A 144,179-nucleotide genomic window follows, 5' to 3' on the forward strand; every position below is an offset into this window, starting at 1 on the left:
GGGGACATATGTAATTGCTTCACATTTAATGAAATATAGTTTGTCATAGCTTAATTAAAAAAACTTGGGAAGAGCCAAGATGGCGGAGGAGTAGGACGGGGAGACCACTTTCTCTCCTACAAATTCATCAAAAGAATAACTGAACACAGAGCAAACTTCGCAAAACAACTTCTGATCGCTAGCTGAGGTCATCAGGCGCCCAGAAAAGCAGCCCATTGTCTTCGAAAGGAGGTAGGACAAAATATAAAAGATAAAAAGTGAGACAAAAGAGCTAAGGACGGAGATCCGTCCCGGGAGCTCTTAGGCGGCATTGCTTGGGGTAGGGTCCGGGCCTGAGTGCCCTGAGGACAATCGGAGGAAGCTTCTGTGAGTTGCCAACATGAACTGTGGGAGACCAAAAGAGAGAGAGTAAATTAACCGGCCCGAACACACTGCCGGCCGTTCGCAGAACAAAGAGACCGAGAGGGTCCAGAGAGGAGCTAGCAGGCTGCGGACCGGCCCAGCCCCGCCGGAGGCAGGAGGCAGGGGGGAGGGGAAGGGTGCGGCGAGAAACAGGGCGCAGGCACCCGACCGGCGCGGGCGGGGACTGGGGCTGGGGACGCAGAGGGCAGAAGGCGCGCGCACCCGACTGGCGCCAGCGGAAACTGAGACTGGGTCCGCGGAAGGGAGGGGGCGCGCCACACCTGGGGAGAGTGCGCCCACCAAGCCCCTGGCTGCCTGGACTGCTCTGACGGGGAAGGCACAGAGAGCAGGCGCAGCTTTTCATTCTGCGCTTTTGTGGAACAGCCGAGGGCTGGAACCTCGCGCAGCGCGGGGCGCGCTCCATATAGAACAGCCGGAAGCCTGAGCGGCGCAGACGGAGAGGGCAGCGTCGGCCCCTCCCAGCAGCGCCAGCCTGTCCCCGCGGCACAAGCCCGTCACCACAGCGACAGCCCCTCCCGGCAGCGCAAGCCCCTCCCCGCGGAGCGACGGAACTAGCTACCTGAATAAGAGTCCACCTCCGCCCGCCTGTGTCAGGGCGGAAATGAGGCTCTGAAGAGACCGGCAAACAGAAGCCAAATAAACAAAGGGAACCGCTTCAGAAGGGACTGGTGCAACAGATTAAAATCCCTCTAGGAAACATTGACTACACCGGAGGAGCCTGTAGATATCGAGAAGCGTAAGCTGGAACGAGGAGCTATCTGAAACTGAGCCGAACCCACACTGACTGCAACAGCTCCAGAGAAACTCCTAGATATAATTTTACTTTTTTCTCTTTTTTTTATTTTTTTAAATTTTTTTCTTTCTTTTCTTTTTTCTTTCTTTTTTAGTTTTTCTCTTTTATTTTCCTTTAAAATCCCCTATTACTCCCCCATTACTCCTTAACTTTCATTTCCATAGACTTTTACGATTTTTTAATTAGGGGGAAAAAAAAAATTTTTTTTTCTTTTTTTTTTTTTTCTTTTTCTTTCTTTTTTTTTTTCTTTCCTTTTTCTCTTCTATTTTCTATTTTTCTTTTTCTCTTATTTCTTTTAAAGTCCTCTAGTACTCCTCTACTACTCCTTAATTTTCATTTTCAATACACTATAACCTTACAAAAAAAAAAGAAGAGAAGCCCTATTTTTAAACCGAAGATTATTCGCTCCCAATCTTGACTCTCTGTTTTCTACCTCAGAACACCTCTATTTCCTCCTTTCCCCTTCTCTTCCCAATCCAATTCTGTGAATCTTTGTAGGTGACTGGGCTAAGGAGAACATTCTGGGAACAGACAGCTGCGTAGATCTGTCTCTCTCCTCTTGAGTCCCCCTTTTTTTCTCCTCCTGTTCATCTCTATCTCCCTCCTCCCTCTCCTCTTCTTCATGTGACTCTGTGAACCTCTCTGGGTGTCCCTAACAGGGGAGAATCTTTTAGCCATTAACCTAGAAGTTTTCTTATCAGGGCTGTATAGTTGGAGAAGTCCTGAGACTACAGGAAGAATAAAACTGAAATCCAGAGGCAGGAGACTTAAGCCCAAAACCTGAGAACACCAGAAAACTCCTGACTACAAGGAACTTTAAGTAATAAGTGACTGTCCAAAAGCCTCCATACCTACACTGAAACCAACCACCACACAAGAGCCAATAAGTTTTAGAGCAAGACATACCACGCAAATTCTCCAGCAACGCAGGAACATAGCCCTGAACATCAATATACAGGCTGCCCAAGGTCACACCTAACACATAGACCCATCTCAAAACTCATTACTGGGCACTCCATTGCTCTCCAAAGAGAAGAAATCGAGTTCCACGCACCAGAACACTGACGCAAGCTTCCCTAACCAGGAAATCTCGACAAGCCAATCGTCTAACCACACCCACTGGGTTAATCCTCCACAACAAAAAGGAACCACAGACCTCCAGAATACAGAAAGCCCACTCCAGATACAGCAATCTAAACAAGATGAAAAGGCAAAGAAATACCCAACAGGTAAAGGAACGTGAAAAATGCCCACCAAGTCAAACAAAAGAGGAGGAGATAGGGAATCTACCTGAAAAAGAATTTAGAATAATGATAATAAAAATGATCCAAAATCTTGAAAACAAAATGGAGTTACAGATAAATAGCCTGGAAACAAAGATTGAAAAGATTCAAGAACTGTTTAATAAAGACCTAGAAGAAATAAAAAAGAGTCAATTACAAATGAATAATGCAATGAATGAGATCAAAAACACTTTGGAGGGAACCAAGAGTAGAATAACGGAGGAAGAAGATAGGACAAGTGAGGTAGAAGATAAAATGGTGGAAATAAATGAAGCAGAGAGGAAAAAAGAAAAAAGGATCAAAAGAAATGAGGACAACCTCAGGGACCTCTGGGACACTGTGAAACGCCCCAACATTCGAATCATAGGAGTTCCAGAAGAAGAAGACAAAAAGAAAGGCCATGAGAAAATACTCGAGGAGATAATAGCTGAAAACTTCCCTAAAATGGGGAAGGAAATAGCCACCCAAGTCCAAGAAACCCAGAGAGTCCCAAACAGGATAAACCCAAGGCGAAACACCCCAAGACACATATTAATCAAATTAACAAAGATCAAACACAAAGAACAAATATTAAAAGCAGCAAGGGAAAAACAACAAATAACACACAAAGGGATTCCCATAAGGATAACAGCTGATCTATCAATAGAAACCCTCCAGGCCAGAAGGGAATGGCAGGACGTACTGAAAGTAATGAAAGAGAATAACCTACAACCTAGATTACTGTATCCAGCAAGGATCTCATTCAGATATGAAGGAGAATTCAAAAGCTTTACAGATAAGCAAAAGCTGAGAGAATTCAGCACCACCAAACCAGCTCTTCAACAAATGCTAAAGGATCTTCTCTAGACAGGAAATGCAGAAAGGTTGTACAAACGTGAACCCAAAACAACAAAGTAAATGGCAACGGGACCACACCTATCAATAATTACCCTAAATGTAAATGGGTTGAATGCCCCAACCAAAAGACAAAGATTGGCTGAATGGATACAAAAACAAGACCCCTATATATGCTGTCTACAAGAGACCCACCTCAAAACAAGAGACACATATAGACTAAAAGTGAAGGGCTGGAAAAAAATATTTCATGCAAACGGAGACCAAAAGAAAGCAGGAATCGCAATACTCATATCAGATAAAATAGACTTTCAAATAAAGGAAGTGAAAAGAGACAAAGAAGGACACTACATAATGATCAAAGGATCAATCAAAGAAGAAGATATAACAATTATAAATATATATGCACCCAACATAGGAGCACCGCAATATGTACGGCAAACACTAACGAGTATGAAAGAGGAAATTAATAGTAACACAATAATAGTGGGAGACTTTAATATCCCACTCACAACTATGGATAGATCAACTAAACAGAAAATTAACAAGGAAACACAAACCTTAAATGACACAATGGACCAGCTAGACCTAATTGATATCTATAGGACATTTCACCCCAAAACAATCAACTTCACCTTTTTCTCAAGTGCACACGGAACCTTCTCCAGAATAGATCACATCCTGGGCCATAAATCTGGTCTTGGAAAATTCAAAAAAATTGAAATCATTCCAGTCATCTTTTCTGACCACAGTGCAGTAAGATTAGATCTCAATTACAGGGAAAAAATTGTTAAAACTTCAAACATATGGAGGCTAAATAACACGCTTCTGAATAACCAACAAATCATAGAAGAAATCAAAAAAGAAATCAAAATATGTATAGAAATGAATGAAAATGAAAACACAACAACCCAAAACCTATGGGACACTGTAAAAGCAGTGCTAAGGGGAAGGTTCATAGCATTACAGGCTTACATCAAGAAACAGGAAAAAAACCAATTAAATAACCTAACTCTACACCTAAAGCAATTAGAGAAGGAAGAAATGAAGAACCCCAGAGTTAGCAGAAGGAAAGAAATCTTAAAAATCAGGGCAGAAATAAATGCAAAAGAAACTAAAGAGACCATAGCAAAAATCAACAAAGCTAAAAGCTGGTTTTTTGAAAAAATAAACAAAATTGACAAACCATTAGCAAGACTCATTAAGAAACAAAGAGAGAAAAACCAAATTAACAAAATTAGAAATGAAAATGGAGAGATCACAACAGACAACACTGAAATACAAAGGATCATAAGAGACTACTACCAGCAGCTCTATGCCAATAAAATGGACAACTTGGATGAAATGGACAAATTCTTAGAAAAGTATAACTTTCCAAAACTGAACCAGGAAGAAATAGAAGATCTTAACAGACCCATCACAAGCAAGGAAATCGAAACTGTCATCAAAAATCTTCCAGCAAACAAAAGCCCAGGACCAGATGGCTTCACAGCTGAATTCTACCAAAAATTTAGAGAAGAGCTAACACCTATCTTACTCAAACTCTTCCAGAAAATTGCAGAAGAAGGTAAGCTTCCAAACTCATTCTATGAGGCCACCATCACCCTAATTCCAAAACCAGACAAAGATGCCACAAAAAAAGAAAACTACAGGCCAATATCACTGATGAACATAGATGCAAAAATCCTTAACAAAATTCTAGCAAACAGAATCCAACAACATATTAAAAAAATCATACACCATGACCAAGTGGGCTTTATCCCAGGAATGCAAGGATTCTTTAATATCCACAAATCAATCAATGTAATACACCACATTAACAAATTGAAAGATAAAAACCATATGATTATCTCAATAGATGCAGAGAAAGCCTTTGACAAAATTCAACACTCATTTATGATTAAAACTCTCCAAAAAGCAGGAATAGAAGGAACATACCTCAACATAATAAAAGCTATATATGACAAATCCACAGCAAGCATCACCCTCAATGGTGAAAAATTGAAGGCATTTCCCCTGAAATCAGGAACAAGACAAGGGTGCCCACTCTCACCACTACTATTCAACATAGTGTTGGAAGTTCTGGCCACAGCAATCAGAGCAGAAAAAGAAGTAAAAGGAATCCAGATAGGAAAAGAAGAAGTAAAACTCTCACTGTTTGCAGATGACATGATCCTCTACATAGAAAACCCTAAAGGCTCTACCAGAAAATTACTAGAGCTAATCAATGAATATAGTAAAGTTGCAGGATATAAAATTAACACACAGAAATCCCTTGCATTCCTATATACTAACAATGAAAAAACAGACAGAGAAATTAAGGAAACAATACCATTCACCATTGCAACAAAAAGAATAAAATACTTAGGAGTATATCTACCTAAAGAAACAAAGGACCTATACATAGAAAACTATAAAACACTGATGAAAGAAATCAAAGAGGACACAAACAGATGGAGAAACATACCGTGTTCATGGATTGGAAGAATTAATATTGTCAAAATGGCTATTCTACCCAAAGCAGTCTATAGATTCAATGCAATCCCTATCAAGCTACCAACGGTATTTTTCACAGAACTAGACCAAAGAATTTCACAATTTGTATGGAAATACAAAAAACCTCGAATAGCCAAAGTAATCTTGAGAAAGAAGAATGGAGCTGGAGGAATCAACCTGCCTGACTTCAGACTCTACTACAAAGCCACAGTCATCAAGACAGTATGGTACTGGCACAAAGACAGAAATATAGATCAATGGAACAGAATAGAAAGCCCAGAGATAAATCCACGAACCTATGGACACCTTATCTTTGACAAAGGAGGCAAGGATATACAATGGAAAAAAGACAACCTCTTTAACAAGTGGTGCTGGGAAAACTGGTCAACCACTTGTAAAAGAATGAAACTAGAATACTTTCTAACACCATACACAAAAATAAACTCAAAATGGATTAAAGATCTAAATGTAAGACCAGAAACTATAAAACTCCTAGAGGAGAACATAGGCAAAACACTCTCCGACATAAATCACAGCAAGATCCTCTATGACCCACCTCCCAGAATATTGGAAATAAAAGCAAAACTAAACAAATGGGACCTAATGAAACTTAAAAGCTTTTGCACTACAAAGGAAACTATAAGTAAGGTGAAAAGACAGCCCTCAGATTGGGAGAAAATAATAGCAAATGAAGAAACAGACAAAGGATTAATCTCAAAAATATACAAGCAGCTCCTAAAGCTCAATTCCAGAAAAATAAATGACCCAATCAAAAAATGGGCCAAAGAACTAAACAGACATTTCTCCAAAGAAGACATACAGATGGCTAACAAACACATGAAAAGATGCTCAACATCACTCATTATTAGAGAAATGCAAATCAAAACCACAATGAGGTACCATTACATGCCAGTCAGGATGGCTGCTATCCAAAAGTCTACAAGCAATAAATGCTGGAGAGGGTGTGGAGAAAAGGGAACCCTCTTACACTGTTGGTGGGAATGCAAACTAGTACAGCCGCTATGGAAAACAGTGTGGAGATTTCTTAAAAAACTGGAAATAGAACTGCCATATGACCCAGCAATCCCACTTCTGGGCATACACACTGAGGAAACCAGATCTGAAAGAGACACGTGCACCCCATTGTTCATCGCAGCACTGTTTATAATAGCCAGGACATGGAAGCAACCTAGATGCCCATCAGCAGATGAATGGATAAGGAAGCTGTGGTACATATACACCATGGAATATTACTCAGCCATTAAAAAGAATTCATTTGAACCAGTCCTAATGAGATGGATGAAGCTGGAGCCCATTATACAGAGTGAAGTAAGCCAGAAAGATAAAGAACATTACAGCATACTGACACATGTATATGGAATTTAGAAAGGTGATAACGATAACCCTATATGCAGAACAGAAAAAGAGACACAGAAATACAGAACAGACTTTTGAACTTTGTGGGAGAATGTGAGGGTGGGATATTTCAAAAGAACAGCATGTATGCTATCTATGGTGAAACAGATCACCAGCCCAGGTGGGATGCACGAGACAAGTGCTCCGGCCTGGTGCACTGGGAAGACCCAGAGGAATCGGGTGGAGAGGGAGGTGGGAGGGGGGATTGGGATTGGGAATACATGTAAATCCATGGCTGATTCATATCAATGTATGACAAAACCCACTGGAAAAAAAAATAAATAAAAATAATTTAAAAAAATAAAATAAAATAAAAAAAAACTTGGTTCATTCTGCAGTTACTTTCTCCACAAAGCTCACATAAATCACAAATGCAATGCTGGAATATAATTTTATTGATATTCAAGTCTTCTTTTTTCATGGGGACAGTAGCAAAAAAAAATCTAGCATTTATGTAATCATAATTCCAGAAAGTGAGCTGAAAAAATACTTGAAGAATTAAAGGTTGAAATTTTTTCCAACTTTAGCAAACAACATAACCTACAGTTTCAAGAAGCTTAGTTAACCCCAAACAGGAGGAATCCAAAGAAATCCATACCAAGATACATCATAGTTAAATTTCCACAAGCTAAAAACAGAAAATCTTGAAAACAGTGAGAGAGAGAGATGACATTTTACTGATAGGGGAAAAAAGTCAACTGACAAGCAATTTATTATATGAAACTATTGCTATCAATAGCAATATGAAGTGACACCATATCATTCAGTTTCCTAAATTATGTTAGTTGAGATAAAAATTGCAACACAGTCTACTATGGTTCTAAATGTATGTAAGGCAACGCTTTAAGACAATTATAATAGAGGGAGGGTAAAGAGACATAAAGAAAGAAAAGATTTTATACACATCATTCAAACTGGAAAAATGATGGCACAAGTAAACTGTGATAAGTTATGCCCATAAGGTGGCGCTAGTGGTAGATAATCCCTCTGCCAATGCAGGAGATAGAAGAGATGCGAGTTTGATCCCTGGGTTGGGAAGATTCCCTGGAGGAGGCCGTGATAACCCACTCCAGTATTCCTGCCTGGAAAAATTTCATGGACAGAGGAGCCTGGTGGGCTACAGTCCAACATGACTGAAGCAACATAGCACACACGCATAGTATATTAAAGAAGGCTGAGCGCTGAAGAGTTGATGCTTTCCATTTGTGGTTCTGAAGACTCTTTGAGAGTCCCTTGGGCCGCAAGGAGATCAAATCAGTCAATCCTAAAGGAAATCAAACCTGAATACTCATTGGGAGGACTGATGCTGAAGCTGAAGTTCCAATACTTTGGCTGCCTGATATGAAGAGCCAACTCATTGGATAAGACTGATGCTTGAAAGTAAAAGGAGAAGGATATGGCAGACGATGAGATGGCTAGATAGCATCACAGATTCAATGGACATGAATTTGAGCAAACTGTGGGAGATAGTGGAGGACAGAGGAGCCTGTCATGCTGCAGTCTTTGGGGTCACAAAGTCAGATCCTACTTAGTGACTGAACAACAATTTAATACCTTGAGAAACTACTAAAAAGCTATACCTATACAAAGATAAAATAATGAATACATCAAAATGGAATTCTAAAAGTGTTGATGCAAACTTTTTGCATCAACAAAAGTGAGGGAACATGAGGGAAAAAAACAGATATGAAAACAAAGAGAAAACAGAAAATAAAATGGCAGATTTAAATCTTATCAAATCAATAATTACCTAAAATGTAAATATTAAAGATATCAATTAAAAGACGAAGATCGGCAAGCTGGATGAAACAAAAGAACAAAATTTTATGCTGTTTACAAGAAACTTCAAATGCAATGTTATATATGGGTTAAAATTAAAAGGATAGAAAAAGATAGACCACAAATATCAATCAAAGAAGCAGGATTGGTTATAATATCAAAGTAAAGTGTTCTTGGGAGGCTTCCGAGGTGGTGGAGTGGGAAAGGATACGCTTGCCAATGTAGAAGACACAGGAGGCGTGGGTGGGTAAGATCCCCTGGAGAAGGAAATGGCAACCCACTCCAGTATTCTTGCCTGGGAAATCCCATGGACAGAGGAGCCTGGCAGGCTACAGTCCACAGAGTTGCAAAGAGTCGACTGGACACGACTGAGCAGGCAAACATGCTTGCAAAGTGTACTTGAGAGTGAAGAAACCTATCAGAGTGGTTTCCAGGAGCAGAGGATAGCAGGGTGGGGGAAAATGAGTAAAAATGGTCAAAAGTTACAAATATCCAGTTATAAGATGAACAAATTCTGGGAATGTAATGTGCGGTATGGTGACTGTGGTTATTTAAAAGCTGATAAGAAAGTAGATTTTTAAAGTTCTTACCACAAAAAAAGCTAGGAAAAAAAATATTGGTTGTCTAAAAAATAAGTTAAAATGACTCCAAGTGTACCTAAATATTGTATTTAGCAGAAAAATATTTTAAAGTATTATTAATATCATTCTAACAATTCTAAAACTAATACTGTGTCTAAAATACACTAAACAGAATTTGGTAGTTTAAAAAGACAATCTAGGACTAGAAGCAGAATTTTAGCATCCAGCTCTCAATAATTTACAGAACACAGTAGATAGAAAATCAGTAAGGCTATAGAAGGCTTGAATATTATAACCAACCAACATGATCTGATGTCTATAAATCACACCCAACAACACCCAAATACACATACTTTTCAAGTGCACCTGGGACATTTTCCAAGATAGACCATGTTTCTAAAAACATATTCTAAAATTTCTTAAATAATTTGAGTCACACAAAATTAATTCTATGACCACAAATGAATTAAAATAGGAGCAAGTGATAGCAACGTTTTTTTGATTTGTGGTTTTGTTGTTGTTGTGGCTCCTGAGGTGCATGCACAATTCAGTCTACAACAGATGGATAATAACAAAATAAAAATGAATGAGAGAATGGCACCAAAAAGGGCACAGTAGGGGCATGTCCTACTCCAGAACTTCATCATTACCAAGACAACAGCAACAGCTAAAATGCTGGTAAAAACTGTCAAAATCAATTTTTGCAGAATCTGGAATCTAGTCTAACGCTTACAACCACCAAGGGAAACCTTAGTGAAGAAAGAATCTGCTGCACTGTGGTAAGAGAGCATTCTGACATTTTAAGTAGCCTACCTAAAATGCTAAGGCTATAAAGGTGGGAACCTGCATACCTGGGGCAGATTGGTAGTGCAGAGGCAATGAGGACCACATTCTCAAAGAATTGTGGTTGGGTGGCTCTATCTCATGGCTCTTTGAGGACCCAGAACAAGGACTTGCCTTTTTCTTTTTTTCTTCTCTCATCTCTCTCTTTTGTCTTTAAACAAATAAAGAGGATTCTCAGGACTGGGGTGACTTCCCAGGTGGTGTTTGCTGTCAGGTGATGTCTGTTAAAAGCATTTAAAGCAAAATATTGACCATGACAACTTGGAGCAAGGAAATAAAAGCCAGGCTAAGCAAGAGAGACTAGAAAGTCTGAGAGGAAAGAGTCTGAGCAAGAAGATACATGGGGGAATATGGTTGTTAAAAGCTCTCACATATATCATGGGAAATAGAGAAGGTCAACAGCATGCCCAGTGCTGGATGCATGCACAGAAAAGCCTGAGAAGATCCTGAGTTTTCACCTCCAGCTGACCTCTAGCATCCAACAGCATAAAGTGAAGGCCAAGGCAGAGCTGTAAACAGCCTGGTTAACCACTGAAGGAGCACCCTCAAGCACAGCCAATCAGCAATGCTTGGAAAAATACTTCCATTTATTTTGTTTCTCTTTTATCCTTTCTGTTTCTTTTCAATTGCTTTGTTTTTTGTTTGCTCCAGGAACCTAAGAAAACTTTGTTAAAATGCTGCTGACCAATAGGTAATATAATGTAGACTCCAATGACATGTAGGACAAACAATGAAGATTTTACAAAAGATTTAAGAAAGTCACTAAGCAAATAACAAAAACCTTCAACAAAGATAGGGAATTGCAAATGACCCCAAATAACCAAAACAATCTTGAAAAAGTTGTAGGACTCACAGTTTCATATTTTCAAACTTATTACAAACTTATTACTATAGTAATATAGTGCTAGCATACAGATAGGTATGTAGATCAGTGGAATAGAACTGAGTCCAGAAATAAACTCATACATCTATGATCAACTGATTTTTTACAAAGGTTCCAAAACCAATTAATGGGGGAAAGCATAGACTCTTCAACAATGATGCTGGATATCCACATGGAAAAGTATGAGGCTGGGCCATACCATGTACCATATACAAAAATTAACTCAAAATGAACTAAATACCTAAACTGAAGAGCTAATCTATATAAACCTCTTAGAAAGAAACATACCAAGAAATCTTTATGCTGTTAGACTTATCAACTGTTAAATATGACCAAAAAAGAAAAATATAGCTGAACTGCACTTCATCAAAACTGTTATGTATCAAAAGATGCTATCAAGGAGTGAAAATATTTGCTAATCATATATCTGGCAAGGACCAGTATCCAGAATGTTAATATATACTGAACTCTTACAAGTCAATAACACAAAAGCAAGCATCCCAACTTTAAAAATGGACAATAAATTTGAATATACATTTGTCCAAAGGAGATATGCAAGTGATCAATGATATATGAAAAGATACTCAAAACATCATTAGGCATTAGAGACATGCAGATCACTAGAGACACAAGATATTGCTTCTTACCCACTAAGATGGCTATAATAATATTTTTTTAATGGAAAGCAACAAAGATTAACAAAGGACTCATATTAGTGACAGGAATATAAAATGTACACATTTACATAATTAGTGGTGGAAATGTAAAACAGTACTGCAGTTTGGCTGTTCCTTAAAAAGTTAAAGGGAGTTCTATGACCCAGAAATTCCATTCCTAGTATATACCAAAATAAATTTGAAAATGAGTATTCAAAATTTGTACACGAATGTCGATAGCAGCACTAGTCATGATAGCCAATAGATGGATGGGAACCGAATGTTCAGGAATGAATGGATAGACAGGTTATGTTACATCTTTGGAATGGAATATTTTTTTTTTGTTATAAAAAAGAATAAAATACTGATACATACTACAACATGGGGGCAACTGGAAAACGTTATGCTAAGAAGCCAAACACAAAAAGTCACAGATTGCATAATTATACCTGCATGAAATTTCCATAATAGCAAAACCATAGAAACAGAAAGATTAGTGGTTTTCAGGGGCTGGGGCAGGATAAAACAGGGAATGACTGCTTCATGGGTATGGGAATTTCCCTTTGGGGTGATGAAAATGATTTGGAATCATTTAGAGGTGATGGTTGCTCAACACTGTGAATGTACTGAATGCCACTAAACAGTGAGTTTTATTATTTTTTAAATTTATTTATTTTTAATTGAAGGATAATTCTTTACAGAATTTTGTTTTCTGTCAAAACTCAACATGAATCAGCTATAGGTATCCATACGTCCTCTCCCTCTTGAATGTCCTTCCCATCTCCCTCGCCACCCCATGCCTCTAGGTTGATACAGAACCCCTGTTTGAGTTCCCTGACACATAAAGCAAATTCCCAAGGCTATCTATTTTACATACAGTAACATAAGTTTCCATGTTACTCTCTCCATACATCTCATCCTCTCCTCCCATCTCCCAGTGTCTTCTAGTCTGTTGTCTATGTCTGTTTTTTTCATTACTGCCTTGCAAATAAATTCTTCATACCATTTTTCTAGATTCCATATATATGCATTAGTATATAATATTTATCTTTCTCTTTCTGACTTACTTCACTCTGTATAATAAGCTCTAGGTTCATCCACCTCAATAGAACTGACTCAAATACATTCCTTTTTATGGCTGAGTAATATTCCATTGTGTATATGTACCACAACTTCTTTATCTATTCATCTGTCGATGGACATCTAGGTTCCGTCCATGTTCTAGCTATTGTAAGTAGTGTTGCAATGAACATTGGGGTACATGTCTCTTTTTCAATTTTAGTTTCCTCAGGGTATATGCCTAGGAGTGGGATTTCTGGGTCTTATGATGGTTTTATTCCTAGTTTTTAAAAGAATCTCCATACCGTCTTCCATAGTGGTTGTATCATCAATTTAAAGTCCTACCAAGACTGCAAGAGGGTTCCCTTTTCTCCACATCCTCTCCAGAATTTATTGTTTGTAGACTTTTTGATGATGGCCATTGTGACTGGTGTGAGGTGATATCTCATTGTAGTTTTGATTTGCATTTCTCTTAAAATGAGCAATATTGAGTATCTTTTCATGTGTTTGTTAGCCATCTGTATGTCTTCTTTGGAGAAATGTCTGTTTATGCCTTTTTCCCACTTTTTGATTGGGTTGTTTGTTTTTCTGGTATTGAGTTGTATGAGCTGCTTGTATATTTTGGAAATTAATCCTTTGTCAGTTGTTTCATTTGCTATTATTTTCTCCCATTCTGAGGGTTGTCTTTTCACCCTGTTTATAGTTTCCTTTACTGTGCAAATCTTTTAAGTTTAATCAGGTCCCACTTGTTTACTTTTGTTTTTATTTCCATTACTCTAGGAGGTGGGTCATAGAGGACCTTGCTTTGATTTGTGTCATTGAGTGTTCTGCCTATGTTTTCCTCTAAGAGTTTTATAGTTTCTGATCTTACATTTAGGTCTTTAATCCATTTTGAGTTTATCTTTGTGTATGGTGGTAGGAAGTGTTCTAATTTCATTCTTTTACATGTAGCTGTCCAGTTTTCCCAGCACTTCTCATTGAAGAGGCTGTCTTTGCCCAATGGTATATTCTTGCCTCCTGTGTCAGAACTAAGGTACCCATAGGTATGTGGGTTCATTTCTGGGCTTTCTATCTTGTTTCATTGGTCTATATTTCTGTTTTTGTGCCAGTACCATACTGTTTTGATGGCTGTAGCTTTGTAGTATAATCTGAAGTCGGGAAGGTTGATTCCTCCAGCTCCATTCTTCTTTCTCAAGACTCCTTTGGCTACTCTGGATCTTTTCTGTTTCCATATGAATTGTGAAATTTTTTGTTTTAGTTCTGTGAAAAATGCCATTGGTAATTTGATAGCGATCACAATGAATCTGTAGATTGCATTTGGTAGTATAGTCATTTTCACAATATTGATTCTTCCTACCTGGGAACATGAAATATCTCTCCATCTGTTTATGTTATCTTTGATTTCTTTCATCAGTGTCTTGTAATTTTCTGTATTCAGTTCTTTCATCTCCTTAGGTAGGTTTAGTCCTAGATATTAAAAATGAACTCACTATTTCTCCAAAATAGTGCAGCCACTTTATAGGGCCATTTAACTGTTTGCCTGTTTCGAAGCTAAGCAAATACTCCTGTGACCCATCAATTTCACCCCTATGTATTTATCCAAAAGAAAGTAAAACATAAGTACTCCAAAAGATTTGAACAATATATTTAATTGTGTCTTTAGTCATAAAAGCAAGATATTGAAAACAATGCATAAGTCTATCAATAGGAGAATGGTTTAAAAAAAGGTGTTATATTCATATAATAGAATACTACTCTTCAGTCAAAGGACAAAACTACTGATACAAGCAACAACAGCACCCATTTCATAGATATAATGAGCAAAATAAACCAGTCATAAAGGAGTATAGACAATATTATTTTAAGTATGTTGTTGTTGTCTAATCACTCAGTCATGTCTGACTCTTTGCAACCCTGTGGATTGTAGCCTGTCAGGCTCCTCTGTGCATGGGATTTCCCAGGCAAGAACCAACCCACGAGTGGGTTGTCATTTTCTACTCCAGGGGATCTTCCAGACTCAAGGATTGAGCCCATATCTCCTGCACTGTCAGCCAAATTCTTTCCCACTGAGCCACCTGGGAAGTTTAACATAAGTCTCTTAAAATTCAGGCATATAATGCAAAGTTGGATTTAGAAAAGGCAGACGAACCAAATTGCCAACATCCGTTGGATCATCAAAAAAGCAAGAGAGTTCCAGAAAAACATCTACTTCTGCTTTATTGACTATGCCAAAGCCTTTGACTGTGTGGGTCACAATAAACTGTGGAAAATTCTGAAAGAGATGGGAATACCAGACCACCTGACCTGCCTCCTGAGAAATCTGTATGCAAGTCAGGAAGCAACAGTTAGAACTGGACATGGAACAACAGACCAGTTCCAAATAGGGAAAGGAGTACATCAAGGCTGTATATTGTCACCCTGCTTATTTAACTTATATGCAGAGTACATCATGAGAAATGCCAGGCTAAATGAAGCACAAACTGGTATTAAGATTGCTGGGAGAAATATCAATAACCTCAGACATGCAGATGACACCACCCTTATGGCAGAAAGCGAAGAAGAACTAAAGAGCCTCTTGATGAAAGTGAAAGAGGAGAGTGAAAACGTTGGCTTAAGGCTCAACATTCAGAAAACTAAGATCATGGCATCTGGTCCCATCACTTCATGACAAATAAATGGGGAAACAATGGAAAGAGTGATAGACTTTCTTTTCTTTGGCTCCAAAATCACTGCAGAGGGTGACTGCAGCCATGAAATGAAAAGACGCTTGCTCCTTGGAAGAAAAGCTATGACCAACCTAGACAGCATATTGAAAAGCAGAGACGTTACTTTGCCAACATAGGTCTGTCTAGTCAAAGCTATGATTTTTTCCAGTAGTCACGTATGGATGTGAGAGTAGGACTATAAAGAAAACTGAGCACTGAAAAATTGATGCTTTTGAACTGTGGTGTTGGAGAAGACTCTTGAGAGTCCCTTGGACTGCAAGGAGATCCAACCAGTCCATCCTAAAGGAAATCAGTCCTGAATATTCATTGGAAGGACTGATGCTGAAGCTGAAACTCTGATACCTTAGCCACCTGATGCCATGAACTGACTCATTTGAAAAGACCCTGATGCTGAGAAAGATTGACAGTTGGAGGAGAAGGGGATGACAGAGGATGAGATGGTTGGATGGCATCACTGACTCAATGGACATAAGTTTGAGTAAATGCTGGGGGTTGGTGATGGACAGAGAAGCCTGGCGTGCTGCAGTCCATGGGGTCACAAAGAGTCAGACACGACTGAGCAACTGAACTGAATTGAACACAAAGTCAGGAAAATTGCTCTTTGAAATAAGAACAATGATTCCTTTATCTCCCCATCACCACAAAAATGTTAAGGATATTTCATGTGTTGAAAGTATATTTGCACCTATATGCACTCTCCCCTGAGGATTCCCATTATATACTGGATACAAACACCAACACTGATGAAAAAAGATTAAAGAGAACTTAACATTTTCTTGCTACTGGATTAGATGAGTGGGCCCCCCTCTTTGGGCCCTAGCTGAAATGAAGCCCTGGACTCTGTCATTGAGTTCTTCCCCTTTCACATTATTGCTGCCAATAAAGAAAATGAATTGGGTGCAAGAAAGACAAGGTTGGGCTTCCCTAGTGGCTTAGTGATAAAGAATCCACCTGCCAAGGCAGAAGACATGAATTCAATCCCTGACTCAGGAAGATCCCACATGCTGTGGAGCAACTAAGCCTGTAAGCTACAACTACTGAGCCTGTGCTGGGAACCACAACTACTGAGCTCATGTGCCCCAACTACTGAAGCCTGTGCACCCTAGAGCCTGTGATCAGCAACAAGAGAAACCACCATAATGAGAAACCAGTGCATCCCAACTAGAGAGTAGACCCCCTGCTCGCCAAAATTAGAGGAAAGCCCACGCAGCAACGAAGACCCAGCTCAGACAAAAATAAATAAAAAATTTAAAAAATAAGAATTCAGAGAACTTACTTCTTAAAAGAAAGACAGGTTTTTATTCAATGGCCAGAGAATTGAGAAGGGGAGCACATGCTCTGAAAGCATCTTCTCCCTGGCCTAAGGTCAGGAGAAAGTTTTACAGGGGAGGGGAAAAGGGGAGGGATCTGAGTAAAGTCCAGTTCAGTTCAGTTCAGTCGCTCAGTCGTGTCCAACTCTTCACGACCCCATGGACTGCAGCACGCCAGGCTTCCCTATCCATCACCAACTCCCGGAGTTTACTCAGACTCATGTCCATCGAGTCAGTGATGCCATCCAGCCATCTCATCCTCTGTCGTCCCCTTCTCCTCCTGCCCCCAATCCCTCCCAGCATCAGGGTCTTTTCCAATGAGTCAACTCTTCACATGAGGCAGCCGAAGTATTGGAGTTTCAGCTTCAGCATCAGTCCTTCCAATGAACACCCAGGACTGATCTCCTTTAAGATGGACTGGTTGGATCTCCTTGCAGTCCAAGGGACTCTCAAGAGTCTTCTCCAACACCACAGTTCAAAAGCATCAATTCTTTGGCGCTCAGCTTTCTTCACAGTCCAACTCTCACATCCATACATGACCACTGGAAAAACCATAGCCTTGACTAGACAGACCTTTGTTGGCAAAGTTAGGTCTCTACTTTTTAATATGCTGTCTAGGTTGGTCATAACTTTCCTTCCAAGGAGTAAGTGTCTTTTAATTTCATGGCTGCAGTCACTCTCTGCAGTGATTTTGGAGCCCAAAAAAATAAAGTCTGACACTGCTTCCACTGTTTCCCCATCTATTTCCCATGAAGTGATGGGACAAGATGCCATGATCTTAGTTTTCTGAATGTTGAGCTTTAAGCCAACTTTTTCACTCTCCTCTTTCACTTTCATCAAGAGGCTTTTTAGTTCCTCTTCACTTTCTGCCATAAGGTTGGTGTCATCTGCATATCTGAGGTTATTGATATTTCTCCCAGCAATCTTGATTCCAGCTTGTGCTTCTTCCAGCCCAGCGTTTCTCATGATGTACTCTGCATATAAGTTAAATAAGCAGGGTGACAATATACAGCCTTGACGTACTCCTTTTCCTATTTGGAACCAGTCTGTTGTTCCATGTCCAGTTCTAACTGTTGCTCCCTGACCTGCATACAGGTTTCTCAAGAGGCAGGTCAGGTGGTCTGGTAGTCCCATCTCTTTCAGAATTTTCCACAGTTTATTGTGATCCACACAGTCAAAAGCTTTGGCATAGTCAATAAAGCAGAAATAGATGTTTTTTCTGGAATTCTCTTGCTTTTTTGATGATCCAGCGGATGTTGGCAATTTGATCTCTGGTTCCTCTGCCTTTTCTAAAGCCAGCTTGAACATCTGGAAGTTCACGGTTCACGTACTGCTGAAGCCTGACTTGGAGAATTTTGAGCATTATTTACTAGTGTGTGAGATGAGTGCAATTGTGTGGTAGTTTGAGCATTCTTTGGCATTGCCTTGCTTAGGGATTGGAATGAAAACTGAGCTTTTCCAGTCCTGTGGCCACTGCTGAGTTTTCCAAATTTGCTGGCATATTGAGTGTAGCACTTTCACAGCATCATCTTTCAGGATTTGAAATAGCTCAACTGTAATCCCATCACCTCCACTAGCTTTGTTCGTAGTGATGCTTTCTAAGGCCCACCTGACTTCACATTCCAGGATGTCTGGCTCTAGGTGAGTGATCACACCATCGTGATTATCTGGGTGGTGAAGATTGTTTCTGTACTGTTCTTCTGTGTATTCTTGCCACCTCTTCTTAATATCTTCTGCTCCTGTTAGGTCATACCATTTCTGTCCTTTATCAAACCTATCTTTGCATGAAATATTCCCTTGGTATCTCTAATTTTCTTGAAGAGAATAAAGTCCGACATCATCTAAATTCTTGGAAAAGGCAGAGAGTTTTAAGAATTGAGTCCACACTGTCTGTCTCTTCTTGTATGGTCAAAGCCATCCAGTAGTGGTGCAGGTGGGGAGACCTTAGCATGATAATGTATTCTAATGTGTATATAATGAGAAAAGCCTACTTTGTCAGCCATTTTGGATCTAGCCAGTTTGGTCTACTTTTGCCCCATTTGTGGCTTCCTGTTTTCCTGTTGATAAAGCACATCTACCCTATACCATTAAAGATAATTTTTGCCATGGCTGATTCATGACAATGTATGACAAAACCCACTGCAATGTTGTGAAGTAATTAGCCTCCAACTAATAAAAATAAATGAAAAAAAAAAAGATAATTTTTGCATCTGGGCCAGGGGCTGTATAGCACGGGTGACTTTATGAATTTGGATGCTTTGGGGGGGAAATGGCAAAATCATAAAGGTCAGGATGTATATTTTCAAATGTTTGTTGAAATGAAGGTGCAGTTAAAACTAGTTGATCAATCCATTCTGTTAAGCAATAGACTTAAATAATTTTTATTTGATGCATATTGTTTAGTTTGTGTAATGTGATTGCATGTTTAGGTTATTTTAAATGAATGAACTGATTATCAAGTTGTTATGCTAGGCATACATTTATTTCCATGATTAAAAACAAAATAAAACACTATAGTTGTATTTTGCAACAGAGAATATGTTAGTCAATAAAAGCATTCACTTGAATAGGTTTTCACTGGATTAATAAGGGATGTTTAAGGATCAGTTGTTTTCTTTCTTATGTTGTCTTCCTGAAATGATTTGAAAAAACATGCAGACTATGACATATTCCCTTAGAGATCCTTTGTCCTCCAGCCAAAGATTGCTAAGGAACACACCTATAGATCAACAAGTTGTATTTAATACTCACTGTACTGATGGGGGGATGCACACCCTGGGGAATCATGGCGCATCTCAGTAAGAGGGTGTTAGAAAGAACTTACTGTGGGATTTCAGCTTTGATTAGGTGATTTGGAAGATTGTGTGTGCTCAGTTGCCCTGTCGTGTCTAACTCTTTGCAATCCCATTAACTGTAGCCAGCCAGGCTCTTCTGTCCATGTGATTCTCCAGGCCAGAATACTGGAGTGGGCTGCCATGCCCTCCTCCAGGGAATCTTCCTGACCCAGGGATCCAAACCATGTCTCCTGTGTCTCCTGCATTAGCAGGCGGATTCTTTACTGCTGAGCCACCTGGGAAGCCCAGTTTGGGAGATTGTGTGTTGTCAAAAATCAGGGGCAATCTTAATGATTGTGTGTCCCATACATTTTCTTTAAAGGGAGAGCAAGGGTAAAACTGCTCTTCCCAGGTGGCACAGTGGTAAAAAATCTGCCTGCAATGCAGGAGACATGCATTCGATCCCTGGGTCGGGAAGATCCCCTGGAGAAGGAAATGGCAACCCACTCTTACTCTTGCCTGGAGAGTCTCATAGATAGAGGAGCCTGGCGGGCTACAGTCCATGGAGTTGCAAAGAGTCAGACATGATTGAGTGACTAAGCACAGCACAACATATATATTTATACACGTATATATTTATAAATATACATATAGTTGTGTATAATAAACAGAAACCTAAATTAAATAGACTCAAGAGACCAGAAGGGGGAGCTCTCATGCCCTGTGATGATAGCAGATCCCAACAAAAAGACTCGTCATCTTGTCTTTGTGGCAAGGATTCAGCCAGTGAAAAGCCATGAATTCTTTGTTTACTATAGCCCACCCAACTTCCTTTTCCCCTCTAAAAGTGTTCTTCGCTTGCTCTGCAGGGACTTGTGCATGGCTCACCATGGTTTCAGACCCTAAATTGCAATCCTCTGCTGATCTGAAATAACCCCATCTTTGCTAGAGAAATATCTGGTAGCCTACTTTTTTTTTAGGTCAAAAATATACAAAGAGATTTATTACATTTATTATAAGGAACTGGCTCATGGGATTGTGGAGGCTGCTGAATACAAATCTGCAGTGTGGGCTGGTGGGCTGGAGACCCAGAAGAGCTGATAGTGCAGATAAAGTCTGAAGGCAGTCTACTAGATGATTCACAAATTGGAAAGATTAAGCTAGTTGTAGGTTCTTCTATGGTTGTATTTAACCTGAGAGAAGGAGAAATACTGAGAAACATCAGGCTAGGAATAAAAGAGAAAATAAGGCTTCAGATTAAAAATAACCATTAGTAAACTCTTATATCTATCATTTAGAATCTATTTAAGTTTCTTTGAGCACTGTGTTTTTCTTCCTCTCACTGATAGGTGAAGAGGAGCAAAATATACTACCCCCATGTATTCCTCTTTGGCATAAAGACTATCTCAAGCTGGTTATTGTTAAGATACAGCAGACACAAGAGAAGCTCTGAAAACTGAACAGAAGTTTCCTTTTTGCAAGGCACATTTACATTTATAAGGGAAATTTCCATTTTAAGGGTGTCTCCCTCTGTGTACCAGGCAGAGGAAGATGACGAAACCTTTAGAAAATTTGTACCAATGGAAAAGGCAAAAACTTAAATCTGTGCAACAATTGTACTCTAGTTTTAACTGTGTGTTTCCTGGTAACCTCCCATAAGTGACCCCACATCCACCTCCAAATCTTCTTTTGTCTTCAGCTGGAGATGGTATTTAAGGTGATGCTTGGGCTATTTCATAGAGTTACTCAGTTTTTCCTGAGTATCTTCCATGTATACAGGAGGCATGCCTGTGTTGACTGAAAGGAAAATGAAAAGTGTAGGAGCTGTGTGTTTATTCAGGGTCTTACTGAGGACCGTAGACAGGGAGACAGCCCCTCAGTTGCTCTGAGAAACCTCTCTGAGGAAATAGAGGGAGAAGCCAGTTTACATATGATTTTGGGTAGGGAATATATGCAGTCAAGCATACATCTCAGCAAAAGTTTAGTCACAAGGATCTAGTATCTCTATGCTTTTTTATGTATGGAAAAATGCAAGAATGTGGGTTCATAAATTTTTTCTCCAGAGGTATATCTATTTAAGGGTCTGTGTTTCCAAAGCACAGAGTGCTTTACCCTGCTTTCTTCATCCTGAATTCCTTTCAGAATGCACTATTGGTCAGTGACTGCAGTGGCTAATAATCTTTGTAGAACCAGATGGTGAGCAACATTCTTTGTTTTAAACATGTTGTTGAGCTTATGTTTGTTTTTCTCCTGTTAATGTCTTTTCTTATAGATGGGGGTCTCAGCTAAGATGGTAGAGGGAAAATTATTTTTCCACCTCTACATTTGGATGACATAAAACTACCCAAGGTCCTAAGACTTGCCTTAAGTATCCTCATTGACAAACCCAAATAGATGAATGTGAATGTTCAGTACCTATGTGTCCTCTCCAAGTTTCTAAATTTATTCTCTCAGATTTTACCAAATCACTTTTCTCAAGATAAACCAACATAAATTCACAGTTATTTGCACACTTAATTTGGAGTCAAACAGACCTAGTTTCAAATCCCAGTCTTACCCTAAAATGGGCAAATTAATTGACCACAATGAGCCTCAGCTCTTTTGTCTACAAAAAGGGAAATATGTTAATAATTCATAGATACATTTAAAGTTCTGTATGAGATAAAAAATGCAAAACATGTTGAACATAGCCCAAGAGATGACAGATGTTATTATTATTACTGTTCTTATTATTGTTAGTATTATTAAATTATTATGCCCACATCTGCATTCTGATTATACAATACAGTTGGTGTGCTTCATGTCCTTCAGATAATAACAGTTCTCTAAAAGTCATGTGGGCAAGGACTGTATGCTGCTAAATATAGATAGATTTCATAAACTTTAAACACTAAAGTTGTAGTTGTATCCTTTTGCTTAAAAAGAATTCTATCCTACCTGTCCTTCAAGGTGAGCCAATGAAGTATTTGTGTATTGGAACAGTGTTTTCTATACAATATCATTCTGGATAATTTTTCTTACACAAAAATAATGTTGTATTAGTTTTTGCTGTATAGTGAAGTGAATCTGTTTTACAAATACATATTCACTCTTTTTTAGCTTCTTTTCCCATATAGGTTATTACAAAATATTGAGTAGAGTTCCCTGTGCTATACAATAGGATGTTATTAGTTACCTATTTTATATATAGTAGTGTGTCTGTCAATCCCAGTCTTCCAGTTTATCCCACCTCCTTTTACTCCCCAGTAACCATAAGTTTTCGGAGAAGGCAATGGCACCCCACTCCAGTACTCTTGCCTGGAAAATCCCATGGACGGAGGAGCCTGGTAGGCTGCAGTCCATGGGGTCGTGAAGAGTCAGACATGACTGAGGGACTTCACTTTCACTTTTCACTTTTATGCATTGGAGAAGGAAATGGCAACCCACTCCAGTGTTCTTGCCTGGAGAATCCCAGGGATGGGGTTGCACAGAGTGGGACACGACTGAACTGACTTAGCAGAAGCAGTAGCAGCAGCAACCACAACTTTGTTTTCTACATCTGTAAATCTATTTCAGTTTCAGAGATAAGTTCATTTGTAGTCTTTTTTTAGATTCCACATATAAGCAATATTATATGATACATGTCTTTCTCTGACTCATTTCACTCAGTATGAGAGGTTCATCCATGTTGCTGCAAATGGCATTATTCTGTTCTTTTTTATAATATTCCACTATATCTATCTATCTATCTATCTATCTATCTATCTATCTATCTATGTACACACCACATCTTCTTTATTCATTCATCTGTTGATGGACATTTAGATTGCTTCCATGTCCTGGTTGTTGTAAATAGTGCTGCAGTGAACATTGAGGTGCATGCATCTTTTCCAAGTATGGTTTTCTCCAGGTATATTCCCAAGGAGTGGGATTGCTGGATCATATAGTAGCTTCATTTTCAGTTTTTTAAGGAACTTCTACACTGTTTTCCATAGTGGCTGTACCAGTTTGCATTCTGATCAATAATGTAGGAGAGTTCCCTTTTCTCCACACACTCTCCAGCATTTATTGTTTATAGACTTTTTTTTTTTTTTTTTTGCCAAGCATATTTTTCTTCAAGTTCACAGTGCACACAGAACAAGCCGCTACCCCCAACACCATATTTTCAGGGCAGGTTTTCACCATCTCATTGAGAGACCCCATCAGTTTCTTGCCCTAGTCTTACACTTACTCTCCATAAGTTAAAAAAAAGGTGGGGGGGGGGGGGACAGAAGAAAGAAAAGATTTCCACTGGTTGGCAATGCGGCCTCATCCCCACTCTAGTTGGGAGTGACAATTTTCCATGAAAGACTCTGTGGAGGCCCAGGGCCCTGGGAGACTATGGCTGGCCCCTGGCCACTTTGCTGGGAGACTGTACCCCACCCCCCAGGGCTTCCTCCTCCTCCCAGGCCAGTGGGCCCTGCAGGGACCAGGAAACATGACAGGGACACAAGCCCTGACCTGTTGGCCACTGCAGGGAGCTGAGGACCCCAGACCCGGTGTGCGGGAACTAATGCCAGAGAGTTAAATTGCAATATTCAGAACATGAGCAGGGTTGGGAAGAAAGACAAGAGAGAGTGCAGGAGTCCAGTGGGGACCCGCCTGCCTTCATTTGGGGGCATTTTCAGCACAGGGTTGAAGGCAGCACTGAGGAGGTGAGAGCCCTTGAGATGTGGGCCTGGCCTCAGGAGGGTGTCTGTGGGGCTGGGACTGGGGAGAGTGGAGTGGGGGGAAGGGCTACCTTAGGACAGCCTGCTTCCCAGGGATCCCCATCTGGGCCCCCACATCCAGCTATTTCCCTGCTTCCCTCCAGGCTGTGACTTTCAAGAGATGTGAACCCCTGCAGCTCCCAGAGTTGGGGGTGGGTAATAAGCAGGGGCAATCCTGCCTGTATCCACGCCTGGCAGGGGTTCCTCAAAATTCCAGGCAAAGTGGGGCCAAGAAGGTCACCCCAGCAGTGGACACCTGGACTGGTGTCAAGGTCTCTGCCGTGTCCTCCACCCACTGTGGGGACAGTCAAAGCTGTGGAGGCTTTGGGACGCCCCACCTGGCTGGCACAGGACACAGAGCTGCAGGGCAGGGGGGTGAGATAACTGGCGGGTTGGGTTACAGACACTAGCGAGGGGTGGGGGAAGAACCCACCTCTGCACACTCTACCTGCACACTGACCTAGTGACTTGACACATTTGTCACCAGGAGTGGGCGGCAAACACACAGCGCATGACCCGTTCTACCATAAACCCGATAAGTTTTCCAAAAGAAGCTGGCTGCGGTGGTTTTCCCACAGGTGCCCTTGGCCTTGCAGCAGCCTCTGTCCCATGGCCCGGGAAATTACAAGCCAGCCCCTTGACACACAGAGATGTGCAGATTTTTGGGGTTCTGGGAAGGTCCCCACCAAAGTGATTGTGGAGTGTCACGTTTCAGTCACAGCTCGAAGGCAGATGTTACATTTTTCACAAGGACAGAAACGGAGACACCTAACACCCGGTGTTATGGAGGCGGGTCTGCTGCAGAACATGGTGTGTGGCTGACAGGGTCTTCTCACAGGCCACCTTGAGGTTGTTGGGGTGCTTGTGCATCCACGCCAAGAGCATGGTGGCAAAGCTGTCCCCAGTGCCGATGAAGACGGTGTCCACTTTGTGCATCTCCCTGGGGATGTGCTGCGTCACCATGGAGCCGTCAGGGGTCTGTGTCCTCTGGCTCCCCAGCACCATCAGGTAGTCAGTGCCCCTCAGGGACAGCAGGTCGGAGCTGGTGATGACCACCATGTCGGGCCCCATGGAGTATAACTTGTCCATCACCTCTAAGACTTCTTCCTGGCTGTGGATCTTTCTCCTGGTCAGCAACTCAGCCTCAAAGTGGTTGAGGGTGATGGTGTCTGCGACTGGCACCACCTTCTCTCTATAAACGGGAAGGAGGTCCTCTGGGGATGTACATGGCGCCTTCTCCATTATGCTGGTCTCCCATCACGAAGTCGCACAGGTACATGAGCCTGGAGTTCTGCTGCTAAAGCTCCCTCAGGATGTCCACCACCATGGTCAGGAAGGACTTGTCTCGCCTGTAGCCCCTGAGAATGTATTCATCCTGATTGGCGTTGTTCAGCTTCAGCTCCTAGACAGATCATGGAGCTGGTCTGGGTTTGGCACTTGGCCCTTCCAATGTGAGTAGCCTGTGTGGTTTGAAAACTGGACAGAGTTTACCACATCAACCTCAAGCCCCCAAACCTGTAGAGAATATGGCCGACTGATTGCTCAGGTAGCTGGGGTCACTCCTCCATGCCGCTGGGCAGCGGGTTCCCCACTCCCACCCCCACCCCCACCCTCTCCCCTGCAGTTCTTGGGCTCCAATCTGCTGCTGTCCTGCTCCAGCACAGGCTCCATTTGGAGGACAGGCCACCTCCCTCTCTGTTAGACGTTTTGATGATGAACATTCTGACTGGTGTGAAGTGATAACTCATTATAGTTTTGATTTGCAATTCTCTAGTAATTAGTGATGTTGAACATCTTTTCATGTGCTTTTTAACCATCTGTATGTACTGCAAGGGGATCCAACCAGTCCATCCTAAAGGTCCTGGGTGTTCATTGGAAGCACTGATGCTGGAGCTGAAACTCCAGTACTTTGGCCACCTCATTCGAAGAGTTGACTCATTGGAAAAGACCCTGATGCTGGTAGGGATTGGGAGCAGGAGGAGAGGGGAACGACAAAGGATGAGACAGATGGATGGCATCACCGACTCGAAGGACATGGGTTTGAGTGGACTCCGGGAGTTGGTGATGGACAGGGAGGCCTGGCGTGCTGGGATTCGTGGGGTCGCAAAGAGTCGGACACAAAGAGTGACTGAACTGAACTGAACTGATATCTTCTTTGGAGAAATGTCCTTATATCTTCTGCCCATTATTTTATTGGGTTGTTTGCTCTTTCTATTTTGAGCTACATGGGTTGTTTGTATATTTTGGAGATCAGTCCCTTGTTAGTTGCTTCATTTGCAAATATTTTCTCCCATTCTGAGGGTTTTCTTTTCATTGTGCTTGTAGTTTCCTTTGCTGTGCAACATAGTAAATCAATTATATCCCAATAAAATGTTTAAAGAATGTACACTGAGAGATGAACAGATAAAAAAGAAGTCATACATATATAAAATGGAATATTATTCAACCATAAAATGAATAAAATAATGCCTTTTGCAGCAACATGAATGGACCTAGAGATTAACATACTAAGTGAAGTAAGTCAGACAGAGAAAGACAAATATCATATGATATTGTTTGTATGTGGAATCTTTAAAAAATGGTACAAATGAACTTATTTGCAAAACACGAGTAGAGTCACAGATGTAGAAAACAAACTAATGGTTACCAAAAGGGAAAGAAGAGGGAGGGATAAGTTAGGAGATTGGAATCAACATATACACACTACTATGTATAAAATAGATAACTAATAAGGACCTACTGTATAGCACAGGGAACTCTGCTCAATATTCTGTAATCACCTATATGGAAAAATAATCTAAAAAAGAGTAGACATATGTATATGTATAAGTGAGTCACTTTGTTATACACTTAAAACTAACACAAGGTTGTAAATCAACTATACTCCAATAAAAATTTTATAAATAAATAAATAAAATAATAAGACTATCAACAATTTATAATAGTTTATGACTCTGATTTGATCCCTGGGTTGCAAAGACCCCTAGGAGAAGGGAATGGCTACCCACTCCAGTATTCTTGCTTAGGAAATCCCGTGGACAGAGGAGCCTGGTGGGCTACAGCACATGGGGTTGCAAAGAGTCGGACACAACTGAGCGACTAACACTACTACACACTACACGCATTTTTAAAAAAGGAGAACAAAAGGAACTTAGGGAAATGAAAATTGTAACAGGAAGGATGTGAAATTATTCTCAAATTATGGCTCAGTTGTGAATCTAATTTAATCACTAGATTTATACCCCAAATGTCATCTAACCATTCCAATAGACAATATTGGTAGAAAATTTCATAATTAGCCTTGTAGTAGTATTTACTTTTTAGTTATGACTTAATAATTAATAAAAATGTAAAATGTCATCCAAAGAGTTTAGTCCAGAATTTCTGCATTCCTACTGATAAGAGTCAAATAGATTTGCAGTAGAGGTCAAAAACTCAGAATCTTCTGGTCATTCTGGCTCATGGGGATTCTGTCTTTTTAACTAAATACATTCCATATCATTTCTATATAATAAACATTTATTTGTGCTCTAATATGCTTAAGGAAGCAGAAATTCATTTTAGGGCAGCTATTGTCTTCTAGCAGGGCCACTTGGTTTTGCCTTTGTTCCCTCTTTTCTATATATTTGATCCAGTTTCATGTAGAGTGTGCTATGTGATTTTTTTTTTCTTTTGAATTCTAAAAGGCATCAGTGGAATTGTTATATGTAAACAGAAAATTCATTTGCATGTTTAAGCATCACAAAACCAGGATACACAAACACAAATTCTTTTGTTAATAGAAATTTGCATAAAACTAGACACAGATAAGCTGATTGTTTAGAAGCACAACTGGTAATCCTGAGGACACTCTGAGTGTTTGCCTTTTGGTACAAGTAAAGAAATTAGTAAAAAGGCCCACATTTGAGGTCTCATGATTTTTTACATTAAAATATAAAAGTTTAGCCATGGATAAATTTCATATTCTAGGATTAGCATAGGAGATAAAAAAAAGAGAAAAAATCTTGTTATTTGCATGATGGAACAAGTCACAACTCTGAATTTGCATGAACAGGGCTCTCCTCAAAGGTAGATAGAGTCAATAATTACATACATGGTGTGTTTCATGCAATTCACCCAAAATAGTCTCCACCTAGCAGTGCAGAAAAAAAAATCCACACTAGCAATTCAGTATTGAATGTTATCCTGTCACTTACATAAAAATCTTTCTAAAAATGAAAGGAGTGAAAGTCACTCAGTCATATCCGACTCTTTGCAACCCCATGTACTATACAGTCCACAGAATTTTCCAGGCCAGAATACTGGAGCAGTTAGCCGTTCCCTTTTACAGGACATCTTCCCAACCCAGGGATGGAACCCAGGTCTCCCACATTGCAGGCGGATTCTTTACCAGCTGAGCCACCAGGGAAGCCCATAATTATTCCTAGTTGTGAGTGGTTTAATACGTTTTATTTGACATGAAATATGGGTTGGGCAACACGAAAGTTGGAGAAGGAAATGGCAACCCTCTCCAGTATTCTTGCCTAGGAAATCCCATGGACAGAGGTGCCTGGAGGGCTACAGTCTGTGGGGCTGCAAGGGTCAGATACGACTTAGTGATTAAACCACCACCACCACCACCACCACCAACATGAGAGTACCAGGAAGAGGTTATGGTATGTAGGGTGGAGTAAGGGGATTGACGAAGTGGGTGAAAGAAAAGATTAGGGCATTAATAATATATTTTCCCTAATTTTATAATTTTATTTCCAGTTATGCTAAAAAATAATCCCAGAATAAGATGGTAGCATAAATCATCTCAAGATAGATCATAGGGCTGGTTACATTATGAATCAGATCGCAGATCTACATTAAAAAAGAAAAGAAGACACCTAGAGTTTAAATAGTTGTAAAACAGCTTCAAATAGTGTGAACCATCAGGAAAATTTTTAGTTGGGTAGTATTTTCGAGCCATGTCCCTCTATTCTGCCTCCCCTTGTAATACACATCCTACAAACATTTTCTGAGTTCTATTTCACAAACCCTGAAGTTAGTACTCTGCAGAACTAAACTAACCCCTTAAAATGCATTGTTTCTTCTTCCTTTTCTTCCTCATTCAAATCTTACACATTCTTTGAAGTTCAGGTCATTTTCAACTTTCTTTGAGACAGAAAAAGTTTATTCCAGAGATTTAAATACTGTCTTTTATTGTACACAGCTAATCTCATTTGTGTTAATTCTGTAGAAGGGAAAAGTTTGCCTAAATTTTTCAACATTCTTTTAGGCAGTTAGGGGGAAGGCCAAAGGTTCTTCCAGATCTTCTGGACCTTGATTGTTTTCAGCTCAAAATAATGCACATGCCAAAGAAATGTTGGGGTGGCAAATTTTGCTCCCCTACACAGATAAGGTAACTTGATTTTCATATTTAAACCCAAGCTTTTAGATGGCTTGTGGAGTGGTAAAATTAACTTATTGATTGAACTTATTAGAATGTGATTGCTGATATAAATCAAAAACAATAACTGCATGGTGCATGTGTGTGTGTTCAGTTGATATCTGACTCTTCGTGACCCCATGGACTGTAGCCCTCAGCCCATGGGATTTTCCAGGCAAGAATATTGGAGTCTGTTGCCATTTCCTTCTCCAGGGAATATTCCCAACACAGGGATTGAATCTGAGTCTCCTACACTGGCATCCAGATTCTTTACCACTGACCCACCTGAGAAGCCTAATTGCATGGTACAAAATGGGTGAACATAATCTTTTGTTTTTCAACTAAAATATAAGATGTCTATATATTTTCAACTTGAAGATACTATCCTAAATTAAAGATTATATAATTAAATGGAAGTTATAAAGATAGTTAATTGAAGTATTAATAATAACACAATTCACTTCCTATTACATTTTGCAAAGTTCAAAAGAATAATTAAAACTAAATTTATTTTTAAGAAAATTACATTATGACCTTTTCAGTGATGTTTAACAGATGAGACAAAATTATATTAATATACTTAAGAAACTAATACCATTTGAATAATTATGTTTTAATAAATGAATAAGCACTATCTATATGCCTGAAAAATTTGATCAAAACTCACATTATTCTGAATGTCCTAGAACTATGACTCATTGTCTCTCTGCAGTCCTCCTTACAGATGCATTCTATTGGAAATTCTCACTTCATAAGAAAAAAGGTCCCTTAAATCCTCTTGAATTTCATAGAATTTTTAAAGAAATCTCTGTCTTAGTTTGGGATCCCCAGAAGTAGTCTCATGGATTAGTGTGCCAGTAGTTTATTAGAGAAGTGATCCCAGGAAGTAACAGTAAAGGAGAAGAGATGTGAGACGGGAGAAAGAAGAAAGTCAATAGACTGTTTTAATTAGCAGGTCAGGGTGTGGGTAACTGGTGCTTAGCCTTTCTAGAGATCTCTGGGAACAACCCAGAGATGTTCCACTCAAAGGAGAGGAAGCTGGGCTGTTCATCTTCCAATTCTTGTCCACCACTGGCTTTGGGCTCTTTTAGCTTTCTATGGCTAATTTAACAATCACCACAAATTTAGCAGTTTAGCAGTTTAAAACAATACAAATTTATTATTGCTATTATTATTATTTTATTGTGGTTGTTATTAATCATCTTATGATTCTATAGCTCAGAAGCCCACAGTGGGTTTCAGTGAGCTAAAAGCAAAATGTTAGCTTGGCTGCATTTCCTTCTGGAGCTCCGGAGAACATTTCCTTTCATTGCTTTCATTATTCAGATCTAAAGGTTTTCCATACCTCAGAGTGCACTTTCAATCATTTCAGTTCAGTCGTTCAGTCATGTCTGACTCTTTGCGACCCCATGGACTGCAGCATGCCAGGCCTCCCTGTCCATTACCAACTCCTGGAGTTTACTCAAACTCATGTCCATTGAGTTGGTGATGCCATCCAACCATCTCATCCTCATACCCCTTCTCCTCCTGCCTTCAATCTTTTCCAGCATCAGGGTCTTTTCAAATGAGTCAGTTCTTTGCATCAGGTGGCCAAAGTATTGGAGTTTCAGCTTCAACATCAGTCCTTCCAATGAATATTCAGGACTGATCTCCTCTAGGATGGACTGGTTGGATCTACTTGCAGTCCAGTCTTCTCCAAGAGTGCATTTTTTCCACGTTTAAAACCATCAGTGTTGGGCTAAGTACTTTTCATGCCTCCATGTCTTTGTTTCTCTCTCTTCTGATTCACTGTTCCATTTATAAGAACTCCTATGTGGTTACCTTACCCAGATAATCCAGGGTAATCGTCGCACCTCAAATTTAGTCTTATTTTTCCTTCTTTGTGTTACCTAATACATTCACAGGTTCTGAGAATTAAGACATGGGCATCTTTAGTGGGCAGGGTATATTATCTGGCTTCCCAAAATGTTTGTTCCTAGCCATGGAAAGTCCTAACGCCGAGTTACAGCTACTTGCAGAAACACTCTCTTGGCATATAAGGGAATGGTGAGTATCCAATGGAAACAGTCTTCTCTGATCCAAATTCCTCGCCTTCGTTGAAACAGAGATCTTTTCGAAGAACACAATTTTACTTTCAGCCTTCTCAAACAGATGCTATTAATCTCGTGGCCCACAGGCTTCAAGTCTTATATTGTTAGTAATCTATGTATTCCACCTCTGTCTTAATCCAATGTCCACATACCATGGTGTAGTAGTAAAGAATACGGACTCTGGAACCAAACCATTCTTCAATCCCAGTTCTTTTACCTATTTTAACAGTGCAGTTTGGCAAGTTACTTAAAATCCCTGTGTCTCAGTTTTCTCATCTGTAAAGTATCAATAATAGCTTCCTAAAAGGGAGGTTGTGCAGATTATATAGCATAATATATGTCAAGTAGTGTGCTCCGGGAGTTGGTGATGGACAGGGAGGCCTGGCGTGCTGCAATTCATGGGGTCGCAAAGAGTCGGACACGACTGAGCGACTGAACTGAACTGAACTGAACTGGAGTGTGAACAGCCCTGTATTAATAAGAGCTACATTAATGTTTGCCAGATGATAATGATGATCTGTCAATCCAATGAATATTCTTTCTCATTTACCAACTTCCTTTTCCATTATTAATTCTTTCATTTTCTTGAATCACTTTAAAATCCATAAAATAACTTATACACTCTTGACTCTCCAAACATTCACATGTACTGGATTTCATTCCCATGGCTACATTAAGACTTCTGATCCTACCTAACTGACCACAACTTTCTATTTTTCCAGCTCATTTTCTTCTATTACACCTGCTCTTTGAAACTATTGTGATTTTCTGTCAAATTATTCTTCCACTTTCTCCTAGTTCATCAGCTCTGAACTCAATGTATATACTCTTTCCCAGCCTGCGTCCAATGGTCAATCACTAAGTATTTTCTGACTTGCACACTTAGTTCTTTATCATCTTTTCCTTTTTATCATGCCTACATTACAGATCACTAAATTTGGAACAGTTTTAGAAATAGCCCTCTTTGCTCTTACATTGAAGCTTTCTTGTTGATGGCTATGCAAATGTCTAGATTAGTTATGCTGTAAAATATTATTGTCAATAATAGCTGAAACATCAGAGATGCTTGTCAATCTCCTTCCTGCATGTGTGCTAAGTTGCTTCAGTCATGTCTGACTCTTTACGACACTATGGACTGTACCCCACCAGGTTCCTCTATCTGTGGCCTTCTCCAGGCAAGAATACTGGAGTGGGTTGCCATGCCCTTCTCCAGGGGATCCTCCCCATCCAGGGATCAAACCCGCAGTCCCTTACGTCTCCTGTGTTGACAGGCAGATTCTTTACCACTAGCGCCACGTAGGAAGCCCCGTCAAGCTCCTAATGTTTGTTTAATCAGTTTCTCTTTTAGTTAATCCACACAATTATTATAACCTTCGTCACTTTCTTTCATCTTCCTATCGACTATCCCTTCTCCTCTCAGTAGAGGACTTTAACTCTGACCTATCATAGAAAAATATTCATTAAGGAAGAGTTTCAATTTCCAACAGAGGTCTGGATGCCACTTTTTATACCCTGTATATTCTCTTGTGCTTTCTTCAAACTGTAGAGGGATCACTGTCTCTTCCCTAACCCAAAGCTAACCTTCCCAGTACCATGCTATGTCCCATCTCCTTCCACAGCCTTTTTTTTTGGGGGGGACAACTTTGCCTGATTATTTTCCCTGATTCTCTGTGTTGATGTCTGCACAGTGGTTAAGTAGACTTTGCACCTGGACTCACAGAGGAGAAATTCTTCACCAGTCAGCCCAGTCAGAGATTCTGGGAATCTTTGCCAGTTCTTCCTCACCCCTCCACTCCAGGGAGAAGCAGGCAATTGCCCAGTCTGAGTTAAGGGATGTATTGCATGTGATTTTTTATTGTATCTTGGATATTTTGTGTATTATATTATGAGACACTCAATCTTATTTATTTGATTTTATATCCTTTTTAGCAGGCAGTCACTTTGTAGAGGTGTAGCTGAGGGCCAAGTGAATGTGTATGTTCCGTTTCCTACTTGGCCCTGCAATACCGCCTTGGGAAAAGTAGATCACTGATTCACATTTCTGGATTGAAAACAAGTGGAAACTCAGCTCCCCCCTAAACCCTAGGAAAGTGGACCATCAGTTTACACTGTCTTTGCCTCAGAGTGAAGGTGTAAGCTCAGTTTCCCATGGGACCTTGCTGAAAATGGGGGTTGTGACATGGGGGTGGGGAGGTAGGGACAGAGTTTCAACTCTCCTGCCTCGAACCACTTCATTGTGCCTTGGTGATATCTGGTAGGTATGGAGGCTCAGTTCCTCCCTGGGCTTGGCTGACATGGGAATGGTGAAGGGGTTGAGATCTCTCTTAATGTCTCCTCTCTTGTTTAGTCTTACTGATTCCAGTTGGGAGTAGAGGCTCAGCTTGCTTCTGTGCCCTGCTGATATGAGAGAGGATGGGGTGAAGTACAGCGGTGGTTATCCCACTTCACATTACCTCATTTAGTCTTTTTTTGCCTATTGGGAGTGAAGGCTCTTCTCACTGCTGTACTCTGTTGAAACTTATGTGACTTGGGAATTAGAGCACTGCTATCTTCTGCCAGGTAGGAGATGGAAGTTTAGCTCCATGGCTGTTTCTGCAATTACACTGGTTGGAGAATGAAAAGGCTGCTACCTACTTCTGTCAGGGTTGGAAATAGGGTGGAAAATCACGACTACCCACTCAACCCTGGTGAAATCACTGGGGAGTAGTGTGTGAGTTTTCTGTTGGTATTTGGCTGGAGAACTGTGAGCATTCCAAAACTTTTCTGTTATCAGGCCATGTTTTCTTGTCCTTTTGCTAAGAGAAACAGGTGTTTCTTGGAACGTTTTTTGTCTCTGCCTGGTGGCAGTTCCAGGTTGGAGGATTCTATGGCACCTTTTCCTCAATATATGGTAGCCAATAAGGAAACCCAGAGAACTAACAACCATATCATTCCTTAAACCCCAATACCACTAAGCAGCCCATCCACTTTTCCACCTTTCAGGATCTCCCTATGATATTTATTGTGCTACATCCAGAGTTTTTAATAGAAAGATGGAGGACATGGGAGGAAAAGGGGTACTTCATTTTAGCAGAAACAGAAATTCCATCCCATATTATTTTAATTAACAAACTTATCTACTGAGTAACTACTGAAAGAAAAGTGTCATGCTAGGTGATATGAAGAAACTCAGGAATTCAGTCTTACCCAATCCCCCTGGAGGTTTACAATATATTTAGCTAGATTGAACATAGTGGCATAAAATGGAGTGCAAGCTTTATATCACTATGCAGTATAAAGTTTTAAAACTATCGAAGTAGAAAGAGTTCAGTGTGGGCTGAAGCAGACAGGAGGGAAAGTGCAACTTAAGCTAATGATCATTACATTAAAAGCAATTCCATAACACAAAGTTACTGATGTTAAAAGGGATTGATAGTTTGCCACTATCTGTTCATTGTGTTCTTTGATTACATGTTTGCCTGTTTGTTGAATGACAAAAATGGCAGAAGTGGGAGACCAAAGAAAGTCTAGGAAAGTGAAATAATTTCATCTTACATCTTCAATTTATGCTTTTATTTGGAGAACATTCATATTATATAAAGCATTCTATTTCCATATGGGGATAGCTGCCATTTCCTTGCATAGCCTCCCTACCTACATTCTGCCTTCTCTTTCTGCCTCCTTTTTTTCATTTTCTTCTTTGCTTTCTTCCTTCTCTATGTATTCATTGAACATTTTCTGAACTTCTTTTTTCGTGCTGAACAATGTTGTAGGTACAATGTATGAGATCCCTTTTTCTTGGACTTTGTTGACTGGTAGAGAGATTAGCAAAATACACAATTGTAGCTACAATACCAAACAATATATTTTTAAAATACCAAATATGTCATATTAAAATACATGCAGTAGGAATTTGAGGGACAATTTTCTATCATCTTTCTGAAAGATCATATATTTCACCCAGAATATATTCCACTCTCCTTTTCTCCCTGCCATCCCTCCTAACCTCTTGGCCCCCGCTGTCATATCCATACTTAAATTTGCATTCCAAATGGAGATTAGCAATCAAGCAAGGCCCATAAATTTAACCTCACATTTCAGTAGCCAAGCTAAACATTTTTGGGAATGCTAAAGAAGGAGGACTATGGAATACTGAAGGCAAGGTGATTAAAACTTTTTTCCCAGAAAAGATGAGAGAAATGAAGTGATACATTTTAGCATCATCCCAAATTAATTTAGAATTTCTCATTTTATAGTCCAATCACTCAAGTATTAAAACATCCTTCTATAAAAATTTGGTATGAAATGTTCCATTCAGCCCAGAAGTGAAATTTTTCCTGTATTTGAGAAAAAGTGAAAAGAAAAACAACAGATGTTGAATTATAGGAATAAGAATTTCAGATGGTTTATTTTCTTTGGAATTCATGTAACTTTAGGACAGATCCATTTATTTAAATTACATTTTACAGATGGGTTGTCTGAGAAGAGATTCCTCCTGGGAGTGGAACAAAATGAAAAAAAGAAAGGAAAGAAAGAAGAAAGAAAATCTGAGTTCTTCTCTGCTATGATTCTTTATGTTTTTTGGCAAGATCCCCCTTACAAATAGATTGTTTTCTTTAGCCCATCCTTCTACCAAACATAGGGGAGCCTTACCTCCAATGTAAAGGCACATGGCCTCTCTAATCCCTAGCAGAATCAAATCACTGTACTCTTGGCAATCAGAGTTCCTTCTAGGCAGTTGCCTGCAATGTCAATATCTGTACAAGTTGCTCCTTCCATGAAAATCAAGTTCATTTTAGGAGGAAAATACCCTGTGTGCCTTCTATACCAAAGAAACCTTCTCTAATCCACTTTTTTTCCAAAGCAAAGAATTTTGTGAATGAGCCTACTTTCAAGATGGAATTTGCTGGAGACAATTGTATAAATTCCAACCATAGTTGCTTATGCTTGTTCCCTCCAACTCTTATTTTTCTTGTGTGTTCTGGTATTCTTATTTGTCTTCTTTGACCTATCTCTCTTACTCTCTTGCTGTTCTCTCTGTGTCTGTGTTCCCTACCCACCATCCTCTCTCTCTCTTTTAATTCTACTTTCTGATTCTCATTCCTTTCTACCAACATACTTCTCTCTGTGGAATTAGTCTTCTGTGTAATACATACTTCCACCTAATAACTGAGATTTTTAGATTCAACATCCAAACAAATGCTTTGGTCTTTTTCTACAATTTGAAAGGACTAGGGAGCCCCTTTCAAGAATCTCTGACCTTAGCTACAAAACTGTCTTTTAACCAATCTGTTTCTGTCTTTAAAAGCTCGTTCAGGCTCAGGGATTTGCTTCTTTTCTCTACATGTGTGCGTGTGCATGCTCAGTAGATAAGGGTACATATATGTGTGTGTGTGTGCATACTTGATTGTGTCTGACTCTTTGCGACTCCATGGACTATAGCCCTTCAGGCTTCTCTGTCCATGAGATTTCCCAGGCAAGAATACTGGAGTGGGTTGCCATTTCCTCCTTCAGGGGATCTTCCTGACTCAGGGATCAAATCATGTCTCCTGCATCTCCTGCACTGCAGGCAGATTCTTTACCACTGAGCCACTTGGGAAGCTGCATAGTATAACCTCAAGTTATATTTTTAACCAGAAATTGTTCCTTAATTTCATTCTTCTTCCCCCCACTTCTTTAAGTACATGTTTAGTTACTAAATATTAAACATTTACAAAATATTAAGACTTTTCACTAAAATATGAGAGCCTGATTATACAGATGGACAACAGCCAAAGTTTAAAAATAGAATTCTGATCCACAGTTGCAGCAACCAGCCCAAGAAACCAACCCATCATCTACACTAATCAGCCCAGAAGCCAGCACGCTATCTAAATGTGAGACCTGTAGAAAGTCAGGCCACAAACTCTAGCTACCAGTTCAAGAAGCCAAATAATAGCTCCTATAATAATTGGGCCCAAACAGCCAGGATTTGATTAATAACTGATAGCTCCTCTAATTTTTGCCCCAACTTGCAACTTAGAACCAACCAGAAAAAGCCAAATAAGCACTCCTAAGCAATCACGTATGATGCCCAGCCTCCAGCTTCTCCATTTCAACAGCCTTCAATCAGGGCATTACTGGAGCCTTCCTTTTTTCTACTCTAAAGCTGTCCCACTTCTCTGTCTGACTTTGAATTTCTATCAAAACACAAGTGATGGTAGCTGACTCTGTTGCTGTAATAAGCTTTGAATAAATAGTATTTACTTGGCAGGGCCTCAAGGTCAGCCAGAGGTGAGGGCTTAGGGTCTTCTCAGCTCTTTCTAAGACAGTTGTCCAAACCTGCACATGTATGCGGCCTTTTAGCTTTCCAAGAATGCATCTAAGATTTTCAAAAGTCTTTATGGACGTGTCATTCCTCAGATTCCTTTTGAGGGCTCTGGTCAGTCTTTTGCTTGTCCCAGGTGCAGTGTTACATAATTGCCCATGGTTGTTTTTGCCAAACCCCAATGATAAGGCTTTTCCCAAGAAGTGATCACTGAGTCAGCTCAAATACTGACAAGGCCCTGTGATTGGGACTTTTCCAAGGAAATGTAAAGTGAAAAGTATGAAAGCGTTAGTCACTCAGTTATGTCCAACTCTTTGCCACCCCATGGACTGTAGCTTCTGTCCATGGAATTCTCCAGGTGAGAATACTGGAGTGGGTTGCCACTCCCTTCTCAGGGGATCTTCCAGACCCAGGGATCGAACCCAAGTCTCCTGCATTGCAGGCAAATTCTTTACCATATGAGCCACCAGGGAAACCCAGGCAAGGAGATGTGAGATGGCCAGTTCTCTATGGATGAGGCTTTTCAAGGGACTCCAAATCAAGTCAGCCTCCTTCATAGTTACAAGGCTGCTGGTTTTCACAGCAATTATGGAACTATGAATGGGAGGCTGCTTTTTTCAAGGTTGCCATTGATCTGGGGAGAGATGTTTGGTGTAGTCTAAGTCTACTCTATGGACGGTAACTTGCCAGACTCTCTGTCCATGGGATTCTCCAGGCAAGAATACTGGAGTGGGTTGCCATTCCCTTCTCCAGGGGATCTTCCCAACCCAGGGCTCGAACTTGTGTCTCTTACATCATCTGCACTGGTAGGTGGGTTCTTTGCCATTAGTGCCACCTGGGAAGCCCAGTCTAAGTCAAAAAATCACAAATTTTACTATTCCTCCAGAGGTTCATCCAGTCCCATCACTTCATGGCAAATAGATGGGGAAATAGTGGAAACAGTGGCAGACTTTATTTTGCTGCTGCTGAGTTGCTTCAGTCATGTCCGACTCTGTGCAACCCCAGAGATGGCAGCCCACCAGGCTCCCCCATCCCTGGGATTCTCCAGGCAAGAACACTGGAATGGATTGCCATTTCCTTCTCCAATGCATGAAAGTGAAAAGTGAAAGTGAAGTTGCTCAGTCGTGTCCGACTCTTAGCGACCTCATGGACTGCAGCCTACCAGGCTCCTCCGTCCATGGGGTTTTTCAGGCAAGAGTACTGGAGTGGGTTGCCATTGCCTTCTCCGACTTTATTTTGGAGGGGCTCCAAAATCACTGCAGATGGTAACTGTAATCATGAAATTAAAAGACACATACTCCTTGGGAGGAAAGTTATGACCAACCTAGACAGCATATTAAAAAGCAGAGACATTACTTTGTCAACAAAGGTCTATCTAGTCAAGGCTATGGTTTTACCAGCAGTCATGCATGGATGTGAGAGTTGGACTATAAAGAAAGCTGAGTGCCGAAGAATTGATGCTTTTGAACTGTGGTGTTGGAGAAAACTCTTGAGAGTCCCTTGGACTGCAAGGAGGTCCAACCAGTCCATCCTAAAGGAGATCAGTCCTGAGTGTTCATTGGAAGGACTGATGTTGAAGCTGAAACTCCAATACTTTGGCCACCTGACACGAAGTGCTGACTCATTTGAAAAGACCCTTGAAAGATTGAAGGCAGGAGGAGAAGGGGACGACAAAGGATGAGATGGTTGGATGGCATCACCGACTCAATAGGCATGAGTTTGAGTAAACTCCAGGAGTTGGTGATGAACAGGCATGCTACAGTCCATGGGGTCGCAAAGAGTCAGACATGACTGAGTGACTGAACTGAACTGAGTATGTTTGTAATGGTATTGCATCATGGTTGCTTTTAATGCATTCCTAAATGACTACTGACGTTGATCAATTTTCATGTATCTGTTATTCAAAAAAGTTTCTTGTGTGAAGTGTCTGTAAAATATTTTACCTATTATTAAATTATTTTCTCATTATTGAGTTTTGAAAGTACACAATGTAGTCTGGATATAAGTCCTGTTTCAAATACATGATTCATAAATATTTTATTTTAGTCCATAGTTTGTGTTTTCATTTTCTTATCAGTGTTTTCTGGAGACAAGAGTTTTTTAATTTTGATGAAGTAAAATGTATCAATGTTTTTTAGCATGGATGTCTTATTGGTGTTGAATCTAAAACAAAAATCTTTGTGTTAATACAAGGCCACACATAAAAATCTTCCCCTATGCATTCTTCTGTAATTTGTATAGTTTTAGGGTTTACATTAAGGTCTATGATCCTTACTGGATTAATTTGGTTTGAGATATGAATTGAAGTTCTTTTTATTAAATAAATGGCTATCTAATTTTCCAATGCTCTTTGTCAAACTGTTCTTTCTCTATTGAAGAACATCTGCACCTGTGAAAAAAATCAGCTGTCAATATACGTGGGAATCTATTCCTGGACAATTAGTTATCTTCTATTGACCTGTTTGTCTACATTTGTATCAGCACCACATTGCTTTGATTAATGTCTCGAAATTATGTACAATATGTTCTGGAATTATGTAGTATAGTTTTCAAAATTTGTTCTTTCCCAAAGTTGTTTGTCTATTTCAGCTTCTTTGCACTTTCATATAAATTTTAACATGTTCATCACTTTTCAGTAAAAAAGAATGAGATTTTGATTGGGATTATGTTAAATATATAATTTGAGAATTGATATTGAATACTAAGTTTTCCAATGAACAAACTATATCTCTCCATTTATTTATGCCTTCCTTTATTTCCCTCAGTAACATTTTATAGTTTATAATGTAAAGGTTTTCCAAGTCTTTTGACAAGTTTATCACTAAGTATTTCATATTCTTGATGTTATTTTAAATGGTATTGGTTTTTATTTCAACTTATATTGAGCTTATTTCTATCAGCTTTGTTGTTGATCCTATAAAATAATCTACATAGATGCTTATTATGGACATTATTTCTTGAAATTTTTTTTTCTGTGCCTCCCTTCCTTTGGAGACTCCAATTACATCTATATTAGGTTGCTCGAAGTTGTTCTTAATCTTGCTGAGGCCATTTTCATCACTTGGAATTCTTTTTTCTGTGTTTTGTTTTGAATATGTCTTCAAGTTTACTAATCCATTCTTCTGTAATAGCTAATCAATCATTAATCTATTCCTTATATTTTTCATTCATACTTTGTCATTTTTATTTCTGGAAGTTTGATTTGGGTCTTTAAAAATATCTTCCATATCTTATTTTTTGAAAATATGAAAAATAGTTAAGATAACTTTTTGCATGTCTATGTTATTTCTAACTTCTGTGTCAGTTCTGAAGTGGTTTTAACCGACTATTTTCCTCATTATCATTAAAATTTCCTTGGCTTTTTGTATGCCTGGTAATATCTGTTTGAAACCCAGGCATTGTAGATTTTGTCTTATCAGGGGCTGAATAATTTGTATTTCTATAAATATTCTCAAGCTTTTTCTGGGACATGGAGAATTTACCGGGAATCTATTTTATCCTTTTGGATCTTACTGTTAGGCTTTGCTAACTGTAACTAGAGAAGTGTTCAGTTCAGGGTTAATTATCCCCAATTACTGAGACAAGATCTTTATGGATATTCTACCTCAGGTCTCGTGAATCATGAGGTTTTCTCATCTTTTTGGAGGAAACAAGCTATTCCTGTACTTATCTGAATATTGGGCACTGTTATCACTAATCCTTTAGGAAAGTTGTTTTCCCAGTCTCAGGTAGTTTCCTCTTATGCATAAACTTACCAACTCTCAGCTAAATACTAGTAAGGGCTTCCTTGAGACCTTTTGAGTTTTCTCTCTTTGTAGCTCTCTCCACTTTGGTATCCTATCTTGTCTAGCTGCTTTGATCTCCCCACACTGTCAGTTTTATCTCCTTGTCTCAGAGACTCCTCCGGGCTCTGCTTGGATTCTGAAATGGCATGTGGAGGTGAAAGGCTTGCGGTTTCTAAACACAGTGCATCAAAACAAAATAATTTCTCTTTAGAGTCACTGGGAGACAATAAGAACTTTCAAAGAAGTTCAATCATGAGCAGGGGATTGGTTTGCAGTGCTGTACAGGTGTGAATCAGGGCAGAACATTCTAAGATAACTGTTGCAGTTTCCCATTTGATTAATACACAATTTTTAGGACAATGATTAATATATTCTTTCTCCTTGATTCATAGTTGCACTAAATATCTGCCTTGAATCAATGTGCCAGAGAGCCTGTCAGCAGATTGTCCTTTTGATCAACCTACTGCCAAAAACAAAATGTCTCTGACAAAGACATAGTGCTTCCTGAACTGAATGTCAGAATTTTGTATTATGATTTTGATTAAATATAGACTCAATATTTATTTCTGTCAGGACTCATCTCTGAAATTACTATGGAAGTCCAAGAGACACCATTCAATGTACTAAATATTTATTTTCCATGCACCTTGTTTAAAGAGTATATTCAAATGTGTAAAAAGTTTACACATTGTTTTCTGGATGGGAGGGTACATGAGTGATTCAGGTATAATAAATGCATCTGCTCCATAATTCCCTATTGTCAGATAAAGGAGGATTAAAAAATTACTCAGAGTCTACAGAATCTAATCCAAATAATTGAAATAGTATCATCATTTAAGTAACTCTTAAAGTTTAGTACTAGGGAAATAGAAGTCTTAGGGGAAATAGGTGGCTGCTTTCAGCTGTTGAATGGCTGCCATGTGAAAGAGATTAAAATTATTCTGTTTGGCTCAGGAGAGCACAGTTCATACCAATGGTTCAAAGTTTTAATGTGTTAAATTTGGTTTAGCTGGAGACAGAATTTTCTAACAAGATTCTTCCATCTTGTAATAAGTTTCTTCATGTAATAATTGTCACATTTTTGCTTCACAGATACTTTACATTTTCAAAGCCTTTTTTCACTTTGATCCTTAAAACAATTCACTGAAGTAGGTAAGGGGAATGATGCCAGTGCACTGATTTACATCAACTTGCAGGAGCCAATTTTGTGCATTTTTTCCCAAATTGGTGTTCAGAGATGTTGTGTTATTAGCTTGAAATTGGTCATAATAGGAGTATTAATATTAACACCATGCAAAACAACAAATGCTACAAATTCTTAACAACCTCCCAATCAGTTGTTAAATATTTATGAACCCATCATTGGAGAAGGACAAATAAGAAGTCTGAAGTTCAGACAAGTTCAATGACTTCTCCAATATCTAACAGCAAGTAGGATACTGAGCAACTGAATCAGCTATACCTTAGGGTAGGGATCAGAAAGTTATTCACTGTGAGCTTACAAACTAAGCTCACAAACTAAGTTTGTGTGACCCTCAAACTAAGAATGTCTGTCACATTTTAAAAGATTGTTTAAAAAAGGGGGGGGGGCAGGGAGAGAGAGGATATGTGTCATAGGAAAATTTGTCACAGGCAAGCAGACTAAAATATTTATTATTTCACCCATTACAGGTCTAGAGCCTCAGCTCTATAATATTCCCTGTGCAAAGACTGCTCCTTGTCCATCAAATTTCATTTTCTACATCTTCTACAGTAATTGAGCTGTAGCTGGAGACATGATTGCCTAGCTAAGCTATATTACCCCGCATCCCTCATGGCTAGGTGTGACTAAATGACTAAGCTCTCCCCAAAGGGATGGGCATGGAAGTGATCTGTGCAATTTGAGTGTCATTTTTAAAAAATGAAGATTGCTCCTGGGGTTACTACCCAGTTTCCTTCCCACTAACTGGAAAATTTGAAGGTTGGAGTAATAATATTAAAAAACACTTATTGAGGATGACAAAACTTCCCTGCTGATCTGCACTACTAGAATCAATTTGTGAAGCTGAGTCCATTTACCCACCCAGGATTTTTTTTTCATGAGAAAAAATTGTTATGTAAGAAAGATTATGATGTAAAATAAGTATGTGTGCCCTGAAACTTAAATAAAAGGCCCAATATTTTCCTGGAGAGGAAAACATGGACAATAACTTCAGCTAGCCTTTGATGTGGTATTTTCTTGATATCTGTGTTAATGAGTAGAAAGGGCATGCTCATACATTATTCTTTACTGCTATATTGGGTTTTCTCTGACAAAATGTATAATTAAGCTAGTTCCTGTGAGTAATCCTAAAAGGCAATTCAGTGTACAAAGGTTCCCATTTTTCCACATCCTCACCAACACTTCTTATTAATATTTCTTGTGTTTTTGATGATAGCTTTCCTAACAGTGTGTGTGTATGTGTGTATATATGTGTATATGTATATATCTCACATTTTGTTGATACATTTTTTTTTTCATTGACAGGCATTTAGGCTGTTTCTATACCTTGGCTCACTGGTTTTGATTGGCATTTCCCTGATGATCTGTGATGGTGAGAACTTCCTCATGTACGTGTTAGCATTTAGATGCCTTCTTTAGAACTGTCTATTCAGATCCTTTCCCCTTTTAAAAATTTAAGTCATTTTGGTTTTAGTTTATCGCTGTTGAGTTGAATGAGCTCTTTGTATATTGTGGATGTGTGTGTGTGCATGCTCAGTCGCTTCAGTTGTGTCTAATTGTTGGTGACTGTATGGACCTGTAGCTCACCAAGCTCCTCTATCCATGGGATTCTCCAGGCAAGAATACTGGAGCAGTTTGCCATTTCCTCCTCCAGGGGATCTTCCCGACCCATGGATCGAACCCACATCTCGTCTCTTACGTCTCTTCCATTGGCAGACAGGTTCTTTACCACTAGCACCACCTGGGAAGCTCCTTGATTGAATATGCGGCTTGCAAATATTTTCTTTCATTCTATAGCTTGCTTTGTATATCGTTGGTGAGAATATAAACTGGTATAGCCATTGTGGGAAACAGTGTGGGAGTTCCTCAAGAGATTACAAAAAAAGAACTGCCATAAGATCCAGCAATCTCTCTTCTGACTATATAGCCAAAGGGAATGAAACCATTATCTCAAAGAGATATCTGGACTTCCATGTTAATTGCAGCATTATTTACAAAAGCCAGTCACGTCTGTCTCTTTGCAACCCCATAGACTGTAGCCCGCCAGGCTCCTCTGTCCACGGAATTCTCCAGGCAAGAATACTGGAGTGGGTTGCCATTTCCTTCCTCAGCGGATCTGAATTTGCGCAAACTCCAGGAGATAACGGAGGACAGAGGAACCTGGCATGCTGCACTCCATAGGGTCACAAAGAGCTGGACACAACTTACCAGCTGAACAACAACAACAAAAATTTATAATAGCCAAGGTATAGAAACAGCCTAAATGCCTGTCAATGAAAAAAAAATGTATCAACAAAATGTGAGATATATACATATACACATATATACACACATACACACACACTGCAATATTATTCAGCCTTTAAAAAGGAAGAAATTCTGCCATTTCCAACAACATAAATGAAACTGGAGGACACTATTCTAAGCGAAATAAGTCAGACAATGACAAATACTGTATGGTATTACTTATATGTGGAATCTAAAAAATTTTTCTAAAAGTCAAATAATGAAATGGAAAGAGGTTGCCAGGGGCTGGAGGATAGGGGAATACTGGTAAAATGACACAAACTTTCAGCCATAAAATGAATATGGTCTGAAGAGCTAATGTATGACATGGAGACTACAGCTGATAACAATGTATTGTTTAATTGCAATATGCTAAGAGAGTAGAACTTCAATGTTCTCAACAAAAGGGAGTTTAAATATGTGAGGTGATGGATATGCTAATTAACTGGTTGGGGGATTCTTTCACAGTGTATATGCATATCAAATCTTGTACACTTTAAATATCTTACAATTTTATTTGTGAATTACACATCAATAAAGCTGGGGCGGGGAGCGAAAAGCCAATTCAGTAGATACTCTGAATTGCTTCTCTAATGATGAGTATGAAAAGTATCTTTGGTTTCAAATGAAATATTCAAATACTTTAAAATACTTCATCATTCCAATCCTGCTCTCTGAGACCAATCTGTAAATTACATTACACCAACCTATAATGGATAAAACATATTTAAAGTCATGCTTGTTTGGACAAATGGAAAAAGACTTTTTGAAATGAGAAATGCAATTTCAATTTAATTTATTGAGACACTAAATCAATAGATTGTCCAAGTTGAAAGTGCACTTAGGCCAAACTTATAAATTCAAATCTTCTAATATTTCTAAGCCTTGTTCTATATCTTCTCTCTCGTTCTGGAAAATTGTTTTACTCCCTAAGTCTCTAGTTTGGTGGTGATTTTCTCTCCCCTATGTGTTTTGCTTAGGTATCTAGTAACACAGAGGATAGAATCAGTGACTCTCTCTCTTTCTCTCTCACACACATGCACACACACATACTTTTTTAAAAGGCTTGGACTGGTCACTAAGGCATAAGAAATCCTTTTATTCTGTATGCTTCTCCCACACACTGGTTATTAAAAGGCACAGTTTCTGTCATCTGGTGGAAGATTTCCTTATTTAATCCTGGACCAGGGCTGTTATCAGTAGATTACTTAAGAGTACAAGACCAACTCCATAGAATTTGTCCTCTGGTGGTATTACCATCAAATAAAGCTTATCTGGACAGCAAAGAGCTAAATGTCAGACTGGCTTTAAATCAAGATCACTAAGAAAATCAGGGGTAAGATACACATTTATCCCTTTATTTTTAAAAAATTCTCTGGGGCTTACTCAGTGACATAGATCAAGCTAGTACAGCAGTGACAAAAAAACAGACACAGTTTCTGCCCTCATAGAACTTATTGTCTACTGCAGAAAATAACAGTGAACAAATAATGACAAGTGTGTTAAGTGTTATGAAAAGCAAAGCACAAGGAGCAGTGGGATGCAAAGCAGAAATGTTTTCCTTTCCTTAGGTTGCCTCTTTAAAAGTGAAAATATCTCTGGGATAGCTGACTACTAGTTGGTTGTAAATTATTCATTTCTTAAATTTCTAGAATCAAGTGTATTTTCTCATGAGAGTAGGACTCAGGAGAGAATGAACACGTAGAGTGTTTTGGAGTCAAGGAGAATGAAAATGAGGAAAATGTTTTACCTGCTAACTTTCTTATTAGAAATTGTGGCCACCAGCTCAAATGCCAACAGTGAAGAAATGGTTACAATAAGTGAAGGAAACTGGCTGAATGTAAGATAAGATGGTGCATGTGGTCAATGTTATTAGATCTTCCAACTTAAAAATTCAAAATTGAAGTCCAGATTTTTGTGTAAAATTTCTCAATTTTAAAATGCTGACAATTAATTCACAACATGATTAAGCACTTAAATAAAAAAGAGCAAAATAACGCCATTTGCAGCAACATGGATGGACCTAGAGATCGTCTTACTAGTGAAGTAAGTCAGAGAAAGACAAATATCATATGATATTGCTTATATGTGGAATCAAAAAAAAAAAGCTACAAATGAACTTATCTACAAAACCAAAATAATTAACAGATGTACAAAATAAACTTATGGTTACCAGGGGAAAAGGAGGGACAGAAAAATTGGGAGATTGATATCAACACATATACACTACTTCAGATAAAACAAATAATTAATAAGGACCTACTGTACAGCACAGGGACCTCTACTCAATATTCTGTAATAACCTAACTGGGAAAAGAATCTAAAGAACAGTGGATATATATAACAGATCCACTTTGCTGTATACTTGAAACTTACACAACATTGTAAATCAATTATACCCAAATAAAAATTTTAAAAAATTTATATAAGCAAAATATATCTGTAGCCAGGATGTAAGCCAGGGTCACCACTTTGCAACTTCTGTTCTATATTATAGTTGAGAGATTTTTGAAGTGAAAGAGGTAAGGAAAGGGAATAAAAGGACAGTTTTGAAGATAGCAAGGAAAGAAAAGTGATGAGTCAGCAATGGTCTATGAAGCTCTCAAGATCACATACAAGAATATTAACTGAACAGCTTTCTCGAGCAAAGAACTCTCAGGAAATGCAGATTTGCTAAAGAGATGCTAAAGGAAATATTCTCTCCCATAGTCACTGCTATTCTTATTTGTGTGTTTACAATTTCATTTCCTCTTACTGTAGTGTTATTGGATGTGAAGATATATCAGGAAAACAGGAACATCACCAGTATTATGGTTGTTATGGACTGAACCATTAAGAAAACATCTCAGTTGAAGCTACCCAGTGTTTGGTAATTTTTTATGGGAACTCCAGCAAAGTAATACAATAACAAAAAGCCATTTATGATAATGATTAGATCTTATATCCACCTGAACTAATGAGGGTGAACAAGACAGAGAAGGTGGTAAAATCTGAGAAACTAAACAAAAGTGACTGCCAAGGTGGTACCAGGAGTTATTTAATGGATATTGCTGTGGAAATGGCCATCTCTGCAAAAGCTGTTCCCTTAAGGGGACACTGCAGCCAAGCACTTGGTCATGGGCTTGAGCCTGCTGTTGATTGGTAAGGGCATTAGTCAGAAAGATGAATTAGGAACAGAACAGAAGAGCAGGGACAAGCGAGGGCTCTCTAAACTTCTCTATATCTCTTTACCACTATATCTCACTTTGACAAATTTTCTAGTGTTTCATTTCTGCCTTCCAAATATCATTCAGCCAACTCGAACACAGACCCATGTAGGGAAGAGGATTCCTGAAAACATGGCTCTCAATTTTATTTGGGAGGATTGGTGCTAAGTGGCTTATACAATTGCACGCACAGAATGTATCATTAACAACATATTGCTTCATTTCATTTTTGAACTTATTTGTTGTTCTCAGTTGCCAAGTCGTGTCTGATTCTTTGCGACCCCATGGACTGCAGCACACCAGGCTTCTTTGTCCTTCACTAAACAGCAACATACTGTATGCACTTGTCTGTTACTTGGTCTTTCCACTGAACATTAAGAATCTGAAATCATCCACGTTTATCAGTGCTGCCAGAGTTCTTTCTTTTCATTCAGATGTAGTATTCTCCTGCTGATGTGTATTTGGGTTGCTTCTCATCTCTGGCAGTTGGAAACAGTAGTTAAACAAACAATCCTGTATTTGTCTCTTGGCACTCATAATCTAGAATATTTCTATGGTATAGACATTAGAGTGGGATTCTGAGGTATGTGCACTTTTAAATTTGCAAGATAATGCCAAATTAATTTTCTAAAGTAGCTTTCTAATTTTGAATCATAACCGTTCTCATTACTTCACATCTTAAAAAACACTTGAAACACTCAGGTTTTTAACTTTTAAAATCTGAAAGGCATAAAACTGCATTTCATATGGCTTTAATTTTCAATTACTTGATTACTAATGAAAATTAGTATCTATTAATGTAAGTTTTGAATTTTGTCTTCTTTGAAATGTAATTCATATAGTTAGTCCAGTTTTCTATCTACTCATTCATGTTTTTCTCTGTATTAAATCATGCATGCATGCATGCTCAGTCGTGTCCGACTCTTTGCAACCCCATGGACTTTCACCCACCAGGCTCCTCCATCCATGGGATTCCCTAGGCAAGAATACTGGATTGGTTTGCCATTTCCTACTCTAGGGGATCTTCCCAACCCAGGAATCAAACCCACGTCTCTGTCATCTCCTGCATTGGCAGGCAGATTCTTTACCACTAGTGCCACCTGGGAAGCCCATATTAAGTCATAAGGGTTATTTATCATGTCTAGCAATCTTTTTGCAGTTATCTTTGTTACAAATATTTTCCTTAAATGCCTGACTTTTCTTTAAACATTTTGTTTTTGATGAGTAGGTATCTTATGTTTAATGCAATCAAATGTATGAGTCTTTCTTTACTGAATTTGCAGTTTGTATATTTGTAGAGAAATTCATTTTTAACAGATCATAAAGATCATCTTCCATACATTCTCCTACAAAAGAAGAAGGCCCATTCAGTTTCGTCCTAACATTTGTTCTTCAAAACACTGCCATCTTAGGTTTCTGTTTTATGGCAGCATCCCATATCCATGTTACAAATATCTTTCAGTTAATATGGCTGGATAACAAGTTAGCCTGATATTTATGATGTAAAACAATCATTTATCATGACTCATGGATTTCATGAGTCAGGAATTCAGACAGGGGAAAAGTGGGGCTGTGTTTTCTGTGCTCCAGGGTACTTGAGGCTTCAGTTGGAAGACAACACCTGATCTAGAATTTTCTGCACTCTGCTCCAAATAACATTAGCTTCTCCTACTGCCCTCATAGTATTTCTGCTCATGGAGGTAGGGGAATGGTTGTGATTGGAGCAGCTCTAGATTGAATACCATGAACTTCCACTGTTCTTATTACAATTCAATAAGTTTTCTTGAATAAACACTTCTCAAATTGTTTAGAGCCTGAGTCTTTGAATTTTTTAAAAATAATTTTGCCCATTTTGACTGATGGTTTTTCAGGGCAGGATCTGCCAAGCTCCTCACTCAGCCATTCTGGAAGTCCCTTTCCTCTCTACTTTCTTCACCTTCATTTATGAAAGATATTTTTGCTGAGTAAAGAATTTGTTCTCCACTATGTTCTAGCATCTCTTATTTTCAACAAGAAATCTACTGTCTTCTAATCTTTGTTTGGGTATAGATAATAAGATTTGTTTTTCCTCTAAAAGCTTTTAAGATTTTCTATTTATTGATGCATGCATGCTAAGTCGCTTCAGTCATGTCCGACTCTTCTTGACCCCATGGACTGTAGCCCACCAAGTTCCTCTGTCCATGGGATTCTCCAGGTGAGAATACTGGAGTGGGTTGCCATTTCCTACTCCAGGGGATCTTCCTGACCCAGGGATTGAACCCCACGTCTCTTCCATCTCCTGCATTGGCAGGCAGGTTCTTTATCACTAGTGCCAAATGGGAAGCTTGCCACTTATTGATGACTTTAAGTAATTTGATTATAACCTATCTTGGATCCATTTTCTTCATTTTTCTTGTGCTTAGAGTTCATTGAGTTTCTTGAAACTGTCAAGTGAATTATTTTCATCAAATTTTGAAAATTTTGGCCACTGCTTTGTCAAATATTCTTTATATTCTCTCACTTTTTCCTCTCCTTAGGGACTCCCCAACATATATTAGGCAGCTTGATTTTCTTTTTTATGGTGTACTCATACCCTATTCATTTTTCCTCTCTGTGCTTCATTTCAGATAGTTTCTACTGTAGCATTCACATTCACTAGTTATTTATTCTGCAAAGTCTGCTCTGCTATTAATATCATTCAGTGTATTTTATCTTAGATGTTGGGATTTTTATCTATAAGAATTCTATTAGGGCCTATTTATATCTTCCATGTCTTTGTGTAATATAGTATATTTAATTTTTCCCTAGCATCTGTAAAAATGACTATCTTAATGTCCTAGACTACTAAATCTATAATATTTCAGTTCAGGGTCATTTATGACTGACAACTGTTTCTTGTCATTATGTTCCGTATTCTTTACATACTACTTAATTTTGATCAGATAACAAGCGTTGTAAATTTTATCCTGTTTGGTGATGGATATGTTTGCATTATTAAAATACTCGAGCTTTATTCTGGGACATACTGAATTACATGGAAACAGTTTGATCCTTTTGTATGTTAGTTTTATCTTTGTTAGATGATACTAAGGCAGTGTGTTTAATCTAGCATTAAATTTTCCTGTTACTGAGATAAAAACAATTTCTGAATATGCTACCTAATGCTCTAAATTATGAGATTATTCACTGTGTGCAGTTGGAACAGGATTTATGACCAGCTTTCTATAAGCCCTGGAAAAGGCAATGGCAACCAACTCCAGTACTCTTGCCTGGAAAATCCCATGGACAGAGGAGCCTGGTAGGCTGCAGTCCATGGGGTCGCGAAGAGTCAGACACAACTGAGCGACTTCACTTTCACTTCTATAAGCCCTAGGAATTGTTTCCTATAATTCTTCTGTGTGATTCTTTCCATAGCCTCAGGTAGACACCTCAGACATATGCACTCATCAGTACTCAGCTAAGAACTCCAGAATATTGCTTTGCAGATCTCCAGTTCTTTGTGCAGTTCTTTCTTCACCACTATGTTTTACTTTGAACTCTAGTGACTCTGGTTGCCCAAACTTTCAGCTCGATCTCCTCAACTCAGAGGCTGTGATATTCTACCTAAGCCGCACCCGCACCTTATCCTATGCTGTAGCTTGGGGATTTATTCCAAGCAGTACTTACTTATGTTATAAAGCCCAAGCTCTTAATGCTTGCCACATGAAGGCCAAGAAATCAAGAGACAAGTCTTTGGGGCAAGAAATAGTGACTTTATTTGGAAAGCCAGCAAACCAAGAATATGGTGGACCAATGTCTCAAAGAACCATTTTGCCCAGGTTTGGGTGCTAGTTTCTCTTATAGAGCAAAGAATGGGGAGGTAAAGTTAAAAAGGTGATAAGTTACTACAGATATTTCCTGGTTCCAGCCAGACTCCATAGTGGATGTGTTAATTTCTTCTTTCCTGCGGCCATTGACAGGTGGGCTTGGTCAGGATGTTTCCTGTGAGCTTAACAAAGGTATCCTAGCTTAACATTTAGACATGGGAGGCAGGGTTCCTGGTGATGGATCATTACATATACTTTAAGCTATAGACAAAATCCTTTGAGTGATTAATTTGTAGGAAAAGCAATAGAATACAAGGGTTAAAGTAATATGGAGTCAGATTTGTTCTTCCCTATAACACTTAAGCAATATTACAAAACAAATTATTTGTTCCCTTAGTCCTGAGGATTGCTGTTCACTGTTGCCCAATATCTAGTGTTTGGAAAACTGATTTTAATAAACTTTGGTTGGTTTATTTGTTTTTTCAGGTGGTAGGTTAATGATAAAAGGAATTCTTATATTCATACTTGCTCATATATTCTTCATGCTTATTGCTCTATATTCTTTTATTGAGTTTTAAATTTTGATCTGGTGCAATTTTTCTTTTGATCTGAAGAATTTATTATTTTTGTAATGCATGAACATCTACATTGAATTATCTCTGCCTTTTTTTTGGCCTGCTTTTTTGGAGAGTATTTTTACTGGTATAGAATTCTAGACTAACATGCTTTTATTCTTTCAGCACTTACACCAAAAGTCTCAGTGTCTTCTGGCATCTTTTTTCCTAATCCAATATCTGCAATCTTTAAAAAACAATTTTTTTTGTATATTGTGCATCTTAGCTTGATTAAATGATTTTCTCCTTGCTACTGGTTTTCAGTTGTTTGATCATGATACGTTTTTTGCATTTTTTTCTGCTTGATATTTGCTGAGATTCTTGGGTGCATGTTTTTACTTTTTACCAAACCTGGAAAATTGCAACCATTATTTTCTTTTTTCTCTTTTTGCTTTCTTTCATTTCTGATAGTCCGTTTGTACATATCTTAGCCAGATTCACTGATGCTCTGCTAAATTTCCTCATTATTTTCTGTTGCTGTAGCTAAGTTTGGATAATTTCTATTTCTGGATATTGTGAAATGAAAATATCTCCTGCCATATCAATAAGAAATGTCACAGCCATCAGTGATTTCTGGCCTCCAAATGTAAATGAGGGCTCCCAAAACTGCGATCCAGCGAATGCAGCCACTCCCCAAGGTGACTGCTAAGGAGCTGGGGGAACGCAGGAAGCAAGGTGAACAAGGAAACAGATTTGGCCACAAATCTGCTAAGGTGCAAATGAAAGGAATGAATTCAGTGAGCCCAGAGGCTTCCATCTTCCCATACATAGAATGCTAAATTCCTTAACCTGATACTTGATCTTTGTTCAGACTGCCTGCTCCCTTTGTTGCAAACTTGTATATAGCCTGACTCCCCTCCTGCCTCCTTGGAGCAGTTTTCTCAGAGATACTGAGATGCTGTCTCTTGGGCTCAGAATCCTAAACATTTCCACCAAATAAAAAAACTCTCTACTTTCAGGTTGTGACTATATATTTTAGTCGACAATATTGAAGAGTCTATCTTTTATTCTTCAGTAATTAGCTTGCTGCTTTTCTCAACCAGTGAATTTTTCATTCTAAATAGTATATTGTTCAGCTCTAGAAAATCTATTTGGTAGCACTGATTTCTCTCCTCATTTTCATGTGTTTCTCTAATACCTTGGACATATTTATGTCATCCATTTAAAATGTTTGTAAATTCTATCATCATTCTAATTTCTGTTTCTTTTCCTACTGACTTATTTCCATTCAAATTATAGGTCACATTTTCCTGTTTCTTCATATGACGTTAATAAGCTTGAATAGGGTGAAGTTTACATTGCCAAGTACTAGAAATAGTTATCTTGTTTTAGCCAGTATTAATTGCACTTTTGGATCAACTTGATTCTTTTGAAGCCTATTTTAGGCTTTATGAGATCTTGTCTTCCCTGGTGGCTCAGTAAGTAAAGAGTCTGCCTGCAATGCGGGAGACAGAGGTTCAATTCCTGGGTCAGGAAGATCCCCTGGAGAAGGAAATGGCAACCCACTCCAGTATTCTTGCCTGGAGAAATCCATGGACAGAGGAACCTGGTGGGCTGCAGTACATGGGGGTCACAAAGAGTTGGACATGACTGAGTGACTAACAGTTTCACTTTCACTTTCTTAGGTGCCCTGCTTTAGGGCAGGGGTCTAGAATGACATTTATTCTAGGGCTAGTTTAGTTGTATTGCTAAGGTGTAACTCAAGGAATTCTACTGCATTACTTAGGTACAAGACAGCAACCCTTCATCCTGGTTGCTTAGAATTAGAATGGCTCATAACTCTGAGAAAGCTCTGGGAATTGTTCATTTTAGAGCTATCTTGAAGGGGGTGACAGAGAATGAAATGGTTGGATGGCATCATCGAATCAATGGACATGAGATAGAGATAGTGAAGGGAGGTAGTGAAGGGCAGGGAAGCCTGGCATGCTGTAGTCCTTGGAGTCTCAAAGAGCTGGACATGACTTAGCAACTGAACTGACTGACTGATTACATCCAACAACCTTACTTTTCTAAAATAATTCTGATAATTTACCTGTGATTATGTCAGTTTTCTACACATACCATTTTATACCACTTGTAAATAAACTTTTATTTCAAGCTTTCCAAAACTTACCCTTTGTGTTTTTTGTTTCCTATGCTGCTAAGATCTCTGCCCTACAATTAGTTGAAATTCTGATAGTGAGTTATAATATCTTGTTTCTAATCTTAAAGCACTACCACAATTTTACCATAATGTCTGACCTGTTGTATAGGTTTTTCTTAAATACTTTATGTTAGACTGAAGACATTTGCTTCTATTCTTTTGTACTTCTTAGTGTGAATAATATGGCTGCCCAAATCACCAGGGATTACAAATAAGCTAAAAATCAATTGGTCAACATGTAAAGACTGAGGTGTGTGTAAGCATGTGCTTAGTTGCTCAGTCATGTCCGACTCTTTGCGACTTGTGGACTGTAGTCCACCAGGCTCTTCTGTCCATGGGATTTTCCAGGTAAGAACTCTTAATTATACTTACAGTTAACCAAGGTAAGAAAGCTTCAATAAATGAATGAGGCAGCATATATGTACCTAAAAACAGTGCTCTGAATTCATCAATAGGCTTAAGCCTGATATTAAATTTAGTTCTCAGCAGAATTGTTCATGTATCTCCAGCTTAGATGGGTAGTATCAAGATAAGGGTGTTGCTAACATCCAGAAAACAGTCATTATTGGCTAAGAGAGCAGTACATGTATGTGAGTTGTGATATAATGAAATAAAATCTTTCCCTTTTAGATGGCTAGAGATATTGAATGCAATTATTGACTTTATTTGTCATTTGGACAAACTGAACTATTGTGGCAATGCTAGAAATAGATTCCATTCATTGTTCTTTCAGAAAGTATTTGCCCTGCTACATAATATACCGGGAACTGAGAAACCACGGAGGAATTAGATTCACATGGTCCCTATCCTCACAGAGCTCAATGTCTAACAGACTCATGGGGGATTTTTGTCTACAATTTTCTCTCAGAAAGGTTCCATATCTTTTGGCAACACTTTCCTGCCATGCACATGCTCAGAACTTTCATGGTACACTGGCTGCCAGCCCAAATATACTTTCCCTCTTTCTACTCTTTACCCACAAAATATATGATATAATCTTTGTGCAGAGGTTCTCCAAATTTCTCTGTTCACAGATCACTTAATATCCCAGCAATAATATTCTTTGTGTTCCCAGACCAAAAGACTATTTCAATATATTAAACAGTTAGTTTCAACCAAATTAGTAAGTGTGTATGGATCATGGCATCCCATCCCATCATTTCATGGCAAATAGATGGGGAAAAAGTCAAAACAATGACAGATTTTATTTTCTTGGGCTCCAAAATCACTGCAGATGGTGACTGCAGCCACAAAAATTAAAAGATGCTTGCTACTTGGAAGAAAAACTATGACACACCTAGACAGCATATTAAAAAGCAGAGACATCCCTCTGCCAACAAAGGTCCATATAGTCAAAGCTATGGTTTTTTCCAGTAGTCAGATATGGATGTGAGAGTTGGACCATAAAGAAGGCTGAGTGCCAAAGAACTGAAGCTTTCAATTTGTGATGCCAGAGAAGACTCTTGAGAGTTCCTTGAATAGCAATAGGCCAAACCAGGAAATCAACCCTGAATATTCATTGGAAGGAATTCCTGATGCTGAAGCTGAAGCTCCAACACTTTGGCCACCTGATGCTAAGAGCCAATTCATTGGAAAAGACAGTGATGTTGGGAAAGATTGAGGGCAGGAGGAGAAGGGGGCGACAAAGGATAAGATGATTGGATGGCATGATCAACTCAATGGACATGAGTTTGAGCACATGGTGAAGGAAAATGGTGAAGGACAGGGAAGCCTGGTGTGCTGCAGTTTATGGGGTCACAAAGAATCAGACATGACTTAGCAACTGAACAACAACAATGTCCTAACAATTTAGTGACAAATTGAGAAAACTATACACATAAATTGGAAGGAAAAATATTTTTATTTTATCCTTAAGCATTCATAATTACTTATTAATGGAATACACATGCTTGTATAAATTCTTAAACTTTTAGAATCAGATTGGATATCATCATTTCCTGTTCCACAATGGTTTTCACTGGGCACTTGCTTTTAAATACAGGAACTGCCCAAATTCCAATTTAGCAAATGCATGATCTTATAAAAAATAATGTAATACAGTCTGGTGTTGAAACTGTGAAATATCTTAAGCTAAAAGTCCATGTGGTGTCTGACATATGTCAAATATCATGTTCTTTTTCTTTAAATTTTAAAGTATCCCATGGCACCCCTGTGGAGTTCATTGTGTCTTGCTGGGGTACCTTGGTGCAGTTTGGAAACCATATTCTATGTCCCTTTCCCTCTGTTAGATTATTGTTATATGAGCGTTCCTTAATTTGATGAATAAATCTGATGAACACTAACTTGGTAATGGTTTAATATACTACTATTCCTGGGTAAAATCCTTGCTTTAAAAGCAGTTTTACTCACTGTGTTCAAAACAAAAAATTCATGTATACATCCAAGCATTGTACTTGGGTGGTAAGGATACAATTTTAGACTTGGAGGGAACATTTCTGGACTCTTTCATTTACACTAGCTAGAAGGCTGCCTATTTCATCCTTCAAAAGGACTAATTTTGTCCAGACTCCTATATGTACCAGAGAATGTCCATATTTCCTGTAAAGATATGTTTAATGTTCTGGCCAGACTGCTGTAGTCAAATCATGACTCTGTCAGTTACTAACTCTATGACCTTGCAAGTCAATTAAATTCCTTGTACTTTAATTTTCCCATTTTAATATAAAGGCAAAATTAGCACTTATTGCATAATCCAGGGGAAAAGATTAACTGAGACAATGCATGGGGATCGGGTGGAGAGGGAGGTAGGAGCGGGGATCAGGATGGGGAATACATGTAAATCCATGGCTGATTCATGTCAATGTATGGCAAAAACCACTACAATATTGTAAAGTAATTAGCCTCCAACTAATAAAAATAAATGGGGAAAAAATAAATGAGACAATGCGTGTAGAACTTTTAAACCATGTTTGTCCTATTTACAAAAGCCAAGACTTGGAAGCAAGAGATGAATGGATAAAGAAGATGTGGTGTATATACACAATAGCAACATGGATGGACCTAGAGATTATCATACTAAGCAAAGTAAGTCAGAATGAGAAAGACAAATACCATACGATATCACTTTTATGTGGGATCTAAAAATAATGATACAAGGTAGCTTATTTATGAAACAGAAATAGACTCACAGACAGAAAACAAACTTATGGTTAACAAAGGGGAAAGAGGGTGGGGGAGGAATAAATTAGGAGTTTTGCATTAGCAGACATAAACTACTATATATAAAATACGTGAACAATAAGGTTCTACTGTGTGTGTGTGTGTGTGTGTGTGTATATATATATATATATATATATATGCACACAAATATATATGTATAACCAAATTATATATGTTTCATATATATATATACATATATATATATAAAACCGAATCAATTTATAGTACACCAGAAACTAACACAATATTGTAAATCAACTATACTTCAATTAAAAAAAATTAAAGCAGTGTTTGTGGCAGATTAAGTGCTTGGTTAGTTTAATAATTATTATAGGCAGATATAATAGGGATTGGTGATCTGTGAATGAAAGGGATGTGAATGAATCTATGTCCTCTCTCCATCATTTGCCTAGACCCACTAAGAGAGTTATAGAACAATGGGGAACCTGTAGTCTTTACCTATAATACAGTGATCCTAGCAAGTGATTATGGCTATGTGGGTTGTCCTGATTTTTCTGGCTGTATATACTGACCAAATTGTTGACAATATCAATCCCTTTGGAGTTAAGGAGACAGTACTATAAGCCATAGATACAAGCATTTAAAAAGCAGCTGTGAAAAGTGAAAGTGTTAGTCACTCAGCTGTGTCCGACTCTTTGCGACCCCATGAATTGTAGCCTCTGGCCATGGGACTCTCCAGGCAAGAATACTGGAGTAGATTGCCATTCTCTTCTCCAGGGGATCTTCCCGACCCAGGGATTTAACCCAGGTCTCCCATGTTTCAGGCAGATTCTTTATCTTCTGAGCCATCAGAAAAGCGGCTGTATCTGTTTTCAAAGTGAGAAAGAGATAGAGGAAGCGCTTATGATAGGCTGATTAGCATTCAGTGGAAAATAATGATTGAGGGAAAGATAAAAATCTAATTGCTCTATCTTTAGATCCTTCTCTCAGGTTATAGTAAAACTCCAAATCCAAGGGAAGAAAAAACCACATAAAAGCAACTTTGTAACTTGAAATTCTTGAGTGATATGGTATTTCTATTTTATAATACCCAAGAGTACAGAGAATCATAAAATTTTCATCCACTGATATTGGTTTATTCAAAATAGCACACCACTCAAGACAACTGATAATCCCCAGTCTCCAAGATATCCCACTGCATTTTTAAAGAAAATGCCAACAGTGCAGACAATTCAAAGTCTTTTTCTCTAGGAGTCTCTAGGGAAGGATTCACATCTTATTGAAAAATAGGTAAGACACCAAAAGAAGGATTCATAAGAAAAGAACTTATAAAGATCTTTTGTAGTTCCCCCTTAAGTACATATTGAATGTACACCTTTTGCTGACAATAAGATTCATATAAGTGATTTCCCTATAGCTCAGATAGTAGGGAATCTGCCCACAATGCAGGAGACCCGGGTTCAGCCCCTGGGTCAGGAAGATCCCCTGGAGAAGGAAATGGCAATTCACTCCAGTATCCGTGCTTGGAGAATTCCACACACAGAGGAGTTGGCAAGCTAAAGTCAATGGGGTCGCAAAGAGTCGGACACGACTAAGTGACTGACACACACACAGGATTCATCTGATACAAGTTATGTTTGTGGCAGTTTTTGGATGTATTAATAAACAGTAATGATGCTCCAGGAGTTGGTGATGGACAGGGAAGTCTGGCGAACTGCAGTCCACGGGGTTGCAAAGAGTCAGACACGACTGAGCGACTGAACCGAACTGAACTGAATGACCAAGAAGCAAGATCATAACTAAACAGGAACAAAGTAGAGGGGGGAAGTATAACAGGAATTAGATATGTGTGACAAAACCAGTCAGTCTGGAAACAATGAGAAATCCAGGATAGAGTGAGTTAAGCCTTCCTCAAAGCTGATTTGGAAAGAGGTGGAGCATAAATAAGAAGATAACACTAATTGAGGCTAGACAGCAGAGGAAACCAGTTTGGCAGCTGAGAGAGCTCGGGGCTTAATAGTAGTTATTTTGAGGAGATTTCTGTGAGGGTAGAGGAAATCACTGCTCTGTGTCAAGAAACTGACTGGGGTTCGACCTTGAGTATCCAACCAAAATAAACTTGATTCTTCAGGATTCAGAAACAAAGCACAAAAAGTAATAGTTACCATCTTGAAATTTTAAAACTGGCAGAAAACTAAAGTAAGTCAGACAGAGAAAGACACATACCATATGATATCACTTATATGTGGAATATTTTAAAAATGGTACAAATGAACTTATTTACAAAACAGAAATACAGTCACAGATGTAGAAAACAAACATGGTAAGTAACCAGGGGGGCGAGGGGGGAGGGATAAATTGGGAGATAAGGATTGATATTTATATATACACTCAGTTCAGTCCAGTCACTAGTCGTGTCTGACTCTTTGTGACCCCATGAATCGCAGCAAGCCAGGCCTCCCTGTCCATCTACAAATCCCGGAGCTTGCTCAAACTCATGTCCACCGAGTCGGTGGTGCCATCCAACCATCTCATCCTCTGTCGTCCCCTTCTCCTGCTGCCTTCAATCTTTCCCAACATCAGGGTCTTTTCAAATGAATCAGCACTTTGCATCAGGTGGCCAAAGTACTGGAGTTTCAGCTTCAACATCAGTCCTTCCAGTGAACACCCAGGACTGATCTCCTTTAGGATGGACTGGTTGAATCTCCCTGCAGTCCAAGCATCTCTCAAGAGTCTTCTCCAACACCACAGTTCAAAAGCATCAGTTCTTCAGCCCTCAGCTTTCCCTATAGTCCAACTCTCACATCCACACATGGCTACTGGAAAAACCATAGCCTTGACTAGATGGACCTTTGTTGGCAAAGTAATGTCTCTGCTTTTTAATATGCTGTCTAGGTTGGTCATAACTTTCCCTCCAAGGAGTAAGCGTCTTTTAATTTCATGGCTACAATTACCATCTGCAGTGATTTTGGAGCCCAGAAAAATAAAGTCAGCCACTGTGTCCACTGTTTCCCCATCTATTTGCCATGAAGTGATGGGACCAGATGCCATGATCTTCGTTTTCTGAATGTTGAGGCTTAAGCCAACTTTTTCACTCTCCTCTTTCACTTTCATCAAGAGGGTCTTTAGTTCTTCTTCACTTTCTGCCATAAGGGTGGTGTCATCTGCATATCTGAGGTTATTGATATTTCTCCCAGCAATCTTGATTCCAGCTTTGGTCTCATCCAGCCCAGTGTTTCTCATGATGTACTCTGCATAGAAGTTAAATAAGCAGGGTGACAATATACAGCTTTGACATACTCCTTTTCCTGTTTGGAACCAGTCTGTTGTTGCATGTCTGGTTCTAACTGTTGCTTCCTGACCTGCATACAGGTTTCTCGAAGGACAGATCAGGTGGTCTGGTATTCCCATCTCTTTCACAATTTTCCACAGTTTATTGTGATCCACACAGTCGAAGGCTTTGGCATAGTCAATAAAGCAGAAATAGATGATTTTCTGGAACTCTCTTGCTTTTTCGATGATCCAGCGGATATCGGCAATTTGCTCTCTGGTTCCTCTGCCTTTTCTAAAACCATCTTGAGCATCAGGAAGTTCACGGTTCACGTATTGCTGAAACCTGGCTAGGAGAATTTTGAGCATTACTTTACTAACATATGAGATGTGTGCAACTGTGCAGTAGTTTAAGCATTCTTTGGGATTGCCTTTCTTTGGGATTGGAATGAAAACTGACATTTTCCAGTCCTGTGGCCACTGCTGAGTTTTCCAAATTTGCTGGCATATTGAGTGTAGCACTTTCATAGCATCATCTTTCAGGATTTGAAATAGCTCAACTGGAATTCCATCACCTCCACTAGCTTTATTTGTAGTGATGCTTCCTAAGGCCCACTTGACTTCACATTCCAGGATGTTTGGCTTTAGGTGAGTGATCACACCATCGTGATTATCTGGGTCTTGAAGATCTTTTTTGTAGAGTTCTTCTGTGTATTCTTGCCACCTCTTCTTAATATCTTCTGCTTCTGTTAAGTCCATACCATTTCTGTCCTTTATGGAGCCCATCTTTGCATGAAATGTTCCCTTGGTATCTCTAAGTTTCTTGAAGAGATCTCTAGTCTTTCCCATTCTGTTGTTTTCCTCTATTTCTTTGCATTGATCACTGAGGAAGGCTTTCTTATCTCTCCTTGCTATTCTTTGGAACTCTGCATTCAAATAGGTATATCTTTCCTTTTCTCCTTTGCTTTTCACTTCTGTTCTTTTCACAGCTATTTGTTAGGCCTCCTCAGACAGCCATTTTGCTTTTTTGCATTTCTTTTTCTTGGGGATGGTCTTGATTCTTTTCTCTTGTACAATGTCACAAATCTCCGTCTATAGTTCATCAGGTTCTCTGTCTATCAGATCTAGTCCCTTAAATCTATTTCTCACTTCCACTCTATAGTCATAAGGGTTTTGATTTACGTCATACCTGAATGGTCTAGTGGTTTTCCCCACTTTCTTCAATTTAAGTCTGAATTTGACAATAAGGATTTCATGATCTGAGCCACAGTCAACTCCTAGCATATATAAAATAGATAACTAATAAGGACCTCCTGTATAGCACAGGGAACTCTACTCAATACTCTGTGATGACCTATATGGTAAAATAATCTAAAAAAGAGTACACACACACACATTTATGCACACACACACACACACACATATATATATAGTTGATTCAGTTTGCTGTACACCTGAAACTAACACAGCATCATAAATCAAGTATATTCCAATAATTTTTTTTGTTTAAGAAATGCTTTCATCAGTACCTAATTTTGTAGATGATAGAATGGATGCTCAGGGAGTGGAGAAGAATTGCTCCAGGATCACATGGGGAGTTAGTGTCAGAGTCAGGGCTCCTAACTTTTACTTTATGCTCTTTCTTATCACAGATCCATCTTCAGAAGCAAGAAATTAAACATGCAATAAATATCAAAGACACTATAGCCAACTTCCTCCCAGTTATCTATTTAGCATATCTTTTTCTAGGCTTGTAATATTTACATAGAAATGCAACTGACTAAATGCCTTTCTACAAGCTATACAGATCATCACTCTCAAAGAATATTTCCAGAGCTCAACCAGAAGAGTTAATGTCTTATTTTTATTTAATCACTTAATATTACCAGAGAAAATTTCAAGGACACTATTAGTGGGGGGAAAATTTTATCTTTAGAACATTCCAGTTTCAATAATTTCTGTCAAGAAAAATAAGCATAGGGAAATGTCCACAGCCCCTTTTAAGGCTTGCCCTGCTGCCCAAAATTGTTACATCATTTGGGGTCAAGGCAGAACATCTTGATGAAAGTGAAAGAGGAGGGTGAAAAACCTGTCTTAAAACTAAACATTCAGAAATCAAAGATCATGGCATCCAGTCCCATCACTTCATGGCAAATAGATGGGGAAACAATGGAAACAGTGACAGGCTCTTTTTGGGGGGTCCAAAATCCACTTCAGATGGTGTGTGCAGCCATGAAATTAAAAGACACTTGCTCCTTTGAAGAAAAACTATGACCAACCTAGACAGCATATTAAAAAGCAGAGATGTTACTTTGCCAGCAAAGGTCCGTCTAGTGAAAGCTATGGTTTTTCCAGTAGGCAGGTATGAATGTGAGAACTGGACCATAAAGAAAGCTTAGCACCAAAGAATCGATGCTTTTGAACTGTGGTGTTGGAGAATACTCTTGAGAGTCCCTTGGACAGCAAGGAGAACAGACCAGTCAATCCTAAATGAAATCAGTCCTGAAATTAAATAAGCAGGGTGACAATATATAGCCTTGATGTACTCCTTTCCCAACTTGGAACCAGTCTGTTGTTCCATGTCCAGTTCTAACTGTTGCTTCTTGACCTGCATACAGATTTTTCAGGAGGCAGGTCAGGTGCTTTGATATTCCCATCTCTTTAAGAATTCCCCACAGTTTTTTTGTGATCCACACAGTTAAAGGCTTTGGCATAGTCATGAGGGTGGTGCCCTCATGAATTGAATTAGTGCTCTTACAAAAGAGACCCCACAGAGCTCCTAGTCCCTTCTACCACGTGACAATACAATGAAGAGTTGAAAATGGCCCTCAACCAATCATGCTGGTATCCTGATCTTAGACTTGTAGCCTCCAGTATTGTGAGAAATAAATTTCTGTTGTTAATAAGCCACCTGGTCCACGGTATTTCATTATAACAACACAAACCAATGAAGACAGTTGTATAGCCAGGATTAGATTACAGATTTATGATTCCCAAGTGAGTTGTTCAGTCGTGTCTGACTCCACGACCCCATGGACTATAGCCTGCCAGGATCCTCTGTCCATGGGGATTCTCCAGGCAAGAATACTGGAGTAGGTTGCTATGCTCTCCTTCAGGAGATCCCCAGCCAGGGATCGAACCTGGGTTTCCCATATTCCAGGCAGATTTTAACCATCTGAGCTACCAGGTTTGACTCCCCAAATTCTCTGTTTTCTGCCATGATTTCTTCCTTCTTCCTTTCCTTTATTTCTTCCTTCTTTCTTTTCTTCCTTCTTTCTTTCCTCTTTTTTTCGTTCCTTCCTTATTTCATGTGCTTTTCGAATTTGTGTAAACTGCAGCATGCCTAAACGGCTGTGCTGTATATGTTAAAATTTCTTTTCTAAATATTGTCATTGTTTCCAATTGTCTAGCTCTGGGTTAAGGCACGTGATCCAAAGTAAATGGAGGAGTAGGAATAATCAGTGTCCCTTGTAGAGCAGAAAAATACATAGATCATTTGATTAATGGGAAAAGCCTCAATATGAGAGAGAACAATAAAACACTGTCCCATTTTTCATTTCTAAGAAACCATCTTTTTCCTAGTCAACATTATTAAGGGATCATTTATTTACAAATTATGTTCTTATTTTCGGGTTATAGTTTGAGGTATATATACATCAGTTCAGTTCAGTTCAGTTCAGTCACTCAGTCATCTCTGACTCTTTGCGACCCCATGAATCACAGCACACCAGGCCTCCCTGTCCATCACCAACTCCTGGAGTTTACTCAAACTCATGTCCATCGAGTCGGTGATGCCATCCAGTCATCTCATCCTCTGTCGTCCCCTTCTCCTCCTGCCCCCAATCCCTCCGAGCATCAGGGTCTTTTCCAATGAGTCAACACTTCACATGAGGTGGCCAAAGTACTGGAGTTTCAGCTTCAGCATCAGTCCTTCCAATGAACACCCAGGACTGATCTCATTTAGGATGGACTGGTTGGATCTCCTTGCAGTCCAAGGGACTCTCAAGAGTCTTCTCAAACACCACAGTTCAAAAGCATCAATTCTTCGGCACTCAGCTTTCTTCACAGTCCAACTCTCACATCCATACATGACCACTGGAAAAACCATAACCTTGACTAGACAGACCTTTGTTGGCAAAGTAATGTCTCTGCTTTTTAATATGCTATCTAGGTTGGTCATAACTTTCCTTCCAAGGAGTAATCGTTTTTTAATTTCATGGCTGCAATCACCATCTGCAGTGATTTTGGAGCCCAAAAAAATAAAGTCTGACAGGGTTTCCACTATTTCCCCATCTATTTGCCATGAAGTGATGGGACCAGATGCCATGATCTTAGTTTTCTGAATGTTGAGCTTTATTCCCAACTTTTTCACTCTCCTCTTTCACTTTCATCAAGAGGTTTTTTAGTTCCTGTTCACTTTCTGCCATAAGGGTGGTGTCATCTGCATATCTGAGGTTATTGATATTTCTCCTAGCAATCTTGATTCCAGCTTGTGCTTCCTCCAGCCCAGTGTTTCTCATGATGTACTCTGCATATAAGTTAAATAAGCAGGGTGACAATATACAGCCTTGACATATTCCTTTCCTTATTTTGAACCAGTCTGCTGTTCCATGTCCAGTTCTAACTGGTGCTTCCTGACCTGCATATAGGTTTCTCAAGAGGCAGGTCAGGTGGTCTGGTACTATGTATATATTAATGCTGCTGCTAAGTTTCTTCAGTTGTGTCCAACTCTTTGCAACATTTGCACAGGCTCCTCTGTCCATGGAATTCTCCAGGCAAGAATACTGGAGTGTTTTGCCATTTCCTTCTCCAGGGGATCTTTCTGACCCAGGAATTGAATCTGGTTCTTCCTCATTATATACTTTCACAATCAAGATATGTAGCATTTCCATAACCACAGATTCTTTGTGCCCCTTCTGAGTCAATACCCTTCTCTGACTCCCAACCCAGGTAATTACTGTTCTTTCTGTGACTGTAGATTAATTTTGGACTTTCCTAGTGTTACATATAAACTGGAATCATGGAATATATATTAACTTTTATCTGGTTCCTTTGCGTGCTAAGTCACTTCAGTCGTGTCCGACACTTTGCGACCCCATGGACTTTGCAACCCGACCAAGCTCTTCTGGCCATGGGATTCTTCAGGCAAGAATACTGGAGTGGGTTGCCATTTCCTCCTCCAGGGGATCCTCCCAATCCAAGTATCGAACCTGTGTCTCTTAAGTCTCCTTCATTGGCAGTCAGGTTCTTTACCACTAGTGCCACCTGGGAAGCCCCTTGGCATAATGTTTTCAAGATCTATTCATATTATTTTGTGTTATCAGTCATTCATTTTTTTAAATCCATAGTATTCTTTGTCATCTAGATCATTTGCCAGTTGGTGGCTATTTGGCTGGTTCACAGATTTTGGCTAGGATGACCATGAACATTCATGTTCAGGTCTTCGTGTGAATATATAGTTCACTACTTTGGGGTAGATTCTTTAAGAGTGGAATTGCTGGGATGTATGGTATTCATTTTGAACTGTGGTGTTGGAGAAGACTCTTGAGAGTCCCTTGGACTGCAAGGAGATCCAACCAGTCCATCCTAAAGGAGATCAGTCCTGAATATTCATTGGAAGGACTGATGCTGAAGCTGAAACTCTAATACTTTGGCCACCTGATAAGAAGAACTGACTCATTTGAAAAGACCCTGATGTTGGGAAAGATTGAAGGCAGGAGGAAAAGGGGATGACAGAGGATGGCATGGTTGGATGGCATCACCGACTCAATGGACATGAGTTTGAGTAAGCTACAAGAGCTGGTGATGTACAGGGAAGTCTGGCGTGCTGTAGTCCATGGGGTCACAGAGAGTCGGACATGACTGAGTGACTGAACTGAACTGAACTTATGGTATTCATTTGACTTTTAAGGAGCTGTCAAACTGTTTTCAAAAGTGGTTGTATTATTTTATGCTCCACCATCAACATGGGAGTTCCAGTTGATCCACATTCTTCAATACTTGATATTGCCATCTTTTTTTTTTTTTTTAATCTAGCTGTTTTCAGGAGTTTTTCTTCTATCACTGAGGTGTAAGGTCATATGTCAGAGAAGGCAATGACACCCCCTCAAGTACTCTTGCCTGGAAAATCCCATGGACGGAGGAGCCTGGTAGGCTTCAGTCCATGGGGTCGCTAAGAGTTGGACACGGCTGAGCAACTTCACTTTCATTTTTCACTTTCATGCATTGGAGAAGGAAATGGCAACTCACTCCAGTATTCTTGCCTGGAGGATCCCAAGGGACCGGGGAGCCTGGTGGGCTGTCATCTATGGGGTCACACAGAGTTGGACACGACTGAAGTGACTTAGCAGCAGCAGGGTCATATGTGCTAGATACAGGCAGGCCTTTTGTCAGATATAAGTACTGTGTTTTAGAGCTTATCTTTTCAATATTATAAGTGTTTTTGAAAAGTTTTCCATCTTGATGAAGTCTGGTTTATCAAGTTATCTTTCAAAATTCACACATTTTGGATCCTGTTTAAGAAAACTGTTCTTATCCTAATAAGATTTTCTCTTTTGTTTTCATCCAGTTTTATAATTTGAGCCTTTATATTAAGGTCTAGTATACATTTGTGATAACTTTAGCATATGGTGTTAGGTAATCATTAAAGTTATTTTATTTCCACATGGATAGCCAATTGTTTCAGCACCATTTATTAAAAAGACTTTCATTTCCCTATTGATTTACTTTGGCACCTTTGTCAAAAATGAATTGACCATAAATGTGCTGGACTCTGTAGTCTATTCCATTTATCTATATTTCTATTTTTATGCCAATATCATTATTGTAACTTTTAGTAAATGTTGAAATTAGGTAGTGTAAGTCTTCCAACTTTGCTTTTGATTCATCTCTTCTTTATTCCCTTTTCTATTTCCAGGCTTCATTTGGAATAACTAACTTACTTAGGATTCTATTAATCTCCACATTTAGCTTATTAACTAACCTTCTGTGTTTTACTTTTTTAGTCCTTGCTCTAAGTTTTACAATATACACCTTTTCCTTATCATTGTCTAACTTCAAACAATAGTATATTACTGGGAGGGGAGTTCAGGATGTGAGACACATGTACACCCATGGCTGATCCATGTCAATGTATGGCAAAAACCACTACAATATTGTAAAGTAATTAGCCTACAATTAAGATAAACAAATTAATTTTAAAAAAATAGCATATTACTTCATGTCAAATATAAAAGCCTTTCGAAAGTAGAGGAAGCAATCCCTCTTCCTTTGTACTAATGTGCTATAGCTGTCACACATCTCATTTCTATATTTGTGATAAACCTCTCAATTATTAATTTTTATTTTGAAGGAACTATCTCTTAAGGAAGTTAAAAATAAAAAAGAAATGTCTCTCATATTTACTCACATACTTCTTTTTTATGCTTTTCATTTTCTTCTGTATATCTATGCTTTCATCTGGCAATATTTTCCTTCTGTGTGTAAAACTTCCTTTAGTATATCTTATACTACCAGTCCACTGAGACCAAATTTTCCTCACTTCTGTTTTTATTTCACATTTGAACTATATTTTCATGATTCTTGGGCTTCCCTTGTGGCTCAGCTGGTAAAGAATCTGCCTGCAATGCGGGAGATCTGGGTTTGATCCCTGGGTTGGGAAGATGCCCTGAAGATGGGAAAGGTTACCCACTCCAGTATTCTGGCCTGGAGAATTCCGTGGACTCTATAGTCCATGGAGTTGCAAAGAGTCACACATGACTGAGTGACCTTCACTTTTCATTGTATATAAAATTTTAGATAGCTTTTTTTTCCCCCCTCATAGCATTTAAAAGGTATGATTCTATTGTCTTGCAGAGTTTCTAAAAGGAAGCATGTTCAAAGTTTGATCATTTTTCTCTGTATGAAACATGCTTCTTGCTTCTGGTTGATTATAAGATTTTCTCTTTAACACTGGTTTTCAGCAATTTGACCATGATGTACGTTTGACTGGTTTTCTTTATGTTTAATCTTCTTGGTAGCTGCTTATTTATCTTGGTAGATTTGTGAAGCAACCCCACCTCCAAGGAGCGGCTGCTGTGGGGCACAGGAGGGCTGAGAGGAGCTACTCCACGTTCAAGGTCAGGAGGGGCGCCCATGAGAAGATACTCCTCCGCCAAGGTAAGAAGCAGTGGCTGCGCTTTGCTGGAACAGCCGTGAAGAGATACCCCACGTCCGAGGTAAGAGAAACCCAAGTAAGATGGTAGGTGTTGCCAGAGGGCATCAGAGGGCAGACACACTAAAACCATAATCACAGAAAACTAGCCAGTCTGATCACAGGACCACAGTCTTGCCTAAGTCAATGAAACTAAGCCATGCCGCATGGGGACACCCAAGACAGACGGGTCATGGCGGAGAGGTCTGACAAAATGTGATCCACTGGAGAAGGGAATGGCAAACCCCTTCAGTATTCTTGCCTTGAGAACACCATGAACAGTATGAAAAGGCAAAATGATAGGATACTGAAAGAGGAACTCCTCTGGTCGATAGGTGTAAAATATGCTACTGGAGATCAGTGGAGAAATAACTCCAGAGAGAGTGAAGGGATGGAGCCAAAGCAGAAACAATACCCAGTTGTGGATGGGACTAGTGATAGAAGCAAGGTCCGATGCTGTAAAGAGCAATATTGCATAGGAACCTGGAATGCTAGGTCCATGAATCAAGGCAAATTGGAAGTGGTCAAACAGGAGATGGCAACAGTGAATCTCGACATTCTAGGAATCAGTGAACTAAAATGGACTGGAATGGGTGAATTTAACTCAGATGACCCTTATATCTACTACTGTGGGCAGGAATCCCTTAGAAGAAATGGAGTAGTCATCATGGTCAACAAAAGATTCTGAAATGCAGTATTTGGATGCAATCTCAAAAACGACAGAATGATCTCTCTTCGTTTCCAAGGCAAACCATTCAATATCATGGTAATCCTAGCCTATGCCCCAACCAGTAATGCTGAAGAAGCTGAAGTTGAATGGTTCTATGAAGATCTACAAGACCTTTTAGAACTAACATTCAAAAAAGATGTCCTTTTCATTATAGGGGACTGGAATGCAAAAGTAGGAAGTCAAGAAACACCTGGAGTAACAGGCACATTTGGCCTTGAAGTATGGAATGAAGCAGGGCACAGGCTAACAGAGTTCTGCCAAGAGAACACACTGGTCATAGCAAACACCCTCTTCCAAGAACACAAGAGAAGACTCTACACATGGACATCACCAGATGGTCAACACCGAAATCAGATTGATTATATTCTTTGCAGCCAAAGATGAAGAAGCTCTATACAGTCAGCAAAAACAAGACCAGGAGCTGACTGTGGCTCACATCATGAAACCCTTATTGCCAAATTCACACTTAAACTGAAGAAAGTAGAGAAAACCACTAGACCATTCAGGTATGACCTAAATCAAATCCCTTATGACTATACAGTGGAAGTGAGAAATAGATTTAAGGGACTAGATCTGATAGACAGAGAGCCTGATGAACTATGGATGGATGTTCGTGACATTGTACAGGAGACAGGGATCAAGACCATCCCCGTGGAAAATAAATGCAAAAGAGCAAAATGGCTGTCTGAGGAGGCCTTACAAATAGCTGTGAAAAGAAGAGAAGCAAAAAGAAAAGGAGAAAAGGAAAGATATTCCCACTTGAATGCAGAGTTCCATAGAATAGCAAGGAGAGATAAGAAAGCCTTCCTCAGCGATCAATGCAAAGAAAGAGAGGAAAACAACAGAATGGGAAAGACTGGAGATCTCTTCAAGAAAATTAGAGACATCAAGGGAAAATTTCAGGCAAAAATGGGTTCGATAAAGGACAGAAATGATATGGACCTAACAGAAACAGAAGATATTAAGAAGAGGTGGCAAGAATACACAGAAGAACTCTACAAAAAAGATCTTCACGACCCAGATAATCACAATGGTATGATTACTCACCTAGAGCCAGACATCCTGGAAAGTGAAGTCAAATGGGCCTTAGAAAGCATCACTACAAACAAAGCTAGTGGAGGTGATGGAATTTTAGTTGAGCTATTTCAAATCCTGAAAGATGATGCTGTGAAAGTGCTGCACTCAATATGCCAGCAAATTTGGAAAGCTCGGCAGTGGCCATAGGACTGGAAAAGGTCAGTTTCCATTTCAATCCCAAAGACAGGCAATGTCCAAATATGTTTAAGCTACTGCACAATTGCATTCATCTCACACACTAGTAAAGTAAGGCTCAAAATTCTCCAAGCCAGGCTTCAGAAGTACATGAACCGTGAACTTCCAGATGTTCAAGCTGGTTTTAGAAAAAGCAGAGGCACTAGAGATCAAATTGCCAATATCCGCTGGATCATCGAAAAAGCAATAGAGTTCCAGGAAAACATCTATTTCTGCTTTATTGACTACGCCAAAGCCTCCGACTTTGTGGATCTCAATGAACTGTGGAAAATTCTTCAAGAGATAGGAATACCAGACCACCTGACCTGCCTCTTGAGAAACCTATATGCAGGTTAGGAAGCACCAGTTAGAACTGGACATGGAACAACAGACTGGTTCAAAATAAGGAAAGGAGTATGTCAAGGCTGTATATTGTCACCCTGCTTATTAAACTTATATGCAGAGTACATCATGAGAAACACTGGGCTGGAGGAAGCACAAGCTGGAATCAAGATTGCCGAAGAAATATCAATAACCTCACATATGCAGATGACACCACCAGTATGGCAGAGAGTGAAGAGGAACTAAAAAGCCTCTTGATGAAAGTGGAAGAGGAGAGTGAAAAAGTTGGCTTAAAGCTTAACATTCAGAAAACTAAGATCATGACATCTGGTCCCATCACCTCATGGGAAATAGATGGGGAGACAGTGGAAACAGTGTCAGATTTTATTTTGGGGGGCTCCAAAATCACTGCAGATGGTGATTGCAGCCATGAAATTAAAAGACACTTATTCCTTGGAAGGAAAGTTATGACCAACCTAGATAGCATATTAAAAAGCAGAGACATTACTTTGCCAACAAAAGTCTGTCTAGTCAAGGCTATGGTTTTTCCAGTGGTCGCGTATGGATGTGAGAGGTGGACTGTGAAGAAAGCTGAGTGCCGAAAAATTGATGCTTTTGAACTGTGGTGTTGGAGAAGACTCTTGAGAGTCCCTTGGACTGCAAGGAGATCCAACCAGTCCATCCTAAAGGAGATCAGTCCTGGGTGTTCATTGGAAGGACTGATGCTGAAGCTGAAACTCCAGTACTTTGGCCACCTCATGTGAAGTGTTGACTCATTGGAAAAGACCCTGATGCTCGGAGGGATTGGGGGCAGGAGGAGAAGGGGACGACAGAGGATGAGATGGCTGGATGGCATCACCAACTTGATGAGCATGAGTTTGCGTAAACTCCGGGAGCTGGTGATAGACAGGGAGGCCTGGCATGCTGCGATTCATGGGGTCGCAAAGAGTCGGACACGACTGAGTGACTGAAATGTACTGAACTGAACTGATTTCTCAAAAATTTGGGAAAACTTCAGCCATTATTCCTTCAAATATATTTCTACCCCACTGTTTCTGGCAATCTAATTATGTGTCTTTTAGAATATTTGATACTGTGTCATTTTTCACTAATGTTGCCTTACCTTGTCGGTCTTTTCTCTTACTGTGTTTGCTGTTGTATAATGTACTGTTAGGTCTTCAAGTTCATAGATATATTTTTCTCCAGTGTCTAATTTGCTGTTAATCTTATTTAGTAAAGTATTAATTTCCAATACTGAATTTTCATTGGTAGATTTTTTCTTTTTATTATTTGCTGTTCTCTCACATTTTTCTTTGAATCTTTAGACATATTAATTATATAACAAGCATTTCAGTTATTTACAGTAACTTTGTTCCTTTCTATGCTTGTTCTATAGCTTTGTTGTGGTGAGGGGTAGCCTTTATACTGGGACTAATTTAGCCCCGCTGCTAAGGCATAATCCTTCAGGGTCTATACTGAATTCTCTAAATAGTCAATGAAGTATCTTCATTCTGGCTTTTGGGGAGTCAAATGATCCCTTGACCTGCATGATCTTTGGGGTGGTGTGACTTACAGATTCTGTAATCGTTTTTTTCCTCAGAAAATCATACTTTGATAGACAGAAGGGCCTTTCATTTTATACGTATACAAATGGACTTTCAGTCACTCATGCAGATTTTTGGATTTATTTTTCTGTATAGCTCCCTTTTTTTCAGTATTCTGCCCCTCAAATTCTAGTTGTCTCAGCCTCTTAAAACTCATATATCACTTTACTTAACTCAGCAAGAACACAGACCTCTGTTTGAGTTTATCCCCCCTGCTCTGTGGTTCAGAAATTTTCTCCAGACAGAAATTCAGGTACCTGTAAGCCTCAACTATGTCCTTTTTTCTTTTATCAAAGTTTATAATCCTTTGTTGCCCACTGTCCAGTAACTGAAAACAGACATTTCATATATTTGACACAGTTTTCTATTTTTTTTTTATGTAGCTGGAACTTAATTTTATACACTTTTATTTTCTTATGGACAAAAGTAGAAACTGGCACCATCTTTTGGAGGGAGAAAAGAAATGCCCCAATATAGAAAATATATAGTGGTTTTAAAAAAATATCTTCTGGAAATTGATAGAGTAGGAAACTCCAAGATTCCATCTCACCACAAAAGCAGCTAATGCGCCAGCAAAAATTATCAGATTAACTTTTACAGAACCCTAGACTCTAGTTAAAACTTTACAACAATCAAGAGAAGGTATGATGAAGCAAGAGTAACGTAGCATTTTAGATTGATTACCTACCAGCCACCAATCTTTATGCTGGGAGTGGCCATGAGGTAATGGTGAAGGTTGCTAGTGTCAGAGTGAGCAATATGGACCTTATTCTTAAGGAACTGTGTGTCCATTTGGAACTGCCTGATCTTTCATGAGAAGCAAGTACATGAACTTGTCGGTATTTTGCCTGATGATGAATGTTCCTAGAGCAGGGTTGGCTTCCTGGTGGCATCTTCCAAAAGCATGTAAAAGCACAAGTTTTAGCCATAGCACACTGTGACAAGGAGCAACAGCTGAAACAAGGATTAGGCATACCAGAAAACTTGGGAAGGAAGAGATGAGGAAAGAATACATGAAGGGAACTAAAGGATTCTATAAGTTCCCATATATACCAGGGATTCAAAAAGACCATATTCATGACCAGGACTGCCCACACACTCAGAAAAGTCCCAAGAAAACCTAAACTTCACTTGAAGCTGACCTAAAGACTTCATGCAAGCAGGGAGTGAAATCTAAGGCAAAGTAGTAAATGGCCTAGATAAGCATTGAAAAAGAGTTCTAATATAAATCCAATTTGAAAAGACTGGGAGATTCTTCCTTCCTCCTTTCTTTCTTTCTTTTTTCTCTAGGTATTTCTTTTAACTGTCAGAACAATGGCTCACCACTTAACTAATGAAGAACAGACTTCAGTGATCACATGTGACAAAGAACACAGATTTTACAAAACAGTTTTAAAAAGTTACTAAACAAGAAAACAAGAACAAACCAGAAGAAACTGCAAAACAAACCCCAGGTAAGGGGAGAATGTGATTTCTATAGTCGCCACTTTATAATATTTAAAAAGTTCAATTTTCAACAAAAATAATGGGGCCTACAAAGAAATTAGAAAGTATGGCACATTCACATGAAAAGAAAAGAAATAAAAAGCTGTCAAGGGAAAAGCCCTGGACATATTAGAAAAAATTAAATCAACTGATTTAAATATAACCAAATAGCTAAAAGAAATTGTGGACAAAGAACAAAAACAAAACAGGAGAATGAAGTCTTCCCAAATAGAGTATCAAATATGGAGACAGAAGATATTAAACATAACCAAATAGAAATTCTGGAGCTGAAAGGTAAAATAGCCAAAATTAAACTTCACTATAGGGGTTAAACAGCAGATTTGAACAGGCTGAAGCAAGAATTAGCAAGCTTGAGGATAAGATCATTGAGATTATTCGTTGAGCAGAAAGGAAAAAAAAGAAGAAAAATGAACATATCCTAAGAGAATTGTGAAACACCATCATGTACATGAACATCCACATGATGGAGTCCCAAAGGGACAGGAGAGAAAGAAAGGGACAGAAAGAATATTTGAAGAAATAATGGCTAAAAACCTACCAGATTTGGGGGAAGGGTATATGGCTGTATAGGAAAACTGTTAGCTTACTTCCTCTACAGACACACCAAATCTACACCTGCCTATAGAGCAATTCCTCCTGAAGAAGACTGGAGGGCTGATTGACCAGCTACTATACACAGAATGTATAGAAATGGGTAGAAAAGACAGAGACACGATATCCATAGGAACCCCACTCTTGACTCAGCAACCTGCAGTAAGAAGGGGTTGCTGAGGGACCTGAATGCATTCACCCACCATGGGACACAGTGAAGAAATAGCAGTTTAAAGGACAGCTAGACTCTAAGGGAAGAAAATCTATTTACTAACCCTAGAACTTCTGTCAAAGAGCAGGCAACTGCCGAAGCCCTCCCTGTGGTCAGAAGCGCAGCGAGGGCCACTGAATCCTTGGGGGGCTCCCCTCAGCCCAGGACCACTCCAGTTTCAGCCCCAGCCATTCAGCCAAGGAAGCCTTGGGTGCAGCACTGTCCAGGGACTGTCTCTAGCCCGGGCCCACTTCAGCCCCAACAGTCCCTTCAGGGTGGCTTAGGCAGCAGCACCCACCAAGGACTTGCATCTGCCCTGGCTGATCCAACTTCAGCCACCTGGCCCACCTGTTCCATTCACCTTTAACATCTCTATAACCAAGGGAATCAGTGCTTAATTAGTATTGTTAATGGTGAGGCATCATGGGATCAATAGTAGGGTACAATTTTTAAAATTCATATTTACCTGATGCCTCAACATCTCCATCATCTGTGAACACCTTGTGCAGGCTAGGTGCACCAGTGTGATACACTGGTCTTTGTCACAGTTCACCAGTCTTGCCCTCCCCTGACTGTGACCTAATGGCATTCAAGAAATTCTCCTCATATCTCTTATTTGTGTGCTCCACACTGACCCTCAATAAAGGCACTTGCTCATGGGTCTTCACTCTCTTGGCCTCCCATTTGCCTGGTTGAGCCTGCTTCCTTGGAGCTCCTCTCATACGGCCACCTGAATGGCGTCCCGTGCCTCTCTCCTTTAGGAGTTGTGAGTATAATAAATCTCTTTCACTTTCATCTACCTCTCCATGGTGTTATTCTGTGTCTGCCTCTGACTGTTCATCAACAATTCTCATTTTATGTAGCAAAAGCAAAAATAAACAAGAAACAGACCAGTTCTTAGAAAGACACAAGTTCCAGCAACTCACTCAAGAAAACAGCAGATGCTGCTGCAACCTGCATCTACTAGTAATAGAATGATCTATATGCTATAACAAGGGTTTAAAGAAAGTGCTTGAGGGCACTTACAAGAGAATAATTAATCTCAGCTGAGAGAAATGGGGTGAATTTGATAATACGGAGCTGAGGTGAGCTACAGTGAAGAAAATGAATTTTGTTAGGTGGGAAATGTCTTTCAGGTAGTGGGAATAGTCATGAGTAAGGATGTGGAGTGGCATCTGGGACCTTAGTTCCCAGACCAGGGATGGAACCTGCGCATTGGAAGACAGATTCTTAACCACTGGACCACCAGGGAAGCCCTTGTTATTAAACTTTGACAGCAGTGTCGCTGGAGTTTTGGGTGCTCCAATTGGAGAAGAGATTTTTTTAAAAAAAAACTACACTGAGACTAGTTAATTAAGGGATGTAAATACTGTTTTCAAAATCTAATCTGAATGATACAGTTAACAAACCATATTGGCAGGGGTCGGGGAGCACTCAGGGAATGAAGTGATATAATTTGTATTTGTAGACAACTTGGGCTTCCCTGATAGCTCAGTTGGTAAAGAATCCACCTGCAACGCAGGAGACCCCTGTTTGGTTCCTGGGTCGGGAAGATTCCCTGGAGAAGGGAAAGGCCACCCACTCCAGTATTCTGGCCTGGAGAATTCCATGGACTATATAGTCCATGGGGTCACAAAGAGTCGGACATGACTGAGTGACTTTCACTTTCACTCTTCACTTTCCCTCTGTATGTGGTGTAGAGGATGGATTGAAGGGGTTAAGACCTATTAAGAAATAATCACTTAGTACTTGACAAAAGACAATGGCAGTAGGAATAAAAACGATCATTTTCTTTTTTTTCTGGTTTTACCTCATAAAATGATGCTTGACAAATTGCCTTCTCTGAGGATGAAACTATCTCTATGCCATCTACAGTGATTACACCCAATGAGTCTGGCCTTCTGTATTACAAGTATCTGGAGGAAGTTTCATTCCTGTCTACTCAGAGTTTAGTTTATAAGAAACAGCAAAATAGAATGGAGATCCATTCATATATTGTTATTTTCAGCTTCAAGACCTCAACTATGGTCTTTTTGTACATGACTAAAAGATTAAAAATAAGAGCCCTATGAATACCTTGCAGATAGTCTGTATTTTATACCAATAGTTTAATATAAAGCTTGCCAAATAATAGTGATATAGTAATTATTTTTTCTTAATGAATGATTAACAATCATAAACTTATCTACTGACTGTAGATGATTTATAATTACAGTAACTTGTAGGTCACAGATTTTCTGGAGCAGTTATTAGTACAAGTGAGGCAGCCAAAGTTGAAAACAACTTTGACAGTTTTGCTCAAGATTCCTGTATATCTGAGCCTTCCTTCTTATTTATATTCTTTGTCAATTATACTTCTCAGCCCAGAATCAGAGTGGGGACAATTCTTTCTCCCCTATTGGGAACAAAAGACCTACAGCTCAGTTCAGTCACTCAGTCGTGTCCGATTCTTTGCAAGCCCATGGACTGCAGCACGCCAGGCCTTCCTGTCCATCACCAACTCCTAGAGTTGACTCAAACTCATGTCCATCGAGTCGATGATGCCATTCAACCATTTCATTCTCTGTCGTCCCCTTTTACTCTTGCCCTCAATCCTTCTCAGCATCAGGATCTTTCAAATGAGTCAGTTCTTGACATCAGGTGGCCAAAGTATTGAAGTTTCAGCTTCAGCATCAGTCCTTCCAATGAGTATTCAGGACTGATTTCCTTTAGGATGGACTGGTTAGATCTCCTTTCTGTCCAAGGGACTCTCAAGAGTCTTCTCCAACACCACAGTTCAAAAGCATCATTTTTTTGGTGCTCAGCTTTCTTCACAGTCCAACTCTCACATCCATACATGACCACTGGAAAAACCATAGCCTTGACCAGACAGACGGTTGTTGACAAAGTAATGTTTCTGCTTTTTAATATGCTGTCTAGGTTGGTCATAACTTTTCTTCCAAGGAGTAAGTGTCTTTTGATTTCATGGCTGCAGTCACCATCTGCAGTGATTTTGGAGCCCCCAAAAATAAAGTCTGCCACTGTTTCCACTGTTTCCCCATCTATTTGCCATGAAGTGATGGGACCAGATGCCATAATCTTAGTTTTCTGAATGCTGAGTTTTAAGCCAACTTTTTCACTCTCCTCTTCTACTTTGATCAAGAGGCTCCTTAGTTCTTTGCTTTCTGCCATAAGGGTGGTGGCAAGGAACAACAGACTGGTTCCAAATAGGAAAAGGAATACATCAAGGCTGTATATTGTCACCCTGCTTATTTAACTTATATGCAGAGTACATGATGAGAAACGCTGGGCTGGAGGAAGCACAAGGTGGAATCAAGATTGCTGGGAGAAATATCAATAACCTCAGATATGCAATGACACCACCCTTAAAGGGCCTACAAGTGCATCTAAAACTAGTCAAAATTTGTAAATTAATTAATGTGGTACAAGTATTTGATCTCTACTAGGCAAACAAACGTCTTCCCACGTGGTACTAATGGTAAAGAATCCACCAGCCAAAGCAGGAGACATAAAGAGATGCAAGTTTGTTTGTTTGTTCATTTATTTTTATTAGTTGGAGGCTAATTACTTTACAATATTGTAGTGGTTTTTGCCATACATTGACATGAATCAGCCATGGATTTACATGTGTTCCCCATCCTGAACCCCCCTCCCACCTCCCTCCCCATCCCATCCCTCTGGGTCATCCCAGTGCACCAGCCCTGAGCACTTGTCTCATGCATCCAACCTGGACTAGTGATCTGTTTCACACTTGATAATATACATGTTTTGATGCCATTCTCTCAGATCATCCCACCCTCGCCTTCTCCCATAGAGTCCAAAAGTCTGTTCTGTACTTCTGTGTCTCTTTTTCTGTCTTGCATATAGGGTTATCATTACCATCTTTCTAAATTCCATATATATGCGTTAGTATACTGTATTGGTGTTTATCTTTCTGGCTTACTTCACTGTGTATAGTGGGCTCCAGTTTCATCCATCTCATTAGAACTGATTCAAATGTATTCTTTTTAATGGCTGAGTAATATTCCATTGCGTTTATGTACCACAGCTTTCTTATCCATTCATCTGCTGATGGGTATCTAGGTTGCTTCCATGTCCTGGCTATTATAAACAGTGCTGTGATGAACATTGGGGTACACGTGAAGAGACGCAAGTTTGATCCCTGGGTCAGGAAGATCTCCTGGAGGAGTATATGACAACACACTCCAGTATTCTTGCCTGGAGATTCCCTTGAATAGAGGAGCCTGGCAGGCTACAGCCCATAGGGTCACAAAGACACAACTGAAGCAACTTCATACACCCACATATAGGCGATCAAACAAATGCCTTAAATCACCAGAATTACCCATTTAAGCCCAATAGAACTCAATGATGATAAATTGAATTGAGTCAATAAATATCAAGAAAGAAAAACATGCAACTACCTAGAGTTTTCTTGGGCAATCATTGTTGTTTTGTTGGTTGTTTTAGTTGCTTTTTATGACCTGCAAACTCTAAAAATGATTGTTAGTGGAGAAATAAATAGGACATTGTAAGTACTATTTGTAAGTGTTCATTTTCCTTTAGCCTTACATTTAACAATTCTTTTGATTGAAATCAACTGAAGATAAGAAAGTGAATGCCTCTACTTTGGCCCTGAATAAATCTTATTGCTCTTTAATGCATAGAAATTATGTCCTTTGTAATACCCTCTCCAAGCAGCTCAAAATAAAAACAGACTTTGATTGGTATATATGGTGAAGATTTGTGTTTGGAGCTGTGTGGAAGAAACAATTATATAAAGAAGAGGAAGATGAGCATTCAAGAGGTATCTACCGGTGACATTTAAGTGATAGCAAAGTTATTTCTGAAACAACAGGATATGGGGATGTGTTTCAGATTTGCAGAATAGAATGAAAAATCTTGTGAAAATTCTTACTCTTGCATTTCCAGAAAGAAGTGCCAGAATTAATTAACTCAATGAAGAGTTCGCTCTTCTGAATACTAAGACTTCTCATTTTCTCCTGTTCTAGCTGACAGACTTCACACTTTTACTCAACTGGTGTGTTAATAAATAATGTACTGTGTGGTCTTATTTTCATAAGACTTTTCACTGACATACTGATATGAATTTTCATTATTCTTTTTATTATGCTACCTGAACACACCTTTGATTCTTTTCCTTGAGTTCAAGTTGACAAGAAAGACTTCAACTGACTGAATGTAGACTCCCAGAAAAACCTTTGCTAATAAGATTGTGAAAATAAATTTAATATTAATGGATAATTGGAGGGGAGAGGGAGTGAGGCTGCCTGATAGATGAAAAATGAGAGGAACTCAGAGAGAAAGCAAGACAGAGATAGAAAACTCAGAGAGAAAGAGAGTCAGAGACAGAAAGGGAGTGAGAGAGAGGGGAGAAAGACAGAAAGAAGGAAGAAGGAAGAAAGCAAGGGAAGAAGAAAGGGAGGGAGGGAGAGTGAGAGAAAGGGAGAAAGAAAAAGAGAAAAGTGAAAGAAAAAAACTGTCAAGGGGAGAAGGCATTGACTATGGGACTTCAGGGCTTTGTCTGCCTTTGGCAGGAGAATCTAGTAGTCAATGGGGAAAATTTCTTCACAGGAGGCAAATTGCTTGTGGATTCTGAAAATTACACAGTACTTATAAAACATTGAACATATCCCTGGTGACAAGTACTTAAGTAGGCAATTTGGTACTTCTTAGGGAAAGTTTTGCATTACATAAATTTGTGTTTCAGAGCCTTCTCCCATTCTGGGTACAGGCTGAATAGACGAGTGGGAGGTGGCATAGCTTTTATATCAATCATTATGCAAATATGCCTTTGGCTCTGCCTCAGGTTTAAAATATTCTCATGTCTGGAAAAACAATCATAGTTGGGGAACTAATGTTTTGCGTAAATAAATGCTCTTCCTCTCAAATCAACTTGCATTCTTCATTAATGATACGCTTTATTTGAAAGTCAAAAGAGACAAAATGGGCAAGCAGTGATTTAAATGACAGATTTTATGGATATTCCCTTTAATATCAGAGGTAGAAGAAACCTGAGTCCTACTGAGGTACAGAGCTTGAGGCAACTTCTCTAGAAGCTCACAGAAAATTAGTGACAGAGATGAAACTAGAGCCCAGATCGTACTGCTCCCAGGCCATGGCTTTATACAAGAGCTGCCTCTGTGAAACTGCAAAGGAAAGGAGGCCTTTAATGGCTCTCATTCAAACTGTAGGCATTCTCTCTCTCCTATTTACCTGTCTCCCTTCCCTAATACAGCGCCCTCACCACCTGCCCCTAGATCTGCCACGTCCTAAGCAAAAACATACCTCTTTTGTGATACCTGACTGACCATTCTCCAGCCCATGCTGATTACAGATTTATACCTCTAGCTCTCAGCACAACACTCAAGTTTTAATTTTTTTGTGTGTTTATGTCCTTAATCACATAGTACTTTGGAATTATTCTTGATTATTTCAGAAAGATTGTTTTGTCCCTTCAATTTAATTGCGAGCTCTTTAAGGACAGGGGCCAGGTTTCCTGCTTGCTTAATAATAGCTCCCAACCCCAAACCACCCACGCACAACCTTCCGCAGTCAGACAATTGATATATCTTGTTGTTAAAACTAGAGTTTTTAGTGAATCACACGCATTTTCAAATGTGTTTTTAAAATGTGCTGTTTTCTTCTTTGTATATTTCTCTATTTTCCAAATTCTGTGCAATGACTCTGCATTACCTTTTAAGTAGAAAATTATACACCATTGAAAAACTTGAGAGGCCAACATTTTTTTTTATTACTTCTTTCCTCAGAGCTTCAGCTCATACCTTTTTTCTGATGCCTCCTAAAGCTATTAAATTCTCTCTGAACTTTTTATCCAAGCGGTACGCATCTTACTGCTCATGACCTATAGGTCTCTCTTCAAGCTCTGTGTCTTTTATCTGTCCACTGTAGTGTTTATTCAGTCAGCCAACAAACATTTATTAGGCACTAGTAAGTGCCAGGGACAGTTTTAGGTCTTGGGTAGACACTGAAGCAAAACAGATAAGGTTATTCAGTGAAGCTTACTGGTTAAAAATGCACAACAAACAAACAAATGAATAAATCTGTAATTTCTAATTAAGAAAAGTAAATTACAGATGCAGAGTTAGAGTTGAGATTCAGATTGAGAGCTAGAAGGGATATGAATGAATTTCACACCTTTCTATTTTCTATTTCTATTTTAAGGTCCAGAGAAGATAAGTTAGTTTCCCAACATTAGGCAACTGAACCTGTACTTGTAAGGAGGCTTTGACTCTCAGACTAGTGCTATTTTACGTGTACATCACCCTGTTGCCCTTCCATTTAGATGGCAGCTTATCATCTCAAACATGACATTTCATAACACATATTATTCAAGACACAAGATGTTCCAGGATCTTTCTTAGGCTCTAGGGATACAGTGGTGAAAACATGATCAACATCAAAAACAACAAATGCAATCACTCCGATCATAGAACTTATCCTGGAGAGTTTTAATCTTGACAGAGATGTGTCTATTTTATTAAATCTTTCAGAAAACTATCTTTTGATTTTGCTTATTTTCTCATTTTGTAACCACTTTTAGATTAAATTATTTTCTTCTATTTCATATTTATTATTTCTTTTTTCCCAGTTTTTTGAGTTGACTCTTTTGTACTTTTCCATCTTATTAGTTTGGCTACTAATTTAATGTTTATCCTTAAAATTCCAAATAGGAAAAGAAGATTTTAAGAATATACATTTTCTTTTATGTGTCATTTTAACTTCATCTCCAATATGAATGTGGTGTTTTTATTATTGTTCAGTTTTGTTTTCTTATTTCTATTATGACTTCTTCTTTGAGCCATAAATTATATAGAAATTTTTTGTTTTTCATTTTCTGAGTATATGGAGGCTACTCTTGTTTTATTGATTTCTAACTTTATCACATAGTCATCAGTAGAAGTGGCCTATATATTCTATTTTTAGACTTACTTTGTGGCCTGTACATGGTCAATATCTGTGTTATGTGAATGTGTAATATCTAAACAACGGGAGCAGATATATCATCTTCAGATAAAGCTTGTTAATAGTGCTTTTCATTTTTTAATATCCTATTTGTCTTTTGTCTGTGTAATCTTATCAATCTCTGAGGCAAAAATCTGTGCTAAAATCTCCTCGTATAATTAGAGACACGTTCATTTTCCTTTTTAATTCTATTTTCTTCTGTCTTTTAAGCCTAAATGACTACAGCAGCCTGTTGCTTCTTGTATTTTGCCTTTTCTAATATAACCTCTAATTCCCTAAAACGAAAATTTGAGCACATTGTTCTTCTGCACAGAACATTAATGGCACATTTGTCAGTCCATCAATCTTGAATACCTTTTCATGATTTCCCTATTTGAGATCTATCCTATGTCCCCACTCCTATTTCCACCAATTCCTTATCATGAACTTTATTCATGAATTCTTTTTCTTTTACATAAATCTCATTTATACTTCCATACTGGTCGCAAAACTAAGAATATTCTCCCTACTTTCCTCTACTTATCTAATTCCTACCTATTACTTAAGGACATTTCCTCCATAAAGCCTTCATATTCACCAGAACTTATACTCATCACTCTTTTCTTAGACTGTCAGAGAACTCTGATTCTAGTGGGCATTTGATAGTTTGGGGTTTTTAAGTAGACTGGAAAATCTTTGAGTGAGAAGCTGAATCTTATAACATTACAAAGATAACATATAGTAGGAATTTAATCCATTTATGCTGCTGAAGATTTTTATTGATATTGATTTGCTAAGTTAAATGTAACTCAAGACTGAAGACAAAATATGTTAAAGACCTGGTGGCTTAGTTTGGCCTAATGATGAAGAAAATCCTGTAAATCTTATTTTCAAGGAATTAAAATTCCTTCTTTTTGTTGATGTGTTAATTCCTATTTTTGAAACCAATAAAATAAAAGGTTTTACCCTTCTAATAAAAGAAACTGAAAAGAGAATAGAAAGACAATCGTACTTACTAACCTGTAAGTGAAACACATTTATGTATGTCAGATATGACATTTTTATCTATAATTCCTAGTTATATTTGACCTACATCCAAACCAAGAATAAAATGCTAAGAAATAACAGTATTTCCACCTTTCTTTTTATGAAAAAAGATCAAATAAATTTAGGAGAAATTTTCAAAAGGTTAGTTGCTGGTTCAATTTGTTTCCTGACAGTTTATTACATGCTTCAGTACACAGGATGTTTTCTGCAGAGTGATCGCTAATCAATGTCTTATTAAGAAATGGTATTTCTTGTAAATCACAGAAAGAGCATCTGTCTCAATACCCTGATTTCTTTTCCCATGGTTTGATTTTGGGCAGTTCAATTATATCACACAGAATTTCATCCATAAAAAGACCACATGAGGGCTATGACATTATCTGAGAGTAGATCATCCACAAAAAAAAGGTACTTGCAATTTCTTAAAAGATTCTAGTTGGTATAAGTATGGCTTAATTTTTTTTTATAATAACCTCTTTTTTTATAATCAACTCTTCTTATTGAACTTGGAACCCTTAGGAAATGAGGTCTCAAGTTCAACATGAACACTAGGCAATTCTTACTTGTCTATTTTCCCCAAGAATTGAATGCTGTTGTTTTTTTTTTTTTTCCCTTGGAGGTGAGTGGTTGCTTATTTTTCACTCCACTTATTCTATATGAAGGCCTTTCCGTAAAGTAATGCTCCTGGGCTTTCTCCTCACCAGAGGAAGAATGACTTAACTGATTGGAGAGCCTGGGAGAATAAACTGTGCAAGCATGATTAAACCCTTCTTCTCTTCCTCTCTCAGCACTGAAGCTACTGTCCAGCTGAGAACATGTGTTTTCATGTCATCTCCATATCATGAGGTAAAAGGTATCCACCTGCATAATGAGGCCTGAGGTTAATCAGATATACTGCTGACTTCAGAGCTCATGCTCTTAATCATTTATTTGTACTGTTCATCAACTCTTGACATTATCTTAGGTTAAGTAGATTGCTCAAAGTCACAAAGAGGTGTAGGATTGAAATTTGAATTCTAACATAGGTCTTTTTAACTCTAAAGATGACTTTTTGAAAAGCACTGTACTACATTTGTCCAGATTAATGTTAAACTCAGATAATGGAGAGGTGTACTTCTGACTGTCATAGAATAACAAAGACCAAATTTACCCTTCCTCCTGAAACAAAAATAAAATAGACAAAATGTATGAAATAGTAGAGTTCAAGACACTGGCCATCAAGCAATGAAGGAAAGTAATCCAAGACAGAAGGGAAAACAAATCAACTGAGCACTGTGAATTCCAAATTATCTGTTTGAGTTTCCAGACTGCTATGGTGAGCAGGATAATTCAAGTAGAGCACCCTTGGTATCCCTGAGGTAAGGAAATGGAGCTGAGAGTCCAGGGAGAACAAGGTGACCAGGAGTTCACAGGACAGAGTGCCACAGGAAAGAGAGTTGCACAGAATGAGAACCCTAGAGATCTTTAGAGAATATCCCTATGGTATTTGACTGAGAATTAATAAGCACATGTGTATGAAAAAAGTCACCTGAGGCCAGAGGGAAAATATACTCAAAAAGGATCAGAAACGAGTGGCCCAAGGGTCGCGGCCGTGCGCTCCGCCCACGGCCGCGACCCCACTATGGCGGCTCCCAGGCGGCCCACCGCGTCATGGTCGCCCGCCGGGGTCCCCCGTGGCTGCCACCCCCGCCTAAGCCATAGCCCCCACCTTCCCTCCGGCTTCGTTCTGGGCGCCGCCTCCCCGCTGCCTCCCTTCCCGCTGCGGTCATGTAGGAAATTGTAGATCGTGTGAAGATGGGACTCTTGATATTTGTACACAATCTGCTGCTAGCCCTCTGCCTTTTTCTGGTACTGGGATTTTTGTATTATTCTGCATGGAAGCTACATTTACTCCAGTGGGAGGACTCCAATGTAGAAACAGAGGCTTCCAAGAGGCTCAGTGATCAAGAGTTTATATGTCCCTCATATGTGGAGCTTAGAGGGCACTACCAAGCTTGAAAAATAAATGTCTTTGGCATTAAAAAAAAAAAAAAAAAAAAGGAAAAAAGTGGCCCATTCTCATACAGAATTAGTGATAATGCCTATTCTCACCAACCAGACGAACCAGACAGAAAAACTACATAATTCTTGTGGTAGTGGCTGGAGAACTTAGGACGTCTTGCCTCATTCAGTTCAGTTCAGTCGCTCAGTCGTGTCCGACTCTTTGTGAGCCCATGGACTGCAGCACTCCAGGCTTCCCTGTCCATCACCAATTCCCAGAGCTTATTCAAACTCATGTCCATTGAGTCGGTGATGCCATCCAACCATCTCATCCTCTGTCGTCCCCTTCTCTTCCTGCCCTCAATCTTTCCCAGCAGCAGGGTCTTTTCAAATGAGTCAGTTCTTCTCATCAGGTGGCCAAAGTACTGGAGTTTCAGCTTCAGCATCAGTCCTTCCAATGAATATTCAGGACTGATTTACTTTAGGATGGACTGGTTGGATCTCCTTGCAGTCCAAGGGACTCTCAAGAGTCTTCTCCAACACCACCGTTCAAAAGCATCAATTCTTCTGTGCTCAGCCTTCTTTATAGTCCAACTGTCACATCCATACATGGCCACTGGAAAAACCATAGCCTTGACTAGACGGACCTTTGTTGGCAAAGTAATGTCTCTGCTTTTTAATATGCTGTCTAGGTTGGTCATAAATTTCCTTCCAAGGAGTAAGAGTCTTTTAATTTCATGGGTGCAATCATCATCTGCAGTGATTTTGGATTCCAAATAGCTGTGAAAACAAGGAAAGCAAAAAGCAAAGGAGAAAATGAAAGATATACCCATTTGAATGCAAAGTTCCAAAGAATAGCAAGGAGAGATAAGAAAGCCTTCCTCAGTGATCAATGCAAAGAAAGAGAGGAAAACAACAGAATGGGAAAGACTAGAGATCTCTTCAAGAAAATTAGAGATACCAAGGGAACATTTCATGCAAAGATGGGCTCCATAAAGGACAGAAATGGTATGCACCTAACAGAAACAGAAGATATTAAGAAGAGGTGGCAAGAATACACAGAAGAACTCTACAAAAAAGATCTTCACGATCCAGATAATTACGATGGTGTGATCACTCACCTAGAGCCAGACATCCTGGAATGTGAAGTCAAGTGGGCCTTAGGAAGCATCACTATGAACAAAGCTAGTGGAAGTGATGGAATTCCCACTGAGCTATTTCAAATCCTGAAAGATGATGCTATGAAAGTGCTGCACTCAATATGCCAGCAAATTTGGAAAACTCAGCAGTAGCCACAGGACTGGAAAAGGTCAGTTTTCATTCCAATCCCTAAGCAAGGCAATGCCAAAGAATGCTCAAACTTCTACACAGTTGCACTCATCTCACATGCTAGTAAAGTAATGCTCAAAATTCTCCAAGCCAGGCTTCAGCAATATGTGAACCGTGAACTTCCAGATGTTCAAGCTGGTTTTAGAAAAGGCAGAGGAACCAGAGATCAAATTGCCAACATCTGCTGGATCATCAAAAAAGCAAGAGAATTCCAGAAAAACATCTATTTCTGCTTTATTGACTATGCCAAAGCCTTCGACTGTGTGGATCACAATAAACTGTGGAAAATTCTTAAAGAGATGGGAATACCAGACCACCTGATCTGTCCTTTGAGAAACCTGTATGCAGGTCAGGAAGCAACAGTTAGAACTGGACATGGAGCAACAGACTGGTCCCAAATAGGAAAAGGAGTATGTCAAAGCTGTATATTGTCACCCTCCTTATTTAACTTCTATGCAGAGTACATCATGAGAAACACTGGGCTGGAAGAAGCACAAGCTGGAATCAAGATTGCTGGGAGAAATATCAATAACCTCAGATATGCAGATGACACCACCCTTATGGCAGAAAGTGGAGAACTAAAGAGCCTCTTGATGAAAGTGAAAGAGGAGAGTGAAAAAGTTGGCTTAAAGCTCAACATTCGGAAAACTAAGATCATGGCATCCAGTCTCATCACTTCATGGCAAATAGATGGGGAAACAGTTGAAACAGTGGCTGACTCCCATCTTTACAACAAGAGAAAAGCTGGACAAACTAAAAATCAAAGAGACCGAGAAATAACTTAGTTTGGAGGACCACCAGTTCATGAATAATGAATAGACAGTCGATCCAGAGAATGGTCGCTGGAATCTACTTCTCTGGAATAGAAACTGCCAGAGCCATAAATTAATCAGAACACTTAAATGGTGATTCTAATGAATTGTTGGAAGCTGAAGGTTGATGAGCATGAAAGTGAGAAACAACCAGGGCCTCATGGACCCTCACATTCACATGAGATTTATTTGCAAGAATCCTAATTCTTTCTCATATTAAAGAGCCAAGAAAAATCATACGTCTCTGGCAGAATTAGGGGCAAAGTATCCACCTGAAGTATGCCCAGAGCATTGTGCATAAGAATCCCAGTCTTGGACTCCCCTGGTGGCTCAGTGGATAAGAATCCACCTGCCAATTCGGGGGACAGGAGTTCGATCCATGGTCCGGGAAGATTCCACATGCCATGGAGCAACTAAGCCTGTGTGCCAGCAAGTTGCAACTAATGAGCTTGAATGTTGCAACTACTGATGTCCGGTGCTCTGCAACAATGAGAAGCCTGTGCAGCACAACTAGAGAGTAGTCCTCCCTCTCTGCAACTAGAGAAAGCCCATGTGCAGCAACGATGACCCAGCTCACCCAAAATAAATAAATATAGCGGTGTGTACATATCAGTACATGTCAAAAAAAAAAAAAATCCTACTCTCCAGCAGGAAAGACTTACCAGAGCCCTATCCCACCTGATGAAATGACATTCTCCCACTCCAGCCCCCTCTAGCATTCAGAAATACTTACAAAGGTCATAGGTCAAAGGCATAAATCCACTGAAAGCCTGATATTTAATCAAGAGATTATAGAAAACTCTGCCTCTCCTATATACTACAATGAGGCCAACAGACCTGTAGTATGGTAACAGTGAATTACAGCTGAAAGAGCTACAAGAGAGCAAATCTCTGTGAGAAGGAGTAATTATAGAACCCAAACTGACTGTAAGGGACAAAAAGAAAGACACTTTAAGAATTTGACACCTTCAGTATCTATTGTTACAAAGAAAATATTAGACACAAGTCAATTTTAGAAAAATTAATATATATCCTCACCCTATAGGCCTATTTATCTTCGTTCCTGTTACCCAATGCATCCTGTCTGGTTTTTAACAACAACAACAACAAAAATACAAGTCATTCTAAAATGAAAGAAGAAAAGAGCATATTCTGAAGAGACAAAGCAAGGGTCAGAATCAGACTAAGATAGGACACAGATTTTGAATTGTCATATATGAAATTAAAATAACAATGATTAACATGCTAAGGGCTCTAATGAAAAAATTAAACATTCACGAAATGATGGGTATTGTAAGCAGAGAGGAAAATTTCTAGGAAAAAAATCAAAAGGAAATTACAGACTTGAAAATCTCTGTAACAGATATGAAGAACGTTCTTGTTTGGTTTATCAATACACCAGACATAGCCAAGGAAAAAATTAGTGAGCTTCATGATAGATCACTAGAAACTTCTCAAGTTGAAATGCAAAGAAAAAATGGGGGATAAAATCCCACCAGAACATTCAAGAACTTTGGAATAACTTCAAAGGGAATAATTGGAATACCAGAAGAAAAAGAAAGAAAAAATAGAGAAGAAATATTTGAAGCAATGATGTCTGAGAAACTTCCAAAATTAATGACAGACATCAAATCATAGATTGAGGGAGCTCATAGAATATCAAATGGGATAAGCACTAAATAACTATACCTAGGAATATCCTATTTAAACTGCAGTGGGGACAGCTTGTGTGTAGAAGGAAAACAGTGACAATTACAGTGGACTTCTTATCAAGAATCATAAAAAGTAAGAAGAGTGACATGAGATATTTAAAGTGCTAAAAGAAAACAGTAAAATTATCCTTCAAATATGAAGAAGAAATAAAACCTTTAACAAACCCTCCCATTTCCACTCCCCCAATAGAAAGTCATTGACAAGAGACCTGCCCTCCAAGAAAAGTTCTTGGAAAATCTTCAGGAAGAAGAAAAATGCTTTAGGTCATAAACTCAGATTACATGAGAAAGGAAGAACAGCAGAGAAGGAGTAAATAAAGATAAAATAAAATCTACTTTTTTCATATTCTTCATTTATCTGAAAGATAACTATATAATGTCATAATATTCACAGAGTACAGTGATTATAGCATGTGAGTGAATGAATGAGTAGCAGCAATATCATAAGAGCCAGGAGACAGGAATGAGGACTATTTTGTTATAAGATGACTGAGCTACACAATAAATTTTATTTAAAGTGGACTTAGAGTATTATAACATATTTTCAAAAAAACAATAATTGATGCATTAAGGGAGATGTAAAATGGAGTAATAAGAAACACTTAGTTAAAAGCAAAGATTGAAAAGAAGGCTCTGGCAATGATTAGGAAATAGTTATAAACATGGATAATATTAATCTAAATGTATCAATAACTACTTTAAATATTAATGTCCTTAACACACTATCCCAGATGATTTCACCATTAAATTCTACAGGTGGATTCTTTACCACTGAGCCACCTGGGAAACCTAACTTCTAAGGAAGGACTACCAATTCTCCACAATCTCTTACAAAAATAGAAGCAGAATGAATATTTCTTAACTCATTCTATTAGGCCAGCATCACTCTAATACCAAAATCAGGCAAAGAGATTCCAAGAAGAAAAATGACAGATCAATATCTCTCATGAATATAGATGTAAAAATCCTTAAGAAAATGTTAGCAAAATGAATCCAACAATGTCTACAAAAAATACACTATGACTGAATGTTCTGTGAAGCTGGGAGAAGGCGAGGGTGGGATGTTTCGAGAGAACAGCATCGAAACATGTATATTATCACGGGTGAAACAGATCACCAGCCCAGGTTGGATGCATGAGACAAGTGCTCGGGGCTGGTGCACTGGGAAGACCCAGAGGGATCGGGTGGAGAGGGAGGTGGGAGGGGGGAATGGGATGGGGAATACATGTAAATCCATGGCTGATTCATGTCAATGTATGGCAAAAACCACTACAATATTGTAAAGTAGTTAGCCTCCAACTAATAAAAATAAATGGAAAAAAAAAAAGAAAATCAATTAACCACTGAATGTAATCTACCACATCAACAGACTAAAGAAGAAAAATCATAGGATCATATTAATTAATGCTGAAGAGGTATTTGAAAAAATTCACCATGAAACAATATGATTTATGATAGCATCCCCCCAAATGAAATAATTGGGTATATATCTAGTAAATGTGTACAGGAACTCTATGCTGAAAATGACAAAACAAAATCAAAGAAGCACCTAGAAGGGTGGGATGGGATGGGGGGTAGGAGGTAGGTTCAAGAGAGAGGGGACATATGTATACTTAAGGCTGATTCATGTTGGTATATGGCAGAAACCAACACAACATTGCAAAGCAATTATCCTCCAATTAAAAAAAAAGTTATTATATAAAAAAAATCAAAGAAGTTCTAATTAATGGAGAAGTATTTTGTATTCATAAATTGAAAAACTCAATATTCTTAAAATGAAAATTTCCTCAATTTGATTTATAGATTCAACACAATCTGATTTAAAATCCCAGCAAGATATTTTAAAATGATTGACAAACTTATTCTATAGTTTAAATGATAAAACAAAGACCCTAGAACAGCCAACACAATATTGAATAAGAACAGAGTTGGAGAACTCACACTATGTGATTATAAGATGTACTATAAAGTTATAGAAACTAAGACAGCTTGATATTAGATGAAAGAATAGATATATAAATCAGTGAAACAGAGTAAAGAGCCCAGAAATAGACCAAACAAATATAGTTAACTGATTTTTTACAAAATGGGAAAACAATTTCATGGAGAAAAGATAGTCTTTTCCATAAATGGTGCTAGAACAAGTAGACATCCATATGCAAAAAAACCCACAAAATCTAGATACAGATCTCTTACCTTACCTAAAAAAATAAACTTAAAATGAATCTTTAAAAAGACAAAGCCTATGATATTTCTAGAAGAAAACAGAAAACAATCTATGTGACCCTGGGTTTGGTGATAAGTTTTTAGATAGAATATGTACAACATGAGCCATCAAAGAAATAACTGACCAATTACTATTTATGAAAAATCAAAATGTGCTCTGCAAAGGACACTGCTAAGAGAATGAAAAGTCAAGCCACAATCTGGGAAAAAATATTTGCAAAACACATATCTGATAAAGGGTTTGTATCTACAATAAAGAAAGAATGCTCAAAACTCAAAAATAAGACAGCAAACAACTCTATTAAATAATGGGCAAAAAAAAATGTACCTCTGAGAGAATAGACAAATCCCCCACAGAGAATAATTTTAATAGGTTTTGTAGATACTGTGCCTTCAAGGAGATGGAGCAAAGCATCCCACTCCTTAAGTGTGAGCTACGCATTGTGACTTCCTTCCAAAGAGAACAGTATGAAAAGTTGGGGGGGTGGTGGATGGTGGTGAAGTAACTTCACAGTGGAGAAACCTAACAAACACAACCTCAGCCAGGTGGTCAATAGTCCGTATTCTTGATATGATGCGATGAGAATGGCACTTTGACTCTGTGATCTTCCTCTCTAAAACTCATAACCTCGATTTGATCATAGGGAAATCATCAGACAAATTCCAATAGAGGAGCCTCCTACAATATTCGTGACAAGTACTCTGCCGAACTAGCAAGATCATCAAAAACAAGGAAAATCTGATTAACTGTCACAGCTAAGAGGAGTTAAGGAGATATGACATTTAAATGTCATGTGGTATCCTGAATGGGATTGTGAAACAGAAAAATAACAGTAATAAAATAATGAAGAAATCTGAATAAAGTGTAGACTTAATAATACACCAATATCGGTTCATTAATATTAACAAATGTACCATTCTAACAGGAGATGTTAATAAAAGGGAAAACTGTTGCATATGCGAACTCCCTGTACTGTTTGATTTTTCTGTAAATCTAAAACTGTTTAAAAAATAGTCTATTAATTTTAGAAACTTAACACAAGTAAGACGTTGTCCTGAGCTGAGATCCTCTCCTAGCCCCACAAAACAAATTTCACAGAGTCATCTCTGTAAAATAATACCACCAAAAGGAAAAAAAAAATCCTTTGGCGGTAGACATTCCTCAAGAGAATATTCACTCAAGCATTTAGTAGCTCATAACGTTGAATTTTTGTTCTATCTGCAAGGAATATTTTGAGTGTATAAAATTCTTCTCTAATCTTTAACAATTTTTAGGTCAGTGAAACTTTATTTTAAATCCTTTTTTTTGTTTGTTTGCTTCATTTTTTAAATACATTTCCAAAGCTTCTTTAAAAACAAACAAACAAACCTAGTTTCAAATCCAAGTTCTCCTACCTTTACTGGTTTTGTAGACGTCGAAATTAATTTAACTTCTCCAAGCTCCTGTTTCCTCTTCTACAAAAGGGAAATAATAACTCACAGTATTATCATTGAAACTAAATAAGCTTTAAATGTGTGATGAAGAAAATATAATATAATATATATATATAATATATAAAATATAATCATCCCTTATCTTGGTCTAATTTCTAAGGAGAGTTAATTCCCTTTAACTAGCCAGTTAAAATTTAGGATAATGAATGAGGAAAAGAACAGTAAAGCTGAAGAGGTTCACCGGATAGGCAGTGGAGCTGTGGAGGAGAAAGGACAGCTGCTATTTTCATGGCCATATTATGAATAAAATCTGCCGTTGATAGTTTACCAAAGTTCAGTTCAGCTCAGTTCAGTTGCTCAGTCGTGTCCGACTCTTTGCAACCCCATGAACCGCAGCACGCCAGGCCTCCCCGTCAATCACCAACTGCCGGAATCTACCCAAACCCATGTCCATTGAGTCAGTAATGCCATCCAACCATCTCATCCTCTGTCATCCCCTTCTTCTCTTGCCCTCAATCTTTCCCAGCATCAGGGTCTTTTCAAATGAGTTAGCTCTTTGCATTAGGTGGCCAAAGTATTGGAGTTTCAGCTTCAGCATCAGTCCTTCCAATGAACACCCGGGACTCATCTGCTTCAGGATGGATTGGTTGGATCTCCTTGCAATCCAAGGAACTCTCAAGAGTCTTCTCCAACACCACCGTTCAAAAGCATCAATTCTTCGGCACTCAGCTTTCTTCACAGTCCAACTCTCACATCCACACATGACCACTCTAAAAACCATAGCCTTGACCAGATGGACCTTTGTTGGCAAAGTAATGTCTCTGCTTTCTAATATGCTGTCTAGGTTGGTCATAACTTTCCTTCCAAGGAGTAAGTATCTTTTAATTTCATGGCTGCAATCACCATCTGCAGTGATTTTAGAGCCCCAAAAAATAAAGTCAGCCACTGTTTCCCCATCTATTTGCCATGCCTACAGTAAAAATTTTAATTGTTTTTTATTTGTATTTAGACCCTTGATTAATATTTCTTTGAAAGCAAATATGAAGCAGCTGGGCTACTTGTAGGTTCTAATGCCTAAAATATAATAAGCACTCCAAAAAGTATTTAAGGGAAAAAAAAAAAGATTGAAGTTGACTACGAGAGTTGGCAACACAGTGGAAAAAAGAGTAATTGTTATCATAGGCCCGTGCTTAGTCACTCAGTCCTGTCTGACTCTTGGCACCCGGGGACTGTAGCCCACCAGGCTCTTCTGTCAGTGCAATTCTCCAGGCAGAAATACTGGAATGGGTTGCCACTTCCTCCTGCAGGGGATCTTCCCGACCCAGGGATCCATCCGGGGTCTCTTGTGCCTCTTGCATTGGCAGGTGGATCCTTTACCACTGAGCCATGAGGAAGCCCATTGTTACCACAGAGAAAACAAAAATTATCGAGTGATTAATTAAAAGACACCTGCTAGGAATTGAAATTGATCCAGTAGTAGGCAGCACAACCACTCTAGTTTCCAAGGCAGAAAAAACTGTTTAGTCTTTTTCTCTCTAATGCCTTTAAGTTTCTAGAGATCATCTACCCTCGGCGAATATAGGAGTTTTGTGAGGCTTGTTAGCATTGATATGATATCTTTTGTTTTATTTGTGTTACATACGTTTATGTTTTCTGTTAATTCATGTGGAGAGAACCTCCTTTTTCTTGACTTCAGCTTTCCGTGTGAAGGAACATTAATTACTGTTACTACTTCCATCCTCTCTACAGAAGGAGGCGTGATTGATCTGGTTAGTGAGTTTCAGAGAAAGAAGTAGGTGTTTTTTGGCTCTGATATTTCTCTTTGGGAGATCTGATTGACTACAACGAAGGAACACACTGTTCTGCACTCAACCCAGGTAGGAAAGTAAGTGGTCTAATCTCTACACTTGTCAGGGGTGGTCTAGAGGTGTTTTAAGCTGTGCCTGCAATCCTTCTAGGGTGCAATAATAGGAAGTTAGCTGTTGCTAGGCAATCAGACACATGCTTTCCAGTATCACTTTATCAAATTATAGCTGATATTTTGATAATCATCTGTCAGGCTACCTTGTCCTATGTCTCAATGGATTTAGAATTTAGGAAATCAAAGAATGTATCATTTATTGCTCTTATACCCTAAACCCTCCCCCCTAAATTACATCTTTATAAAAGCATCCTTTTATTGAAAGTGCTAGCCAGAAATTGGGGCATGACTTTGCATCTCCATTTAGCAACTATTTCTAGAATCAATGACAAGAGGCATTATACTGTGTAAGGAGACACTGCCATCAGTGGCTTAAGACTGTCATGGGAAAGGTGTCCCAGATACAAATGATGCCTAATATACAACTATAGGTGATTGTCTGCCAAACTACAAGTATCATAAATACAAGCCTTATAATTCAAGTTCAGCACAATATATAAGATATACTATTATGACCAATGTAATGATAGTGACAATGAAATACTGTACTCACAAAAGTCCTGGAAGCTGCGAATAAGAGATATTTCTGACCTATTGAGATTCAGTATTACCTCTCATTTCTGATTACCTATCACACTAGGGCTTCCATGGTGGCTCAGATGGTAAAGAATCCGCCTACAAGGCAGGCGACTCAGGTTTGATCCTTGGATTGAGAAGATCCCCTGGAGGAGGGCACAGAAACTCACTCCAGTATTCTTGCCTGGAGAATTTTATGGACAGAAGAGCCTGGTGGGCTATAGTCCATGGGGTCGCAAACAGTCAGACACGACTAAGCAACATCACTCCTCATAATCTGTAGCACAGTGCCAAGCACAAGATTCTACTTCAAAAACACATCAAATTGGTTTGCTTTCCCTCTAACAATGCACAGTGATTTTACTTCTACTATTTCTGAAGTAGTGTGACCCAGTTCTTAAGGATAGAGGTAAATAACTTTTCCAAAAGAAACCAAAGACATGCATTGTCTTGTTGTGTACATTTGAACAATGATGGTCTCGTTTTTTTCCTTCATTTTTTGATTCTCTTTTTCATGGTAAACACCTACTTATCTCTCAAAGCCATGCTCAGATATCACTTTCCCTATGCAGTCTTTCTTTCTTCACTACTGTATTATATCAACATGATGTTAATATTGTATGCATATATTTATTATCACATACTCATATGTGTGTTGTGATGAATTGTTAGCATGTATGCCTTCCACACTGAATTGTGAATTCTGTGATGGCAGGAATCATTTCTTTGTTGTGTGTCCCCAGTGCTTTCCATGTGGTCAGTTTCAGAAATGGCAGTCATAAATGGTTGTTGAATTATAAGCTTCTAGCCTGAAGAGGTAGGGCCATTTTCCAGCCATGTAAAAGCAAACAATGCATTTTTCCTTGATTTTGAAGTTATGGGATTGGTTGGTACCTATATCTGATTGCTAGATGTTGTAAATACAGACAAAATTCATCAAATTTGTAGGAAGAGAACTCAGGCTTTCATGAATATAAAAATTCACCATCAGCTGATACTGAATGTTTATATTCCTATAAGACTGATTTCAGTGATCAAACTATACTATCCTAACTAGTCTCCTTGATGAGGGGATTGTTTGCTATGAAACTTATGACACAGAAATAAAATGAGGCAGAGGTAAAATATGCTACGGATGATCAAATCTTTGAGTAGGTGATGATTACTTCAAAGCTTCTGCTCAAGGGCAACCAACCAAATAATTAGTACCTATCAGTACTATCAAGTGCTTATTACTTACCTTCTTTTCTTTAATTACCAACAAAATGGGGATTATAACCCATTTCATAGAACAATAGAGAAAATTAAATGACATTATACATGTACTTACAATAATACTTATATGTTGGTCCTTTATTGGACCAGAACCTGGTGGTCCGGAGTCGACGATGACAGAGTGAAAGAAGAAAAGAGGCTAATATTCCCTGGGTTACACAGCCGGCCTTTGCACTCCAGGGAATCAGCCAGAAATAGAGAGATAGAGAAAGAGAGGAAGAGAAAGAAAGAAAGACATGGGGACCCAAGCTCTGATGGAGCAAAGGTGTTTTAATCAACATGGTGTGGGCATATATACTGTCTTACAAAGTAGTTATTCTCAACAAAGTTAAAGATTAAAATTCCAGACTTACAAAACATAAGGTGATCCATATTAAAGAGAGAGAGTTGTAAACAATCACTTTTACCGTATGGTTCATAAGAAGGAAAAGGGTATTTATCATCATATTGAAAAACTAACGAAGGAGATGCCTGGATTCCTCAGCCCCGGGAAAGGCTTGCCTTTCCTCTTAACTCCTGAATAGTCAGAAATTAATAAGGAACAGAGGATTCCTGGCAGATCCAAAACAGCACACAGGAAGCCTACTGTTAAATGCTTCCTGACACTTACATGTGGTTTAAATTTTTAAAAATTATTTTCAGTACTGAACAATTCTTTACCAGCTGAGCCACAAGGGAAGCCCCTGAACAATTCTTGAAGCTGCTGGCAATGACTCTGCCTCCTGTTTAAGCTGTTTGAAGATTTTCAGCAAGGAGGGTAAACTCCAGAAAGAGCTCATATCCACCCTCCTCTCTGCATGGAATTTGTAGTTTTAAGTACAGTGCACATTTCCAGGGTTTAGCTCAGTATCAACTCATAAGTCCAAATAACCTCAAAAATTTAGGTTAGAGTCCAGTGATCTGATCAAACACTCTTCCCTAGCATAAAGTTAAGCCAATTATTATATGCTCAACCTGAAGAAATTTAATGCTTGACAACTTATTTAGGAAAGAAGGCAAGGACATTGAATTTAATTAATTGAATTAATTAAGAATAGAAGAAGATAGGGACATTGAATTAATTTAATACTGATGGAATCAACCATAAAGTTGCTTATTTGCATATCAAAATAGAAGGTGAGAATATTGGAAGCATGTCAGTTGCTGCCTGCTAAATGAGTATGCAATGCAATTCTTGATTAAAATGTTTGAATCAAGACATTAATTAGACATATTCCAAGATAACACAAGCTCCTCCCTGTTTCAGGGTGAATATTGGCATTATCCATATAAATATGATAGTATTTCTTTAAGCTTAGTTCTTCACAGAGTATATTTTACATCATTATCAAGTATACCCCAATAAAATGGGGTAAGTACCCTGATTCCTATGCTACTTTGAACAAAATTCATTTAGTATGACTTAGGCATATGAGTCTGAAATAAATTAAAGCCAATAATTTTTTATATATTGCTTTCAATACACCAATTCTGACTGATGTTAAATTTCTCCCAAAGCTTGGAAAATTATTCAGAGGTGTAATGTTAATGGTGACATTTTGTTTACTACAGAAGCGCTTTAAGACATTTGTTGGTCATTTGAAATAAAATAGAAGAGAGTGGGGAAGAACAGTCAGAGAGACACACTAATTAATAGCTTTATTACAAAGGCTTTGGACACTGAACTTCATACATTTCTAGAAAGAACAGTTATCTTAACCCTGCCAGTGCAGTTGGGAATTTGAAAAATAGGAATCGTTGGCTTGCTAAATGGATAATATATAGTGTATAGTGATGGACCATGCAAGGGAATAGAGCAAACAGATTATTCTCACATTAAAATTTCAGTGGTAATTGAATTTTTGTTTCACCTTGTGATTACTAAATCCTTATTTAAAAAACACTACTATGTTTAAAATGGATAACCAACAGGGACCAGCTATATAACACAGGGAACTCTGCTCAATATTATCAGTTTGGTTCAGTCACTCAGTCGTGTCCAACTCTTTGTGACTCCATGGACTGAAGCATGCCAGGCCTCCCTGCCCATCACCAACAATATTATATAACAACCTAAATGGGTAAAGAATTTGAAAAAGAATGGATACATATGTATGTATAACTGAATCACTTTGCTATACACCTGAAACTATCACAACAATCAACTACACTCTATTATAAAATACAAAGTTAAAAAAAAAGGGTTTGCTTAAATAGGTGTTTTGCAATGGAGTGATAGCTAGTTTTAAATCATTATAGAAGCAGTTTAATTTAATATTGTTTTACAAATATGCTGGGATTATTTGCATGTATATTTTGCTCAAGCAAAAGATAAGACCCCAAATTCCTAGCAACAACATAATGATGTTGTGATGACAGTACCAAACAGATAATTACACATACGGTTTATTGCTTAACCACCGAATCACTAAAAATAAAATTTTAAACATCTCAGTAAAGCAAAAACTAAAGAGATGATGTGTGCTGTTACACATGTACATATATTTTTTTAATCCAGGTTTTCCAAGCTTTCTATGTTCCCAAATGATCATGCAGACACTCATTTCATTTATTCAACAACATTTGTTGAAGACTTAGCATATACTAAGACATACATTTTTTTTGTTGAAGATTATATGAGATCAAATACAAATTCTTGCTTTTTAAGATCTCACCGTCTAGTTTCTATAATATTTAAAAAAATTATTAGTTAAGTCTGGTTAAAATGAGTTAGTAACTTTATTATCTAGTGCTCCAATTGTGCTTCAAATATTTAGCGATAACTAAAAATCAGAAGTGCTTCCCTAGTAGCTCAGCTGGTAAAGAATCCACCTGCAATGCATGAGACCTTGGTTCAATTCCTGGGTCGGGAAGGTCCCCTGGAGAAGGGGTAGGCTACCCACTCCAGTATTAATGAGCTTCCCTGGTGGCTCAGACAGTAAAGAATCCGCTTGCAATATGGGAGACCTGGGTTTGATCCGTGGGTTGGGAAGATCCCCTGGAGGAGGGCATGACAACCTGCTCCAGTATTCTTGCCTAGAGAATCCCATGAACAGAGGAGCCTAGCAGACTACAGTTCATGAGGTCGCAAAGAGTCGGACACGACTGAGCGACTAAGCACAGCACAGCAAGAACCAGAAACATAACAAGAATAAAAGGAAGTGAATGGTTTTGAAATCTTCTGGTCTCTGGAGCATGTAGTAGCTGCCAGGAGTTTGGCTCTTTTGAAGTGCGTTCCACATGAGATGGGATCAATGCCAGTCTCTCATTATAAAGCCAGTGGTTGGGGATGAGGCACACTATTCACTAAAGGGAGGAGAGACAAGTACCCTCACCAAACATGTTTAAATACATGCATGTACTTTGTTAAATGAATTAGTTCAGGGGAAAGAATATTTTTTAGGTGGAGCTGAAAATATTTGTTATCTACTTTCCCAAAACTAAATCATATAGCTATGCCTCATTATATAGGTAAATAAATGTCAACTGGATTAAGAATTTAAAAGTCCAAGACTCAACTTTATTTTTTTTAACTTTTTATTTTGTATTGGGGTATAGCTGATTAACAATGCTGTGATAGTTCCAGGTGAACAGCAAAGGGACTCAGCCATACATATACATGTATCCATTCTTCTCCAAACTCCCTTCCCATCCAGTCTGCCAAAGCACAACTTTAAAGAATAAGATATGGGTGAATATCTCTCTAACTTTGAGGATAAGGGAGGCTTTCTAAAACAAGCCATACTTAACACCAGAATAAAATAGTTTGATAAATTTGAATGTTAAAAGAATGAACTTCTGTCCATTAAAGACAATCTAGATACAGAGAAGGTATTACAGCACAGAGAGCTGACAAAGGATTATTTGAAAATACAGCAAGAATTCTTGTAAACTCAAAAGAAAATAAGAAAAAGAAAACATACCAAATCATGAGCAAATATTTTGTAGAAGAGAAACATTTGTGAGGACTTCATATGTTTAACTTCAAAAAGAAGGGACTATAAACCAAGACCACAATGTGATAACCATATGTACCCACTTTGATTAGTAAAGAGTCAAAAGTATTGAAGAGGATCCAGTGTTGAATGAACAGAATCTCTTATATATCACTGTGGAGAGTATAAACTAGTACAACTACTTAGGAAAACAATTTGGCATTTTTGTAAAGATGAATATTCACACACTCTACAAAACAAAAATGACATGAAAACTCTGGCACACATTTATAAGAATATTCATAGCAGTACTGTTACATGTAAAAAAAAAAGTAAAATGGCACACAAAATATTCAAATACTTAGTGACTGAAGAATGGATAAATTATGGTATATTCATATAAATATATCCTAGAACTGCATGTACAGAATAGACGACCTTTAGTAGCATATTTTTGAGTGATAAAACAACATTTTGTGTACTATTATGTCTTTGAAAATGTACCAAAAAATAAAATATGTAAAATGATACATGTTTAAGCATACATACACATACAAATTAAATTTCAAAATAGCATTCAGGGTAGTAACTAGCTTTGCTGGGACAGAAATAAGATAGAGAAGTAGTACATAGTGTACATTACAACTGACAAATGGGCAGATAATAATAAAACAACTTACTGCTTTTATACTAGCAAATGAAGGGGGAAAGGAGCTCATACAGAACATTTTCAATAGAAGCTAAGGTGAGAATGGAGAATTAAAAAGGATAAAGGGATGAAAATAAAAGAATAATATTAAAATATAATTCAAAATATAACCATATTAAAAATGAATCTCTATGGGAAACAAAGATTGTTTCAACTTTTTTCAAAGCCAGAAAACTGTTGTTATAAAGAGAAATACCAAAATAAACTGGAGATATCAAGGGAACATGCTTTCATGCAAGTATTGGCACGATAAAGGACAGAAATGGTAAGGACCTAACAGAAGCAGAAGATATTAAGAAGAGATGGCAACAATACACAGAACAACTATACAAAAAAGGTTTTAATGACCCGGATAACCATGATGATGTGATCACTTGCTTAGAGCCAGACATCCTGGAGTATGAAGTCAAGTGGGCCTTAGGCAGCATCACTATGAACAAAGCTAGTGGAAGTGATGGAATTCCAGCTGAGGTATTTCAAATCCGAAAAGATGATGCTCAACTAGAATTCCATCACATCCACTAGTTTTGTTCCAAAATCACTGCAGATGGTAACTGTAGCCTTGAAATTAAAAGATGCTTGCTCCTTGAAGAAAAGCTATGACAAACCTAGACAGCATATTAAAAAGCAGAGACATTACTTTGCCTACAGAGGTCCATCTAGTCAAAGCTATGGTTTTTCCAGTAGTCATTCATGGATGTGAGAGTTGGACTATAAAGAAAGCTGAGTGCCGAAGAATTGATGCTTTGAACTGTGGTATTGGAGAAGATTCTTGAGAGTCCCTTGGACTGCAAGGAGATCCAACCAGTCCATCCTAAAGGAAATCAGCTCTGAATATTCATTGGAAGGACAGATGTTGAAGCTGAAACTCTAATACTTTGACCACCTGATGCCAAGAACTGACTCATCTGAAAAGACCCTGATGCTGGGCAAGATTGAAGGAGGGAGGAGAAGGGGGCGACAGAGGATGAGATGGTTGGATGGCATCACTGACTCTATGGACATGAGTTTGAGCAAGTTCCAGGAGTTAGTGATGGACAGGGAGGCCTGGAGTGCTGCAGTTCATGGGGTCACAAAGAGTTGGACATGACTGAGTGACTGAACTGTACCGAACTGACTAAAAAGATGATGCTGTGAAAATGATGTACTCAATATGCCAGCAAATCTGGAAAACTCAGCAGTGGCCATAGGACTGGAAAAGATCAGTTTTCATTCCAATCCCAAAGAAGGGCAATGCCAAAGAATGTTCAAACTACTGTACAATTGTACTAATTTCACCTGTTCTAAGGTTATGTTCAAAATCCTTCAAGCTAGGCTTCAACAGTACTTGAACTGAGAACTGAAAGATGTACAAGCTGGGTGTGGAAAAGGCAGACAAACCAGAGATCAAATTGCCAACATCCATTGGGTCATAGAGAAAGCAAGTGAATTCCATAAAAACATTTACTTCTGCTTCATTGACTACTCAAAAGCTTTTGACTGTGTGGATCACAACAAACTGGAAAATTCTTCAAGAGATGGGAATACCAGATCACCTTATCTGCCTCCTGAGAAACCTGTATATAGGTCAAGGAGCAATAGTTAGAACTGGACATGGAACAACAGACTGGTTCCAAATTGGGAAAGGAGTACTTCAAGGCTGCATATTGTCACCCTGCTTATTTAACTTCTATGCAGAGTACATCATGTGAAATGCTGGACTGCATGAAGCACAAGGTGGAATCAAGATTGCCAGGAGAAATATCAACAACCTCAGATATGCAGATGACACCACACTTATGACAGAAAGCAAAGAGGAACTGAAGAGCCTCTTGATGAAAGTGAAAGAGGAGAGTGAAAAGCTGGCTTAAAACTCAACATTCAAAAAACTAAAATCATGGCATCCAGTCCCATCACTTCATGGCAAATAGATGGGGTAACAATGGAAACAGTGACAGACTTTCTTTTCTTGGGCTCGAAAATCACTGCAGAGGGTGACTGCGACCATGAAATTAAAAGACGCTTGCTCCTTGGAAGAAAAGCTATGACAAACCTAGACAGCATATTAAAAAGCAGAAATATTACTGTGCCAACAGAGGTCCATCTAGTCAAAGCTATGGTTTTTCTAGTAGTCATGTATGGATGTGAGAGTTGGACTATAAAGAAAGCTGAGCATAGAAGAATTGATGCTTTTGAACTGTGGTGTTGGAGAAGACTCTTGAGAGTCCCTTGGACTGCAAGGAGATCCAACCAGTCCATCCTAAAGGAAATCAGCCCTGAATATTCATTCGAAGGACTGATGCTAAAGATGAAGCTCCAATACTTTGGCCACCTGATGCAAAGAACTGACTCATTGGAAAATACCCTGATGCTGGGAAAGATTGAAGGCAGGAGGAGAAGGGGATGACAGAGGATGAGATGGTTGGATGGCATCACTGACTCAATGGACATGAGTTTGAGTAAGCTCTGGGAGTTGGTGATGGACAGGGAGGCCTGGTGTGCTGCAGTCCATGGGGTTGCAAAGAATCAGACATGATTGAACTGAACTGAACTGATAAATTGAGTTAAAAGGTATTAATTGTGATAAAGAGGTTTACCACATGATAATAAGAAATAAAATCCAACAAAATATATAATACTATGAACTCATATGCATCTAATACAATTTTGTGTGTGTAATGAAAGAGTCAGAAATGCAAGTTGATAAAACCATATTGAAAGTGGAAGATATTTAACAAACTTCTATAAAAAATAATCAAACAAGATTTAATTAAAGATATAGAGATTTTGAACAACAGTATAAACTTGATCTAAAATGTAACAGAAACCATGCTATTTGAAAGTGAAAGTGAAGTCGTGTCTGACTCTTTGCAACCCCATGGACTGTAGCCTACCAGGTTCCTCCATCCATGGGATTCTCCAGGCAAGAATACAGGAATGGCTTGCCATTTCCTTCTCCAGGGATCTTCCCGACCCAGGGATCGAACCCAGGTCTCCTGCACTGCAGGCAGACGCTTTACCCTCTGAGCCACCAGGGCAGTTTGTTTTTAACCATGCTATGTTTCCCAGTAAATATTGAACATTGTTTTAAAAAAAAAAAAAAAAACGGAGAAGCTATGTAGTGCATTTAAGTAAATTTGGGGACATATCCGACTCTTTGTGACCCCATGAACTGTAGCCTGCCAGGCTCCTCTGTCCATGGAATTCTCCAGGCCAGAATAATGGAATGGGTGGCCATCCCCTTCTCCAGGGGATCTTCTTAACCCAGGGATAAAACCCAGGTTTCCCACATTGCAGGTGGATTCTTTATTGTCTGAGCCACCAGAGAAGCCCAAGAATACTGGAGTGGGTAGCCGTTCTGTTCTCCAGTGGACCTTCCGGATGCAGGAATCAAACTGGGCTTTCCTGCATTGCTGGAGGATTCTTTACTAGATGAGCTACAAGGGAAGTCCATCAAAGAATCAATATCATAGAAATGATAGTTTGAACATACAACATTAAATAAGAGGGATTCCCAGGTGGCAACCCTGGTGACTCAGACAGTAAAGAATCTGCCTGCAACATGGGAGACCTGGGTTCTTTCTATGGATGGGGAAGATCCTCTGGAGAAGAGAATGGCTACCCATTCCAGAGATGGGTAGATGGCATCACCGACTCAATGGACATGAGTTTGAGCAAGCTCCAAGAGATGGTGAAGAACAGGAAAGCCTGGCGGGCTGCAGTCCATGGGGTTCCAAAGAATCAGATATAACTTAGCGACTAAAAACACTTCCAGGTGGCGTTAGTGGTAAAGAACTCATTTGCCAATGCAGGTAGATGAAAGAGACATGGATTCAATCCCTGAGTCAGGAAGATCCCCTGGAGGAGGGCATGGCAACCCACTCCAGTATCTCCAGTATTCTTGCCTGGACAACTCCATGATCAGAGGAGCCCGGTAGGCTTCAGTCCATGTATGTGTGCACGCCCAGTCACTTCAGTCATGTCTGACTCTTGGCGACCTTATGGACTGTAGACCACCAGGCTCCTCTGTCCTTGGGATTCTCCAGGCAAGAATACTGGAGTGGATTGCCATGCCCTCCTCCAGGGGATATTCCCCACCCAGAGATCGAACTAGAGTCTGCCTGTGTCTCCTACACTGCAGGCAGATTCTTCACCCACTGAGCCACCTTGGAAGCCCCTTCAGTCCATAGGGTCACACAGACTCTGACATGACTGAAGTGACTTAGCATGCACACATAACTATCTAAATATAGATAAACATATTTAATTAGTTTATAAGTCACTTCTAAACAACTGGTCAGTTAAACAAAACATTTAGAATATGAGATAATGAAAGTTCTATACATCAAAACTGAAGTAGTACTTACTGGTAAATATGTAACATTAAGAATGCATACTTAAAAACAATAAATATTGAAAATAATTGAGTAGAGTATTGAAATAAATAAGCTAAGAACTAAAGGCATAGACAAGAGCATAAAGAAATATTAAAGATAAGAGAAATTTTAAATACTAACAACACCACCAAAAACTTTTTAAGAATATCAGAAAAACCAAGGCTGAAATCTGATTATATTCTTTGCAGCCAAAGATGGAGAAGTTCTATATAGTCAGCAAAAACAAGACTGGGAGCTGACTGTGGCTCAGATCATGAACTTCTTATTGCAAAATTCAGACTTAATATTGAAGAAAGTATGGAAAATCACTAGACCATTCAGGTATGACCTAAATCAAATCACTTATGATTATATAGTAGAAGTGACAAATAAATTCAAGGATTTTGACTTGATAGACAGAGTGCCTGAAGAACTATGGATGGAGGTTCATGACATTCTACAGGAGGCAGTGATCAAGACCATCCCCAAGAAAAAGAAATGCAAAAAGGCAAAATGGTTGCCTGAAGAGGCCTTACAAATAGCTGAGAAAAGAACAGAAGCTAAAGGCAAAGGAGAAAAGGGAGGATAAACCCATTTGAATGCAGAATTCCAAAGAATAGCAAGGAGAGATAAGAAAGACTTCCTCAGGGATCAATGCAAAGAAATTGAGGAAAACAATAGAATGGGAAAAACTAGAGATCTCTTCAAGAAAATTAGAGATACCAAGTGAATATTTCATGCAAAGACGGGCACAATAAAGGACAGAAACAGTATGAACCTAACAGAAGCAGAAGATATTAAGAAAAGGTGGCAAGAATACACAAAAGAACTATACAAAAAAGATCTTCACAGCCCAGATAATCACAATGGTGTGATCACTCACCTAGACAAGACATCCTGGAATGAGAAGTCAAATGGGCCTTAAGAAACATCACTATGAACAAAGCTAGTGGAGATGATGGAATTCCAGTTGAGCTATTTCAAATCCTAAAAGATGATGCTGTTAAAGAGCTGCACTCAATAGGCCAGCAAATTTGGAAAACTCAGCAGTGGTCACAGAACTGGAAAAGGTCAGTTTTCATTCCAATCCCAAAAAAAGGCAATGCCAAAGAATGCTCAAACTACCACACAATTGCAATCATCTCACACGCTAGCAAAGTAATGCTTAAAATTCTCTAAGCCAGGCTTCAACAGTACATGAACTATGAACTTTCAAATGTTCAAGCTGGATTTAGAAAAGGCTTTAGAAACAGACACCAAATTGCCAACATCAGTTGGATCATCAAAAAAGCAAGAGAATTCCAGAAAAACATCTACTCTACTTCTGCTTTATTGACTATGCCAAAGCCTTTGACTGTGGGATCAGAACAAACTGTGGAAGATTCTTAAAGAGATGGGAATACCAGACCACCTGACCTGCCTCCTGAGAAATCTGTATGCAGATCAAGGAGCAACAGTTAGAACTGGACATGGAACAATGGACCAGTTCGAAATAGGGAAAGGAGTACATCAAGGCTGTATATTGTCACCCTGCTTATTTAACTTCTATGCAGAGTACATCATGAGAAATGCTGGGATAGATGAAACACAAGCTGGAATCAAGATTGCTGGAAGAAATATCAATAATCTCAGATATGCAGATGACACCACCCTTATGGCAGAAAGTGAAGAAGAACTAAAGAGCCTCTTGATGAAAGTGAAAGAGGAGAGTGAAAAAGTTGGCTTAAAGCTCAACATTCAGAAAACTAAGATCATGGCATCTGGTCCCATCACTTCATGGCAAATAGATGGGGTAACAGTGACAGACTCTCTTTTCTTGGGCTCCAAAATCACTGCAGAGGGCGACTGCAACCATGAAATTAAAAGACGCCTGCTTCTTTGAAGAAAAGCTATGACAAACCTAGACAACATATTAAAAAGCAGAGACATTACTTTGCCAACAAAGGTCCATCTAGTCAAAGCTATGGTTTTTCTAGTAGTCATGTATGGATGTGAGAGTTGGACTATAAAGAAAGCTGAGCATAGAATTGATGCTTGTGAACTGTGGTGTTGGAGAAGACTCTTGAGAGTCCCTTGGACTGCAAGGAGATCCAACCCATCAATCTTAAGGGAAATCAGTCCTGAATATTCATTGGAAGGACTGATGCTGAAGCTGAAACTCTAATGCTTTGGCCACTTGATGTGAAGAACTGAATCATTGTAAAAAAAAAAAAAAAAAAAAAACCCTGATGCTGGGAAAGATTGAAGGCAGGAGGAGAAGGGGACGACAGAGGATGAGATGGTTGGATGGCATCACTGACTCAATGGACATGAGTTTGAGCTGGTGATGGACAGGGAAGGCTGGCGGGCTGCAGTCCATGGGGGTCGCAAAGAGTCAGAAATGACTGAGTGACTGAACTGAACTGAACTGAAGGCTGACATTTCAAAAAGATTCATAAAGTAAACAAAATTTTCAAACAGGATTTAAAAAAAAATCTTGTAAGCTGAAAACCTAAAAGAAGTTGCTATATCTAATTAGATAAGACACTCAGGTAACCCCTGAATCCTTGAGAAAAACTTTTACCCTTTGAACTAATGAGACTTGAGGGTGAGTTATAATTTTTTTTAATGTTCAGTATTCTAAAAAGCCATCATAGTGCCACTTCACACCTTCAATACATCTAGCACCTTTAACAGTTCGCATAGATGATCTCATTTCTGGAAATTAAGAAGAACAGGATGTGCACCTGTCATGGGCGTGAAAATGCTCACCAGATACTTGAAAGAGAATTAGCATCAGATGCCATGTTCTAGCAGCCTTCTGAAGAAAAGGGCAGCAAGCCAATGTCCATAAATTGCTTCCTCTTGAAGAAAATACAGTTACATGATTAGATAGATAGATATGCTCTTGCTATTAAGATGTCAAAAAAGAGAATAAATTATATTCATAAATTCATTTTTACAATCATAAAATTCATTATAAAAACAGTTAACTGGAGATTTTCTGTTTACCTGCTTCATTAAAACTTGAGAATTTTATTTGCTCATTTGGAAAAATGTAAAGATAAAATTCAAGGTCATATTTCTTTATTGAAGTGACTCACACATTCCAAACTAGCTATTTGGGATAGACTTATTATAACACTTGGCTTTTATTTTTAACAAAATATTTTACTTTGTTACAATTTTACTTCCTTTCCTTATAGGTGACTTTGTAATCACAAAGAATTCTTGTTACCATATAGGAATGAAATCATTGCTTACACTTTCATCTTATACATGAAATATACTTTTACAAAAATAGAAAATGTTAACATAAATTAAAGAAAAGTTGTTCTGTCAAAAGAATAATATAAGATTGTTTCTAATCAATGAAGTTTTATGAATGTAATTATTTTTTTGACCATAAAAGAGAATGCTCTTGCTTTCATATGATCTTGGCACACACACAAAAAAGAGTGGCTTTAAAACATCATATCTGACAGCTGCTGTCACAGCCGCCTCTCCTGATGCCTTCTAAAATGCCTGAATACATTTTTTTTAAAGTAAAACATACAACTTTTGAGAAAAATGGATTTACAGACAAACTTTGCCAAAATTAAGGAATTTCCACTGACTCTAATATAATGGAATTTGATTAAATGCACACACACACATCATGGTGTCCTTCACGAAACAGAGTAGTTGCATTTTAAAAATGGAAAAAGAAAAAATAAAGATAAAAAATGGAAAAAAGATTAATAGAAGACCCTGAAAAGCCTCAAAATATCATTCCACAGAGTGTGAATAATTGGAGCAGTCCCTGCCTAATACAAGCTGAACAGATCCCCTTAATTTGGAGGATGTTGGCTGTAAGTTGGGTAAAAATGGGGACAAATGTAGAACAGGCACTTTGACCAAATTCATTACTGTAGGTCCACACCACATGAAATCAGCTGCAAGTGGGCCACAAGGTCAAACATAACAGAAAACCTAACAGTGCTGTGACTTTGCTTCTCCTGACTTCCACCTTAGCAGTAATTGACAGGAATGCTAAGAAAATGCCCTGACTCAGCCACATTCTGTTACTGGTGGAGAGTTTAGACAGAGCAGAGAAAAATATCCACATTTTAAATTATGGAATAGCAATTCACAAAATGGTGAAGAGGAAGTGTGCAGAGAAAAATCTTCCCTGAAAGACAAGCCCCAAATTCTAAATTCTTCCACACTCAAGCTCAGGTGGCTTTTCTTGCCTGGGAAATTCCATGTACAGAGGATCCTGGTGGGCTGCAGTCCATGGGGTCTCAAAGAGTCAGACACGACTTAGTGACTAAACAACAGACTTCAATATCACTCATTTGATCACATAAAGATACATCAACCCACACGTCCTGCAAAACTTCTGAGTTATTAAGTACAATAGTATTCAGACACAGTGAGGGAATCCAAGGGAACTTATTATACCCTAATTTCAGTCAATGACCAGCTTAGTATAGACCTGCCCCAATTAAAAGATACATACTTACTTTGTGAAGCTAGCATGTGACTTATGAAAATATTCTGCCAAATAAAAGAAAAAGAACATGAGGTTTATTTTTTTTCTTTTTTTTCCATTTATTTTTATTAGTTGGAGGCTAATTACTTTACAATATTGTAGTGGTTTTTGCCATACATTGACATGAATCAGCCATGGATTTACATGTGTTCCCCATCCCAATCCCCGCTCCTGCCTCCCTCTTCATCCCATCCCTCTGGGTCTTCCCAGTGCACCAGCCCTGAGCACTTGTCTCATGCATCCAACCTAGGCTGGTGATCTGTTTCACCCTTGAGAGTATACTTGTTTCAATGCTCTTCTCTCTGAACATCCCACCCTCACCTTCTCCCACAGAGTCTAAAAGTCTGTTCTGTACATCTGTGTCTCTTTTTCTGTTTTGCATATAGGGTTATCATTACCATCTTTTTAAATTCCATATATATGCTTTAGTATACTATATTGGTGTTTATCTTTCTGGCTTACTTCACTATGAATATGTGTGAAGATTCCTTAAAAAACTGGAAATAGAACTGCCATATGACCCAGCAATCCCACTCTTGGGCATACACACCGAGGAAACCAGATTTGAAAGAGACACATGTACCCCAATGTTCATCGCAGCACTGTTTATAATAGCCAGGACATGGAAGCAACCTAGATGCCCATCAGCAGACAAATGGACAAGGAAGCTGTGGTACATATACACTATGGAATATTACTCAGCCATTAAAAAGAATTCATTTGAATCAGTTCTAATGAGAACATGAGGTTTAAATAGAAGTAGAGAACAAAGAAAACATTCAACAGAGTGAAAAGGCAAAAATGAATAGCCCATTTTTTATGTTTTGTTTTGCTTTTATTTATTTTTAATTGAGGGATAATTGCTTTACAATATTGTGTTGATTTCTGTCATACATCAACATGAATCAGCCATAGGTATATGTACATCCTGTCCATCTTGAACCTCTCTCTCACCTCCCACACCATCCCACCCCTCTAGGTTGCCACAGAGCACTAGTTTCATGCTCCCTGCATCATAAAACAAATTTCCACCAGCTATCTAATTTTACATATGGCAATGTATATGTTGCAATGCCACTCTCCCAATTTGCCCCACCCTCTACCCCATGTGTCCACTAGTCTGTGCTATATGTCTGCATCTCCATTAATAGCCCATTTTTGAATAGACATCACCTCCCAACCCTACGAATGGCCAACAAGTATATGAAAAGATGCTCAACATCACAGATCATCAGAGAAATGCAAATCAAAATCAAAATCACTTCATATCTGTTAGGATGGCCATTATTCAAAAAAATAAATAGAAAACAACAAGCATTTGTGAGGATGTAGAAAAATTGGAACATTTATGCACTGTTGATGGGAATGTAAAGTAATGCAACTATTATGGGAAAAGGTACAGAGGCTCTTCAAAAAGTTAAAAATGGAGCTATCATATGATCCAAACCAATTTCTGGGTATATATTCAAAGGAAATAAAATCAGTATCTCAAAGACTCCCATCTTCATTGCAGCATTATTCACAACAACCAGGAGGTGGAAGCAACCCAATGTCCATCAAAGGATGAATGGGTAAAGAAGATGCTGTATATGATATAATGAAATACTATTCAGCCATAAAATACAAGGAAATCTTGTCATAGGCAAAAACATAGATGGACCTTGAGGGCTTTAGGTTAAGTGATATAAGCTAGTCACAGAAAGACAAATAACTGCATGATTCCATTTATACAAATGAGGTATCTAAATACTCAAACTCATTGAAGCAGAAAGTAGAATGTTGGTTACTAGGGAGGAATTCGGAAGAAGAGAAAAAGGAGAGTTGCTACCCAATGGGTATAAGGTTTTAATCATACAAGATGAAAGAGTTGTATAGATCCATCATACATTGTGCTTACTGTTGACAATACTGTATTGTACACTTAAAACTTGTTAAGAGGGTAAGTCTCATGTTATTGGTTAGAGGCTTTTAGCTTGGCATAGTTGTAACTGACCTTTTCTTTAAAAAAGTCTTCTACTGAAATCCGTATTTTGCAAGAGTATATTTTTGAAAATATTGTCAGATCCCAGAAACCAGTATTCATATCTGCCAATGGCAAACATGTGAAATATGTAAAAATGTAAAAGGCAGCTTTTAGGGGTATTTTTATTATTTGAAATGATCTGATGCAATTAATAAGTTCTCATTTTTTAATCTGAAAAAAAATTAAAAGCGGACACTTTTAAAACTATTTACTAGAGTAAGCAGAAATAATTTTTAGAAAACATCTGCTTCCTACTTTCAATAAAATTTAAATAAACAGTGAATCCATAAGAGAAATGTTGAATCTTGGAGAAATAATGCAACAGATTCATAGGAAAATGGAGACAGGAATGTTCTGGAATGAACGTAATTAAAGAAGTAATAACATGACACAGAATACAATGTTTCTAGAAACACTAAACTACTAGAGAATCAACCAGTAAGAAAACATAAAAATATTCTTAAATGAAATGAAATGTAATGTAAAAAATACAACCCAAATAATATTCACTGAAATAGGAAAGATTGTGGTAAAGGAAGTAAAATACAGTAAATTTTTAATGAGCCCTACCATTTCCTTCTTCAGGGGATCTTCCTGACCCAGGGATCGAACCCATGTCTCTTTACCCAGGTTCTTTACCACTAGCGCCAACTGGGAAGTCCCTATCAAAGATTAGTACATATTTATAGTAGGAGACTCATTGAATATTTTATACATGAAGAAATGAAAGACTGAGGAATGATTAATCTAACCCTAAGTAGAACAAGCACATAACTTAAGGCTGAAAATGAAGCAATACATATGCATCTAAAAATGTATTTTCTTTGTTTGAACCTCAAGTAAAGAGGTTTCAGTTACTGTAGTCTTGTTTCTTAATGTATAATGCATTATCGTTATTTGTGAGAGAAGTCTTTATTTTTCCTTTTTTAAGCTTCATACTCCACTTCCTTTCCCTTCTACCTCATAGGCAAGTATGTTAGTAAGTTAAATGTATATCTGCATATTTGAATGAGTGTTTTGCAAAACATGTATCTGTGCATGTTTTTCTAATTTGTGTAAATGGTACTGTCTTATATCATTCTGCTTTTTATTTATTTTATTTGAACCAAGTATTGTGTTTTTAAGATCCATTCATGTTGCCCTATGTATATCTGAAGCATGCATCTAACTGTTGCATAATAAATACTCCACGTGTACACTGACCACATTTAACCAGTGACCAAGATTGGGTTGCCTCTTATTCTCCTCCTTAACAATATATTTCAATAAATATCTTTGAATATATCCTCTTATGAAGCTATATTATAATTATTTGGGGATATATATCTAGGAAAGGAATTGGTGGGCCATAGGATACACATAGGCTTCCCTGTGTGGCTCAGACAGTAAAGCATCTGCCTACAATGTGGGAGACCCGAGTTCAATCCCTGGGTCGGGAAGATCCCCTGGAGAAGGAAATGGCAACCCACTCCAGTATTCATGCCTGGAAAACCCCATGGACGGAGGAGCCCAGTAGGCTACAGTCCATGGGGTCGCAAAGAGTCGGACACAACTGAGCGACTTCACTTTACTGACTTCAGGATGCACATATATGTAATTTACCTATATAAATAGTGCCAGATTTCTCTAAAGAAAGGCTGCACAATTACATTCCTGCCTGCAGAACATGATGGTGAATATCTTAGCTAAAGTTCCCTAAAATAATGAGACCAGGATTTATGTTCAGATAATTTATGGGGGAGGTGATCACAGAAAGCAGCATAAGCCACTGGGGAGACAGAGACAGAGAAGGAAGGAAAGCCAGTAATGTGTGTATTAACGACTTAGTTCTGATAGGGGCAAAGAGGACTCAATTCTGCTAGGAATATCTGAAAGCATACAGAATCACCCCCGGTTATGTTTGATAAAAAGACCAAAGGCAGAAGCATTTGTCAGTTTTGACATTCACAGGTCAGTATTTGTTTCTGGTGGTGTTAACCCCACCTCTCCTTTTCTGGCCCCTGCACTTCTGATCTGTGCATGCCCTTGGGACTAGTGAGCTTCTATAGCTGTCCAAACATTGAAAGAGCCCAGCAGGGAAAGCGGAGATGCGTGATATGTGCGTGAGATGAGCTGAGCTGCAAGTATTCATAGACCTGTACCAAGAGGATTAAAATCAGAGGTGAAGCAGAAAGGTGTGAATCAAGGCACCAGAGCATCTGGCATAGTTCCCACACCCCTATTTCCTTACCAACATGGCTTATCCAGTCTCCTAATTTTTGCTGTTCTGTTGTGTTAACTGTTCAGTCGTGTCCAACTCTTTGTGACCCCATGGGCTGTAGCCTGCCAGGTTTCTCTGCCCATTGGATTTCCCAGGCAAGAATACTGGAGTGGGTTGCCATTTCCTCCTCCAGGGGATCTTCCTGACCCAGGGCATCTTCCTGACGCAGGGTCTCCTGCATTGCAGGCAGATTCTTAACTGTTTGAGCCACCAGGTTAGATTTAAAGTGATAGCTCTTCATTATTTTAATTTGTATTTCTCTCACTTTTAATGAACAAGAGCATCTCTTCATACACTTGCTAGCCTTTGATGTTTCCATTTCTGTTAACTGCTTGTTTGTATTCATTGATCATTTTTCTACTTAAGTTCCTCTCTTTATCTTATTTTATATAAATTAACCATTTGTGCAGTTTTGAGAGAGTCAATTTCTAGGCAGGTTGATAAGTCTGGAGGAGAAAGGGGTCTGGAATTCTCAAGGAGGAGGAAAGGACAAATTATTTTTTTCTATATTCCTTAGCAAGGATTATATAACAACCATGTATCTTGCTTGAGGGCATGTTTCTCCTTCTTAAGAACCTTCTGACTAATCCTGTTATCTTAAAATGTATATTAGGGAGTGGGTCTGATAAGATCTTTTTATTGTTAGTACTAATCCTGTCATCTCTTTTTTTTTAATCTTCAATATAGACCTCTTTTTTTTTCATTTATTTTTATTAGTTGGAGGCTAATTTTTTACATGTAAATCCATGGCTGATTCATGTCAATGTATGACAAATCCCACTACAATATTGTAATCCTGTCATCTTAAAATGTAAATTGTGGGAGTGCATCTAGTAAGATTTTTACAACCTTGGGACATTCTTTTGATCTATTGTAATAACCAATTGAAAAGATATATAACTCTCTTTTCTAAGACAAGCAGTTGGGTACTCTCCATCCGCCTTCTGATGTCTATGTCAGAAGCTTCCTCTGTCCCTTTTTCATTTTAATAAAACTGCTACACAAAAGCTCTTGAGTGATCAAGCCTGGTCCCTGGTCCTGAAGCTAAATCTGAGATCAGGAATCCAACATCCTTCACCATAAGCTATCAGTTTTAAACACTAAGTATATTTATTTCTACTGCTATTGCCACTTATCTTTGTCTATTGTGCCTTTTGTTGAACATAGACCTTTAATTTTAATTTAATTGGGTCATTTTTCTGCTTTATGAATTATACTAGTAAAATATCATTTTAACAGTTCTTTCACAAGATCCCCTGGTGGAATCCTCCTGCCAATGCAGGAGACCAAGGTACAATCCCTGGGCCGAGAAGATCCCTTGGAGAAGGAAATGCCAACCCACTCCAGTATTCTTGCCTGAGAAATCCCATGGACAGAGAAGCCTGGCTGGCTACACAGTCCATGGGGTCGCAAAAGACCCCATGTCTTACCGAATAAAAACAAAACAGTCCTTTCTTTGCTTACCCCTGGGACACACAAATATCTCCTTCATTCCCATCTGCTAACATTATAGTTTTATCTTTCATGTTTATGTCAATAATTCATCTAGGGTCCAAATTTTTTATGTTTTGTTAGCTAATTTCAGCTTTCTCATAAAGTGATCCAGTTTTCCCAAGATTATCAATTAAATAGTCTTTCATGTGTTCATTGATTTGTGGTAACCATTTAGATAATATGAATTTTGGGCTCTCTTCTGCTCCACTGGTCTACTTACTCGCCAACACCACACTGGTGTTACTGCTGTGATTTTATTATGTCAGTAACTGGTACAACAATTCTGACTTTTCTTTTTAAAGATTGATTCAGCTCCTTACAGTACATTGTTCCTTCATATGAACTTTGGAGTAATTAATAAAATTCCTCAAGAAATAAAATTGAAATATTTGTTTTGAATGCACTGAATTTAATGGTCATTTAAAGAAAGAATTAACGTCTTTATAACTACTAAACCATATCATCAAAGAACATAAAATGTCTCTCCATTTGTTTAAATGATCATGTGCAATTTTTTCCAGTTTCATTAAAGTATACTTAACAAATAAACAGTTTTATATATTTAAGATGTGCAACATTTTGATGTATTTGTATATATATTGTGAAATGATTACCACAATCAGGTCATTTAACATTTCCATCATCTCACATACTAACCATTTTTTGTGTATGAGATGAGAACATTTAAGATCTACTCTCTTAGAAAGTTTCAAGTATACAAAAGAGTATTATTAAATATAGTCATCTTGTTGTACATTAGATTTCCAAAACTTATGTATCCTGCATAACTGAGACTTTTGACCAACATCTATTTACCCCCACCCCTTACTACCACTATTCTATCCTCTCTTTCTGTAATTTGGTATATTTAATCTACCATAGATATGAAATTTACAGACATGCCTTTATGCAACTTCAATAAAGGCCAGGTTTTAAACTTCCAGGGCTTTCAAAGCAAGAAACATTCCAGAAACTGTTTGCTGCTCTTTACCATCTGTCTTTTCATGACAATATCATCCATTCACAGGGTGGGAGAGTTTCCAGTTTTTCTCTTGACATCTGGTCACATAATTTAGGTCTACAAATAGAAATCAAAATGCAGAATTGAGCCTGTTATCTAAATTATTCTGCCTTCAGTCTCTCTGCACCCCCAGACCTACATAAAATCCAGAAAAAGATGCATGAAATATTCACAAATACAAAGCAGAAATATTTGACAAGCTTTCATCAAAATAGTAAAAATAATTGCCCTTCAATTCATACTAAAAGCTTTTTTCCTCGATGTATAGTACTGTTCCAGGTGGTTTGAATATATTAAAAAATAGCTCATGAAGAAAGACAGAATGTATCAGGAGAAATGCTACATGTTTAGTGCTGAAGGAATGTTGGTTAAAAAGTCTCCTGGGAGACTGAAAGATCTCCTAAGAACTGGGCACAGAATAAAGTCAGTGAAGAATAATTTCATAATGGTTGATGATTATTGTTTTGTTCTTAACCAAACTGATGTAAATTGATTGAGAAAAATAAAGATTCCAAACAGTGGCAGTGGCATTAGCAAAGACATGGTGGCAGGAGGGAGCAAGAGTATTAATGGTAGTGATCTGACTGAAGAGATGGGTGATACTTTGAGAAATGAAAAATACATTTATGGAGATGATAAGAGTGATAGAATAAACTGATTGAGAACTTTACATGTTTGGCTAAGGATGTAGAACTTCCATTTCCAGAGGTAAAGTGAAGTAGGACGTTTTGCCAACCCTCTTACTCTGAAAACAATCAACCCAGAAACATGGCTTTAAAAGAAAACAAAACAACCTTCTGATGGAGGACACGATGGCATAAACACATCTCTTCTGGCTGCTCTCTACTAAGTACAAGTGAAAATACTGGAAATAACTACTGTAAAATAGACAGTCATGGAGAATCCTAACCAGTTAAAAAGAGAAAAGAGACTGCCCAGGGGACTGCAAAACTTGAGGAAAAATACAGCTACCCAGTCTCTAACCACCCACCTGGGGAAGAAGCAAAACCAGGTCCAAAGTCTCTTGGCTCTCCAACAGATAGAAAGCATGCCACGCTCAGTGTCTTGATGGAGTGGTAGCCCCACTGGCACTGTATAGTCAAAAGAACAGGACCTGGGAAGAACTCTCTGTTCCACAGACCCAGCAGCTCCCAGTAGGACCTGGTGGCACCCGGTAGGCCAATGAAGTATTGGATTGGCCAAAAAATTCATCCAGGTTTTTTTTTTTTTTTTGGTAGTATCTTGGCCAATCCAATATATCCTACACTTTCAGGCAGCACTAGGAAGGATCAGAAGGAGCTCCACCAACACCAAGTGACCTGGCAAAGTGTGGTCCATCAGGCCCGATGTCTCCCATCTCCACTAGGGGCATTATGCCTGGGAAAACACATTGAAAGAATAATTGATACGACATTTTACACATTCTTTTTCAGAAAGCAAACAGAAGTGGACAGAACACTTTCCAACTTATTTTGTGTGATCAGTTTTATCCTAATACCAAAACCACATAATGGCAGTACAAAAAAATGAAAACTTCAGACTGATAGGTGTCATAAACTTAAACTCAAAATATTTCAACAAAATATTAGCAAAACATTGTGTAAAAGTAAGGTATTCATTCTTCTTAAACTGTTTGTTAGAATTCTGCAGGGAAACCATTTGGACCTTGAGATTTCTTTTTCAAGAACTTTTTAATTGCACATTCAGTTTCTTTAATGGTTAAAAGGCTATTCAGATTGTTTATCTTGTTGGGCTTGGTACTTTGTGATTTTTAAGAAATTGGTTCATTTCTTCTGAGATGTTGAAATTATGACCCTTCAGCTGTTTACTAAATCATCTTATTATCTTTTTAATGGATGAAAGATCTGTAGTTATATCTTCTAGTTTATTTCTGATATTGGGAGCTTTGTGTCTTTTTTTCCCCCCAATCTTGCTGAAGTTTTACAATTATTATTAATTTTTTCATAAAAGCAACTTTCTCAGATTTCCTCCATTGTTTTTCTGGTTTTCTTTTCTTTTTTTTTTTCATTGATTTCTGTTCTTATGGTTATTTCCTTCCTTCTCTTTGCTTTGGTTTTACTTTACTCTTTCTAGTTTCTTTAGTAAAAACTCATTAAAGATTTGAGGACTTATGTCACATAATTTCATAACATTTTTTAAATCCACAAAGAGCAAACAGAAAACTAAAAATATTAGGGGGTAATATCTCCAATGGGAGGCAAATGAACCAGTCCAAATGAGCCACATGAAGTGGTTAGCAAATTATTTGTACAGATAACTCAGACCAATAAAATCTTTCACAAGAATTTGTTGCAAAAGTAAATATTCCCTTGAATTATCTTAATGATTTTCTCAATTGTCCAATTTATATTGACAGCAAAGAACTTAATGTAGAACTTAAAATAACTTAAAAGGCAAATAGTCTTAAAAAATACTGTATGCTGAGAAAAAAGACAAACAGAGACAAGTGAATAGAGAACACAAAAGAATATCTCATGGTGTTTGCACCCAAAGCAGTAGAGAAGATTTCAGGGGCAAAAAGAATCACCAGAAATGAAAAAATCAACAAGTCTAAGCAGAAATGAGATTGATAAAGAAAATTAGGAGCACCAAAGTTAAGAAGTGAAATTCAGTTTACATAACAGAAGATAAGAAAACATGAATAAGAAAGAGGAATTAAGAGGAATTATAAAGATGATCCCAAAGATAGGCAATGCCAAAGAATGCTCAAACTACTGCACAGTTGCACTCATCTCACACGCTAGTAAAGTAATGCTCAAAATTCTCCAAGCCAGGCTTCAGCAATATGTGAACCATGAACTTCCAGATGTTCAAGCTGGTTTTAGAAAAGGCAGAGGAACCAGAGAGCAAATTGCGGATATCCGCTGGATCATTGAAAAAGCTAGAGAGTTCCAGGAAAACATCTATTTCTGCTTTATTGACTACGCCAAAGCCTCTGACTGCGTGGATCACAATAAACTGTGGAAAATTCTTCAAGAGATAGGAATACCAGACTACCTGACCTACCTCTTGAAAAACCTGTATGCAGGTCAGGAAGCAAAAGCTAGAAATAGACATGGAACAACAGACTGGTTCCAAATAGGAAAAGGAGTACGTCAAGGCTGTATATTGTCACCCTGCTTATTTAACTTATATGCAGAGTACATCATGAGAAACGCTGAGCTAAATGAAGCATAAGCTGGAATCAAGATTGCTGGGAGAAATATCAGTAACCTCAGATATGCAGATGACACCACCCTTATGGCAGAAATTGAAGAAGAACTAAAGAGCCTCTTGATGAAAGTGAAAGAGGAGAGTGAAAAAATTGGCTTAAAGCTTAACATTCAAAAAACTAAGATTATGGCATCTGGTCCCATCACTTCACGGGAAATAGATGGGGAAACAGTGGAAACAGTTAGAGACTTTATTTTGGGGGGCTCCAAAGTCACTGCAGATGGTGATTGCACCCATGAAATTAAAAGACACTTACTTCATGGGAGGAAAGTTATGACCAACCTAGACAGCATATTATAAAGCAGAGACATTACTTTGTCAACAAAGGTTCATCTAGTCAAGGCTATGGTTTTTCCAGTAGTCATGTATGGATGTGAGAGTTGGACTATAAAGAAAGCTAAGCATAGAAGAATTGATGCTTTTGAACTGTGGTGTTTGAGAAGACTCTTGAGAGCCCCTTGGACTGCAAAGAGATCCAACCAGTCCATCCTAAAGGAAATCAGTCCTGGGTGTTCATTGGAAGGACTGGCATTGAAGCTGAAACTCCAATAATTTGGCCATCTTATGCGAAGAGCTGACTTATTTGAAAAGACCCTGATGCTGGGAAAGATTGAAGGCACGAGGAGAAGGGGACAACAGAGGATGAGATGGTTGGATAGTATCATCAACTCAATGGACATGAGTTTGGGTAAACTTCGGCAGTTGGTGATGGACAGGGATGCCTGGCCTGCTGTGGTACATGGGGTCTCAAAGAGTCAGACACAACTGAGGGGCTGAACTGAACTGAACCGAACCGATAAGATGAGGAGCTTTACTTAAGAATGATGGTAGGGGCTACCCTGGCGGCTCAGTGGTAAAGAAGCTGCCTGCCAGTGCAGCAGACATGGGTTTGATCCCTGATCTGGGATGATCCCACATCCCAAGGAGCAACTAAGCTGGTGTGCCACAACCATTGAGCCTGTGCTCTAGAGCCTGGGAGCTAAAACTACTGAGCCCATGTGCTCTAGAGCCCATGCTCCGCAACAAGAGAAGCCACCACAATGAGAAACCTGTGCACTGCAACTAGAGAGTAGCTCGCCACAATTAGAGAAAAGCTCGCCCAACAAAGAAGATTCAGCACAGCCAAAAATAAATAAATAAAATTATTTAATTTAAAAAAAAGAATGTTGGTGAGGCAGTGAAGTCTAGTAGTTGATAAAGCTTGCCAGGGCTAGACTCACAATATGCCATTTACTAGATGTGAAAATTAAGACAAATTATTTATCTTCTTTCAGCCTTTGTTTCTTCATCTGGAAGAAGAAGAAACTTCATCTGGAAGAAGAAGAAACTTCCCTTCTTCATCAACAGGGAATGATAAAAGTTAAAACTTGACAGGGTTATTGTGAGGATTAAATGAGATAATGTGTAGTCATTTAACTTGCTGTTTACACATAGTAAACAAGGAATATTAGCTATAATTATAATTCTGGCCACACCTTTATATATACATATCTCAGTACATATATTGAGTATCTACTAAATCTTTACAGTTCTCCAAATGTCTTTATTGTTTTCAGGTCATCATCCAACATGTCTCTACCACAGTCTCTTTTCCTGACCATAACTTTACAAGTGCTAGTTTGCTTGTTCAGCACTTTCTACTATGGCCATTTTATAGGCAAAGAAACTGAGGCCTGGGGAAATTAGTAAGTTGTCCAAAGGCATCCAGATGACACTGGGTGTAACTCTGTAGAGGCTTATTACCTGGTGAGAAAATAGATGGAGGAAAGTAAAGAATTAAAATCTGTTACAGCTTTACAAAGTTTAACTACGATAAACTAAATGGGGAAAGCAGCACATCCATAAGGCGAAAAATGTCAAACCTGACTCAGAAAAAAGTATTGGCTGATTCCTTAATAGTCTCTGTAGCCCTGAATTTCCTTAGGATTTTGTTAGCTAACATTGTGAAATGTCTTGACTGTTAGTTCAGAAAACTAAGATTATATAAGAAGATAGACAGCATCTCTTAAGACTAGAAAAATATTGTCTGATTGAATTAGTTGACTTAGGATGGTATCAGTACAATGATTTTTTCCATTAGAGGACTGGATAGTATGAGTGGGGCTTATCATTATTAACTAAAGCGTTATTTTTCAGATTTTATATATGTGTGTGTGTATGTGTGTGTATATATATATATATATATATATATATATATATATATATCAAGGGATTTGTATACCTAACAGCTTAAAATGTCATTCAATATGCAACTTAGATGTGCAAAAGGACTTTCATGTGTCTATCATTGTTATTCATGTTCAACTTGAACCTTTGTTTTGCCCTATGGGGATAGGCTTAATCTAGTGAATTCAGAGTAAACTCAGATAATTTGGGGTTTTCTCATCTGTTCTAGGGTAAATGCATTACATTCATGATTTGTCTGTCTTTTTTTTCTTAATATGCATTTTCTTAGCCTGACTTCTTTGAATGTTTATGTTTTAAAAATCAAAAGCTGGAAAGTTTGAGATTAACAAACTTGTTCTTGTAAGTTGCTACCTCTCTGATGAACTTCAAAGCCTATTTTGAAATCTCTTTTGAAACTCAAAAGCTGAGAATTGATTCTTTTCTGTTTGAATTTCTGTCATAACTGTACCTTGAAGGTGGTAAGTACAGAATGATACCCTTGCCTTTGCATTGATGAGATGGAGTTGGGAGAGCAAAATGCATACTATGTCATATTTTACAAATTTATCAAATAAAATTAAAATATTTGTCTCAAGTCCTTCCAACCAATAAGGTGTTCTATATGTAAACTTGAACAAAGCTAGTGGAGGTGATGGAATTCCAGTTGAGCTATTCCAAATCCAAAAAGATGATGCTGTTAAAGGGCTGCACTCAATAGGCCAGCAAATTTGGAAAACTCAGCAGTGGCCACAGAACTGGAAAAGGTCAGTTTTCATTCCAATCCCAAAGAAAGGCAATGACAAAGATTGCTCAAACTACCTCACAATTGCACTCATATCATGCACTAGCAAAGTAATGCTCAAAATTCTCCAAGCCAGGCTTCAACAGTACATGAACTGTGAACTTCCAGATGTTCAAGCTGGATTTAGAAAATGCAGAGGAACCAGAGATCAAACTGCCAACACCCACTGGATCATCAAAAAAGCAAGAGAGTTCCAGAAAAACATGTACTTCTTTTTTATTGATTATGCCAAAGCATTAGACTGTGTGGACCACAACAAACTGTGGAAAATTCTGAAAGAGATGGGCATACCAGACCACCTGACCTGCCTCCTGAGAAATCTGTATGCTGGTCAAGAAGCAACAGTTAGAACTGGACATGGAACAATAGACTGGTTCCAAATCAGGAAAGGAATATGTCAATCCTGTATATTGTCATCCTGCTTATTTAACTTATATGCAGAGTACATCATGAGAAACGCTGGACTGGATGAAGCACAAGCTAGAGTCAAGATTGCCGGGAGAAATATCAATTACCTCAGATATGCAGATGACACCACCCTTATGGCAGAAAGTGAAGAAGAACTAAAGAGCCTCAATGAAAGTGAAAGAGGAGAGTGAAAACGTTGGCTCAAAACTCAACATTCAGAAAACTAAGATCATGGCATCTGGTCCCATCACTTCATGGCAAATAGATGGGGAAACAATGGAAGCAGTGAGAGGCTTTCTTTTCTTGAGCTCCAAAATCACTGCAGAGGGTGACTGCAGCCATGAAATTAAAAGATGCTTGCTCCTTGGAAGAAAAGCTATGACCAACCTAGATAGCATGTTAAAAAGCAGAGACATCACTTTGCCAACAAAAGTCCACCTAGTCAAAGCTATGGTTTTTCCAGTAGTCATGTATCGATGTGAGAGTTAGAGAGCTTTCTTTAGAAAGCTGAGCGCTGAAGAATTGATGTTTTTGAACTGTGGTGTTGGGGGACTCTTGAGAGTTCCTTGGACTGCAAGGAGATCCAACAAGTCCATCCTAAAGGAAATCAGTCCTGAATATTCATTTGAAGGAAAGATGCTGAAGCTGAAGCTCCAATACTTTGGCCACCTGATACAAAGAACTGACTCATTGGAAAAGACCCTGATGCTGGGAAAGATTGAAGGCAGGAGGAGAAGGGGATGACAGAGGATGAGATGGTTGGATGGCATCACCGACTCAATGGACGTGAGTTTGAGCAAGCTCCAGGAGTTGGTGATGGACAGGGAAGCCTGGTGTACTGGGGTCGCAAAGAGTCAGACACGACTGAGCGACTCAACTGAACTGAACTGAACATGTAAACTTGAACGGGACCATCAGCGAGCAAGCTAGCTAAGTTGCTTCAGTCACGTCTGACTCGTTGTGACCCTGTAGACTGTAGCCCGCCAGGCTCCTCTGTCCATGGGATTCTCCAGGCAAGAATACTGAAGAGTATTGCCATGCCCTCCTCCAGGGGATCTTCCCGACTCAAGGATCAAACCCACGTTTCTAGTCTCCTGCTTTGTCAGGCGGGTTCTTTACCACTAGTGCCACCTTGAAAGTCCCTAAGCTTTCTTAACAATTGCATTTATATAGCAGCAAGCCTGGTCAGCCCAGAGGTGGATGGGATATGAAAAGCAGGGAAATTAATAGAATAGATAATGATAGATAATAAAAGCATGGCAATACACTCCAGTATTTGTGCCTGGAGAATCTCACGGACAGAGGAGCCTGGTGGGCTACAGTCTATAGTGTCACAACGAGTCAGACATGACTGAAGCAACTTAGCTAGCTTGCTCACTGATGGTCCTGTTCAAGTTTACATGTTCAGTTCAGTTCAGTTGAGTCGCTCAGTTATCTATTATCTATAATAATAGATAATAAAGGATTCAAGCAAGAGGTAAATGGTAGGGGTAAGAGTGGAAGTCAGCCGCAGCAAATGTGTTTTAGAGACAGGCCACAAGATACCAGAATTTCTACTGAAGAGATAGTCTTTTCCTTACTCAATTATTGTGAAATCTATTTCTTGTTCATGGTGTAATTTATTTTGGACTCTTGTAGAAAATCGTTGATACGAGTGTTACTGTTGTTTAGCCAAATACCTAATTCTGTTTATAATATCTCAGAGCTGAGCATGACTTGTGTCATTTCCACATAATGTAATCATTTATTTTCATTTCCCGGTTGCCTTGAGTAGTAATTATTGTTGAAGTGGTTATTGTCAAAACAGTACATAAATTATGTCAGTTGCTGTATAGATATTCAGATAAATAGAGATGTACATAATTTCTTTTATCATACCTATGTTCTGGTTAGGACAAATGATCATAACATGCCATTCTCCCTGCTAACCCAAGGAAGAATAACTTCCCTGGAGAGCCATAGACCCAATTGAAGATTTAGCACTGGAGCTGGCAAATTTGTCCTAGTTTTTGTGACTTGCAGGAAACTATATATCCTGTTTGTTGGCAAATCTAATCTTTGCATTAACCTAGCAGAGAAAAGGAATCCACAAGTAGCTGAGAATCTGATTGATATGCAGCTGCATTAAAATAAGAGAAAATGTAGTGCTGTTTGCTGATGGTTTCCTTCAGTCACCACAGGGTAATAAAAGCAACATATTTTTTAATTACCATTTCTTACTAGAATGTGGAAATATTAGCCTCCAGATACCCATTTAAAAGCCTGAAACCAGATGGTGGAAAATATCCAACTGAATCAAAGCTGAGGGGAGAACAATCTGAGTAAAGTGATTTGGAGACATCTGATACATGGAAAGGGGGCATATAAAGATTCTGACAGAAAGAAAGGGAAGGCAGAACTCAACCTCTAAAACCTCTGAAAGTGTCAGACATATTTGAGAAAATCATATCAAGTCAATAATGACCAGATTCACATCTTATTTCAGGGAATGGCTAGAAATCATAGGCTGTAATTTCTAGCATCAGATGTGAAATTGCTCCTTTAAGTGAAAGTAATTTTGATACCTTAAATTTCCATGATGTGTTTCTTTTCAAAGAAAGTTTCTCACACTGAAGCTTGCAAGTACACAGAGTTAGTTGTCAGCAGAAATTTGCAAAGAAGAAAATGTCCTGAGCCACATTGTCCTTTTTCTTCTTTATTCTGGCTCTGCTTCACAACATTCACCACACATTTCCCCCAAGTTCAACTTCCATATACCAAAAGACAAACACAAAATACATGCTACTATACATATGAACACTGCTTCTGGAGTAGAGGAACAAATTGTTCCCAGGATCAATCAACTCTTTGTTCTCAGGGACCTACAATATCCATTAATTCATTGAGTAAAAACATATATTGAGCAGCCATGTTTTGCCAGATACTTAGAAGGCCCTATAAGATAAAACATGAGCAAGGTATATGGTTGGCCCTCTCTATCTCTAGATGCCACATCCACTGATTCAACGAACTATGGATTTTAAAAATTTGGAAAAAAAATTCTAGAAAGTTCCAAAATCAAAACTTGAATTTGCCTATGTGGCAACTATCTACATGTCATTTACATTGTATTTACGACTATTTACATAGCATTTACATTGTATTAAGTATAGTGCTTATGGCAAAGAATACACACATGAAAAAGCTCAGAGAGACGATTTTGACACACTGAACAAAATCAAGTGTGGCTGAAGTATTTCAAGAATGGGAGTCTGCAATCAATCAATCAATTTAGTCAGTCGTGTCCGATTCCTTGTGACCCCATGAACCGCAGCACACCAGGCCTCCCTGTCCATCACCAGCTCCCGGAGTCCACCCAAACCCATGTCCATTAAGTTGGTGATGCCATCCAACCACCTCATCCTCTGTCGTCCCCTTCTCCTCCTGCCCGCAATCTTTCGCAACATCAGGGTCTTTTCGAATGAGTCAGCTCTTCTCATGAGGTGGCCAAAGTATTGGAGTTTCAGCTTCAACATCAGTCTTTCCAATGAACACCCAGGACTGATGAGGTGTTAGATTAGGCAGAAATCAAAGCCACTTTTCTGTGCCTTGAACATATCAAGCAAGCTCCAGCCTCCTTCAAAACTCCACCTGGCTCTCTCTCTCTCTCTCTCTCACTTCATTGTAGCCTATGCTCAAATGTTGCTTAATCAGAGAGGCCTTCCTTAGCCTACCAGTCTAAGAGAACTTCCTTCCCTGTCATTTTCTGTCTGTTGATTTGCTTCATTTTTCTTCAATGCTCTTACCACCATCTGATATTTTATTTATCATCTTTCTTCCTTCAGTAGAATACAAGCAACTTGAGAGGCCCTTTATTTGTTCTTTTCATCGCTATATCCCTGGTACCTAAAATTACTCCTGGCAAATGCAGTTGTTCAATAAATATCTGATGAGTGAAGATATGAAAAGCACTTAGAAAAGTGCCTGACAGATAATGAGTGCTTAAAAGTGTTATTAGCTATTTTTATTACAAAGTGTGGATGAGGTAGAGGAGATCATAAAAAGATAAAATAAAACTTGAGTATTTGAGTATCACAGTATCTCTAACTGGAAACCTGGGTTTGAGTTTCCGCTTGAAAGCTCCCATAAATGGAGAGACTTTGTTATTTCCTGCACCACACTATCCCACCAATCAGACCAAAGGTCTATTCATTCAAAGGTTTTCTCTTAGACTGACCTGAAATCTGTGTTTGTAGCTTCTTCCATCTCTTCCAACCTTCTTGAAAAACACAAAGCAAATTCCTTCTGGAGAGTTAAAGTCTGCTATTACATGTTTCTTTACATTTAATCAGAACAAAAATATTCAATTCCTTGAACTTCATGAATTTCTGTTAGCCTTTTAAAATATTCAAACATATGATATTACTTTCATTGGTCCCTGGGTTGTCATTATTAATGCAACTTCTGATTCTATAAGCATTTTAGTAACTGTGTTTACTGAAGTAGTTGTATAATTGTACATGAACACTGATTCATTTTAAAGTGTTTTCTCTAAAAGACATATACTTTATTGATTCCCTGGTTGGCTCAGTCAGTAAAAGAGTCTGCCTACAATGTGGGAGAGCTGGGTTCAATCCCTGGGTTGGGAAGATCCCCTGGAGAAGGAAATGGCACCCGCCTCCAGTATTCTTACCTGGGAAATCCCATGGACAGAGGAACCTGGTGGGCTACAGTCCATGGGGTCACAAAGAGTTGGACACGACTGAGTGACTAAACACTGATTTAAATTTGTTAATTTAGCTGGTTAATACAGAATTCTATTTTTTATACTTGAAACTAGAGAAAAACTAATCTCTTAATCCAATGCTTTCCCCTAAGCTAAGTAGAGCAAATCTTTGGGGTTTGAGTATTTAAAATTCAAAGTTTAAAGTATCCACAGAAGATCCAAATAATAATGGCACATAACAGTCTGTGACTTTACTGAGGCATGAGTTTTCCTGAGTCATGAACTGCATACCCTGCAAGGTTAGCATGTGGCAGTGAGTCTCTTAGCTTTTGAGTCAGCCAAGCTATCTCCCAAGCTTATACATCTTAACCTGACTCTGTTATTCTCTGGTCAAAATTGTACATATATTTTTAAAAAATTGTACATATATTTTATGAAATTGAAATATATGTTAGCGTTGTTAGAGAATATGGGGAATATTCAGGGTTTTAGTAGTTTTTCTTAGCAACTATTTAAAGTCTAATATTCATTTCTTATTTGATGGTCATAATACTCTACTGCCACCTGGTGACATCATGCTGTCCACTCAGCATAAATGCATGGTCCAATCCCCTCCATCCAACTATATGTAGGATTCCTTTGCCAGTTTGGAAGAGCTCTTGATCAGTTGTTATTGTTGTTTAGTTGCTAAGTCATGTCTGGCTCTTAGCAACCCCATGGATCGTAGCTTTCCAGGCTCCTCTGTCTATGAGATTTCCCAGGCAAGAATACTGGATGCCATTTCCTTTCATGCTCAATTCATTCTCAACTTAAAGTAAGGAGACCAGGTTATATGTGAATGGTTCTAAGTGAAAAAAATCAGAGAATACTCACACTGCTGGAGCAGAGTTAAAAAATAAATAAATAACAACAATTTAAGAGAATTCAATTGATTAAGCTATGACTGAATATTTTTGGAACATAAGATTTTTCCATTTGAAATTATTATGACATTTAAATACTCTGTTGTATCTGGTTAAAACTAAAGTGTGATTAAACATAATGTTTTCGAGAAACTGTTCTACATTTTTAAAGAATCCTTTTAGTTTTCAAGTCTGTATTTTATTTTCTTAACTTTCTATTTTGAAATAATTCCAGACTCACAGGAAGTTACAAAGATAGTAAAGAAAGGCCCAGGGTATCCTTCACTCAGTTCCCTAAGATGGTTTACATCTTAGATAACTATATTACAGTATCAAAATCACCCAGGTAGCACAATAGTAATGAATCCGCTGCCAATTCAGGGGATGCAGGTTTGATCCCTGGGTAGATCCCCTGGAGTAGGAAATGGCTACCCACTCCAGTATTCTTGCCTGGTGAATCCCATGTAAAGAGGAGTCTGGCTGGCTACAGTCCATGGGGTCGCAAAGAGTTGAACATGACTGAACAACTGAACACACATACACATCAAAAGCAGAAATGACATTGGTGATTTTATTAAATATAATCACCTCCAGAACCATGATACAGAATTAACTATTCCATCTTCACAAAGATTCTTCTTTATAGTTCTTCTTTATATACTTCTTCTTTATAGTTACACACTGCTCCCCACACCATTCATTACCATAGCGAACTCCTAACAACTGCTCATCTGTTCTCCATCTCTATAATTTTGTCACTTCAAGAATATTATATAAATGAAATCATACAGGATACAACATATTGAGGTTGGCTTTTTTGGACACTAGGCATAATGTATCTGAAATCCATCCAAGTTACAGTGTACTATAAATAGCCTTTTCTTTTTATTGCTGAGTAGAATTTCACGGTATGGATGTACCAGAGTTTGCTTAACCGCTTATCCATGACGGGACATTTGTTTGTCCCTAGTTTGGGGCTATTACCAATAAAGCTTCTCTGAACATGTGCATGCAAGTTTTTGTGTGTCTAAGGATTTTTAGAGACTGGGTGCCTCTGTCTCTCCTTTGTCATTTTCTGGTGGTTTTACACAAAGAAAAGAGTATAAAAGACTTAGCTTCCACTAGTAAGTTTGTTCGGAGAAGGCAATGGCACGCCACTCCAGTACTCTTGCCTGGAAAATCCCATGGACAGAGGAGTCTGGTAGGCTGCAGTCCATGGGGTCGAGAAGAGTCGGATATGACTGAGCGACTTCACTTTCACTTTTCACTTTCATGCATTGGAGAAGGAAATGGCAACCCACTCCAGTGTTCTTGCCTGGAAAATCCCAGGGACAGGGGAACCTGGTGGGCTGCTGTCTATGGGGTCGCTCAGAGTCGAACATGACTGAAGCGACTTAGCAGCACTAACTTTGTTAAAAGGAAAGTCCCAACTCAGTCCCAATGGGAGACTTGAGTTGTAGAAAATAATCTGTAAAAAAGCTGGTCACTACTACTATTACCACAATTCTTCCCTGATGTGTATAAGTGCTTATATCATTTGGACCTTACATTTAGTGTTTTTTAAGTATCTTCAATGAAGATATCAACCAGAAAATGTTAGCAACTATTAAACAACTACTATATATGACTTGGTATCTCCTACACCAGGGAAAAGTAATCAGTGAGCCTATATTGACCAAATCCAATATAGATTAAAGATCATGTGTTGAGTGAATATGTGTGAAAGGGGAATTTATAGTGAACAAAAAGAAAAAGAAACATATTTTAAAATATTCCTTCTATGGGGTCACCAAATGTCAGAGGATTTACAAATTGGCCAATATGAAACTATCTCCTGTCTCCAACATAAAGAACGAACTGTCAAGAACAGTGCAGAGTGAAGAGAGCAATGCTTTTGGCTGGAGCTTCATATTGTCTCAGCAACATCTGCTGAGGCCTGATCTTGCTCTGGGATCCCTCCTCCCAGATGAAAAAATGTGAAGCTCTTGTGATAGATAAGCCATTTAAGATGGGTTCAAAAAGAGTTTATTCTATCACATTCAATATTTCTCCATCCAGGAATCCACAAGTATGGTTAAACTCCACTTTCCAGAAGCCTCTTACAGATGAATGGTTGCCAGAGGTAGAGGGTTGAGGGGAGTGGGCATGAGGGAAAATGGTGAAGGGGGTTAAAAGGCACAAACTTCCAGTTATAAGATGAATAAGTTCTGGGGATATAATGTACAGCATGGTGACTATAGTTAATAATATTGTATACTTGGAAGTTGCTAAGAGAATAGATCTTAAAAATTCTTATCACAAGAAAAATCATTGTAATTGTGTGAGGTGATGGATGTCTTGTCTGACCTTGCAATGCAGCATGTGGGATCTTAGTTCTCCGACCAGGGACCAAACCCAGGTCCCCTGCATTGGAAGCACGGAGTCTTAACCACTGGACCACCAGGAAAATCCCTGAAATGATGGAGGTTAATTAAACTTATCGTGATAATCATTTGTCAGTAAATACATATACCTAATCATTATGCTGTACACCTGAAAGTAATGCAATATGTTAATTACATCTCAATAAAACTGTGGGAAAAAGAAGTCCTTATTTCTCAGATAAAGAAGTAAGCACTTTTTTGCTCTTTATACTCAGCTGTAAACAGGTCAAATAAGTTTAAACATCATTTGTGCATACTCTCCAGCTTCTCCTTACGGGAAATGAGGTCGATAAAACCTCTTTCTTGTCCATAGATTTTATTGCGAAGGTAAATTAAAGAATGAGAATGTCAAGGAGGAAGAAAATTTTTCCTCTCCCAGGTGGTGCTAGTGGTAAAGAATCCTCCTGCCAATGCAGGAAATGCAAGAGAGGCAGGTTTGATCCCTGGGTCAGGAAGATCCCCTGGAGAAGGAAATGGCAACTGACTCCAGTATTCTTGCCTGGAGAATCCCATGGACAGAGGAACTTTGTGGGCTATAGTCCATGGGGTCGACTGAAGTGACTTAGTACTACCCTTCCAGGATCTTCTGAGTGGTGTAAGAATTAAATTGACATGAGAAAGATTAACAGGAGAAAATCAAACAGAAGTTTAATAACGTGTACACATTGGAGAGACCCAGGATAACCAAATAATTCATCAAAATGTTCAAAGCCTTTACCTTAAAATATCATCTTCCATTAAAGACAAAAGAGGATATTGGGGGTTGTGGTTTGGGACTTCAAAGATGAGGAAGACAAGTGACATTGAGATGAAAAAGGGAATGTTTGGTAAATAAATGGATGCTGGGCCAGGCAGAGACAATGGGACATGGAGATGAATTTTAATAAGCAGAGTTTGCTGGATTTCTTCCTGTCAACACAGCTAGTTAGCTATGGTGATAACACTTCCTGGAACAGCTCTTTTGTCTATGTTCTTTCAGGCTTCGGGGGAAGGTCAAAGATTTTTCCTGAGTCTTTTGGCCTTAAAATTAATCGGCTGAAATGAATCCTCTTCCCAAAGAGACATATAATATCGGGGTGGCAAATATTGCTCCCTTACAGAGGAGACATGTTTTGAGTTTTTCATTAAAAATATGCAACATAAATTTAAAACACTAATATTTTCGGTGCAGTTGTTACAAATATGAACAGGCTGCTCAGTTCAAGAGGTGAGGGAAGACACTGCCCCCAAAATGCAGTGACAAATAATCTTTGGGTTGAGTCCTCAGCTTATTAAACTGTCAGTGCTGAATTGTCAGTAAATCAAGAAGGATGTTAATGAGCATCTGTGCTTCAGCTTTCATTGCCATTTGGCAAACAGTAGCACAAAAAGAAAATGGTAATTAGCAATAAAGGTGTGTTTATTGGTTTGTGCAACTGACAGGCTGTATGTCTCTTCTGCACAGTATGTGTCCTTTGTAAAACTGCCAGACAATGGAAGCAAAACCTGTTCTCTTTTCCTTTAGGCTAGAACTTTAGGACCTTGAAGTGCCACTAGAGGAAAATCAATTAACGTGGGAACCAGAATTTATCATTTTCATTGAAAAACAAAACAAAGAGATTTAGCGAAGTGAGGATACATTTGAGTAGCCCTCAGTCCCTCCCTATTCCAAAGGCCTTTTCTAAAGTCTGCCTTCCCACCCCGATCCATTCTCCATGTTGGCTCCTGTCATCTCTCTTAAGGGAAAATTGATCATGACGTTCTCCTGATGAAAACCTTTCAATGGGTTCTCAGAATAGGATCCAGCTCCCTAGAGTGTTTGGCAAGTCACCTGGTGATGTAGCCCTTTCCAACTCTCTAGTTTCTCCTTACTCCTCAGGCCACTATTCCCCGTCCCCTCATAGTCTGCACTCTGAGAAGGGAAGTTATGAGGAGAGGAAAGCAGGCATGTTTATACTATTCTGGAGAAAGAGAACATTGGCACAGTCAGGGTGGAGAGCAATGTGGCAACCTGTAATAAAGCAGGAAGTGTTCGCTCTTGGCAATCTTGTTATTTCCCTTCTGGGTACGCAATTGAAAACTTCAGGAAGTGCACTGGTATCTTCTTTGCAGTGTTTCTGAAAACAGAGAAGAATCAAAAAGCCCCACATAAATAAAAGAATGAATAAATACATTGTGGTATCCTCACATAATGGAATCATACACGGAGTAACAATTAAAGAGGTAGTGGTATACTACATTGACAAATGTCCAAAACTTAATGTTGAATTAAAAAATATATTCCCAAATGATAGATACAACATGATGCAACTTGTGTAAAATTTTAAGTGAATGAAAAATCATGTATAGTTTATGGGCACATACATGGTAGTTTAGTCACCAAGTTGTGTCTGACTTTTGTGACCCTGTGTACTATAGCCCGCCAGGCTCCTTTGTCCATGGGATTTTCCGGGCAAGAATACTGGAGTGGGTTGCCATTTCCTTCTCCAGGGGATCTTCCCAACCGAGGGATCAAACCCTGGTCTCCTGCATTGCAGGCAGATTCTTTACCTACTAAGCCACCAGGGAACCCCGGGCACATATATATGTACCTAAAAGTAAAAGAAGAGACATGCAACAACTTCCGGGAGAGAGGTTACTTCTGGGGAAAAGAGGGAGCGGGAGGAGAATGGATAGGAGAGGATTATAAAGGGGCTTCACTTTTAAGGAAATATTTTATTTCATATTCACCTGTGATATTGTGACTTCTAATAATAAATATATATTTGGTCTTGTTTCAGTCACCCAGCTCCTTAAACCCTTGAAATTTCCTAAGCAATGAGAACAATAAAGGTATCTTTGGTTTGTTAATGAGGTGACTTGGGAAGCACCTAAGGATGGGGGTTGGTTGCCAGTGGAGCCAATCTCATGAATAGAGGGTTGAAACTTTCAGTTTCTCTAGGGTGTAGAGAAGGACTAGATATTGAGTTCAGTCACCAATGACCAATGATTTAATCAAGCTTGCTTATGTAGTAAAGTCTCCATAAAAACTCAAAAGGATAGGGTTTAGAGAGCTTCTGGGTTGGTGAACACGTTTAACTCTGGGGAGAGTGGTGTCTTAGGAGCTTCCTCCCTCACACCTTGCCCGGTACATCTCTTCCACCTGGTTTTGATATTGGTAGTTTAGTAAGTAAAATGTTTCTCTGAGATCTGTGAGCTGCTCCACCAAATTAATCAAACCCAAATCTGTAGCCAGTAGGCCAGAAGTACATGTGACTATCTGGACTTGAAATTGGCATCTGATGTGGGGTGAGGGGACAGTCTTGCAGGACTGAGCCATTAACCTGTGGGATCTAATCCTATCTCCCAGTAGATAGCTTCAGAATTGACTTGAATGGTAGGAAACTCTCCTTCAAGTCAGAATTGGTAATAGAATCATTCTACTATTATCTATCTAAGAAAATATGTGAAATGTTGCAACAAATGATAACATTTGTTAAATCTAGGTGGTGAATATACAGATGTTTAATCTATTGTTTTTGTGTAGTTTGAAATTTTTTCATTAAAAATCATTATCTACACATTCAAATTTTTTTTGTCATAAATGAGAAACACATAAATAAAAACTCAAGCAGTGGAGTGGATGGAACACAATGGTGGGGTGTTGTATTTACCTTCTCCTCAGTCATCTGCCTTTTTTCTTCTTCCTTTCGAGGGTTATAGTGTATAACATAAATCATGCACTTTCACGGGCTTTTGTACTGTGTATTTTTCTGAATGCTGGAATATTTCCTGAAGCTGTAGCCATGAGCTATAAAACTAGATAGGGTGTGGACTCAAACATATAAATGAATGTGGCTTGTGGTCTACTTTACTGATAAATGGGGCTGTTGGGTAGTATAATCATTACTGGTTGTATTTGTTTTCCACAAAGACTCCTCTGAACTTAGTTCATTACACTGTAATGGAGTGTAAGTTGGTACGATCACTGTGGAAAACCATTTGGCATCACACAATAGAGTTGTACCTACACTCAGCATATGACCTAACAGTTACACTATTTTAGACTCTAAAACAAACGTGCACCAGGAATCATATCCATATAAGTTATTATAACAGCTAAAAACAGTCAAACAAGCATACAGAAGTGTCACATCCAAACAGTGGAGAATAAATAAAGCAGAGAAAATTAATGAGACCGAACTACAACATGTCATGCAAGAATACACACAGGATGATTCTGTTTATATAAAAGCAAATATATGAAAAAATTAAACTGTATTTTAAGGGGTACATGCATGTGAGCTCAGTCACTTCAGTCCTGTCCAACTCTTCACTACCCCATGGACTATAGCCCACAAGGCTCCTCTGTCCATGGGATTCTCCAGGCAAGAATACTGGAGTGGATTGTCACATCCTCCTCCAAAGGCTCTTCCAGACCCAAGGATGGAACCCACATCTCTTATATCTCTGGCATTGGCAGGCGGGTTCTTTACCACTAGCGCCACCTGGGAAGCCCAAGAGGTACATACATATATGGAAAAACTATGATGGAAAGAATTGGAATGATGAATATATAATTCAGGATATTAGGGTTCTTTCTTGGGAGGGAAGGAAAACTATTAGCCAAGAACTTACATAAGACATCACAGAAACTGGGCAATTTTCTTTTTTTAGTGGAAGGGAAGTCAGGATTTATGAAGAACATCAACGTCCAGGGCATTTTAAAAAAATACTTATACCTTTAAAGGGCTTCCCTGGTGGCTCAGCTGGTAAAGAATCTGCCTGCAATGCGGGAGTCCTGAGTTCGATCCTTGGGTTAGGAAGATCCCCTGGAGAAGGGAAAGGCTACCCACTCCAGTATTCTGGCCTGGAGAATTCCATGGATTATGTAATCCATTGGCCACCTGATGCGAAGAGCTGACTAATTTGAAAAGACCCTGATGCTGGGAAAGATTGAGGGCGGGAGGAGAAGGGGATGACAGAGGATGACATGGTTGGATGGCATCACCGACTCAATGGACATGAGTTTCGGTAAACTCTGGGAGTTGGTGATGGACAGGGAGGCCTGGCGTGCTGCAGTTCATGGGGTCACAAAGAGTCAGACACGACTGAGCAAATTTTGCTTCACTGCACATACCTTTAAAATGTCTTTTATTCCCACAAAAGTCCTTATCATTTAAAACCAGATGTTCAAATTACAGGGCTAACAGTTTTAGCTAATCAACTCTTCAATGCTGATTCAAGAAAACAACCTTCAATGTATCTTTGAATAATGGCAGTTCAGCCGCCGATGCGAGTGGTGTAGGCAGTCACACTTTCACCGTTCAAGCCACAAGTTGTAAAGTTTGGAAGGGGTGAGGTCTACGGTCCTGTATTATCAGAACTTGTCGTATTTTCAGTCCTACTGGGTTGCACGTTATCTGCAGGGCTGTGTGTTTGGCTCAAGAAAGAAATCGTTCAGTACACTTAATTCCTTAGTCAGCAATGTAATTTTTGCTTCCAATTGTTCATTCTCTTCCTTGAGCTGATTGACTGTTTGCCACGTATCCTGTGCTTTCTGCTTATCAAGCAGCACTTTTTCACAGCCATGTTGTTACTCTCCCTGCATTCACTATACTCGTCACTGTGGCGATCCATAGGCGCACTCTATTTGCTCTGTTTGCTTGGGGGCACAGCTTTGCCTCCGCCCCCAGTGTGGGGGTTGGAGGGGGCGCAACACCAGCTGAGGAATCTGCCATAAGCGGATGGCAGGAGACTGAGTGACTGAGCTTGGCAACCCCATGGGATTTCCCAGGCAATACTGGAGGGGGTTTGCCATTTTCTCCTCCAGGGGATCTTCCCCACCCAGGGATTGAACCTGCCTCACCTGCTTCTCCTGCATTGCAGGCAGATTCTTTACCGCTACACCACCTGGAAAGCCCGAGCCCGAGTATGGATGACACATACCATTTGCGCCCTACTGTTCTGCTGCTATGATGGGTGGTGGTTTAGTCACTAAGTCGTGTCTGACTCTTGCGACCCCATGGACTATAGCCTACCAGGCTCCTCTGTCCATGGGATTCTCCAGGCAAGAATACTGGAGAGGGTTGCCATTTCCTTCTCATTTGGGCAGGTGGCGCTAATGATAAGTCACCCGCCTGCCAATGCAGGAGACATAAAAGACCTAGGTTCCATCTTTGGGTGGGGAAGATCCCCTGGAGAAGAAAATGGCAACCCACTCCAGTATTCTTGCCTGGAGAATCCCATGGACAGAGGAGCCTACCGTCCAGAGGGTAGCACAGAGTCGGACATGACTGAAGCAACTTAGCACGCACGCAAGCACACTCTTGTCAACACAGAATATGCGGAATGAGGACAAGGTGAGTAATGGCCTCCACACTACACTGCCCAGAAATCTCCACACGTGGCTGCGCCACCAGCCCGCCCGCCCCCAGGTGGACTCCACTCCAAGCGGCTCCGCCCACCGCAGCAGGAGCCCAGCCAGGCCTCGCAGCCCACGAGTCAGGGAGGAGGAGCAATGGCTGCAAAACCGAAAACCGCAGCCTTCGCCAGTTCCTCCGACGCTGCCGCCGTCTGCATCCCATCCTCGCCAGGGCCGCGCTGAAACTGTTTTGTTGTATAGGGTTGGTGCTGGTTATAGGTATGTTTCTTTTATTTTTATTATTTTAAATATATGAAGGGAATTCCCAGGCAGTCCAGTGGTTCACTGTCAAGGGTGCAGGTTCAGTCCCTGGTGGGGGAAGTAAGATCCCGCAAGCTGCAAGGTGTGGCCAAAACATGTGCGGGGGTTCTTAGTGGCTCAGTCGTGTCCGACTGTTTATGACCCCATGGACTGTAGCCCGCCAGGCTCCTCTGTCCATGGGATTTCCCAGACAAGAATACTGGAGTGGGTTGACATTCCCTTCTCCAGGGAATCTTCCTGACTCAGGGATCAAACCTGTCTCCTGCATTGGCAGGCGGAATCCTTACCAACTGCGTCACCAGGGAAGCCTCCCTTTTATGCATGTGTTGTACTTACTAATAAAAATAAGACATTTCTAATTTAAAAGACAGGTCTAGAAATAATGCACAAGGGAAGTCTCTTGTCAGTAGAGATCGGAGATCTATCCACAGGGCCCAGTTACAGACTTGTTGAAGTCGTGGTCTGGCTATCTCCTTTTACTTGTTGGTCTTTGGACATGTGCTTCAGTGTTTTGTCAGAGGGCTGAAAGCTGCTGCTGCTGCTAAGTCACTTCAGTCGTGTCCAACTCTGTGCGACCCCATGGACTGCAGCCTACCAGGCTCCTCCGTCCATGGGATTTTCCAGGCAAGAGTACTGGAGTGGGTTGCCATTGCCTTCTCCAGAAAGCTGCTGAGCCGTTGTATTGTGATATGTGAAATAGTTGAACAGCATCCCCGTCCGTAATTACCTCATCTCCTCATGGATGAAATTCTCCTACTAAATATGTGTTGTCTATTGAGGATTTTCCTATTCCCTACAGTTTTTTTCCAAATGCAAAGCTACCTAAAAGAAATGTCATATAAGTCTCCATTAGCTGAGTGTGAATGAAACTATCATTTGCCTGCTTGGGAAAGGAGAAGTAACTCTGAGTAGGAACCAAGAGGGGAAGGAATGGGGTCCAGAATGACAAGTGGGAGAATCTCACTGAGAACCTTTGTGAACAGCTGCCATCTTGCCTGTAAGTGGTGTAGGAAGAATTGGAAGGATATTTCAGTGCTTATTCACTGAGTGGGGTATTTATTAGCCTTCAGGTCTTAATGGAGGAGATAGGTTTTAAAAGGGCCTGCCTGTGGTATACACATTGTTCAACCAAGAGCACTGCTGCTGGCCTAAACTGGGAAAATGTTCTAGGGTCAGTGTCTAAAGGAAAGCAGTTAGAATGCCCAGTGAGTTGGGGCAAGGTGGGGGGCAAAAATCATATGGTTGCTGAAGGATATAAATCCCAAATTGCAGCAAACAAGCAGGAGAGAATGATGGGAAAGGATGACGGCTGTCCACAAAGGTTCTCAGTGAGATTCTCCCACTTGTCATTCTGGACCCCATTCCTTCCCACCTTGGCTCCTACTCAGAGCTACTTCTCCTTTCCCAAACCCTCGGGAATGATGGCAACAACAAATATTAGGAATGTGGAGGGTTTTCCTGTTCAGAAGCTTAAAGCTGCTTCTAAAGGAAGCAGCTAAAGGATGGCAGGCAAGCAATATGACTTCCTGCATCTATTTTTGCTAGCTGCAGCATGTCCACATGAGCATGCAGACAAAAATCTGGCTTTACTTATTCAGTAGTAAAGTTGACTCAAGAACTTTAGACAGAAGGCCCAGGATTCAGCAATTTTTGAGAAAAGGGAGGCTGGAGCTAGTAGCTTCAGTTCTGGCACACAAGCTAGCCTGAGAATCAATCCTCAGCTAAGGGCCAAGTTTGACAAAATCAACTTCAGTTGTTTTAAGTGTCACGCAGCTGGGCTAGAATCACTTGCTTGTTACCATGCCATTAGCCTTTCAACGAAATATGTGCATTCATAATTGTTTGACAAAGGTATAAAGTCATGAAATTACACTACTGAAATATTAAATCTGACTCATTTAAATTTTAAAAGTCAGTTCCTGGCACACAGTAGGTGCTCCATAAATGTTGTTGAATGAGTTGAAATCAGGAAATTAAAAGAGATTGTTCGGCTTTCCAACAGTGCATTAAACTGAGTACACCATTTCTCAAGCTGAAAGGAAGCTAAATGAAAGGAAATGGGTTTATTTGATTGTCCCATGCACATAATGACGTGAAGTAATAAGGAAATTATTCAGATTATTCATCCCAAATTTTGTCTGACGTAGACAGATGATTAAGGCTTGTGGTTTTTTTTAATAAATCTGCATTATTCAGACAGCTTCTTCCCCATTCCCCTCCCCTTTATAAATGAGAAGACAAAGTGCTCTAAACCAAATCCTGGATTTATAAACATAGTGTGCTATCTATTTGACTTATCTCCTCAGAGGAGGTAAGTATAAAGTCATTGCAAAAGACTCAGGTTGGAGATATGGCAAGCTAAGTGGCTTCCTGATGTCTCAGCACCTGCTTTCCTGTCTGTTTCTGATTTATCCAGTGATACCCTAGAGATTCCTTGAAAAAAAAAAAAAAAAAAACCTGCATTCTTCCCAGCCACAGTATTGCATACTGGTGGTCCAAGAGCTAATTTTTATCAGAATAAAACCTTGACCTTAGAAAATATCACTTCTAGGTTGATAAATGGGCTTGCCTCAAAGGAGGTGATTTGAGGAGAGAGGAAAGATCACCAGATGCAGCATCTTAGAGCCATCTTGGATCCCCAGTGACCACTTCAGCCTTTCAGAGTAGATTTCCCCTAAATCCACTCAACCCATGAGCAGTTTGAGGGAGTCCATGGAAATGACTGAAAGCACAAAATAATCAAATGCCTCTAACCAGATGCTTTCCATAGAAAACTTGCTGAAGGCCTAATCTTGTTCTGACCTGAGATGGCATAGCTTCCCTCTGTCTTCATTTGAAGATCAGCCATATGCTTTAAATTGATCAGTATCAGGTGGAACCTTAGTAGTTTTACCTCAGTAGGTAGAGTGCCTACATATTGGGTATGTAAACAAACTCGTGCACAGAACTCTGACACTCAAATCAGGTACATAAATAAAACTCTCTTGACTGTGATGGAAAGTTAAATATGCACACTTGCAACTCACTTTTTAATTAAAGATTTTGTTTTTTAGAGCAGTTTTAGGTTCATAGCAAAATTTCCCTTATAATCACATCTCAATTTTATTTGTATGATTCTTTTTATTTTTACTGTATTATTATCTAGAAGATAAGCTTTCTAGGGCATGGGGCCATTTCTGCCTTGTTTGTAATTTTACAGCAATGCCCAGCACCAGGCCCAGCACAAACTTTGGTTCAATCAATGAGCAAATAAGTGGATGAATGTAGGTTTCAGCCAATATAGTTGGCATTCTCTCACTACTCTAAGAGATGTGGACAGCCTTTCTGTCTCCTGAATATCCTAAGTGCCATACTCTGGAATCCTAATACTGGCAGAACTGAACAGAGACCCATAAAAAGGAGATGGTAAGGAAAAGAAAAAAGGTGATTCCCACTGGCTTTTGCTAAAAATGCCAAGAGTCTTATACATAAACACTCATTAAATAACTTTGCTCATAACATCATTACTAAGGTAAAATGATAGGACTGGCTCTTTCTATCCATGGTTCTCCCCACCCAGTCCATAATGTGTCTGTTTCTGACTTTTTCCTCAGACCTGTTATTAATGCTCATTTTAATCTGATTTCCAATTTATGTTTTTTTCAGGATGGTCGGCAGTGTTGATGGTGGATAGATAGTTTGTCTGTATAGGTAGTCACTTGAAATCATTCCTTTCTTTCCATCTACCAGAGAAGGAGCAGCAGAGCTGAGATATTGAGTCCCATTTCCTTTCAACCTTGGCCACATTCATCCGAAGAAAATTTTATTGTTGCTTTAACTATTGTGTTCTGGGAAATACACTTGTAATGAATGAAACTTCATTCTGCTTATTTATATACTAATATATCTTTGGTAAATATGTTGCCCCTGAAAAGCAGCAATCTCTAATTCTTTTGGGGCAGTTATATAGCTGTTCATCTGAGACAATGTAATGGGGCTTCATTTATGTGAATAAGTGGTGTTGATCACCACGGTCCAAGTTAGCATCCTCTCTGTCATTTGAACCAGGCAAACTGTAATTTGATGCTGCATCATTTCCAC

General features: G+C 38.9%; 1 pseudogene; it reads right to left on the reverse strand.

Moving 5' to 3' along the window:
- Positions 1-25,351: 25,351 nt before the first annotated feature.
- Positions 25,352-87,031, reverse strand: LOC133052562 (pyridoxal kinase-like; annotated as a pseudogene).
- Positions 87,032-144,179: the final 57,148 nt, after the last annotated feature.

Source organism: Dama dama, chromosome X (genome assembly GCF_033118175.1).
Source record: "Dama dama isolate Ldn47 chromosome X, ASM3311817v1, whole genome shotgun sequence".
Lineage (NCBI taxonomy): Eukaryota > Metazoa > Chordata > Mammalia > Artiodactyla > Cervidae > Dama > Dama dama.